Source organism: Cyprinodon tularosa, unplaced genomic scaffold, assembly GCF_016077235.1.
Source record: "Cyprinodon tularosa strain WSP-4 unplaced genomic scaffold, ASM1607723v1 ctg642, whole genome shotgun sequence".
Lineage (NCBI taxonomy): Eukaryota > Metazoa > Chordata > Actinopteri > Cyprinodontiformes > Cyprinodontidae > Cyprinodon > Cyprinodon tularosa.
The window spans coordinates 176,846-321,024 of NW_024039388.1; the positions used below are offsets into that span (position 1 = coordinate 176,846).

General features: G+C 37.3%; 3 protein-coding genes and 1 long non-coding RNA gene across 6 annotated transcripts in view; 1 reads left to right on the forward strand and 3 right to left on the reverse strand.

Annotated features, from left to right (window-relative positions):
• Positions 1–22,867: 22,867 nt before the first annotated feature.
• Positions 22,868–28,083, reverse strand: rhcga (Rh family, C glycoprotein a). Its single transcript, XM_038308640.1, has 11 exons — positions 27,793–28,083; positions 27,080–27,272; positions 26,802–26,952; positions 26,570–26,717; positions 26,311–26,477; positions 26,075–26,212; positions 25,329–25,465; positions 24,472–24,596; positions 24,189–24,262; positions 24,033–24,109; positions 22,868–23,949 (listed from the first exon to the last, which is right to left on the reverse strand). Exons 1-11 carry the CDS (start codon positions 28,001–28,003, stop codon positions 23,916–23,918), a joined length of 1,455 nt encoding a protein of 484 aa, XP_038164568.1. The 5' UTR covers positions 28,004–28,083; the 3' UTR covers positions 22,868–23,915.
• Positions 28,084–28,206: 123 nt separating this feature from the next.
• LOC119798965 lies at positions 28,207–53,293 on the forward strand. The gene is made up of 5 exons (XR_005282795.1): positions 28,207–28,270; positions 40,139–40,192; positions 40,740–41,299; positions 52,012–52,175; positions 52,262–53,293. It is a non-coding gene; the product is annotated as an uncharacterized LOC119798965 (long non-coding RNA).
• fes (FES proto-oncogene, tyrosine kinase) lies at positions 51,847–90,412 on the reverse strand. The gene is made up of 19 exons (XM_038308641.1): positions 90,070–90,412; positions 89,352–89,525; positions 84,848–84,944; positions 84,574–84,757; positions 76,457–76,594; positions 76,252–76,371; positions 75,981–76,103; positions 72,359–72,545; positions 68,122–68,202; positions 62,847–63,056; positions 62,392–62,514; positions 61,069–61,122; positions 59,703–59,821; positions 59,536–59,630; positions 59,327–59,450; positions 58,054–58,064; positions 52,437–52,583; positions 52,215–52,337; positions 51,847–52,131 (listed from the first exon to the last, which is right to left on the reverse strand). The coding sequence occupies exons 1-19, from the start codon at positions 90,292–90,294 to the stop codon at positions 51,989–51,991; spliced, it is 2,478 nt and encodes an 825-aa protein (XP_038164569.1). The 5' UTR covers positions 90,295–90,412; the 3' UTR covers positions 51,847–51,988.
• Positions 90,413–98,198: 7,786 nt separating this feature from the next.
• Positions 98,199–144,179, reverse strand: part of furina (furin (paired basic amino acid cleaving enzyme) a) — a 91,766-nt gene continuing 45,785 nt past the window's right edge. For all 3 annotated transcript variants that reach the window (XM_038308633.1, XM_038308634.1, XM_038308635.1), the window contains exons 3-16: positions 141,555–141,653; positions 134,693–134,788; positions 132,579–132,707; positions 132,375–132,451; positions 122,413–122,501; positions 117,732–117,904; positions 116,019–116,231; positions 110,757–110,857; positions 109,637–109,740; positions 108,215–108,332; positions 105,643–105,822; positions 105,436–105,560; positions 104,456–104,578; positions 98,199–102,322 (exon numbers count right to left, since the gene is read on the reverse strand). In XM_038308633.1, the coding sequence (XP_038164561.1) occupies positions 101,727–102,322; positions 104,456–104,578; positions 105,436–105,560; positions 105,643–105,822; positions 108,215–108,332; positions 109,637–109,740; positions 110,757–110,857; positions 116,019–116,231; positions 117,732–117,904; positions 122,413–122,501; positions 132,375–132,451; positions 132,579–132,707; positions 134,693–134,788; positions 141,555–141,653 (2,223 nt within the window). In that variant the 3' untranslated portion in view covers positions 98,199–101,726. The remainder of the gene's footprint in view (positions 102,323–104,455; positions 104,579–105,435; positions 105,561–105,642; positions 105,823–108,214; positions 108,333–109,636; positions 109,741–110,756; positions 110,858–116,018; positions 116,232–117,731; positions 117,905–122,412; positions 122,502–132,374; positions 132,452–132,578; positions 132,708–134,692; positions 134,789–141,554; positions 141,654–144,179) is intronic.

Genomic DNA, 144,179 nt, shown 5'->3' on the forward strand with positions numbered 1-144,179 from the left:
ATTCTGAAAGGTGATGTTTTTTTTGTATTATGTAAGCCATTTAAATAATCTTATGTTCAATAAAACAGATGAACTGTGGGAACAGAGCTGTGATTATTGCTGGGTTTAAAGGCATCTTTAGGCAGGTTTGAGTCAGCACCTTGGACAGAGACAGGCAGAGAAGGATCATAGATTTGACTGAAAATCGTAAACCTCACAAATAAAAAATGATGGTTTATTATTTGGAAAGAAACACAATGAATGTGAGATGGTATTTGTTAGATCACAGGGGTTAATTCAAATATAACAATTTAATGTAAAAAGAGTTGAAAAAGGTTAGTTTAGAGCTTATACAACTCTTTCATCACACCAATACTGATGTAGAAAAAAAATAAGAGGAAAGGAAATCACACAGAGCCCTGGTATTGGTCTTTAACAGTTCACTGCTTCAGGTCCTAACAGTGTTATTATCCCACCGCTGGTCAGAAGGTCTTGACCTTTTAGTCTGCTGGGACACTAGTTGACCTGAGACAAGCCGACAGACACGTGTATTTCATGTCTACCCCTTTTATACTCTGCTTTATGTGCCTGTTCCTATGCAGAGTTATCGTGCAATCTGTGTATAAAAGCAAGTATGAACAGTGAGACAACAAAGTCAGGCACTAAAAGCAAGGTTTTAAAGTTGTATTAAATAATGAGTTAAGAAGTAGATGTGTCCATAATTCAGAAGCAAATGTAGGAAGGCACCTTTCTTGCTTAATTAGGATTGGTGTAGTGCTTTTTACATTATTTGAAATTATTTTCTCATTACTTTTTCTTATAAAAACAGAATTAAACTTATCATGAAAATTAAAAAAAAATGTGCACATGATAAATCACTCTGAAAGAAGGAAGTAAGCTGTTACAGAGAAGTGACTCATGAATGATGAGCAGGCTGCTGCAGTGCTGGTTTGTGTCTGTGGACGGCTGCAGAGGATTGTCCGACCATTTATATCTTCCAACTGAGTGAGCTTTATGTCTTGTTCTCTGTGTTTGCATGAGAATAGAATCAGGTCCTGTGAACTTCCTCAACCTATTGACCCAGCTCCCCAGACATGAATAGTAGTGCTTTGAGGCTCCCCAGCCTCTCAAACAGGCTTTAACCATGCCTTAAGTCCCAATCATGGTAATTTAATATATCTTAAGCCTCAGGCTGTCGGGTCTAGATCCCCTCCACAGTTTGTTTTAGGAATTTTCTGCTTCTCACATCATTACCGAGTCCTGATGCTAATTTCAAGAAGTTGCTAAAGTACTACATATACAGTACCTGCCTCTTAGTTATTGTTTTGCTTTTTTTAACCAGTCTTTATAGTTTGTTAAATTAGGTCAATCTCCTAAAATTGATGGGTCCAATATTTTTTAGAATACCAATTTTTAAAAGTACTTCTTTAAGATCAGAATTTCTAATAATGTACCCCTGATAGTTAATGATAATTCTTTGGGCGATTATTGTGATGAAATAAAAAGAATGAATATATTAAGTTGTAAATTCAATTACTTGTTGCGAATTGAAGCAGTTAATTTAAATTTGAGCTACAGTTTCTTTTTGAAGAGAAAATGTTCTAAAAGTTTGACTTTTTCAATTCAAATTCCTAAAAGTTTTATCAGTACAATGCTACAGTATATTTCAAGGTCAGATTTCTAGCGAAATATGTAAAGACCAGTAAAACAGTTCAAAATAAAATAAAGGACATTCAGAAAAACATACATTTATTTGTATTAAAAAACAACGTTAATGCACTTTTTCTTTTTAGCTAAATAAAGATAATTTAGATGTTAAAAAACATCCATCACCCCTTTTAATTATTGTTTTATTTTTATTCCTAGCAAAAATGGAATAATCGTCTCAATTATGATCAATTTAAACCAGTGGCAAATTTCAAAAATATATATAGCCTTGGCTGTTTTTCAGGTTTTCTAAAAATAAGTAAATTTCTAAAAAAGAAATTGGATGGGGTTTTCCAGAAAGAATAACACAATGTGAATATTTTTTTTTAATTTTTTTATTTGCATGTTCTTTTAAATAATACTTTGTCAAATTATTTCTATCCTTTAAAAAAAAATTGTAAAAACATTTTCCAAATCTGCGCCTGTCCGCCGGGGTTCCCAGACCAGCCCCAGAGCTGACGGCTCGGTTCGAGTGTGTTTTTGACTACCTGCTGCATTGTAGTCGACCAAAATCCCGGACGATTTTGAAATCGCCCCCAGACATTTTTAGGTGTGAAAAGTAGGACATGTCTGGGAAAAAGAGGACATCTGGTCAACCTACCATATAAAAAATTTTTATGTTTCAATGAGTGAGTGCTTGTTGCTATGATGAGTCTTTGCTCAGCAGCGTCGCTCGTTGTAAACCAACCAATCAGTGCACAGCTTATCTAAATATTTATTGAGCATACCATAAAAGGGAAGAAAACCTGTCGGTTCATTCATTTAATTAGGCTTGAATTAGGGCTCATAGAACATCAAATATGCCATTTTCAACCCAACCAATGTTACACACCCTATTCAGAGACCTTAAGGACCAGCACCAAATTCCCTTTATAATCATTCTATGACCCCTTTAAAAATGCTCACTCACCACTGGCCCCTGAGAACAAGAACTGAGCTATGTAATCAGCAATCATCTCCAACTCAAAATCAATGATCTGGACCCGATAGCTGGGATTAGATGAGTGGTAATTGGAAACCGGGCAAAGTTAGGCAGGTGAAAGAAATTAGCAATTAGACCAGCTCTCACAGCCATTATCATGACAGGTCATTATTTAAATTAGCAGAAATAACACGAGCTAACTGTGTTTTATTACTATTAGTTTTATTTTAATAGAGAAATAAATATTTGTCAGTGGGGAGATCTTTATTTGGCTAACCTCAATACCTAAGTATTTCATAAAAAATTTCAAAAAATGACATTTTAAATATATTTGTGTTTTATATTGGATGAAAAAAAATGAAATTTCAATTTCTTGTTTTCAAATACTTTTTGTTGTTTACTTTATGGGATAATCTTTGAGGTGTATATAATACTGTAGATGCAAGATGAGTCATTCTACGCAACAGCTTTGAGTCCGGGGAGGCCTCATCACACCTCTGGAAAAAGGGTCATCAACGGGGTGCCGGGTGCACCAAGGGGACCTCAAGGACCACACATGTGCCCTCAGCATCTTCTAAAAACAGAACAACTCCCCAGTGGGCTCAGTTTGAAATTTTACTTTGTTCTGTAGCTCTTTTTTTTATATTTTGCAAAGCATTTTATTATAGTAATCATATGGGCATTAAAGCATTTATAGGGATTTTAGCATTTATAGGAAAATTAGAAATGAAAGGACACAATAAAAATATGTTAAAAATTTAAATGAAACACTTTTGGTTTTGCTCCCAATTGTTATGAGTTGAACTCAAAGATCTGAAGTTTTTTTTCCAAATACACAATATAAACATTTCCCTTGAAATATTGTTCACAATCCAGTCTAAATCTGTGATCGTAAGCACTTCTCCTTTATAAGATCATCCATCCCACTTTACAGGTTTGCCATATCAAGATGCTGATTAGAAACCATGATTAGTGCACAGGTGTGCCTTAGACTGCCCACAATAAAAGGCCACAGTGAAAGGTGCAGGCGATAGGAAAAAATGGGAAATTTGGTTAAGAGATTCTGCTTAATGGTGCGGATCACAAGGGATTTAGAAGTGGGTATACGAAATCCTGATGAAAAGAAATAAGTGGTATACGGCGTACATCCGCGTGTACCCTGGACTACGCCAGTGGCAACAAGCTGACAACACCACACTATGAGAGGTAGAAGAAAGCACAGCTGTTTACAAATTTTTCAAAGCTTCTTTGTGTTGTCCAAGAATGACAGTCATTTCTTTCTAGGAGTTTTTCCATAGTCTGTTGATAGTGATGATATGTATGAGCCAAATCACAGGATATCTCTAGCTGTTTACATTTGCAATCCCTCACCAGCAGGAGCTGTTGCTCACTCGCCAATCTTTTCAGTGCAGATCTTTCCACAAATTTCCTTAGGTGTGGATGTGGAAATTCGGTCCGATTTTTGGAGGGGCATATGGTCAAATCAAGTTTTGGGAAAAAAGGTGCTTGAAGGGGCTTCAAGTTAATTTAGGCGTAAATAAACTGTTTCAGAGGAGTGATCATAGCGATCTGCATCAGCAGTGCTGTGTCTATCTCCCTGCCAGCTCCTGGATCAGCTCCTCTGATTGGTTGATGTGGCACGTGGAGCAGCACAAGTTCAGTTTTTCCAACTCCACCAGCTGCTGCTTTCGCAGCATGTCTTGCACGTCAGATGCTCAGAAGTTGATGATGCACTGCTCCTGCAGCTCAAAACGCGCTGCGGGACCTTTTGCTGTGCCTTGATGAGCGTCAACCAGTATATAAACTAGCTGCTTCTGCTGCCTCTAGCAGGTGCGGTCTGAACGTAACATTAGTCATCATTTACTTACCTACCATTTACTTACTTACTTACCAAGACCCCAGGAAGAAAAAGTCCGCCCTCACCCTGTCTGTGTAAGTCTGTAATAGGGACTTTTAAATATAAAATTTTAATTGTATAAAGTGTATAAAAATACCTATAAGCATAAATAACATGTCAGAAATGTCAAAGAACAGCTACCATTCAAAATAAAAAACAGGAGGTTTTTTAAGTGTTTTTTTTTTTTTTTTACAACCATAACCTATAAGTAGCTAATTAAAATATCTAAAAAACGGATAAATTTTCTTACAGCAAAATAAGATTTCCTGAGGATGTGATGGTGTTACAGTAACACCTCCTGCTGGTGACATGTTGGAATTTGTTGCATAATTCAAATACAGGTGCTGGTCATAAAATTAGAATATCATGAAAAAGTAGATTGATTTCAGTAATTCCATTTAAAAAGTGAAACTTGTATATTATATTCATACATTACATACAAACTCATATATTTCAGATGTTTATTTTGTTTAATTTTGATGATTACAAATGACAACAAATGAAAATCTCAAATTCATCATATCAGAAAATTAGAATATTACTGAAGACCAATAAAAACAAAGGATTTATAGAAATTTTGGCCAACTGAAAAGTATGAACATGAAAAGTATGAGCATGTACAGCACTCAGTATTTAGTTGGGCCTCCTTTGGCCTGTATTACTGCAGCAATGCGGCGTGGCATGGAGTCGTTCAGTCTGTGGCACTGCTCAGGTGTTATGATAGCCCAGGTTGCTTTAATAGTGGCTTTTAGCTCTTCTGAATTGTTGGGTCTGGTGTATTGCATCTTCTTCTTCACAATACCCCATAGATTTTCTATGGGGTTAAGGTCAGGAGAGTTTGCTGGCCAATTAAGAACAGGGATACCATGGTCCTTCAACCAGGTACTGGTAGCTTTGGCACTGTGTGCAGGTGCCAAGTCCTGTTGGAAAATGAAATCTGCATCTCCAAAAAGTTGGTCAGCTGCAGGAAGCATGAAGTGCTCTAAAACTTCCTGGTATGTGGCTGCGTTGACCCTGGACCTCAGAAAACACAATGGACCAACACCAGCAGATGACATGGCACCCCAAACCATCACTGACTGTGGAAACTTTACACTGGACTTCAAGCAACGTGGATGAAGTGCCTCTCTTCTTTTCCTCCAGACTCTGGGACCTTGATTTCCAAAGGAAATGCAAAATTTACTTTCATCAGAGAACATGACTTTGGACCACTCACCAGCAGTCCAGTCCTGTTTCTCTTTAGCCCAGGCAAGACGCTTCTGACGCTGTCTGTGGTTCAAGAGTGGCTTGACACAAGGAATGCGACAGCAGAAACCCATGTCTTTCATACGTCTGTGTGTGGTGGTTCTTGAAGCACTCACTCCAGCTGCAGTCCACTCTTTGTGAATCTCCCCCACATTTTTGAAGGGGTTTTGTTTCACAATCCTCTCCAGGGTGCGGTTATCTCTCTTGCTTGTACACTTTTTTCGACCACATCTTTTCCTTCCCTTCGCCTCTCTATTAATGTGCTTGGACACTGAGCTCTGTGAACAGCCAGCCTCTTTAGCGATGACCTTTTGTGTCTTGCCCTCCTTGTGCAAGGTGTCGATGGTCGTCTTTTGGACAACTGTCAAGTCAGCAGTCTTCCCCATGATTGTGTAGCCTATAGAACTAGACTGAAAGACCATTTAAAGGCTTTTGCAGGTGGTTTGAGTTAATTAGCTGATTAGAGTGTGGCACCAGGGGCCATCAATTTTGAACCTTTTCACAATATTCTAATTTTCTGATATGATGAATTTGAGATTTTCATTTGTTGTCATTTGTAATCATCAAAATTAAACAAAATAAACATCTGAAATATATGAGTTTGTATGTAATGTATGAATATAATATACAAGTTTCACTTTTTAAATGGAATTACTGAAATCATTCTACTTTTTCATGATATTCTAATTTTATGACCAGCACCTGTACATCACCTTTAACATGCTTTATTCTGCAGTAGCAAACATAAATACACAGAACTACATATACAATAAAGCCAACCCTTTTATCTAGTTTCTATAGTAATCTTGGAACATTAGCATGTCCTTTGACTTGATGGCAAATATGATATATCATGTGTAACTATTCTTTGTTGTCATAGGCACCACATGTTTCTCTTTTCTCTTTCTCCAACCTTAAAAATGGAATGGAAAATTTGGATTTAAAAAATCAAAATAAATAAGAATCAGATCTTTTGTGCAAAATTTCAAATACAGATTTTTATTGAATTTCCACATTGCTTAATTTCAGAATAATTTTTTGCATCACCTTTTGTTGCTTTTAGCTAATAAAAAGCAAGTTCTGTGTATGTATATAACTTTGAAAAAAGATACTAACTTTATTTCAGAGATTTTCAGAGGGCTGCCAACATTTTTAAATAGTTTAAATATGTTCAAAACCTTACAAAAGTTTAAATCTAAAAAAGGATGCTTGCTATATTACCTTCAGCCATCTACCGGTACTAAACCTTTGCTTTGTCTTTAAGTAACTGCTAACATGAATAAATGGGTAAAAGGCCTTAATAGAAATGGTGGTTTGGTTTGAATAACCCTTTACAATTTTTGTGTGGTGGTTTCACTTACATCATTTGTCCTTACTGATAATGGGCCTCCTAACTTTTGGTTTTCTTCCTTCAGATCCAACTTCCACAAAAAAGGCTGTTCATTTTCCTGTAAACTTATCAACGGGTCTGATTAAACTGTCTCTGTAGAGTGCCTTGAGAGACAACTGTGGAGTTGTGAATTAGTGCTATATAAGTAAATTGAAGGGAATTTAATTTAGTTTAATTAAATTGCACCAAAGCACTTTTTTTCTGATATGGTGCATTCATAGATTTTTCGGTTGAGCAGTTACTGGTCAGAGCCAGTCAAGCGGGAAGTTCTAATACTAGGGTCACCTGAAAATTAAACTCTTTTAGAAAAAATATGAAAACAACACAGCTGTGAACTTGTTATTTATCCAACTTAAAAGTATTCTTTTCATTGAAGCAACACTTCATGATTTAGTAGCAAATATATTTGGGCTAAAATATTTTTTCATGTTTTATTTTTCCATAAACTTGCTGCTATTTCTGAATTAAAGTAAGGATGGAGATGTTAGAGATTATGGTTTAGGGTTATACCACATTGCAGAGTAGACTCTCTACTGTCTCTTCAGGCTTTTGTTTCAGAGTATTGTTTCAGTCATACTGAATGGCTGATGAACTGTTGGATGTTTGCCCAGCTGAAGAGATGTGGCTGTTCCTGAAACAAGGACCTCATCAAAGTTTGGAAAACAAAAGCCTTAGAGCTCAGCAGATATGCTGGCGTCTAAGGGAACTGATTTGTTGAAAACAACAAACCATCCGTTTGTTTCTTTTTTCTTCTAGTCCTAATCAAGGCATCTAATTAACCGGCCTTCCTTTGAAATTGTAGTAATTATCAGTGCAAATGTTGATGAGGAGGAATCCGCTGCAATAATGGCTGTTCATTTTACAGCGCTGTCAGTCTCTGACCTGCTCGATTGAACAGCCAAAACCATGTAAAGCTCACTTTGTCAAAAGCTGGCACATGTGTGAATGCTTTTCATTGACTTATTTAGTATGAAAAAATACCTCATTTAATAAAGAAATGAACCAAAAAAATTAAAGAATAGCTAGATGGCTTCAGTTAAGACTGTTCTGTTTATACCCGCATTTTTGTAATATCTTTTTTTTTGATTAGATAAAATATTTTTTTAAATAGCTGAGAAAAGCTTTTGTCCAGTGGGACCTTAAATTGAACATTAACCATGGTTGCATATCATCATCATCATCATCATCATCATCATCATCATCATCATCATCACCGTTATTTCATAATAAAAAGCACATCCTTCGTTCCTATATTTAGAATTTACCGTTTCCATTTTTAACATACATAGTTTTTATGGATCAGTGCTTCTATGGTCTTTTTGTATGTTTGCTTCTGTCTCCTTGAACGCCAGTTCGCCTCGGCAGAAGGTCGCTAACACTGAGCCTGGTTCTGTTTTTGGTTTTGTCCTAATAACAAGGGATTTTTTTTCTCTCCACTGTTACTGCATGCATGCTTAGTGTGAGGGATTGCGGTAGAGTCAACAACACAAAGCAAGTGAATATCTACGGTCACAACATGCTCATCAAGGAAGGGCCAATTCTGCAAAGGTAATGACTTACTGCTATCAGCTGGATTTCAATAGATAAAAAAAAAACGTTTAAACAGTCTGACTGTATTATGTGACTGAATTGTCTATATAAAGTGCCTCAAGATGAAATGTTCTAAATTGGAACCATATATATATGATAACTGTTCAATTCAAGACAGTTGAATTGACTTTGATATCTATGATCAATCTGACTGGTCAAGATGCAACAAAAGGTCCTGCAGTACATTTTGAGCAGCTTGAGTTGGAAAATCAGAACTTTTGCCACTCAACAACAACCAATCAGAGAGAGGCTTTGCTACGTATTGGTGTCCTGACAGGATATGCCGGCACGGTGACAGCTCTGTAAGAGACCCTCTTCAGTGCGCAGTTCTTGGAGATGGGAGTAAAACTCTGAACTGAACTGTTCACCTTTGAAATGTCTAGTTTAGTTTAGTTTAGTTTAGATACTTTTTGTTTTGTTTTACTTTATTCATTTATTTTATTCAATTAAACACAACACTCAATGTTCATTCATAACTCATTTATGTAATGACCAAAGTCCTTATTAAAAAGAGGCAGAACACTCAAATAACACATCTAAATTTCAAATTGTCCAGATGTGAATGGACTCATCTTAATCAAATTGACATATCGATGTTGTTTTTAGTGAATGGAGTATTATTTATCAGACCTAGAGGTTTGTCAATGACTAACCAATCAGCCACCTTTATTCGTCCCAAAGTTAAATGGCCCTTTGCAGGAGCAGTCTCCGACAATGTAACCCTGATTTTGCATAGGAAGGCAAAGCAAAAATTGACATTTTCTTTAAACAAACATGTAAGGGTAACATTTTGTCAGTGGGGAAGCAATACAGACAGTCACATCTTCACAAAAGGGGGTGACAATTCCAGTATTATTTTATGATGATATACATATGTTCTCCATAAATATGAATGCAAACACTTTGAATGGACTGTGCCTGGTATGTTCTTATGTTGTAGATATAATTCTGGGTTATGTGTGCTTATTCGCCCTATCACATTTGTATGTATTTTTGTGCATGCAAACCTTTATTTCTTGTAATTATCATCATCACCAACTCCAATCACCAAATGAAAGATTATTTTCTCTTTTGTTCCTCCAAATGTTTGTTTAGGAGGCTTTCATTTTCTTTTTTTCCCAATGAGTCTGGCCCATAAACACTGAATTGTATTAATGACTATGGTCTGGTCCCTTATGTGGTAATAATTGTCTCCGCCTCTCTGTCTGATCAAAAATAAGTAAACACAAGTTCTTTACAAAAATAACTCTCATCATTGTCTCTTTCATATGTTGAGGGACATATGTTGACACCTAATGATTGGAAGCAGAGGTAACAGACCTTGTAGATTGGATGTTGATAACAGTAGGTGAGTATAGAAGAGGGCTTCCTCACACTGGTCCAAGATCAATTAATTACAAATGTCAGAAATATTATTATATTAATTATTGTTATTGTTGTTCTTATTATTGATGTTATACAAAAAGCATTTATTATAAAGAAAAGAAATGATGAGGGTCTATGAAACTGAAAAGGAAAAGCTCGGATTTCATCAGGACAGCACACACAGTATGTCTCTATGGTCAGGCTAGCCGCTGTGTGAACATCACAATTTGTGAGGCTCTGACAAGATGTGACAGCCCAGCTTTCACTCAGAGATCCCAGAATTTAGTCAATTTTTCTGCCTTTTCCATTTACAATGCTTCAGTGGAGATTTCTTTATTGCAGAAAGGACAATAGTCTCTTTCTTTCTCATTCCCTACATCTCCCTAGCACACACATACACACACACGCACACATGCACAAAGCCTTGCATGCAGATGCACGCACACTTGCTTGCTGTCATGCTCATTTTGATGGTAATTAATGACATCACCGCTGCGTGCAGGAGCATGGTGGTGTGTGTATGTTTTGAGGGGGAGGAGGGGAGGATGGGGGAGTGCGTTTGTTTGTTGAGCAAACCGTGGGAACAGGGAGCTCTCCAGGGTGGCGAGTCAGGGCCTCCAACAATACATATGCTGTTGCTTTTCACCCAAACACCCTCCCTTCCCAAGAGAATCATTATTCTCCCCACCTTTCCTGTCTCCCTCTTTCCCTCCTTTTTTAGATGAATTTCCCTCCTTCCTTTGTCGCACTGTGGGATTACTGCCCCCTCTCTGTTCAAAACGGCCTGTACAGTTTTTTATATTTTCAGAGTTGGTTTCTTTTTAAAACTTTAGCAGGTTTAAAACTACATGCATCCATGCCAAATTCTAATAAAGTAGGTATTTCAATACCCGCACATATCCAGTGGAAACATTATTCATTCTACGTTCAAGTTTCTTCTTCCATAGTACCGTAGTTTTTAATACCCTGTACCAGGTGAAGGAAAAAGCTCAAGGAGGCAAGACTTTCTTTATTTAGTGGCTGTGTGAGAGACTTTCAAGTTTAAATGATTTATTCCAGGAAAGCTTATACTGTTAGTCTTTACCAGAAAGAAGACACTTTTCATTTTATTGTATCTCTACAGGAAGCTGTTAACCTCAGGATTAATGATGAGCGGCAATTCTTTTTTTGGTGGAGATATGAAAAGTGGATGTTTCTCAGAGAGAAGTGCTGATCAGGTGTTATTTCTGCAAATATCCTTGATTGTTTACCATGCCCAACAGAACAGCAAAACTAAACGTGATGTAGTGGAGGATCTTTGCAAATAAAAAATAAAAAACTGCTCTCTCCAATTTAAATAAAATGCACATCCCTGTACCCACTCCCAAGAGGGAGAGCATGCACAAGCTAATTTCTCCTTGTGCACGCTCTGTTTAAAAGTTGCTGCTCATACAAGCTTACTTTCAAAAAGAGGATTTGCAATTTTTCCACAATGTCAGACTCACCACTAGTAAGTGAAGATGGGGACAAACATGTCGGATGACCTTTCTTAAACATATCACCAGATTGATTGACAATTAGAAGGACCACTTATGTAGATGATCCACTCGGAAAAAGAACATCCTACACTATACCTTTGAGTACAATATTGGTGCACAAATACCATTGTTGCAAGACTCAGTATTTTGGGGATATATCCAGAATATTTTTTCATGACACTGATCAATTTTGGCCTCCTGCTGGCTAGGGGGATGATCACACTGTCCAAGAAACTGAAAAGTCTTCTGCACCTTATTGGTAAAGAAGGATGGCACTTTGTGTTTCTCTAGAAAAGCTGACCTATGTAATACAAGGTAAAGCACAAGAGTTTGAATAAGTGAACATATTTGGTTGATTTTCTTATGAAAAGCTAACCTTCCTAATATAAAGACTTTAATTCTGATAGTTTTATTGGTATTTTTTCATGAATTTGTTAATTAGTGTTGCGCCAATGCCATTTTTTGGCAATGGCAAAAATACCACAATATAAATAACAAAATATGAGACATTAAAATGCTAAATGATACCATACTACAACTGGATCCTCATGGAGCTAAAAGTGCAGATGTACCTATGGTTGTACCCAGTATATTGTTAGCTTTGTTTAAAACTTCTGCTTTATAAAACAACAGGGGTTAGTTATAGCTCTGGAAAAGATTTATCAGTTAATCATAATTTTTTTATGTGGGCCATGTTTGTTTTCTATTTGTCAGACTAACAGATTATTAAGGAATGGGGTATTTGGATAGTCATTGATTACTTTAGATAAACTATTAAGGAATTCAACATGGCAAATTTTATTCAACATTGTCTTCAAATACATTCAAAGGGTTTTAGGATTTCCACATTGGATTTTTTGTTAGAAAACATATTTTGCTATTTGTGTTTCTTCTAAATAGCATTGGGTGAGGTGCCTTTATCATGTGGTTCTTGAGAACTATTAGGTTGATTAATGAAAATGATTTCTGACTGATGGACTAGAAGTGTCCTGATCTTGGGGCTGATGACTGGCTTAATTACTCATTTTATTCACCTGTCTAATTCTGTCTGGTTTCTCTTTACTGCTCATCTAATCCACCTGCTCCTGCATCTATTTAAGCTGCATGCTACCAGTCATCAGTGCCAGATTATTCTCTGGGGCCAGTGGATAGAGTGTGCCAGCATTTCTTTAGTGTTTCAGATTTCCTGCTCTGCCTCTCAACCACTGAGCTCACCTGGTCCTGTCTGTTCTATTTGGCTGACCCGTTTTTGGACTCCTTCAGGATTCTGTTTTTTTTAATAAACTTGGAGCTGTTTCACCGACCTGGATTTCCCTCTGGAACCTCTTTGGACTTCTGATCTCCTGGTTCTGAATCCAAAGCACGTCCTCGGCACCGGCTTTGGCTTTGCCGTCTGGATTATTATGCCTTCCTTCATCTGCTAGGATCTGGTCTCCTGCTTGTTCCTCATCCACCGGGGCTGCAGCGTCTGGGACACTCTGGGTGGCACCTGCCACATCTTGTTGGCAGCCCAACAGCTTGATCCTACTTTGTTCTCTGAGCATGGACTGAACTTTAAAAACCAGGGCTTCCTGCCTTAGACGCTCTAGCTGCTGTTCTGCAGATCTGTTTTTATGATACGCTTTTTGAATATTTCCTCTGTCTGTTTTGTTTTTAATACTGGGTCTACTGAGCCGTGACAAGAAGATTGTCTGCTATGGTCAGAACACCTATTTAAATTCCACAAAGAATGCATTTACCGTACATGTTTTAATCATCAAGTACAACACTGTTTCTTTTTTTATTTAAGAATGATTCAATTCAATTCAGTTTATTTATATAGCGCTACTTCACAACACATGTCATCTCAAGGCACTTTACCAGATCATACAGTGAAATTGACTCAAAGTTTTCAATCTAAGGAAAACCAGTTGATTACATTGACTCATTGACTCAAATGCAATCCCTCACACTAAGCATGCTTTTAGCGACAGTGGAGAGGAATGATGAAAGTACCAAACTTTTTAATGAAAAATATCTACTGCAGGTTTCTTTTAATACTTAGTTTCTGAACTGCAGGAACTGCATGCTGTCCAGCCTGGTAAGCAGTGCCGACCTAAAGAAAATCTTGGTCAGCAAAGCCCTGCAGGCCGCTGAAGGCCTCTCTGTTTGTCTCAGGTTTAAGCAGTTCTTCTAAACTACAGCAGCCATTAAACTTCGACTTAGAGAAACTTTGTCATTTTTTATACACAGAGTGTACACAAAACGAAATTTCTTTAGTACAGCTTTCAGACAGTAAATCAACATTTCCATTCAAGGTGCAGCAGTGATCAAATGTAAACGGTGTGGGAGAAAAAAAAAACATGCTGCAAAAAAAGCATCGATATGGAGTTTCAGAGCATTAATATACTATATGGTGCAAAATTGCATTTTTTAATCAGTGTAAATGCAGAGTTTGTGACACGATTTAGAGGTTTTTTTTAACAATTCAGCAGGGGGGAATTGCTTTTTTTCAGAAATCAATGTATTTTTTTATTCACCAAACTATGACTATAATGAATAATCCAGTTGCCATGGTAACCCCAAATATACAGCCGGAGCACCAATGGGATGATTTATCACCCCATGGGCACAGTTAAAGTGTCATCCTAAATCGAAACAGCAAAGCAGAAAAATGGTGTTCTTTCAATCTGACTGACCATGGGTTGTTTCAGAGGAAGAATGTTTGTAGGATGCACAAAGATGATCAACACACGCACTAAAAGACATGTTTAATTTTACCAAAACTGTTTCTACAAATCACTACCTTGGGCAGCTTGACTATAATACATTTAATGCACACCTTTCAGCTTTTATTAGAATAACATTTAATCTTCCTTCCAACTCCAGCAGTGTACCGGTAAGTTTAGAGCTAAAAATCTTATGAAACATCTTAAAGTCTGTAGTTGTAAAGAGTTGTGAGAAAGTTTCCGAAGTTGTAAGTATGTATACGGGCAACGGTTATCAGTAGAAAAAGGAAACAGTTTTTCTTAGGTTCTTGTTTAAGGATCAGACCAGAGAAATAAAGTCTTGGGAATTTCTTGACAAGTTACATTCAGTAACCACAATGAACTATGTTAGGCTGAAAGACAAAACCTTTTGGTAAAATCATGGAGCTTCCCAAAACTGCTTAATTTACATACCAGATATCTGGTATTGAATATTTTCTTTATTCAGGCGCATACTTATTTAAAAAAAAATAATAATAATAAATCTTTTTTTTTTTCTTAGATGAGGACTGGATTGGGCAAGTTTCTATCAGTTGTTCTCATAAGACTCTCTCAAAGCTCAGGCCTTTGTTTATTCATCTCAAGTCTGCTTTATATCTAATTTCTTCGTTTTGCTTTCTGATGTGGGCAGATTTTACTGGAACCATCTCACCTTCTACTAATATTTACCAGCAGCCCAGTGTCTCAAAAGTGTCTGAAAGATATACTATGACTAACCCTCTTTGAACATGTCCCAAATGCAGACTTTAGGACAATAATATCTTAGGATAAAGGGATGTATGGGTAAGATGTGAGCTCTGCCAGCATAGAAGCAGGAAGCAGAAAAGTCATGTATTTGCCCAAAGGATGATGAATAAGGATAATGAACTTTATAGATCAATTTAAAATGTACGTTGCACCGAGGTGGAAGGTGGGGTTGCTCATATGGCTTGATAGAAGGGACTAAGATAACAGCTATAATGGAAGGGAATCCACACTGTATTCCCCATGGTTCCTTTGAGAAATGAGAGGATATAATGATAGCAAAGGACAGCAAGTGCAGCTGGTTTTAATAGGTTGCTTAACCTTAAACATTTTCTAGCTGAGACTACTTTTATTTTATCAGCAGTATATAGTGTTTAACATTGTCCTGAAGTTGGTCCATCTTGTTATCTATGTTTCCAATCACTAATTACCTATGAATATGAACATGACTGAAAAATGATACATTTATTAAATGTATATCTATTGTTAGATAATACCTGCTGGTGATTTGCTTTAATGTTTTTGTAAGACGATCGCTGGTTGGACAGAAATTCAAGGGCTAAACTAAGTCATATTTCTTTACATGTATAATGACTTAATTGGTCAATTAATGATGGAATACATGACACAGCAGTATAGGTTATATAAATAGCTCTGCATTCTCCACATGCATTGATCTGCTCTCTGATTGGCAGGTGCACCTAAACAACCAAATCATTCAATTTGGATTCCTCAAATATATTTGTTTAAATTTCTTCTTTGAGTCCAGGCAGGGAATCTGTGGCCTTTGTGACCAACTCAAAGCATCTCCTGCTATGAATAGTGATTTCTCTGGTTTTCCTCCACTCCAATGCTTGCTAAGCACTGGTTTCCCCTGAGACCTTCCGCTTTGACCCCGACAAATGAACTCCTGTGAAGTCCATAAAAAATCCTTGGTGCACAATGCTCAGGCTGTGGTCTGGACTTGTTACGAGAAGTTTAGGTGAATCACCTCTGAGAGTTGCTGGTTTAATGAAAATACAGGAGATGAGATCTTGCACCCTGGCACGGTGTGATCTATTTTTTCAAGAAGGTCTGGGAGGTTCTGTCCATCTTTAAGCCCAGATGGACCAGGCAGCCTGTTCCAATCAGCTCAAAAAGATGATATAATTGCCAGGGTGAGATAAGATGAGGCCACGGCCTCAGCAGTCCTCCCCTTCTACTTCTTTCTTCCATCACATCTATTCTCTCCAGCTCCATGCTCGCTGATTGTCCTGCCCTCCCTCATTGTTCCACGATCCCTCCCCAACAACGGGCCAATTTGTCCCTCCAGCTTGGCTCCCGCCTTCCCTCCTGCTGCGTTATTTAGCCCCTCTTCTGCACTTCAATGGCAGGTACTGATTAGGGAACTTCCACGACGTCTCTGCAAGTCCTCAAAAATCCCTCCTCCCCTTCCTAGCAGCCTTTAATCTGATTACAGGCTTTCTGTAGCCTTTCAGAGGAGGCCAGTCCCAGGAGTACAATAGCAGACCAAGTGGTTTCACAAACACTCTCCCCAGGGTTGTATGATCTTGGAGGAGAGGTGTGTTTACTCTCCTCTGGCATCAAGTCTCTTGAAGTTCCATATTTTAGGAGAAAGATCTCTTTGAAAGAGAGCTACCCAATCCTACTTCATGTGTTTTTCAAGGAAAATGTCTACATTTTCATAACACCCTTTGAATCAGTATTCATTGCGTAAAATAATTATTCTGTATTTCACTTTATAGAATTATCGAAACTTTTAAGCAACATAATTTACCATTATAGTCAAAATGTTCTGAAAAAACTAGTTAAATCTCCAGTCTGTTTATCTTGAACAATTTCTGATTTTCATATAATTTTTTTTTTTTTACAGAAAACAGATGTATATTTTGAGTAAAAATATATATTTTTAAAATTACCTTATTAGAATAACTCTGAGGATCTATACCATTTTTAAAGAAATAAAAACTTTAATGAGCCCTTAGAGCTATATACACCATTTTATATTACCAGCATTTAAAAGGATAAAGAGTAGTCTGAGGTAACAACAGCAGCTTCAGTCCCCAGTTAACCTGTTTAACCTCATCACTCAATAAGGCTTCTGCCAGCAGCCAACCCTTACAGAACCAGCATGCAGGATATGTCCAGCCTGTGTTTTCGCACTTCATTAATGTCACAGTGATTGGTCAGTAGATGATCCTATTGACTCATCCGTCCAGGCATCATTACCATCAGAATGAAAGGGTGCAAAGGGGCCAGAGGCCTTAGGGCAACAAGTTTGCAAAGACCTCAGGGAGCTGCCTTAACAATCTGAACCTATCCAGCCTCAGTTCAAACCAAAGGGAACTGTAGGGAAAGTTTTCCTGCCACCCCTTTTCAGGTTAGTTCTTTGAAGATTATGTTAGTTCTAGAACTTTTTGAGATTGAGCTCTTATTTTATTTTATTTTTTTATCTTCATCATAATTCTGACCTATTAAAAACATAGTTAAGTTATGGCCAAATTATGGCAAATTTCACTGTAATCATATGCAATTTCACACAAAATAAACGCACACATGTTTTAAAGCACTCTTTTCCAAATGCATCCCATAACGGCTTTTATGCTTGTCAGATTTTCAGAATTTCAATATCTAATTTTATGATACTTGGAAAAAAGTATAAAACATAGCTTTTAAAATAGAGAGGAAAATGTTTTAAAGTGTTTAGTGAGATTAAAGAAATATACTGAGGAATAAATAACACCTTTATTTTCTTTGAAATAACAACAGTAATACGCAGTTATAACACATCAGTTCCACATACTTCCAGCATTATAAATTAGATTCAGCATGTTGGACAAGCTATATCTTGTGTAAATCTATTTAAGTTTAGTTTGCAAGTGACAATATTGTATGTTTGTTTTCCTGAGGTCAGGCTAAAATAGTGCCGGAAATCATACAATCGTTCATCACAGAATGTAAACAAGAATCTTTTTTATGATGACGTGAATTCCTCTAAAATTAAAAAAGTGATTGCTGAACTTGTATACATTATATAGGTAAAAGAAAGAAGCTTTTGCTCCCAAAAAAAATTTACGGCTAGACTGAAGCTCACTAGAGAAACCATGGACGAAGACAAAGACTTCTGGAATGCTGTTCTTTCAACAGATGAGGGTAGTTTAACTGGGGCTTTAAGCCCCTTTTGAAACCGTGCTGAGATCGGTCTGATCACAGTAAGCGAGATAACTATTGAGTCCAAATGGCACGCAAACTGAACCAAAGCGGGCCAGACACAACCAAACCGCACTAACATGGTACTAGTTCATCAGTAGGGCTTGGCGTTGTTCAGTTTGGTTCGGTTCTCACATAACAAAGAGCCAATGAGCAGACTGCGCCCTCTCCTTACAGTCAGCCTCTGTAATCATGAAATTTCAGAAATTCATCAAATACAGGCTTCTCTACCGTGCCACACGATTTCCAGTGATGATTCTGCTTAGCAGTACGATGAACCTCAACTCCTATTGTTGTTTCCTGATTGTTTGTCGTATCCACTTCCCAAAAGCTGACTGTCAATGAATTGACGGAAGGCTTTCTTCTTCGCCTGTACCTCCTCAAACTTTGCGAATGTTATGGCCGCCACCATGTTAATTTGCTTGTTTACCTCTAGAGGGCAGTAGTACCGCAGAGCGTCACTAGAAGGCGAGGACCGTGCTAGCGTGATGTGTAAATGGACAGAAGGAATCGAGGTCGGCACGGATCGGTTTTCATAGGGTAGTGTAAATGGGGCTTATGATTGAAAAAATACACTCAAAACAGAACAAACTGTTTGGTATAACCCAATTCCAGCTTTGCAGGTAAATAATCTCATAATGAACCCAATAGCCCAGTGAAGTATGCAGATGCAGAAGCTGACACACTCTACTGTGCATTCCACCGTATATCAAAGGGTATTTAAAGAGAATGTGGCACAAAGACAAGCAGAACAGGTCCCTGCAACAAAACAATGACCAAAAAGTAAATCAGGGACCAGATTTCAGAAACTCTATTGATTTAATCAAAATGCTGTGGAATGACATGAAGTCGACTGAACGTGCAAGAATCCCACAGAGACAGGTGTGTTGCTAGAAATTCTTTATCTCACTGACCTCAGCCAAAGGGCTTAACACTATCACTTTTTTAAATTAGAAAACATGCCTCTTTTTGATGCTGTTTAAAGCAGAACTATGTAAAATGTTTATCTTAATATATCTACTTTTAAGGCCCTCTGATTGTGATCTAAGTGGTTATGAGACAACTGAAAGGTCTGTCATGTCCCCCTACTATATCTGGCCCAAAAACCACATTGGCAGCTTTCTGTGCCACCAACCCGTTATAGGTCTATCAACTGTTATCTTTCTTGCAGTAAAATGAATAGACTATCAGCCTTGTTATATATTATATGAATCTGCATGGTGCTCAGCTGTTGAAGACAGTTATTTGGGACATTAGCAAATAATTCATTGAAAACTGTACACATCACAGACTTAGACAAGCTGTCAGTTACAGTGTGTACATGTGGATAAACATTGAAATAGGGCTGAAACAATTAATCGGATATATCGAGATTAATCAATTAATGAAATAATTGTCAAATAATGTGAACAATTAATTGTTAACTGAAGTATCAGAAGTTAAAAAACATGCCTGTAGCTGACAGAGAAACCCACGTAGAGCAGTGATTAAACCATAATTGTAAAAATATTCATAAAAATATTTTGCATTTAAGATAAAGAAAACTTTTTAATCTGTCACTATGCTCTATTCAGAATTGTACAAGTGGAAAAATTATAGTTCCATTTAGTTTGATTCGGAAAACATTCTTCTTTAAGAATCTGATTGCTATCTAATGACTAAGGTTTAAGGATTAAATGAAAAAAAAAAAAGATCAACAGATGAATCGGTAATGAAAATAATTGTTAACTCCAGCCCTACTTTGGAGTCAAATTTTGTTTTCACAATCTTACAGATAACCTCCAGTGATGACTGTCCTCTACAAGCAATATGTTTTTGTACACGCTGTTCTCACAGGGTGTGTCCCTGCTAAATCTATAAGAAGCTTTTTCACACGTTACTCATTCCCCATAAATTTTCCCCCATGATGGAAAGAAAAACCCAGTGCTTTATTTTGAACTTTGGCACCTTCAGAAATGTTTCATAAGGGTGGCCAGGTGGGGCCACTAAAAATCTTAGGATGGCACACTGAAAGTAAAAGCCATAATTTCAGGGTTTGAATCTACTATTGTGGTAAATCTGAGTGTAGAAATCATAAAGACTTAAGTTAACACCTACTCATATCTTGGTTTATTGTGATGAAATGCTGAACTGATGCTACAAAAATTTACACTGGCAGGTGAGATGGTCAATGGGGCCACAGCCACTCTGTGCAATGCCCTGGCCACCCCCTGGTGGTGCCACTGACTCTGAATAATCATGTCTGTCTGGTTAAGATAAATTTTCTATTAAACATTGAGTTCTGTTTTATAGTAATACCTTGAAAGATTATTTAAAGTGATGTCAAAACCAGTGATGGCCTCTGGGCAAAGAACTGGGAAGAAAATCTTTGATGCAAAACTGCCTGAACTCCTCACAGGTGATAATAAAACACTATTGGTTGTTGGGGATCATTATATGTAAGAGCCAACCAAAAAAATGAAAAGGTGTATTTAATGCTTACCTGTAAATAGATAAGTTTCTACAGATATAAGATTAAGCATCCATATGTAAATTTTTTTTTTTTGATGAGGTGTACCATTTTACTGTTACTGTAAGTAAAATGTAACATTGTTGTAATTATTATTATTAATAATGATGATAATATTAATCTCTGTAGGAAATTATACTCCCACGTGTGGCAAAAACACAGATTTTTTTTTTTACATTTTTCACCTCACATGAAGTTGCCATTGGTGTCTGAGTTTAGCAGGATGACGGTTGATTCCGAGTATCTGTTAAATTCATCTTAAATATAATGTTTCTATTTTTTGCTAGGCCATTTAACCCCATTTAACATCGACATGCTTGACGTCACATCCGCTGAACAGCACGGGAACTTCTGACCCAGATTAAAAAAATTCGGATAAATAGGCTACAGGCTTATAGGTGTATCGGTGGTGAGCTGCTGAGGTGTTAGTCTGCTCATCAAGCAATGTTCAAGTGGTAAAGGGTCAAATAAAAAGGTGAATTAAAGATATTTTTCAGTAAAAACATACATAGTGCCTCTTTAAAAAATTTGCAGGGATCTGAATGTAAAAAATTTTTTCTTGTCCTTTTGAGCTCTTGCCCTTTTGAAACATATTCCTTACAAACCTTGTAATTTCATAAGTTTATAGCCACTTCATTACTACAAATGAATAGTAAAGATAACAATTGGGTAGCATTGCTACCTAAAAGTGTAAAAAAAAAAAATCATTAAAGTTACTAGCAAGAAAAGAAGAAAAACACACACAAACACAAAACAAAAAATTATCAATGAAATTATCTAATCTTAACAATTTTTTTTCACAGTAACAGTTTGACATCTAACCATTTTTTGTTTTTTGGAACAATATGTGATGATTAGGTTGTTTGTTTGTCTATAAGTATCACTTTGAAGCATTAGGATTTCTAAGGAGAACATAAGCCTGAAAGAAATCTGCAAATAGATGAGTTGTAAGAGGCATAATTGAAACAGGAGATTCTTCCATGTTTAGAAATTCCTCTGGAAATAGTGTTTAAATCAACTAAGAGTCTCAACCAAAAGCCCTGATCATTTGATCTTCAGGTTTTTTTTTTTTTTTTTATATGAAGCAGACTGATTTAATTTTAATCTGAGGATTTTTTTTGGGGAGACTGCTATCTGTGTTGTGTAGTGCTTTGAGTTGAATAAATAAAAAAAAAATATATATATATGCAACAAAAATATCTTTAAAAAAATAATAATTATAAAAAGCTTGTTATAATATTCACAATAATAGGCTTTTAGAGATTTACACATTGCACTACTGTTTTTTTTTTCCCCCATTGATTATTACTGACACATTCATCTTAAACTCTTATCTTTTTATCTTTCCAGCCAGGGACATTTTGACAATATAAAAATGTAATATTTGTCATGTGTATGAGTAATGGGAATCTCATTTAATGGTAAAACGCTATGAAAAAAAAAATAGTGTTAAATCTATCCCTAAAATGCTCAAGTGCAGGCATGAAACCTGCATTTAATAACGCAGTGCCACCATGTGGTTTAAAGCTAGAATTGTAGCCACATATTTAGAAAAGCGTATATCATTGCAGAGAATCAAGAATCATCAGTCCCCTTTAACTTAAGAAACCCACACCAATATATTAAAAAAATGACGAGCATTTGCATCGCTCATACAAGTTTACTTTCCAAAACAAGATTTGCAATTTTTCCACTATGTCCGATTCACCGCCGGTAAGTGAAAATGTGTACGAGCACGTAGGACGGCCTCAAGTAAACATATCACCAGAATGATTGACAATTAGGAGGACCACTTATTTAGATGATCCACCTGGAAAAGGAACATCCTGCACTATACATTTAAGATCTCACAAGAGGCAATGGCTCTTTGAACAGAAGAAATTAGTGATAATTTCAAACCTTAATAAACTAAAGGTTTAAATTTGCTACAAATCTTTCATTTTTTCCTACTTTTTCATTGATGCATCTTGTAATTAGAAAGCATATTTAAAAGTCATCATAAAGTATGCCCATTCTCTAAACAAAATAAGCCAAGAGGGAAAAAAAAAGCTTTATATCAATTTTTATTTTTGGTAAATACATTTTTTTTTTAAATCTTGAACAACAATTTGTCAAGAGCAGAAAACACATCTGAGAATGTATCTGTAAAGGGCATGAAAATATGTTTGTATTATTTAACATGCCATGGAGGTGTATTAGTTATGAGGTTTCATTCCTTTAGGACACAATCAAGTAAACGTTTTATTTTACATTTTAGATAAATAAGATACTTCCACCACTGCAGTATCATTAACTTTAACAAACCAGGTTAAACTTCTGACATTTTGATAGTTAAACAGAAGCACAATATTGTGATGTTTTCTTTAATAAATATCATCTTGGGACAATTTTGTTCTTGTGAGCCAACTTTTAAAGCAGAACACCTTAGTTACAGATGTTAGGAAATGTGAGTTTTTCTGGTGATACACTTTCGGTGGCTACTGAAGTTCAACCGTTCAGCATTCAAACTGCAGGAAGTTTTTATCAGTTATGTTGCACACAAATAGAGAGAGGTAAATGTGGACAACCTTGCACATGGATAAATTATTCAACTTGACATATGATATTGCATGATCAGCTTCTGTTTAGCTGCATTACATAGAATAACATGTTTCTATAGGTTTTTTTCAGCTAAAATAAGTTTTCATTAAATTAAATCAACAAGTCAATTTGCCATTAGAGGATACAGAGCAGCAATTACACTCGACAGGAAATACATAAAAACATTTTTGACAAAAATCAGCTTATAGAACAAAATATACATCCTACTTCACATAATACAGGCTGAATTAAGAGCTGTGGTCACAACACAAATTGATTGCTTTTTTTTTTCAATTAAAGGTAATTAAATGTGATCAAAATAATTTTAGGTCCAAAAAGGGTTATTTCATGTTTTTGTTTCGATTGTTTCTCGTCTTCATGCTCATTATCAAGTCTGGAAGGTGTCAAAATAAGAAGGGATAACAAAGAGAAAAACCTTCATTAATTGTTGTTGCTGAACAGCTGCATTACATTCAAAACTAAATATGGGCTCTGGTGGCTGAATGATTGTCTCTAACTCTGCTCCACAGAGAAGCTGGACTCGGTTCTGCCAGAGAAAATCAGATAGTTACGGTTAGTTAGGAGTTCAGAACAGAAGAAAGAAATCATGTAAATGTGTGAATAGCTTACATGTCCTGGCCTTTTTGAATCATGTGGTTGTTGTACTCCAAAACAGGAGGAATGGTCTCCTCATCTTCTTCAGGAAGCTGCAAAATGTTAATATTGTTTAGAGACATCAGTTAAAAGAGAAAGAGCACCATCTAGTGATGGAAAAGATGATCCCACCTCCCAGTAGGCCTCATCATCGAAGCAGTTGTCATCAGCAGGATCACCCCAGATAGGGAACTTCAGGATTAACCCTGTAAAAGAGTTATATAAATACTTTACATTGGCTTATATATTTACACGTTTGGCAGAAATTCTGAGTCAGATTTGGTGTTCTACTCAAAGACCTTTTAGTATAGTCTATTTGGGGTTGGTTGGAAATGCAGTGCAGAAAATTCAAGATATCCCCGAAAATTAGGAATAAAGCAGCCCGTGCCAAGTTTCTTTTTTTTTTTTTACTCACCAACAAGGGCTCCTCCAACAAGTCCAAAGGCAATTGACACACATGTTCCTGCAGCTTGGAAGCCTCCCTGCGTTCCCTGGTCTCTGTCTGCATACACGCCAGTCTTATCAAATACATTTATCAGCCTGAGAGGAAACAGAGGACTATATGTCAGGTTTTCATGCATGACCCTGCCGTGTTGATGCACATGCACAGTAGCTGTTAAGCTATTAATCTGACTACTAAATTCAGAAACAGCCTGAAGTTTTTAAATAAATCAGTAGGGAGATTCAGCTGGTACAAAAACAAAGCCTGGATGCTCTAGATTCAACTAGAAATACAACTTACTTATTTCAATAAGCACAAATTAAGGCCATAGAGCACCCTCCAATGGTGTAATGGATGCTAAATTAATCACACCCAGCTGTACACAAGCATCTGGATGAGGTATCTTTACATCGGACATTGAGACTTGAATACCACTTTTGGTATTGTGGACTTTACAGAAACACGAAAAACAAAACCATACGCTCACTAATGACAGTGAACTTAGCATTTCCATTTAACAATAAATGAAAGTGTTGTTTAACTGTTTCTATTTCTTCTGGATTTTCATAATTTTTGGCCTTATGACTTCTCTTTATCAAATTTTGAACATTTCAGCATATAAACTGATCAAAAAGGGACACAGTCTGTTCCCAGACTAACTACCATTTCTTTGAATGCTTGTAAAGAGTGAAATTATTGCTACGCTCAAAATGAAAATGATGCTTAGGAGGGCTTAGAGAGCCCCTTTTATGTGAGAAAACTTTTACAGCAAAAAATACTGGTTCACAGTTGTATGAGGCTTAAATCATGAAGGCCTTTGTTCGGCTTACCCTTGTTCACTGTAGACTTCCTCAGTAGCTGCTGCAGCAACAATAGCGCCTATGAAACCACCAAGCATCCCTGGGAGAGCGTGCAGATTGTGAATTCCGCATGTGTCTTGGAGTTTGAGATACTTCTCAAAAAACGGCTGAAACAAGAATCAAAGTCAATTTGTATTCTATTTCATATAATTTGTTTTATAAGCCTCTCTTAGAAATTAAAAGAAATGCTGAAAAACTGATGAAAGCTGCTGAACTAATTAAATTAACTAACTAATTAAAAAAGTTGGATATAGTTGTCAAAAAAAATTAAACAACATCATTGTTGTTAGCATAGGCATTACACCTGCTTTGAGCGGGAATTTAGAAAAGCAAATGTTCAAAATTCTAATGGAAAATGTGGATGTTTTCTTTTAATTATTAATTTCTGTATAAATTAATTAAAGATCATAAAAAAAAAATTCCACAATGAGACATGATATTGTTTTTTAACTGCTCAGCAAGTTTTCAAAATAATAACCCTCACCCAAACCTTATTGTAGAGGCTGCGGCAAAAGTGGCGGCCTCTGTTAGTAGTTCTGCGTACTATCTTTGATAGGAAGCAGTCTATGAATGTGCCAAAAATAATCTCTCATCGCCTGATAATTTCCTGCCTCCTAAAATGTTGCTAACTTCCTGTTTAAAACAAATTCCTTTCTCTTTTGTAGCTCTCCATCTACAGAAAGCAAAAATACCAAGAAAAAAGAATGCAGGCTTACTGTGATAAACAAGTAGCCAAATACGGAGATGATACCCATGCAGAAGCCCACAATGAGCGAGCCGTAAGGGGTGATCATGAACTCTGCTGCCGTTCCCATGGCTACAGCACCAGCCAGAGTGGCATTCTGGACATGCACCTGTTGAGTAAGCCCGGTGGAATGTGTTATTCACAAGAAAAATGAAAAAATATTTCTGAAGTTTGAGATCTTAAGAAATGCTGGATTTGCCAATGTACCATGTCCAGTTTTCCTTTTTTCTGAGCCATGCTGGAGATGGCAAAAGAAGTGAGAACGGAGGAGGCGAGAGCGATGTAGGTGTTTATGGCTGCTCTGTGCTGGCCGTCACCATGGTCTGTGATAGCCGAGTTGAAACTGGGCCAGAACATCCACAGGAAGAGTGTACCTACAAAAATCATTTTATTTAAAATAAAGATTAATCATAAAACCTGCCAGAGAAAGGTTTTACACCTTAGGGTAAAAAAAAGAAAAACTTACCAATCATTGCAAATAGATCTGAGTGGTAGCTGGACCCATGGAGGCGTTTACTTTGGTGTAAGTTTGGTCGGTAGAGCACCCAAGAGATTGCCAGTCCATAATACCCTCCGAAGCAATGAATGACCATGGATCCACCAGCATCTCTGCACTGTGGAGTCAGCAAGATGTCAGTAAATGCAAAAAAGAACTATATGGTAAAAAATATATATTCAGGTCAGTTGATCAGACTCACATGAAGGAGGTCAAGGATGATGTATTCCTCCACAGCAAACAGGGTGACGCCGAATAAGGTGACCACCATGAGCTGGACGGGGCTCACTTTACCCAGCAGGGCACCAAAGGCGATTAGAGAGCCAGCGCAGCAAAAGTCTGCATTGATGAGGCTGTTTGGAGCAATCAGAGTTCAAGTTGAACTGGAAATATGTCTTTCAAAGAGTAAAGTACCTCATTAGAGGAGCTGGTTTAACTTCATGAATTACTTAATACACCTTACGTAAGTGAAGTGCTTACCTCTCAACTCCTATGGAGATTTTCCCAGTGGTAAGATCGAGGGAGTGGAACCAGCCCTGCATGAGAAGAGCCCATTGCAGGCCAAACGAGGCGATCAGAAAAGTGAAGCCTGCGCCACCGTAGCAGTATCGTTTCAGAAAGGTCATGAGGAAACCAAAACCAACAAAGATCATGACATGGACGTCCTGGAAGCCTGCAGGCACGGAAACAAAAATAAAATTTGTTATGTAATGAAATGCCTAAAGGCATGGATGCTGTTCAAGTATTTTGGATTAAAGACATTTGTTTCATTTCATAAAAATGTGTTGACTCCCCTCAGTAATATTCATAAGACTGAGTGCTAGATAACAACATTCATAATTGAAGAACACTTTTTGTTGAGTCAATGCAAAACTGAAAAGAAAAATACTACATTTTTTCTTTTTTTTATCTTCAAGGTGTCATAGCAATCTGTCATAATTTCACATTTTTCTTTTCTTTATGCTCTCTGACACCTATAGCAGCGATGGAGATTAAATGAGAGCATAAGAGCAAGTGTCCTCTTTGCATATTTGGAAATCATCTAAATGCCCCTTAAAAGAAAAACACAGTTAAAGAAGAAAAAAAACAAAAAAACACAAATTTCCAATAGGATTGTCCCCATATTCCACAAACATATATCAACCCTGTATTCAAAATCATTGGCAACTTTTGTTGACCTCCATCACACTTACTGGGATATCTGAAGTAGAAGTCATTTTCAATGTCAGTGAGATTCTTTTTGTCTCTGTATTCTGGCCAGGTTGCACTTGATTCCTCGTCGTACCGGATGAAAACCCCAAACAGAATGATCATAGCAATCTGCCACACAAAGCAGACTGCTGGCAGACTGACACGCACATAGGTGTTCTTCTGCGGACCCATTCTCTCGCAACAGCTCCCCATGATGTTGGTAATGGTGCTTTCCTTCTCCTGCTGTTGTTCCTGTCAGTCCTCAGCTTGTGCCCCGTCTGTGCCTTGCAGTGGCCTGTCATCTTTTTATAAACCAACTTGTACCTTTTGGGCGGGATCCTCTCCTCCACTCAGAAAAAAAGGTGTGAATTCTTATCTGCGTCAGGTAAACCACTCCTCACATGATGTTTGTCAACTGGTAATATCACTTTTGGAAAAGGCTGCAGGAAGCTGAACCAAATCACTTTACAGGCAGGGTCTGTGAGTAATTATGAAGGTTTTTAACATAGTAAAATGTTTGCATTTCCTTGGTTTTATATTGTTTCTCTAGTCACTTTTACTTGAAACAGGGTGCTCTTAAAACAATAATTGCTCTGTTTAAATCTAAATTATTTTTTCACTAATTCACTATCTAAAATATATGTTTAGATTTAGCTTTCAGGAAATGCATTTAACGTCTGTGCAGTTACACAGACAACAATCAGACAACAATCAGACCTTTTATTTGTCTAACTCCAAAGAGTTAGACAAATAAAAAGTACTCTTAATGCTGTCCTGAAATAAAAAAAAAAGCCTCCTTTAGATTAAGAACAATTTACAACTTTCAGTTAAAAAATTAAGTTTATGATTCATTTTAATTTAGTTATTCATTAGCGGCAAACCACAACATGTCAGGCACAATGCAGTCAGATTGGTTGGTTTCTGTCAAGGAAAACCAGTTGATTGCATCCAGTCCTTGACTTACGAGACATGCTCCTCCGGGATGAGCTTGCGGTGATGATTTTTGCTTGCATTTTGCTACTGACCTTTTCAGCATCCCCCACACCAAGCATGCATGCAGCAACAGAGGAAAAACTCCTTTTTAACAGGAAGAAACCTCCAACAGAACCAGGTTCAGTGTGAGTGGGCATCTGCCGAGGCCGACTGGGGTTCAAGGAGACAGAAGCAGACATAGAAAAAGAAGGAGAGATACGAAAGTTAACCAGCTGCACAGGCGGCTCCGTCCAGGAAACACACAGCCAGGCAGATGAGCTTCAAGCAAATTCTTTTGTCAGAGGATGAAAGAGAGCACATACAGCTAGTCACATTAAGAGAAACAGGACTACACTGAAAAACACGCCAGGCTCCGACATTTGTAAACAAAGGCGTTGATGGCAGCAGCACAGCTGATATTTCTCTCCAGGATGGAGTCACAGCCAAACAGGAACAGAACACATGAAGCTACTATGAGAAGAAGCAGAGAGAGCATATAGTTATGGGTGGAACTAACAAATACTGCAGAATGGGAGAATGGAGATAGGACGAAGCAGAATGAGGAAAAGAGGCCCCTTTGTCTTCCAGCAGACTAAAAATAAAGCAGCATAAATATAGAAAACAGCCCAGAATAACCTAACTATTTTGGATGAGGTGAGATTAGGTGAGATGATAAAGTTGTAGGCACAGTGAGGCCAAGCTTATAAATAAGTGATTTTAATAGCAAAAACAATATATCTACAATTAATAGCTGGCAGTCGTTGCTCCATCACTACATATAAAACTAAACACACTGCAATGGAAAATGTAAGTTATATCAATGTGCAAAATGCAAAACAAGACATGTATTAGAAATATACAGTTATAGCATTTTCTGTTATCTGCAGAATTGTAGAGCCTGAACTTCACTGCCTGACTGCCAACAGAGGAAAAATCTACTCTAAGGAGAACAAATTGCTGTCACATTCATTAGTTTTTAAATGTTGGTTTGTTACTGCAGTTGTGGTGCCAAAACACCACACAATGTGGTAGGCGGTGAGTTGTGATAGGTCAGAAGATTATTTATTTAATAACAAGCTGCAACCTTCAGATCTTCTGCTATGAAGAACTCTGAAGGTTCCAGGATAAACAATCAGAAGACCTGATTGTTTACAAACTAGATTTGTTGGATGGATGGATGGATGGATGGATGGATGGATGGATGGATGGATGGATGGATGGATGGATGGATGGATGGATGGATGGATGGATGGATGGATGGATGGATGGATGGATGGATGGATGGATGGATGGATGGATGGATGGATGGATTATTGGGAATAGATGATGCATGGATAGAATATTACTTAACTGTGAAAATGCATGTCATAATCATTAAACCTAATAATTAAACATGATTAGGTTAAATTTGGTTTAAGGTTCAATAATTCACCCAGGAAATATTTGACTGTTGCTAAAAAATATATATTTTAGACTAAATGACTGTAAGAAAGGGAAACACTTAAGTGTAAAGGTTCAAAGTCTGCTCAAAATCCTTCAGTTCACACAAGTTGACACAGGATACGGAAATCTGTTTACCTTTAAGAATAAAACCTGAAATTAGGATCAAAGCTTTAAAATGTACTTGTAAAAAAGGTTGTACGTTTAATAAAGTGTTATATTCTATCCTTATTTTATTCCTATTCTCTTTGTTTCACATGCCTTTACAAATACTTTTGACCAATTTATGCACCTGCTGTAGAATGTGAGGGACATACGCACAAACTCACATGATCATTTAAAGCATTTTGTTTGCTTCATATCTCACTGATGATCTAACCAGCGATAAATTGTAGTATGAGAACTCATCATATTTTAGGTATGGCTCATTGATTGACACTTGGAACATTCCACCTGATATCTGTTTTCCTGTTTAAACATATTGACCTCACACTTATGCAACATAGCCTTTTCAGAGATTCTGCATTGATAAGTTCACAGAACGCTCAGCGGAGTTCTGTTTGATAAAGTCAGTAATGATTGAAAGGAACAAGCAGGTAAAATTAGTTTTGACCACATATGCAAAGATGTCAAGTTTTGGGAATTGATGGTCTTCCTATAAAAAGATGTAAATAAAAAATAGACTTTAATATGATTTGTTGTAGGTGCCATTTATTCCTTTTTCATTTGTAAAATATGTGTTTGATGCTGAATCAATACAGATTGCTTAGTAAGAGATAGTTCTGTAAAGGAGTTGTCCCCTACCTTTAGATTTATTCCAGTTTCTTTTTGGTTATGGAAATATTTTGTATAACTAAACACATTTTGACAAAGATTTTTAGTGATGCTGATTTCCTTTGCTGAAAGAACAAAGCTATCCATTCAACCTAACCGCATTTGAAAAATTTGTCTCCATGAAGCTGATGACTAGCAGCAACAAAAAGTGACATTTAAGGTGCATTTAAATTCAATATGGGGCTTGTTGGCCTTGTTGGGCCTAGGGGGTTAGAGCAGTGCGCTTGTGCTCAGAGAAGGCTGCAAGTATTAAGTTCGATCCCCACAGACTGCAACTCTGGGTCCCAGAGCAAGACCGTTAACCCCACACTGCTCCTCAGGCGCCGCACAATGACAGCCTACTGCTCCCTAAGCAGATGAGTTAAATGCAAAGAGTTCATTTCACCAGTGTGAGATTATTTAAAGTTCGGTTATTATTATTATTTTCCCATACTTGTCTGTTTAGACATATAAATCTTGCCCAACTGCAGGGTTTTATTTGACCATGAATGGCTTGTTTAATATAATGCCCCAGCATCACAGTGAGTCCAGCTTGAACTCCACCGTTGCAAAACCTTTTCTCCATTTCGAGGTTGGTGGTGTGCGCTAAAAAAATCATTTACCCAAGAGGGTTGGAACGCAAGTTTACAAACAGATATTCCCACAAAATCCATCACACTTACTATCCAGTCAGACTGCAGGTGTTATAATGACTTTAATAGATCCCATTGTCTTTGATCATCTGTTCTTCAGTCCATTAGATAGCGGCCTAATCCTTGTTGTATTGATTTCACATGTCTTGCAATAATTCAAAAAAAGTCATTTTTTTAGAAATACAGTATTATTGTTGATTTAACAAGTGAGGCCATTACTTCAAAAACAGGACTAGGTTGCTAAGGATAGATTTAAGAAATCATAATGATAAAAAAACCTGTATGTTATGTTTACTCTAGTTATGTGGTCCTGTTGTGTAGATTTGTTCAAAATATTAGAGTACGATTTATACATGTATTAAAGTATAAAGGGGGGAAAAATGTCATATAGTTATCTACTGAAGATCATTTGCTCATCACATTTTAGTTGTTTTCACTAACTATGACAATGGTGATTACATACAGTAACCAGGTGAATGCTAAATATGCACCTGTTGAATAGGCCCTTTCAAGGAGGAATTTAACTATCTTGGATAATGAAAGCATGTTTTATTTAAATATAAAGACACAGGGAGTTCTCAGTAAGGTGACAGAATACCACGAAAAGGAGGAGCAATGTTGCTCAGTCACGAGGCTGCAGTTAAATCTCCCAAGGGGCATTTAGGCAGCTGAAAACCCTGAGGCAAAAGAAACCTTACTTTACAGCATCAATCAACTATCGGGTAATGCTGAAAATGCTTCTGTTAAATGTTTTTATGGAGCAAAAGTAAAGTTACCTGATTCTAAGCGAATTTTCATTGGCTGTTTTATTTACAGTTTTTCTGATAAGTTGATGAAAAAAAAAACAAAGTCATATAGAACAAAGTTTACACTACCTAGGAAATCTATGTAATAAAGTAAATCACCTTTTTAGCTTTTTTTACTCTAGTTTGATGTTTGATGGGTCAGAAAAGAGAACTTTAAAAATTGTTAAATCATTCCCCAGCATCAGCTTTAGTGAGATTTTATAATCAGCTGTAGATGTCAAGAGTTTTTTGCAGTTAAAAAGTAGAGGCTGCTTTAAGCAGCAAACACTAAAGAAATAACATCTGATAATTTAATGTTTCAGAGTTTATTTTAGCTCAATACCTGTTTGTTTCAACACTTAGAGATTTAAAAGGTGCTCAGTGTTTAAAGTATCTCCCAAAGTTGATTGGGCCAGTGTTGACTCTACTCTGTTGTTTTTTATTTGGTTTTATTTGATTTAACGAATTTATTTTTATTATTTTTGTTTTATTCCTTTAAACTTCTATGTTGTTTTTATACAATTTTAACTTTACCTGGTATGTGCAGCACTTTTTGGCTGCTTTGTTTTTTTTAAAGGGCTTTATAAATAAAGTTGAAAAAAAATAAATAAACTCATTCAAGGCCTTGGTTTTAGAGCATTCTGAAAACGGCTCCTTTTTGTCCGTCTCCTGACGTGGCAACTTTCTAAATCTTTGTTCAAGCACCTAAAAATTGATAGAATGAGTGATGTAATTTTTTTCTACCAATTAATACTTAATTGAATGACAACTATTTATCCATTTTAACAACTTTACACAATGTGCAAGCTAGCAGCCTTCATGTCAACCCTTCAAAATGATTTGTTTTAGTTTTTCTTTATTATACTTATATTTTACTTTACTTTTACTTTACTATTTACTTATATTTTACTTTATAACAATTGAAAGTCTTAAACCAACTCCAACCAAGTTGTTAATGTTTGTTTTTGGATCAGTATCAGCCATTGCATTCATAGAATCTTAATTTAATGCCGTCTTGTGAATTAAAAAGGAACTCTGTTATAGAGTAAAAAAATGTAAGATGTAAAATCTCAAATGTTTTGATTGCTTTAATTAAACTCTGAATACTGTGTACCGATATAAACCTTGAAAAAGCAACTCTGTGGGAGTTAAATCAACACTGGGATTTTTGCTTGGTAGATAAATGCATATCTTATCCATTTACTTCCACTTAATAAACAGTCAGAGCAGCTAAGTTTTGATACACTGAAAAATTGTGCATGAGTAAAAAATGCTGATTTTTTTTAAATAACCTGGGCATATGTAAAAAACGAATTATGAGAAAAAGCAAAGAAAGGAATAACAAGATAAGGTTAAATTCTCTTTACAAGTCTCTCATTGGATACATTTCTGTTTTAGAAAAAGGGTTTTGCAAAGCCCTTATTAGAATTAAATACTGATAATTGTAAAACACCATCAGCCATCATATTCATCTCTGTTCATCTCCTGCCAGCTGCTTATTTAACTGAAGGTAAAACAAGTTTTGTTGTTTCTTTAAAAATGAACTCTGTACCATCTCCATGACTGCAGTTATAAATACTGAGAGGAAAACATGGGTGTAGCATCCAATAAGGTGATGTGAGCTGAAAAAGAAACTAAAAATTGAACCGAGTGCACAACAGATAAAATAAGGAAGACAGATAAAATAAGGAAGATGAGAACAGCATGGTTAGAAAAGGGGCAGACATGGTTGGCAACAATCATCATAAATGTGCAGTTTAACCCATTCTTAGTTGCTGCCAACACTAAGCCTTTAGTACAGGGTAGGATGGATATTTTGTGTTTCTTTTCAGCAATTTTGATCCTATAATGTGAATGTTGTGGCTTAAACCAACTCGTTGGACCAGATGTTGTTTTTCTAGCCTGCTATCTTCTATTTTAGGTGAGCCAAGCTAAAAGGAGTGGCACTGGATGTGAAAATGGATCTGTTGTTTTTAAAATATTCAGACCAACTTAACTGACAGTAACAAAAACACCTCGGTCAAAGTTACTAAAATGCCCTTTATGATGCTCAACTACCCTAAGCAAACCATCTTCACTATGCTAAGACTGGGGCAGTGGTTTAAGCCTGAGAGAGGAGAAGCTTATTTTCTATATAATACAGTCTATAACTCCACAAAAACAAATTTCACAACCAAAATAAGTAAACAATAAGATTTATATAACATATCCCTCATGATCTCAGCAGGCCATGAAACTTAGAAAAATATAAAGAAACATTTGAGGACTTAAAACTATTTGATTTCTGCTGTGGCAGTTATCTGCTGACATACAGTATAAGCCTATTTACAGGGGATTGGTGGCCTAGGGGTTAGGGCATTGCACTTGGGCCTCTGAGTTCAAGTCACTCAGACTCCATCAGACTGCCACTATGGGTCCCTGAGCAAAATCCTTAACCCCAAAGTGCTCCCAGGGTGCCACACAATGGCATCCCACTGCTCCCAAAGGGGATGGGTTAAATACAGAGGGTTCATTTTGTTGCTTTTTACTTGTGACAGTCTAACGACAATAAAGTTGAATTCTATTCTAAAGAATTTACAGCACAGTTTATTTCAAAATCCCTGGAAAGCCACTTTAACAAGTGGTGAGGAGCAGTATGGCCACAGGTTTAAGTCATCTGCAGGGAAACTTTTTCTTACTGTATTTTATCAGCTTTAAGGTGAGTTTAAAAATGCTGTAATGTTATAAGGATTAAAAAGCTGATTGTTATTCTATTCATTTTACCTTTCTGATCTATTTCTTTAAAGCAGCTAACTGGGATTAAATGAAAGGATGCTGGGACAATAAAATGAAAATATGTGAAGATACGTTTGAGGCTAATAGGTTTTTGCTTGAAAGTAACAAACACACAATATATGAGTTAGTAAGACTTTATAAATGAGACTGCAGGGTGTGATCAGATTTCTTGCAATCAAACAAACAGAGAAGCAGCTGCTCTGCTTGTTTCATTGTCAATATTCCAGGCTTAGAGGCTTTAAGTGATTGGCTAATTCACCATCTTTTTTTTTAACAGTGTCCTGTCTGGCAATGTGGCAATAAGAATAATTGTCTTGATGCCAAAAAGAGCCCAACAGATTTTACTTTCACAAGTGTAGCAGTATGGCAATTGCCATATTTCTCACCTGCAACGAGATGCAAAAAGAACAGCACAACCGAAAGACATGGTACGAGACATACAATAAAGCAACAGCTTGAAACTATCGCTGAAGTAGTATTATTTAGTTTGACATGTACTCTGTGTTACCTGAAGATAAGAGTGTGGGCTTTCTGTATGGAAGTAAATCTCTGAGTACCTGGAACCAAGCACCTGTAGTTGTTTGTGAGAGTGCACTTGTGCAGGTGAAGTTTATCAATAGAAAAAATGCTGAATGCTTAATCACCATTTTTTGAACAAAAAAAAAATAATTTCACCAACAAGTAAGAATATAAAATATTTATGATTAGTGCTCTATATTAAAACATGCTTCATTAGAAGGATAGCTGTTTAGCTAAATAAACCTCTAATAAGTTTCAATCCTCATCAGTGTGATTCATGATAATAAGAATAAGAAGCAACTTGTGGATAAGTGTTTATTTTTCTAACCTTCTATAATTCAGTCAGTTAAAGGAGAAGTTCGGTTTTTTACACTTTAAGCCCATTTTCTGTAGTGTCCAGAATGAAATCGAATGATCGACACCAAAAGTTTGACAATTGCTCCTGTCTCTGCTTTTTGGCTCATTTAGAATCCACCCCTGGCTGCTTCATAATGGCTGCCATAGTGCATGTCCGATAATGTCCTTAAAACAACCTTAAACGTTCTTTTTTTTAAATATGCTACTCACCGTGTCGTCAGCGCTGTTCAATGACGTTCCAAAAAAAGTTTCGTGAAGAAAAAACTTTCCTGTAGTGTTTTATTTAGCATTTTGTAAATCCCATTGAGTTCTGTTGGAATAGTCAATATTCCCCTGCCACCGGAAACGGAAATTGGGCCTGTTTACACAGTTGTAGTCTTTTCGCTTCACTCTGTGTACTCCGACGTCGAGGTGCTAACGTCTCTGTTAAACACTTTAAAAAACTCTGAAAATGGAATACGAAAGGTGGATTCTTGATTCTAGACGTCGGAGTACACAGAGTGAAGCGAAAAGACTACAACTGTGTAAACAGGCTCCATTTCCGTTTCCGGTGGCAGGGGAATATTGACTATTCCAACAGAACTCAATGGGATTTACAAAATGCTAAATAAAACACTACAGGAACGTTTTTTCTTCACAAAACTTTTTTTGGAACGTCATTGAACAGCGCTGACGACACGGTGAGTAGCATATTTAAAAAAAAGAACGTTTAAGGTTGTTTTAAGGACATTATCGGACATGCACTATGGCAGCCATTCTGAAGCAGCCAGGGGTGGATTCTAAATGAGCCAAAAAGCAGAGACAGGAGCAATTGTCAAACTTTTGGTGTCGATCATTCGATTTCATTCTGGACACTACAGAAAATGGGCTTAAAGTGTAAAAAACCGAACTTCTCCTTTAACTAGAAAGAGAAGGTGCTGACTGCTGAGAAAAGCTCTACAGGATCCCTCTTCAAAAGGACATGTTCAATCAAAACAAACCCAGCTACAATTTTTCCAATAAAATCCCTTTTAAATATACTTTTAGTTAGATTGGTAAAGCATAGGAATATGCGATAAACTTCAAATTTTGCTTTGTTTAATAATTAGTCAAATTAGTTACGAAGGACAGAGAATGGAAGCTGCAGAACCAAATGTGTTTTGTTCAGAAAAAAAAATGACATAATCGTGCATCAGGTGGTACAACTAGCTGTCAGTAAATTGACTCGGAAACATTAAGAAATGATAAGTTATTGCCCTGAAGAGCTGGAACATGTGATAGAGGAGCAGTATGGGGTTTTCAGATGTTATCTGAGGAAGGAATCTGAGTTATGCTGCAGTCACATGGTGTGGCACACTGCATTGGAATGATTGCAACAAAGATACAAAGAGCTGCTTTTCGTCTCCAGGTAAGACACACGTCAATGCACTTCAGCAATTTAAACAAATTAACACAATAAGGATTTTTGTTTGTTTGGTTAGCATTCCCTGAAACATTACTGAAGGTGGACTTTCGCGGTACAAAAACAAGAACTGAAATTTGATAACATAGAGAGAGATGCACCTTCAAAAACAAATAGCATGTGTGTGAGCTAACTTACACATAGGTTTTAAACAGGCTTAAAGTCTCACATTGCTGTCAAAAAGGGAAATGGCATTTACTAATTGCTTTCTGCATGGATGTCTTAATAATTGCACATTTCTGCTAAGTAATTATAGAGAGTTAAAAAAATAATGTAGTCAATCATTTCGGGCAACTTAATAAAGGAGAAGCTTCTTTCATAAATAGTTTTCTTAGTTACAAAAAAGGAGTCGAATTGGACACACTTTGATCAGACGAATCTCTCTGCTGAGTGTGACTAACCTTGAAGGAATGTCTTTGAGCTCTGCAGGTGCAGAAACCATACAAAAAAGATGCCACAGAGATATCAGAGCGTCAGCCAGTCGGCCGGCTACTACTTGGTGACCGAAATCTACCCTATGCTTTTGCAGCTGATGTACATCTGATAACTCTGAGCAAGAAGTGTGGTGAAACTCTGTGTCAGACAGCATCTTGGTTCCTCCAATAGTGGCTCATACAGGCGCAGGTTGAGAGAAACCAGTCTGCAGGTGTCCCTCAGCATCACATGCCTCAGGATGACACGGGGGTGACAGAAAGCCTGTGGCCATGAGAAAAATATCTACTAAGAAGGTTCACATGATTAGAATCAATGCAAATGCTATTTGTCCAATGCTTTGTCCTGTCCTTCCTAAAATATACTATGCTTAGTGTACAGTTGTGCTTGAAAGTTTACATACCCTTCATTTAAAGAAAATGAAAGATTCACGCTAGTAACTCAATTGAAACACAAGGCTGAAAAAAGTTTTTAATTATAAATGATAATTAAGTAAAATAAAATACTGATTTTGAATTTTTTGTAAGAAATTGCAGGTCTTACTAAACATTTCCAAAATCTTACAGAAAACACCTGACTATAGTGATTGTCTTAAAATATTGCACAACAAAATTTCCGTTCAGGAAGTACATCAGGCTTGTTTACTTCTTTGAATATACATATCCATCCATCCATCCATCCATCCATCCATCCATCCATCCATCCATCCATCCATCCATCCATCCATCCATCAGCAATACACAACAAATCTAGTTTGATAAACAATCAGGTCTTCTGATTGTTTTTCCTGTTTCTATGAACAGTTTACTGGTGGAACCTTCAAAGTTCTTCATAGCAGAAGATCTGAAGGAAGAAAGAATCTCCTGACCTATCACAACTCACCGCCTACACTTAATGTTAATTTGGCACCACAACTGCAGTAAAAATCCAACATTTAAAATCTGATTAATGTGACAGCAATTTTTCCCCCTTAGAGTAGATTTTTCCTCTTTCAGCAATCAGGTAGTGAAGTTCAGGCTCTACAATTCTGCAGATAACAGAAAATGTTTACCAGAAAATATTTCACTAGGTTTACTGGTTTTTCACCAGTAAACCTGGTGAAAAACCACAGGAAATTTTTGACCTCTGTAAATGCAAACAAAAGGTACTACACTAAATATTAACATTGATTTTCTTAGGTGTTCAAATACTTATTTGCAGCTGTATCATACAAATAGTTAAAAAATCATATATTGTGATTTCTGGATTTTTTTTTTTTTTTTGTAGCTTTAGTCTCTCACAGTGGACATGCACCTGCGAATTTCAGACCCCTCCATGACTTCTAAGTGAGAGAACCTGCAAAACAGAGTGTTCAAATACTTACTAACTAACTACTAAGATTTACTCAGTTACATTTACTTGGGTAACTTTTTAAAGAAAACGTACTATAAAGAGTAATTTTATAGCATTTTACTTTCTTCTCTTGCATGAGTAAAATTTCTGGCTACTCCATCCATTGTGATTTTACTTTAAAAAAAAAAAAGGTTTGTTTTAAACAAACATCATAATACACTAATAATAATAATACAAATGTGTTATCGAGTAATTAACACCAGAATTTGTTTGTAACTTTATATTGTTTAACTTTATATTATTTTGTAAATCAGTTGTTAAGATTATGTGTGTTAAGTAGATCAGTTACTCAGCACTTGAGTGTTTTACTAAATGCTTTTTCTCTCTTACTGAAGTAATTTTTTGGATGGCTATTTTTTACTTTTACGTAGGTAAAAATATAATGAAGTAGTGCTACTTTTACTTCAGTACAATTGTTTGGTAATCCACCCACATATGTAGGTATGTATAAATATTGTATGTATATTCATACATTCGTGTGTGTATTAGTATAAGTGTGGAGATACCTAGATATTTATAGGTGTTCATGTATGTATGTATTTACATGTGAGTAGGTACAATATGATGATGTTAGCGTATGCATGCGTATGTGTGCATGTTGGTAAGTATTGATGTGCATATAAATTTAGATATGCACATATAGAAAGCAATTTTCTTTGTAAAATGTGTGTGATATGGGAAACATGATGAGGCCAACTGAATGTGATATTGATAGTGTGAGAAGGGGCAGGTTTTAATAAGATTTTCTTCTTCCTACCCCCTTTTCCAGACAGGTTGACTGGTTCGGGGATTAATTCCTGGCCTGGGTTCTTCACCTGTATGGGTGAGTTTTCTCTGGGTACTCTGGTTTCCTCTCTCAGTCAAAACCACACGACTGTTTGGTTAAAGGGCTTCTCTACATTGTCCTTAGGTTTGAGTGTGTGTGCATTGTTGTTTGTCTATGTGTGTGTCTGTGTTGCCCTGCAACAGACTGGCAACCTGCCCAGGGTCGCCCATAGACTGCCAGGTTTAGGCACTGGCCCCTGCTTATTCCCCTGGATGGAATAAGCAGGAGAAGAGGGATGGATGGATGGATGGATGGATGGATGGATGGATGGATGGATGGATGGATGGATGGATGGATGGATGGATGGATGGATGGATGGATGGATGGATGGATGGATGGATGGATGGATGGATGGATGGATGAATAAATAAATAAATAAATGTTTTGTTTTCTTAACATAAGATTTATTATAATAATTCCAAAAAAAGTAAAAAAAAAAAAAGAAAGAAAACAAAGTAAATGGACTATTTTCATAGATCAATGCAGTTTACGGGCGTGCTCGCCATTTTTAAGTGAGAAGATGAGCTCCTTTTTTTCTGTACAGTTTCTCCTATGTATTCTTAGGCAGTACAACACCACCTAAGTGTCCAACAAGTTGGACATTTTTACTCAATGCCTTGATTGTTGAGGTTCCAGTTGAGTTTCTCTAAGATGTGGACAAACAAGAGCCTTCAGATGAGATGTTTTTTTGTACACAATGCCTGCTGATGTAGACATAAGTGTCCCAGCTGACATTTGTGAAGCATGCAGTGACCTCTTCAGTACTGCACGAATCACACTGTCAGCCGCTGGGTTTCCTCTTTGCAGAAAGCCCAGTGGCTGACAGTAGGTGGTTAGCCAGTCTCCTCTAAACTTCCTTTCTGCCCTAAGACCTCATAGTCTTTGGCACTCCCTATTTATGGAGCTAAAGAACAGTTTTAGTTTGTAATGTTTAAGCTCACTATTATAAGGGAGCAGCATATGAACTATAGATGTATCACATAGTGCTGAATACACATACCACCCTACTTGGAATCCAGATGAAAACTCGCCCTGCGTGTTTTCCAGTCATATGACAAAGGATTGTTCAGAGCCAATTGATCAGCACAGCTGTCAAAAAAAGAAGTGAGTAATCTTCTCCTTCTGCAAAGATGTTGTTTCCTTCATATTGTTTTTTCCTACGAGGCATATAAATCATACCTCTTTCATCTGACAAACTAAACGTTACAGAAAACAAGCTCAACCAGTGAGGTTTCAATAGCAAAAATGCCTCAGGGTTGATAGAGAGAGTCAAATGATGTAAGATACACCTTCCTCATAGCACAAACTGCACTTCTCATTTTATAGCCTAAGATAGTTTTGTATTACCATGTCAATTGTTATGTAATTTTATTAGAAGTCTGGATATTTATATTTCTACTTTCACTGCTGTATGTGTAACTATTAATGAAAAAACTATAAAGGATCACTTACCATTGTTTTTTTTCAGTTTGGGAATATTTCTAGGAAATATTTAACAGTAATATTCAGTTTCTAAGAAAAAATGTATCCTTAATACATCTTTTGAACATCAGAAAGTTTATTTTCTTTTCATTTTATGCAGAATTGGTCTCACTTTATTTGAAGCATGAAGTATTTAAGAATTGTATTTTGAAAAGAGGATTATACTCAATAATATGCCTAATCCATACAAAAAGAGGACATCCATGTTTATAAGGAATATGTAAACAGTACATTTAAGACACTGATACAAAGATGCAAAGGATCAGACTGATGTTTTTTCTGAGTCTGCAACAGAACGTTACCTGTCAGTGACTTCACATGCCATCATCATCATCAGACATGTGTTTGTACCTCAAAAATGTCACCTGTCCACTCTTTAAAACACTGCTGATAGATAGCTTAATAAGTTTTCCTCTTCTGTCATGCCAGATCTGAAAGATTAGTTAGATAACAGTTTCAGTTTGGCAGGAAAAAAATGTCATTGCAATAGATTTTTTTGTTCATCAAACTGCTAGAAACAACCCGTCCAGTCATTTGCCACAAAACCTTTTTACTTGACAGGTCTTGCAGTAGCTGGTGCGCATGCTTACAAGTGAGTGGGAGAAATTCTGAGAGGGGTCTGGCGTCAGACCTGCACTGTCAGGACCCAGAGCTGCACTGTGAGGTCTCCTGCGCTGTTAGAACCAGATTTTTTTCCGAAGACTTTCTAAAGTAATAAACTCCCCGTGAAGCTACCTTCCTTTCACGAACAAGTGTTGTTAAGCTGGAAATTTATGTACACTCACAATTATACTTCCCACCAAACCCCTATCTGGAATAATAGATATGTGCAAAATAGGAATAAGTCTCTGTATTTGCCACGCTGCATGGAAAAGGGCATTTGATCTATAAGACATTTTCTAAACAACAACAGAGGTTGGCTGTCCTATAAGGATTTTTGTTTTCAGTATAGTTTAAACTTCTTCTATGCTCAATTTAACACTGTCACAAACTCTAATCCGGCAGCAAACACATGCTGCGTGCTATTCCCATTGGCTTCAAATAGACCGGAATAGACTTCCACAATGCAAAACATTAAAATCTAAAAAGGCACATTTTTCTTAAAATAAGTTAATTTTTTCTTGAACTGAGGAGCAAAGTGATATATTGGCAATGGACCAAGACAATTTACATTTAAAATAAGAAAAAAAAAACAATTGCATTGTCTTATTTCAACTGCATATTATCTAATTCTCTATTTTTAAGAGTAAAAATACTCAACCCATTGACAAATCATTTTATTTACCAACTCAAATTAAGGGTAAATACACTTATTTCAAGAAGTTTAGACTTATTTGTACATCGTATTTCCAGTGCGGTTCTTATAATGCAGAAGACCCCAATTTGCATATCTGCAACGAAGGGTCCTGACCGTGCAGGAATGCAGCCAGACTCTCTTGGAAATTCTGGGCTGTGTTGTGGACAAGTAACCAGAGCTAGAACTCAAACTTAAGGCCCAAGTTATAAACTATTTACAAAGGCACTTCAAGCTAATATACTTGATGTTGGGCTGTGAATCCTAACATGCTTGACATTGGCGTAGGTTTGCATAGGGACCATAGGGACATGTCCCTAACAAAATTTTGGACTGACCTACTTGTCCCTACCAACAATTAGATGTGAATAACATGTTTATAATTTACAATACAGCATTGTTGCAGCAGTAGAGGAGTTCTGGATGGAGAATATTGAAAGACGAAAACATTTTTGATCTAAAATGCAAAATGTTTGTATATTTTTTTGCAATTATGCTATAATTCCCACTGTAAGTGGGTCGCTCTGCGAGCTGAAGACATGTTTTAGAGTCTCTATACTCCAGTTAATGATTAATCAATGACTAAATTTGTTGACATTTCAATAATTGATTATTTCGATCAATTGTTTCAGCCCAAGATAAAATACATGATATGGCTTAAATAGAGTATCTACAGCCTACATGACTTGTAGGGTAAAATTAATATTCTGAATGCTCATTGTCAGTTCCAGTGCTCATGTAAATGCAATAAATGTATTTGGTTTCCCTTGAATCTATTATTTTGCTTTGTTTCATGATACAGAGAGAAAATTTAAAAGTTAAGATTGTGTTTTATCTCTGTTTACCTCTGCACAATTGTATATGATCAAAAGCAGGATAAATTCAGATATAAAAGACATATTTAGACTATCTTTTGTTGAATAGGCACAGATTTACTTTCTGTCTTAGTCGCTGGTAATTTCAAATGCAAACCTTTTCAAAGTGGAAAAAAAGTCAAATTCCACATTCGTCAGAGCCAGTGATGCTTCAAAGATTAATAAATCTAGTGTGTGTAGCACTTATAAAATTTGTACAAATGTAGCAAGAAATGCTGCTTTTTTTCTTTAAACAAAATACACCATGATTTTCACATCAAGCATAAAAAAATGACTGCATATTTTTGCATAGGACCAATGACATCAGACCAATAGTGTCCCTACCAAAGTTGAAATCAAACCTACGCCCTTGATGCTTGAGGCTCCTCTCAGGAGCTTGGTGCATGCCATAGGGGTACATCCCATGATAGGATGTCACCTGTGCAATTAGCCATTTCATGTGAATTCATCCCTGCAATATGTTGTCTATCTCACAGCTGTTTGTATTATAGCAAAATATAAGCATGTGGCAATGACAGAAACTCCATTACAAATATTAGACCATGTAATAATACTGTTAGAGGATGTTGAGACTCGGGGTGGGTGATAGCTACAGACCTCTACACTTCAAGTTGCTTTACTGCAGATTAGCTCAGGAACTGTTTGTAGCAACCTTTAGTAATTTATTTATTTTTTCACCTTTGGGAAGCTGCTGCTACTTTCAAGCCAAGCGTAATTCAAAAGACCTGATTTTGTGGTGTCAAGGCCACTGCCAATAGCACATTGGCAGTCCATTTCCTGTCTGTGTCGACTGAAATGTTTTTTTTCATACATGATTAATGTGTGAAGCTTTTCTAAACTCTGTGGGAAGATTTTGCAGCCGCCTCCTTTTTGTTACAACGTGGCTGCTCACGGGTGCCAAAAACCAGGCCCAAAAAGAATTTGACTGCCTTGCAGAGAAGCTTGATCACAACGTGACAGAACAGTTTGGAAATGAATAAGAGCAGAGATTGCAATCCAGTCCTTCTAGTTCCACACCAGTGTTAATCATAGACACACCCCTAATAAATGGAAAAGCCTCCCTTAAACAGAGGTCACTGAAAGAGCAAAGTGGGATTAATATTTTATTAAACCCTATAGATTAGTATCCTTTTGCATTTTGCCTAAATTGTGTGTCAAGGCAGGCAGACCACAACAGTACTGGTGGTGGTGTTATATACAGTATTATGTTTGTATGTTACTCATTTAACACCAGGGGCGATTCTAGGATCAGAGGTTTAGGGCTGCTGAGCACCCAAAGAGCTAACTGGCCAGACAAGATTAATTTCATAGTTTTCTACACATATTTTGAAACTTGTTCAATGTGTTTTGATAATGACTGACTCCGTCATTCACTAATGCATCGTATCTGAGATGTGTGCAAAAAAAAAACTAACAAGCAAAGCAAAAAGCAGCATTTCTTAGAAGATTATTCCAACCAATTAAAGCTTTAAAATGAACTAACCTTGGAATTAGTTTTCATGAAATGACTTTTCTCCTTTGTTTGCCAAAATTACTTCCATGATATATGTAAAATAATCTACTGAATGAAACGTTTTTCTTTGGCAGTTTAACAACTGCTGCTATTGTGTCTGTTTTCTTACCTGTTTTTTCCTATTCTTTCACTTTGCTTCCCATTGCACACCTCTTCCTCTTTAAACTGGCAATCATAAAACGGATTGCAAATTCAAATAACTAGAAACTGAAAAAATGATAACAATTTACTAATGATGCAGTAAATGTAAATATTGATATTGAGTTGTGGTTTTAAAGATAATCAAACAAACCAGTGTCAGACACATTAGAGCACCCCGCTGATGAACATTTCATCAACACACCATCAATAGGTGCAGAAATCGGACTAAGCATTTTAAAAACACCTGCAGTGTTTTCCTCAAAGCGTTGGTCAACATTTTAGTTAAGGAGCTCCATCAGGCTTGTTTACTTGACTTTTTGTTTATTATTATTTCTGATGAACCAAAACATAATTGAAGGGGTTAAATAACCAAATACTGTATAGTTTTACTATGTCACTTTTTTATTGTAAAATGCGCATACAGTATTACAAAAACAACTCATATTTTAGGGGTGCTTTCAGTCAAATTAGGGATGCTTCAGCATCCCCAATAATAGCCTAAAAACGCCTAGGTTTAACATGATAATTTTTTTCACAAAAACACAAAGAAGAATATCTACCTTTAAGCAAACTGATTAAGGGTGTTAATGTTAAAAACTAAATCAATAAAGGACACATTTCTGTTCACCTTTCATCTTGCAACATTAGTTCTTAATTATACTAATTACTTATCTCAAATTTTAACCAAGAAACATAGTTTGAGCCTGAAATGTTGCAAAATGTATTTTATTTAAAATAGATTCATCCTTATAGTTTGTCCTTTAAAAACATGGTTCACTGCCCACATTAATCACAAATATTTAAAAGATCTGAATATTTTGCTTTTGCATCCGTTATTTAAAAACAACCTATTAAAATAGTCTGTGTGGACAGAGGTTCCATTAAAACCAGGGAAAACAATCAATAAAATATTTCAAAAAGATAGTGTGAGTCCTGAACATCAAAGTGCGGATGTGTGTACTTGTTGTCAGCGTGTTTCTGTGCCCCGGCTTTAATTGTCCCCCATTACATCCCAGCTCTGAAATGTCTCTGCCAGGGCTCAATTACATATAATATTCCATTTGTTTGCAACATTATATTTTTCTTGAGATGTGGCCACGGGGGATAGTAACAGAAAAATTCTGCTCTTTCTGGGGAATGTGTTTCCAAGGTTTTTTTTTTCTTTTCCTTTCTTTTCAGTTAAAACTGTCAAACCTTCTCTATCGGAATAACAAAAAAATGTTCTTGAAAAATACTCCCACTGACTGAAAAAAGCTCCTTGGTACAGTAGTTGTTATACGAATAGCATCACAAAGCCCTTCAATCTAATCCATTTCGAGATAAATCGAAACCTACTGTAGGCTAAAGATTTGCTTTTAGCCATAACAAGTAACTGATTCTTTTAACTGTTACTTAAAAAGATGTATGAATATATATCTAAAGGGGTTACATTTTAGTAAATCAAAAAACATTTTATGTTTTTTGTGTGGATCATTTTTGTTTTACCGTTCAAGTATGTTTAATCTAAAGAAAAACAGTGCAATGACTTCTAAATGAATTGAGGGATGTAGATCCTCTTCTGTTTAAAGTGAGACTTCAACTACCACTGGTTTTTAACTGTATCTTTTGTACTAGCATATCTTTGTTCTAAAAAAATAAACATCTGCCCCTTTCTATTTGAAAAAGTTGCAGAGCATAGTAAATTGTTGTAAGGTGGTACTGCAGGATTAAGGAGTGTGTTACCCCCCCTATAGTTGGAGAACACCCACCCCTGCCAGTCCAGGAGCACCGTCCTTATGCAATGAATCAGATCTGTTACTTCTTTGAAAAAAAAGTATAATTTTTTTCTAAATGCACAAATAAACTCTCATGGTGTCTTCCCCACAGAGCTTAAGAGGGCCACTAAGGCCCAGAGCAGCTACCATCTGAATCTGAGCTTCCATTTTTATATATTCTATGAAAAAAATATAAAGTATCATCTCCTCTTTTAGTGGTTTAAAGTTTTGATTTAACTAGGGTGACCATATTTTCATTTGTGAAAACCAGGACACCTTGGTTGATTGAAAGAACAAATGTCTCATCATCTCATCATCATGCACCGTGATCAGAGGAAATGCTACTTGGCGCAGATCAGTGGTGAAAATTGGAAGTTCAGTTTAATATAATACAACTCTGTGAATAGTTCCGTCTGAAATGAATGAAAATAGTTGTTTTAATGGTTATTGAGTCAGATATGTGGCGGTAGTGTTTGATTTATCTAAAGGTTTTTATCTGTTACTGTGTAAATGAGTTTGGCTGTAATTTAAGGACAGGTTCTAATAGATCTGCAGAGTGGGAACTATAAATCTGATAGGAGTTAAATTTTTTTATTGTTATTTTGCACAATATGCTTAACTAAGTATTTTTTTGTTGTTGAATATTAGAGATTTTGCAGATATATTTTTATACATACATTGTTTAGATTTACTTATATATTTCTAACCCTTTTATAGAATAGAAAATCCCTTTATTGTCCCACAATGGGCAAATTTACAGCAGCAGAAAGATTATTGAAAATAGTCACACAAATGAGGACCTTAGAAAAATGTATAAGAATAACATAATAGGGAAGAGTTAAAATATAAACAATAAAATACTGTAAAGTGTTTTAACAATATAAAACTGGAGAATTAATAACCAATATGCAGCTATGGACATTTTTACAGTAATGGATATTTGAAAATAGCAGCAACATCAGAGATGTGCAGAATGACAGCAGCAGGTTATTTAACTGACTAAAGTTTCTATCATTACAATTGATTTGATTTGTTCCTGCTCCCGGTGGTTGGAACCTTCCACTCTGGATTCTTGTGAGTGTAGTCTTTGTTCGCTTTAACTTTTTTAAAAATAAATAAATAAACAAACAGTTTTAAAAACCTCGGTATTCATTCTTTTCCTGCTTTGTGTGTCAACTTTCACGGTTGCAAAGCAACAGAGCATACACCCGTAAAAAAAAAAAGGGTGGACCTGTTCGAATTTACAGACAAAACTCTTCTGGCCTCCTCGTTTTCAAGGACTTCGAAGGATCCAGTCTAGGCAGACCGCGTCCTTGGAGGATGCAGCCCAGGTTTTCGAACAGAGCCTCTGATTAAGAACAGGGCTGCCCGCACTGACACGTCTCAGGGATTACGTCACACAGAGCGTCGTGCGCAGTGAAATCAGGACATTTCCTCACTTTCTAAAAAAAACCCGGGACGCCCGAGACAGGACGTGAAATACGCATATACAGGTGCTGGTCATAAAATTAGAATATCATGAAAAAGTAGATTGATTTCAGTAATTCCATTTAAAAAGTGTAACTTGTATATTATATTCATACATTACATACAAACTCATATATTTCAGATGTTTATTTTGTTTAATTTTGATGATTACAAATGACAACAAATGAAAATCTCAAATTCATCATATCAGAAAATTAGAATATTGTGAAAAGGTTCAAAATTGATGGCCCCTGGTGCCACACTCTAATCAGCTAATTAACTCAAACCACCTGCAAAAGCCTTTAAATGGTCTTTCAGTCTAGTTCTATAGGCTACACAATCATGGGGAAGACTGCTGACTTGACAGTTGTCCAAAAGACGACCATCGACACCTTGCACAAGGAGGGCAAGACACAAAAGGTCATCGCTAAAGAGGCTGGCTGTTCACAGAGCTCAGTGTCCAAGCACATTAATAGAGAGGCGAAGGGAAGGAAAAGATGTGGTCGAAAAAAGTGTACAAGCAAGAGAGATAACCGCACCCTGGAGAGGATTGTGAAACAAAACCCATTCAAAAATGTGGGGGAGATTCACAAAGAGTGGACTGCAGCTGGAGTGAGTGCTTCAAGAACCACCACACACAGACGTATGAAAGACATGGGTTTCTGCTGTCGCATTCCTTGTGTCAAGCCACTCTTGAACCACAGACAGCGTCAGAAGCGTCTTGCCTGGGCTAAAGAGAAACAGGACTGGACTGCTGGTGAGTGGTCCAAAGTCATGTTCTCTGATGAAAGTAAATTTTGCATTTCCTTTGGAAATCAAAGTCCCAGAGTCTGGAGGAAAAGAAGAGAGGCACTTCATCCACATTGCTTGAAGTCCAGTGTAAAGTTTCCACAGTCAGTGATGGTTTGGGGTGCCATGTCATCTGCTGGTGTTGGTCCATTGTGTTTTCTGAGGTCCAGGGTCAACGCAGCCACATACCAGGAAGTTTTAGAGCACTTCATGCTTCCTGCAGCTGACCAACTTTTTGGAGATGCAGATTTCATTTTCCAACAGGACTTGGCACCTGCACACAGTGCCAAAGCTACCAGTACCTGGTTGAAGGACCATGGTATCCCTGTTCTTAATTGGCCAGCAAACTCTCCTGACCTTAACCCCATAGAAAATCTATGGGGTATTGTGAAGAAGAAGATGCAATACACCAGACCCAACAATTCAGAAGAGCTAAAAGCCACTATTAGAGCAACCTGGGCTATCATAACACCTGAGCAGTGCCACAGACTGATCGACTCCATGCCACGCCGCATTGCTGCAGTAATACAGGCCAAAGGAGGCCCAACTAAATACTGAGTGCTGTACATGCTCATACTTTTCATGTTCATACTTTTCAGTTGGCCAACATTTCTATAAATCCTTTGTTTTTATTGGTCTTCAGTAATATTCTAATTTTCTGATATGATGAATTTGAGATTTTCATTTGTTGTCATTTGTAATCATCAAAATTAAACAAAATAAACATCTGAAATATATGAGTTTGTATGTAATGTATGAATATAATATACAAGTTTCACTTTTTAAATGGAATTACTGAAATCAAACTACTTTTTCATGATATTCTAATTTTATGACCAGCACCTGTAACCCGGGAAATACGGACGTTTGGTCACCCTAGATTTAACTCTCTTTTTGCAGATAAAAAAACGACCAAAGATCCTTAACATCTTCAGGGACTGTACAAAAACTTAAAGATCAGAAACTGATATGTTCACAATGTTTTCCTGAAACACACTTTTTCCTCTTTCTAACAATAAGTTGTATTGTTTTGAAGGGAACGTTTAAAAAAAGAGAAAAACTGCCCCCAGCTGGCCACGCAGCACACTGCTCACTTCTAACATTAATTCTCTAGATACACTGTGTGCAGAATTATTAGGCAAGTTGTATTTTTGAGGATTATTTTTATTAATGGGTCACAATTGTGTTCTCATGAACCCAAAAGACTCCTTAATATCAAAGTTTGATATTTTTGGAATGGATTTGTTGTTGTTTTTTTTTTAGATTTGGCCATTTTATGAGAATGTCTGTGTGCAGATAAATATTACTGTGCAGAATTATTAGGCGACGTAATAGAAAAACAATATATATACCCATTGTTCTCGATGGGGTTCAGATCAGGTGAACAAGGGGCCATGTCATTATTTTTTCTCCTTTTAGACTTTTTCTGGCCAGCTTTGCTGTTGTGTATTTTGATGCATGACGGAGCATTGTTATGCATGAATATCATGTTTTTCTTGAATGATGGTGAATTCTTCTTGTACCACTGTCTGAAGAAGGTGTCTTCCAGAAACTGGCAGTATGTCTGAGAGTTGATCTTCACTCCATCATCATCCCGAAAAGTTCCCACAAGCTCATCTTTGATGATACCAGCCCATACCAGCACCCCACCTCCACCTTGCTGGCATCTGTGTTGATAAGGAACTTGCTGCCCTTTACTGATCCAGCCTGCTGCCCATCAATCTGGCCCATCGAGACTAACTCTCATTTCATCAGACCAAAACACCTTGGAGAAATCAGTCTTCAGATATTTCTTGGCCCAAACTTGACGTTTTGTCTCGTGTGTCTTGTTCAAAGGTGGCCTATTTTCAGCTTTCCTTACATTGGACATCTCCCTGAGTATTGAGCACCTTGTGCTTTACGGCACTCCAGACATGTTGAAGCTCTGAAATATGGCACAACTCGTGGCTAATGGCAGCTTCACGCTTGATCCTTCTCAATTCATGTTGGCTATTTGCCCTGAACTGCTTGATTGTGCAATGATCCCGCTTAAATTTTTGACTTTTCAGAGTCTGTTAAATCTCTCTTTCTGACCCATTTTGCCAAAGAAAAGGAAGTTGCCTAAATAATAATTAAGCACACCTTATATAGGGTGTTGATGCCATTAGGCCACACCCCTTCTCATTACAGAGATGCACACCACCTGATTTACTTAATTGGTTGTTGGCTTTCAAGCCTATACAGCTTGGAGTAGAACAACATGTATGAAAAGGATGATGTGGTAGAAATACTCATTTGCCTAATAATTCTGCACACAGTGTAGTTTTCACAAAAAGAGTCTAAAAAAAAGAGTAAAGTCAAGGGATTAAATTTTTTATTTGATCTTTGAGTTCTGACTCAATTTTCATACTCAACTCATAAAAATAAAATAAATGTATAAAACAAGTTCTAACTATTTCTAATAAAATGTTTAGATAAAAGTCTAATGAGACGATGATATCATGTGATTTTGTTGTGAATAGCACTGAGCTCAGACCGGATTTTCCTGAATGTCGGCCTGTTTTTGGGATCATACTGCCAGCAGTTGTTCATGACCCTGGATATCTCCACTGGGCAGCCATGAGGAGAAGGCATACGGTATCCTGCAACAAGACCCAACATCAGTTCTCCTGAGGATTATCCGCAGGTAAGTTTTTATCTTTCAAAGATTAGCACATGGGTTTACCTCTCTCCACCTCATCCCGTGTCTGCTGGTTATTCATGCTTGTATAGGGAGTCATCCCCATGGAGAAGGTCTCCCAAAGCAAGACACCAAAGCTCCACACATCACTCTGTGTGGTATAACGACCTGAGAGAAACAGCAGGGGGCAGCATTTGAAAAGGAACATTCTTTTTGACAGTTTCCCTTTTGCAGACTGTAAGAAGAGTGGTATTATTTTTGGCTTACCATAGTTCAGGGCTTCTGGAGCAGTCCATTTGACAGGGATCTGTCTGAGACCCCCCTCTGCAGAGTAGACACCATCATCTCGCTCACGGGACATCCCAAAGTCACTGATCTTAACCACATTGCGTTCTGCAACCAGGCAATTTCTTGCTGCCCAGGTCCCTAAAAAAAGGAAACATAGAGAGACAAATAATGTTATGTGATAGAAAACAAGAGGAGGATAACAGAAACACCGAAAAACAAAGGGAAAATGTCCCTGGTGTTTGTTTGTTTTTCTGGGTAGAGTTTGTAATTCTGTGTTGCAGAAACCTGCTTTGATCTGTTCCCCACAGTATGAACTGTTCTCAGCTAGCTATCACAGTCACCCTATCCTCAACTCCCACCGCCTCACAACACCTCAACTTTCAGCTCATTTCCTTTTTATTTTCATTTCTGAATTCTTCTGATGATATCTACTTTTAGGTTATTGTTTAAGTTAGCAGCTGTCTGTACATTTTAAGTCATGTTTTATCTGTACAACTGCTCCACACTTGCTAAAGACTGAAACAAGATGATCTTATCACAGCCTTTTCTCTTTTATATCACAAAGTAGCAATACCAAAATCTACTTTGCAGAAAAACAGACACTTCTGGGGTTTCTCATTAAGTTATTTGCATGTCCTGTTAGTCTCTAAACCAAAGACTCATTCAAAAACTGAAATGGAGATGCAGACACGCTTCTAAAATAAGTTCACCTTAGAGATATATTCTCTCAGCACTAATACAGTTTGACCACATTTAAATGGGGGCATTGTGTTATTTAGGAGACGGCATTATTTTTGAGCATTTATAAAACTAAAACCAACAGCTCTTGCCAGAGCTTTTTGCATACCACCTACTAAAAAGCCAGTACTAAAAAGTTTTTTTGAAAATAACTGACATGGAGTTTCCTGTAAAGAGCTCATTGCTTTAAGTGAATAAATTTGCACGATGATGTCATTGCTTTTGCTGACATGTTATGTTCTTTTGCCTGTTGAGGTCTTTATGCTTATTTAAAATCCTTGGATGATTCAGGCGATTCCGTTGAACGGAAGGCAGATTTGATTGGTTGTGGTGTTAAATTGCCTGTACGGTAAGCCAAAGAAGCATTTTTCTCATGTTTTATTATGGGAAATTCTTTTATTCCTGTTTTTAGGCACTATTCTAACGGTCATGACAACACATGAGGAAGTGCAGTGAGGAAAGTTAACAGACTTCCATTATGCTAAAATAGGTTGGGTTTTTATTCTTGCTTTGCAAAACATTTAACTCTAATCTAATGCTGAGGGTAACTTTTTGATATAGTAAATTCCACAGTGTTAAATATGCAGTGTCAAAGTACACTGACTCTTTTAGAGGTGTTACAAAAATAACTGGAGTAAGATATACACTTTGTAGAGAGTTAATTTCACACCTATTCAGAGTGGGACCAAATGCACTCGGATTGGTGCTAAATTTAACTCTTAAAGTTACTTTAACACTGCAAAATATGTAAATACATCCCATTTATAGTTTGTCACCAGGTTTGGCAAATTAAAATAATGAGAATAAACACAATTACTGTAATAAATACTGTACTATCTTTAGTAAATTTCTTTTATTCTTAAGGAAGGGTTATGGATTCTTGTTGCCTGTTATTAACAACCAGAATAAATTGCTTGAAAATAAATAATTTCTGTTGAATAGTTTTTTATGAGTGTGCTTAGATGCAAAACATGGAAAGTTTCGGAAAAACAACTTAAAATTCAACAACGCAGACAATGTTACTGAAACATTACAAACACTACAAAAGTTTAGATTTACCATGTTTACTGTTGCTTTGTTTTAATACTTAATCTGCTTATATAATTGATATTTGTGTCAATACAAATAAAGAAAAATAAAGTTTTTCTTTTTTTTTTCACTGTCTGTAATTAAATCAGACCACACCTTTTCTGTTTTAGTTTAGTCAGCATTACAAAAACAATTTCCTTTTTGTGTTCTGTCCAAACAATGAGAAAGTCTGCATTATACCTGCTTTAAGGTAACTAGATTAATATATGTTTAAACAATCTGGGAAAGCCAAAAAGAAAACTTTGTGGCATTGAAAACTGCTGATTTAGTTGAGCTATATCACTGGCAGTATTTTAGGATAACATCAAACGCAGTACTCCCATATGATATCAAGTCTATATATTAGATGATGTCATAATGACAAGATATCAAAAAGAATTTGGTTCACCCTTCAGTACAATATTCAGATCCTTAAGGGGCCACATTGACATTTGTTTTAACTATAATATGCAAGTATAAAGACTGTGGGAATATCCAGCCATCGTAAAGTTTACAGAAGAGACCCTTTATGTGTCCCAGAGAGGAACATGTTCAGGTATGAAATGTGTAAACCCTGAAACAAAAGCAAAAGATCTTGTTCTGATGCTGGCTGAGGCTTGTTATAGAGCGTCATTATTCATTATGAGACAAGTCCAACATCGGTTAAAGGTATAGAGGATCTTTTATTTCTGGGTGGATCATCTAAATAAATGGTCCTCCTAATTGTCAATCATTTTGGTGATATGTTTACGTAAGGCCATCCTACGTGCTTGTCCCGTTAGCTATCTTTTTCTGCACATGCACACTATAAGGCATATATGTATGGTGAGCTACGGTTTAAGACAGTCATTGAAGCTCATGTTATGCCATATGCCATGATCATACTTTTTGGACATTGGGAAGTCACATGGAAGCCACCAGAGGTGTGAAAACCTACACCCCCTTTCTGCGAGAACAGACAAAACCACAGAGCACACAGGATTCTCCCTCTTTTGCCTCCTGCTCTCTTTGGCTCCTGCACTCCTTGCCTCCTCTCCCTTGCCCATGAAGCTGGGGTCCGCAGTGGAGATGCGGGCCCCAGGGGAACCAGATCTCCAGAACCATTGAGGATAAGTCAGAACCTTTTAGACCCCAACCTGCTGCAAACCAGACATTTTGCAACACATTTCTCTTGAGTTTCAGAACTTGTAGAGCCAGACTGGAGAGAAGGCTGCCTGATGAATGACTGAGACAAAGAACCCCTGCTGTGCCCTGACTGCAGAGTTGCAACTGGATGAAACTCAAGCTTTCCAAATGGACCGGGAAAAAGGTTTGCAGGTCTGGTGTGATTAGGGACAGAACAAACAACATGTCATTTGATGATGCTAATCATATCACATGTACTGCTGAGTAAAGACGACGCTAACTGATGCTAAAGAATGGACTGCATGCTACGCTATGCTACAGGAATATGTGTTGAGCTGTTGCTGAAGCTTGGACAAGCTTTATTCACAAAGGGTTTAAACACTGATATAACATTAGTGTTCATGTGTTCCTCAAATGCTCATTACATTTCAATTAGCAAGTATGACCAAGAGTCATTTAGTGGAATCCTGATGTCTATTCGCTGCTAGCTATTTCAAGGAGGTTAAAGAATCATTTAACTAAAGGTTATTGGTTCTTGATTAAGCAAATCATTTAATAAAACATTATATGGCCAAATAATGTTTGCATTGTGAATTGGTCTGGAAACATTCCAATTTCTTTAAAATTAGTGAAAAGCTAATTTGATCATATCCCAAATTCTTCCAGATAAACTTTGGTTTCAAACACAAGATCCATCTTAAACTGTAATATGTTTTTCAACCGTTTCCCCCGTCCTCTTTGTACATACTAGTTAGTTTAGTTTAGTTGAGTTTTACTAGTCTTAGTTGAGAGTGTTAAACTGAAATACGTTTGACTTGGAGCTGAATGATTTTTGTTAATACACTCTTATATTTTGAACAGAAGTTGTGGTGAATTTATTCCATGTATGTGCAGAATTAACAGTTTGACCATGATTAGTGCTCGAATCACTCTTTCAACTATTGTTCTAACACACAGTGTGTATGACTGTGTATCATACACAATATATAACAGCTGAAATAATATCTGATTAAATACCATATTTTACCTCCCCTACAGAGGGGAGGTAAAATATCGTATTTAATCTTAAAGTATCAGAAAAATAAATTCCCAGCTGGCTGGGAATAGAATTTAACATAAAATCACAACACTCACCTTTCTCAAAAAATGAAAATAATAAAAAAAATAGTTGATCCGCAGACCTAAAAAATAATTGATGTATTGATCTCACATTAGAGAAATTTGCCTCTTCATGTAACAGCAGCAGTGGACTTCCACTATGCGGCGCCCGAGGAGCAGTGTGGGGTTAACGGCTTTGCTCAGAGAGCCAGAGTGGCAGTCTGTGGGAGTAGGCCTCGAACTCAGAACCTCAGGATTCCAAGCTCTATGCCCTGACCACTAGGCCACCACTCCCCACTCACTGCGGTTCTTTGAAAATAACAGAGCGACGTAAGAGAAAAAGTATCTACGAAGTGTATGAGAAGAAAAGTAAGGCCTCAGAAGAGGCAGATATATCCCAAAATGCTTTGCGCTGAGAGCTCTCTTTGCAAAGCATTATGGGCTTTGCTGTCACAGCGGCCTATGGTCGCCATAGGCTGAATAGGCACCAATAGCAAAGATGGCGCAGGTGTTGAAGGAGGAGTTACATGACCAACGGGGAGCAAAAAGTATTGATCATCTGTTCAAACGGTAGGTAAACTGAGTTTTCTATAAAGTCCACTAGTCCCCGCTCTATATAGTAATTGAGGGATTTAGGGGTTAGGACGAACGTTCGACCACAGTAAGCTTGTATGAGGTAGGAGCACAGTAACTTTTAAACAGAGCATGCACGAGGAGAAATGGACTTGTGCATGCTCTCACACGTGTTTAATAGGCGTCCCCTCTAGGGAGCGGTTACAGGGTTGTGCATGTGCATTTTTTTTAAAGCAGAGAGGGCGGGACTGCTTTAAAAAATGAAATCCTCCATAATACCGGTACCTTTAAGAGGTCACTCAGAGAGGAAAAAGCCATTCTTCCAAAAGAAAATGCACCAAGAGACAATCATCTTAATTTTAATAGCATCCCAGCTGGGAAGAACAAGGCTGGTAGCATTGTGTTATAGGAGTGGTGAACTTATATTTTACAAGATTGCATCATTAGCTAAGATTATTATAAGGAAATGTTGAAGCAACCACCAAAGACATTTACAAAGGATTTAACTAACTTTAGAACAGAATCGTCCATTTATTGGACTGTGGTAGAATATTTGTGGGAAGAGGGAGTTAAACACAGACAAATACACCATTTCTCTCAATAAGAAAAGAGCCAAAATTCAATCAAATTAATGAGAAGCTTGTGGAAGGATTCCCAAATGTTTGACGTAAACTGAGCAGTTTAAAGGCACTCTGTATCATTTTTCCTACCTCTTTATTATACTGGCAGTAAGCAAACAAATACTGTAATTGTGCGAATCAGACCCTAAAAACAGGAAAAGTCTGGTTTTGATTTAAGTTTGACATAATTAGCCCTTAATTATGACATTAAAACATGGTGAGTTATATGCATCATTTTCTTTAGAGAGAATATTATGATAAACCAAAACTAAAATCTGCTGCTTTGATCTAAAATAGGAAAAATGAGAGCTGACTGTCTTATAAAAGCCTGATCAGAGCAACTTTAGATTTAAATACTTCCTGAGTCAAACCACAGTGAAGGTCTCTCTTCCAGTCATACAGTAGGAGATTTTATCTGGATGGATACAAGTAAATCAAATATACAATTTCAATAGGAAACAAAATTAGATTCAGTTGTAGGACATAAAAGATAAACCTGACGTATCATCTAGAGTTTGAGGAGAGATGGCCCTCGCTCTGGTTCCCCCCAATCTGACCTTCACTGCAGCAGGCAGCTCAGACTAATTTCCCCTACAGAGGCTGAGTTTCTCTCAGTGTAACTGCTTTGTTGGTCAGGCTCAGCTCAACTCAACTATTTATTCCTGATATTGCAGTTTGCATCATCTCAGGCAAGATGGTTCTTGCACATCATACATTTGCAATATGAACCACTTTATAAAAAATAAAAGAGAATAATAACTGCAATGTGATGATTATGGCTGGAACGGAGTCTAAATTAGATCCCTGGTTCAAACACCACTGCCTGTGTTTGTTGTCAGATAAAAGCAGCCTCCCACAGTGGGAAACCAGCACTGTAGATGGTTTCAGGGTGTTATGTTGCTGGAAGACTTTCTGATCTTTAAAAAAAAAAAATTGATGAAACATGCAACAGTTATGGATAACACTCCAATCCTCAAGTTTCTTGCTAACCCTACAGGAACTTTAACCAACACAGTCAGACTAAATTACTTTGCAGAGAAGAAAAGGACAGATAGTTACCACAAAATGAAAGCCAGAACTGTAGAAAGTAAAAAATATAACCTCAATGACTTTACAGAATATGCTTTATAATCGTTACAGCAAGATTTTTGCTTCATCTGCCTGAAAAAATGTCTTAATCTGTTGAATGTTCACAGAGGTTGTATTAAAGCATACCAGATGCTACATGTTTACCATTCCACTACCTTTTGATTCAGCATCAAATCCTTCAGACTTTGATGTTTTAGCCTTTAGTAACAGTGTTTGAATCAACTAAAGACATTTTTAAGGATAAAACTTTGTATTTTGAATGCATGTCAGTTTTTTATGGATGACGCGACTGTATAAACACTTGTTTTACTATTAATGTATATTGAGAGGAACAAGATTCATTTGTGGCTAAAATAAGTTATTGCTTTAAATTCTTCCTCATCAGTGAATTCAATAGCTTTGTGCTACTTTTCTAAAATTTAAAAAATATTCAGAGTCTTGTTTTAATTTCCTTGCTGGTTTTTCCTTTACAAAAAAATGTGCAAATATAATAGCAACAGTATAAAGTGGATCCGGTGGGTTAATTTTTTTTAATCCCCGAAGCTCATCACAACCAACCTGTGGATGCACTTCTTACTCTCCAGGTACTCCATTCCCGCAGCAACATTTTCAGTCATTTTGACCAACATTTTAGCTGTCAAACTGTGACCCTCAGTCCGCAGGAAGGTGAGAAAATCCCCACCTAGAGATGTTTAGAAAACAGAGATTAAATAGATTGAATGATATGGCTGGGTAAAGCGGGTGGAACATGGAGGGATCGCGTTTACCCGAAATGAGCTCCATGATGATGTAGATTGGTTGTTTCTGTGTGCAGACTCCGATTAATTTTACAATGTTTGGATGGTTATACTGCTTCAGGATCCTGCAGAGCACATGAGCATCCAAGTGGCTGAGCTGTTCATTAATATCCTTATGTGTCTGGACATGCACTGACCTGGCTTCCATCAGGAACTTGCTCTTATGTTCTGGAGCCAGGTTCTCTTTGCAGGATTTCACAGCTACAGGAGTATTATCTGCACGTAAACGGCCGCTGTACACTTCTCCAAAGTTCCCCTGCAAAGCCATATTTAAACTTTTAATATACTCATTCAAGCTTTGTCTCGATCAATTTCTTCATTTTTATCTGGGCTCTTTTGTTGCATTTACTGTATTTGTTTAATGACCTGTAAATCTTTATGTTCTTGGTGACATTCTGTCGATTGTTTCTCTTTACATTCTGCTTTCTCCTTTTTTCTCAAATTTTAAAGGTCCAAACACTGAAATTATTAAAGAATGCAGCTTTCTGGGATGTTATCAATTAAAGTATTTTTGCAGAACAATACAGGTTTTAAGCTGTTTTTTTTCTGCACTCCTAACTAGGGACAAACCTTTTGAACCATGTATTGAGTTCTTACAAGAGCTGGGATGTTGTGCAACATAAACAAAATATAAACTAATATTGAAACTGACTGCAGCAGCACATTACGTATGTTGCATCACACCTTATTCCAACAAAACTTAAAACTGGTGACTTTAGGAGACTAAATGCTGTGGTTTCATATTGTTGATACTGAATCCAAAAGCTGCATCTTAGACTCCATAGCCTCATGCAATAGTTTGTGTGTAAATATAAAGAAAAATGATAGTATATATATGTAACCCAATCATGCTTTATTAAAGTTACTCACGTAATTAAAATGAAAATTGAATATTCAAACTGATTCTTAACCCCCACTGATTTAGCCTTAGATTTATTCAGATTGTCTAAATTCATTAATATTTAGTACCTGACATAGGCCAGATGATAGATTCCTCTCATACACAGCAATGAAAGTTTTCTTTTAAACTGCAAAAAATGCTGGAAGGCTATGTCTCATAGATGAGTTAACTTTTCCGCAGCCTCCCTGTGGTGTACATTTTATACCCAGCAGTGATGCTGACCTGTAGCCATCAAACATAATTAAGTGGGACCACTGTGGCGATCCCCCCCTAAAGCAGTTTAAGTGAAGGCAGTCAACATTATTACTCTTCCTGCTGTTTAGAAATTTTACTCCTTAACTAAACTAAAATTAAAAAGAGATTTCCAGTGACCTAAAACTGACATGTCTAAGCTGCAACGGCAGGAGCTAAAAAAAACAGGTATTTGAAATAAAAACCTCAGGGGAGATGCACCTGTATACCAAGTAGCGATGAGAAAGCTTGTTTTTTTTTGTCTATGACCTTCTCTGGAATCTATTACAGTCAACGGCGATAGAAGCATATAACAGCATTTATTCACATCACTAAAATATATCTTGCTGGTAGATATGAGATGTACCCGCCTTTCCAATGAGAGGTCCCAAGATAATGTCGTCATGTTCCAGCACCCATTTGTCCTGCAGGGGTTAGAAGCCAAAGGTAGACATGGATAAGCTGTTTTAAACTTTGACGGCAGCAGGTTAGAAAGAGGCCGAAGAATGACTGATGTTCATATCTTATCTTTATGAAGTCTATGTTGGTTACAACTCTGGACTTTTAAGAGCAAATCTTCGCAAAACATAAAAATCTCAAACGTAATGAAACATGGATGAATGGCAGAAAACTGATTGTTTTCTAAGGAAAAAACTTCTTGTTGGCAAAACAAAATAAAGATATACAGTAATCTATGCCAGGAAGTGGAAAAACAAGTATTTAGAATAATTTCTCCTCACCTCCCAAAGAAACCTGTGAAAATATTTTGATTTAGGATAATAAAACTATTGCAAACTTAAATTTAAGGTTATTAACACCCAAACCTGAGGGATGAGGACTCAACACTGTTTGTGTCATAGCTCGGAAAATTAGTCAGAGTCATTCCAAAAGAGTAAAAAAATAAACTGGACTTTGTTTCCAAGTTTGAAGACGTTTCACTTCCCATCCATTGTAGCCAATCTTTACATGGAAGAAATGGAAAAGAGAGCTTTGGGCACCTTCAGAGGAACACCACCAAGCCACTGGTTTAGATATGTGGTTGACACATATGTGAAGGAAGCCATTTGTGATAAGAAAGAAAAAACAACCTTAAATTGAGGGGGTGGACTCAGATTTCAGCTTTCAAGACCCTACAATGCAGCAATAGAGTTGATTCCTTCCCACTATCATCGCAACCAACAAACCCCTTTACAGGGGAACAGAACGTCTCGCCTTTGCACCCACGCCAACAATTCCCCCTCACGACCCCCCTTTCTGAGACATAGACAGATATCAGGTATTGCAGGGTAACAAAGAAACCAAGCGACTGCCCATTCCTAAGGGGCATACCTGTTTGTCCGGTTCAATTTGCATGTTTTCTGAGCCAAAACAACGTTTTGTTTTCGGTCCACTCTATAAAGCCTCAAACTTAACGCTAATTCTATCATTTTGAATTGAAAAAGCGATGGATGGAGAGCGAAACGTCTTCAAACATGGAAACAAAGTCCAGGGGATTGTTTTTAACTTTTTTGGAATGACTATGACCTGAATGACTGAGAATCTTCAGCAACGAATGAGAATCATAATCAGGAATATAGTTGATAGGTGAGAGAAGTTGTAAATGATTATGTGTGCACTAAAATAAAGAGTATAAACTTTAATTATTTGTAAAATATATGCATTTCTGTTGGTGTGTGAGTGAGGCTGAGGTTTACTTTCACTATAGGTTTCTTTAGGACAGCCTCCGACTTTTTGGTGACAGGCAGGCGTGACGAATGCAGGTGATGGATAAGCTTTGGGATGCTGGTGAAGCCTTCTCCATCCAGACGATACAAATTCTACTGACACACATGGAAAAGGGTTGAAAGAGGTGAGCCATTGGGCAAACAAGAAGAAAAACTGTTCAGACAAGAAAAAGGGTTATGAGAACATTCTTTGATTGTTAGATTAATTAACTGATATGCTGTTATGCCTAATTAGTTTTTAGTTTAAAGATAAATCAACCAGATTGGGAAAATAACAATAACAATAAATAATTCTATTATTTTCATGAATCAAAAGAATGAAAGAAAAATGTTTTTCATGTGCTTTCATGTGGGAGTTTTAATTGTGGCTGGAATGATGTAAGAAAGTGAAACACATACAGTGCCTTTTTTAAAGGTTAACTCACATCCGTGTTCTGAATGAGGAAGTGCTTGCATGATCCTTCCCATTGCACAGAGATGACATAAACCTGTTTTTCCTGACTCTGTCTCACTAGAAAGTCTCCATCATTCTGGAGCAGCTGCTGGACTTCCAGTCGGGGAATGGCTCCATGGTACCAGTCTTGCTGAGGAAGCGGACGGTCCACTTCCTGCACGGCAGAGAGGACTGGGAGAACCTGGAAGCATGGGGAGGGAAGAAAAGTGGATCCTAATTGAAGTTGGCAGGAATCTTAATAAAATAGAAATAGGAAGAGGACAAACTTTTGTTTTTTGTTTTTTTTTACACAGATTGTGAAGAAATATGTGAAGACAATTCAGAAAAGAGTCTTTAAAAGTTGAAAGCCTGAGTGCTCTATCATATATTCCTGTTGGGTGATATAAAATAGAAATGGAGCATTTCATACAGAAACTGCATGTAATACTTTAGGTGTAGCACATTAGATATCATCATGTCCTCAGATGGCCAAAATATCCACTGCACAGTAATTTTTATAAGTAAAATATTTAGATTTTCACCATTTTGTAAAGTTGCTGCATGTCAGGTAAAGTTGAATTTGTGTCAGGTAGTATTCTGAAAGCAGTTGACCTTAAAATGTCCGTGTAACGTGCTGTCAGAGCACGTTAAACCCAGAGGACGTCCTCTGAAACTCTGACAGTTTCTACAGAATAATTTATTGTTTGTTGTATAGCGAGAGGGTAGGGGAGTCAAAAACAGGCCCTGCAGTCTATATGCACTCAGGTAAGACCAAAAGATGAAGGACATTAAACTCATCTGGGACAAATGTGGTTTAGTCGTATTTATATAACAACTTTAACCAGTGATGTATGTATTTTTGTGTGCTGAAAAAAGTTTGATAGTAAATAGAAAAACACTTTATGAAATGACTCAAATCTGATTAAAAAACAACACAAATACATTAATAACAGATTTGAATGTTTTCTCTTTTGTTAATTCGTTAAGCCTGGCATTAACAATGGATGGTAACAATATAGGAGAATACGATATATGTTTGTGTCACTTCAGCTACAAACACATTCAGACGATGGCACCACAACACAAACTGGGCAAAGTTTTACACTGGAGGCCCCTCCGGGAGAACTGGGATTTGATTAATTTTAGATTCACTTAAATTGAGCCAAGTCATGGTTGTCTCAAACGAATCGCACTTCCTCAAAAAAAAAAAAAGATTTAGTTATGGACAGGCTGAACCAGTTCCATCTGGCAGAGGGCATGAAATTCTCATTTTTATTCTGCACTAAATTTTTCACTTTATTTTGTGCAGTTTCTGTAGTTTTCCCTGCTGTCAGGGCCTGTCAAATAAACATCTACAGTTTCAGACACACTTTCCAACAAGGGTAATGCTGTTAAGTTACATATTGGAAAATAAAATACGGAAATGTTGAACTTTAACTTCCAATAACAGTGACCCCAAGGAAATAGCATTATTTCAACTTTCTTTCTGAGGGAACTGTTAATTGAAAATATATACTGGCTGTCTCAATGCAAGGTTAAATATTAGATTGGCTATATTGGTTGTTAACATTGAGGATAAAATCAGCCTTTTTAAAGAACTAGGCTACCGCATGTTTTACTTAGTGTGTGCGAAATCATTTTACTGTCCATAACAATGTCCACTGTGAAGTATATGCAACTTCAGCTAGGTCTCTCTAGATCTCCTCTACCTATTTGCCTCCTATCAGCATTTTTTTTGTTTCCCCTTTCCACAGAACTCCAGCTAGTATCTGCTCCCAAGCATCAATCTTACTGTCTCCTTCATGCATATCTGTTTTATGACATCTTCTGCTGAAGAAAGGTTTAAAACATTAGAACACCTCCGTGAGATCAGAGCAAGCCGACTTGAACTTTTTGTTCTCCTTCTTGCTAGAATGTTATAACTAAGGTGCCGCTATGACTTCTTTCGCCAATCTCCTAACAAAATGTATTGAGGTGTATGTTTTATTTTTCCATTATTCGATCTTTTCATGTTTCTTTAATCCAGTGGTTCCCAAAGATTTTCTTCTGGGCCCCCCTTTGGATTACAATAAAATGTCCACGCCCCCCCCATAACCCCCCGACCCCCCCCCCCCCCCCCCCCCCCCCCCCCCCCAAAAAAAAAAAAAAACAGATATAATAAATCTATACACATATTTTGTTTTCAAACTCCACTGAAGTTTATTTCACACTTCAGGTTGCAACAAAACAAACACCATCTTTACAGTGTAACACTTTTGTGTAACGGTATTTTTTTCATAGTTCTACACTGTAGATTAGAAGAGGATTCTTTGTTGTCTGTGTTATTTTAAACATATTTCTTTTTTTTTTATTTGTAACAATATTTAACTTTGCTATAATCTATACATTAAAAAAGCCTCTGTGCAAAATGGAGTGAAAACATTGAACAGCTCCCTGAGAGTTTTTTCTTTGTACTTTAATCCTCCCATCTTTTCAGTGGCTGTAGTGAGCCTGCTTTTTGCTGTAGATCTTCTCAAATCTGGGTTGCAGTGTCACAACTGTCCATTATGCTCAGTCAAGCAAGCGCTGTTTTTTTTTTTTTTTTTTTTTTTTTCTTCACTCATACCGCTTCCCGCGCCCCCCCTGCAATGGCATTGCGCCCCCTCTAGGGGGCGCGCCCCACACTTTGGGAACCACTGCTTTAATCAAACACGAACAATGTACGATGTATGATTTCTCATAAATTATTCTGGCAGTCACAGAAGAGTGTCCAACCCAAGAAAAACTCATCATACACTTTGCAGCCACGACAACATCTAAAAAATATCAAAAGAATTGAAGGAGAATTTTATGCATCTGCTGAATAAAGTTAGAGATACAAATTTTAAGGTATTCCTTAACAGACCTTAACATCTAAGATCTCCAATGGCAAGTTTAATATTTTCTGAGTGAAAAGATATTTTTTCAAGTTTGGATAAAATCACCTCACATCTAATCTGTTTTATTCTCTGAATCCTCCACCAGCAGTCTCAACCTTGAGCAGAGCTCATGAAAAAGAAAACAAGTGTTAAGCCTGACACAGCCTGCTGCAGGCAAGACAGCCATAACCAGACAGATGGCTCAGAGAGCTAATCAAAGCTGGTCTCCTTGTTAACTACAACAAGAACAAAGTGGACCCCCTTGTTAAACCTCCCTCCCCACAGATGCTGACTAGGACCACACCAAACTCTCCTCTAGATCCACCAAACCCAGATTTTGCTTTACTGGATTTCACTAACGTCATGTTAGTTAGTTAGTCATGTTAGTTTTAAGATTGAGACCCAACTCCTGCTTCTTCTCTGTAACCCCCCTGCCCTCCCCAATGCTCAGTGATGGCAGTATTAGAAGTAGTAGGCTAATCTAATTATTTAAACATATTGATAATCCCATTACATCAGTTGCAATCTAACACAGTATGTTATTTCAACTTAATCAAGAAAAACAACTTTTCATAGACCTGCTATCAGCTGCAGGGAAGAAGCGTTTCAGTGCAGAAACAGCATTTCAAAACAGGGATTTGCTTATTATTATATTCAGGAACATAGACTTAATACACATTAGTTACAAGCAGCTTTGATATAATAAAACTCCCTATGACATCTCACAATCAACAACACTGACTTAACACTGGCTGCCTTATTTTAGCAATACCTTCCTTTTTACTTCTTTACTACCGTTATAAGGAATTTCCTTGCATGGTACAGGGTGCTCCTTTTTGTTGTTATACCTGGGTGTACTGTAAGGCAGTGTTAATGGGTTTGTGTTTTTTTTTTAAACAATGACTCTGTTTAATCTAATCAAAAATGTATCTAATTTTTTTATAAATTCCTTTAAAACACAAATTTCAGCTTTATTACTATTTTATAGCCAGTTGAAGCATGTTAATGTGCATAAATTTCAAGATGCTTAATTCTTTCTTTTATTTTAAACATAATCCCATTGATATAAATATGTGTCAATTAAGTATCTTGGTTGCCTTGCCCCACCACAGACAGTAGTTCAGATAGGTATATATTTTCAGATATGTAGTCCTTTTGATGAATCAATGACTTATTTAATTTATTAGTATGAGACACACTATTTTGGAAAATTGAACCTCCAGTTGTATTTCATTTTTCGCATAACAGAAAAGTCATATGAAACTACAAAAGTCATATCAAATAAAAAATGACTTTGATTAAGCTGTTACTTTCTGGGAGTAAGTAACATGACACTATACCTAGTTACATTTTTAAGTAACAATCCCAAAACGTCCCATGGCCCAAGCCTTTCTATGAAACCAATATCTTCCAAAAGCCACAGAGCCCCTCCACCTCCTCATCTATATCCTCAAAATCAGGACCTTTAAATATCTTCTCTCTACTACAGACTGGGCCCTAGTGGTAACTGTCATAATAGGATAATTTTCCAGGATAAACCTGGGCCCCTGGTGGGATCGTTTTAAAAATCACTCTACTAATGCTAATAAAGAATTTGTTTAGAGTGGCCTTTGACTGAGCTATCTAAACACTTTTAATTTAGTTTTTGTCCAACTTTATTTCATTTTATTATAATTCAGTCTATTATTACTTTTTATTATCATTTTAGAACTTTAATTATTTTTATTCCCTTTTATTTTTTTGTTGATTAATTGTTTTAATACTCTTATGCCACTGCATGCTACTTTTCTCTGTCATTTGCCATTATGTTTCATCATGTAACTTTTTTATGTACAGCCCTTTGAATCGTCTTGCTACAAAAATTATATAAATAGGCCTGGTTTGTCTAAATAAGTGCTTTGGTAAGGGTCAGGTAAGCTAATAAAGCTTTTTTTTTGTCTCATATTTATGTATTGATCACCAGGTTTTGACTAATAGTTTCCCCTTAAATATAATGTGATTAGCGGCTGATCTTTGGTATGGAACTGACTGCACTTGGCTAACGGTTCCTCAACAGTTTGTATGTAAATAAAGAAATAAGAAAGCATGAAACAACTGCAAAAAAAGTAATGAGGTGCTTATGTTTTAAGTTGTTACCAAAAAAGGTTTATTTCACTACTTTTCATGATAACTCTGCTTTTTAGACTACCTTTTTTGGTTTCCAGTGATGTTTGAACTTCAGTTAAATAAGAGATTTCAGCTGTGTATATATATATTTATATATATATATATATATATATATATATATATATATATATATATACCACAGAATACTGTAAAATAACTTTTGGACTAAAACGTCACCTGTCACTGGAATGACAATTTCCTTACCTCAGGTTTCTGTCTAAACAGGTTGCTCAGATGGTTCATGACGCCATCCACGAGGACTTTCCCTGAATTAACAGGGTTTTCCTGATGGATAACAGAAAAGAGATTATGATCAATTTAAATGTAACCATCAAAATGGAAGCAAGGATATTTTCATGAAATAGACCACAAAACGATGATCAAAAGAAGACATTTTCTTTAAATGATATCTTTTCTGTCTTCTTCCTAGTCAGAACCTTTGCTGAAGTCGGTTTTGGGGTTAGAACTATTGTTTTTCTATTTAGATGTTTGATTGTTCGAGATTCTTGTTTGAACAGCATCCCCTCTAGAACATAAATGAGGAAATAAACAACAAACATTTATTCATTTGCAACAACCGGGTAAATATTTCTGTGCGTTTCCTTGCACAATGATACCAGCTAGAGATTATGTAATTATCTAAAACAGAGTTATGTGTAATCAAGGCACAGTGATTGGAAAGTAGTTTATGTTATACTACACTACTATACTAAACTGATGTTTGGATTATTAATCTGGAAATAACAAATTAAACTAGAAAAAGCTGTTTCTGAGAAACATCAAAGTGGGAATGCTTTTGCTGAATGAAAAAAGCTGAAATTACCTGCATAACATATGAAAATGTGATAGGAAGTCATCAGAAACTTCAAACTGCAGAAAACAATTGAATCATCTGAAGATTTTGTAGGGTAGAATCATTTGGCAGTAAAATGGCAGAAACAAACTCATCTTAAAATCTGCACAGCCAAACCATACATGATATCAAAAAATGTCTTGAATGTGGGCACTAGAAGGGTCTTAATATAATGTCTCCCACGTTTCTAGAAAAATGTATAAAGAAATTTTGAAGGGGGGTTTACCTACTTTCCAGAAACATGTCAGGCGTGTTATGAATTAGCAGCAAACAGAAAAGCTTAATTCCTGTCCAGAAACAGAGCAGAATGAAGCCAAAGTTCACAACATAGGCTGAAAAGTATGAAATTAGCCGAAGTAGAAAAGAAATTACAAAGAAAAACTTTAATCTTATCTGGTTGAAGAAAAAATTAGTAGCTTAAGGATGGGAAGTAAAATGTTGAGGACGATGGTATTGAATAAGTCTTAACATTTTGAAATCATATGTGGAAATGTCAAGACTTGGCAAAACAATTGGAAAATTATTTAGAATGTGTCGGTTGATCAGCATAAAGAAAACAGTGTCATCCTTAGAGGATTGAAAATCTACAAACCTATGTGCAAGACTGACCATGAGAAGTAGAGGAAGGACAGAGAGAGAAGCTTATAGAAAGAGAGCTAATAACACTTAAAGAGCTGAATTTATCAAACAAAATTAACCTGCATGTTACGAGCCGCTGTGGTAATGAAAGCACCGTTGGCAGGCTTAGGCTGCATGTTACAAGGTTAGCAGATGCTTTATAACAGTGTAAATCTTAGAACCTGATTAAGAAATATGCACTGAGGTGTGTGGTCAACAGGCCTTGGTAGTGTAATTGGAAGAAATTGGTTGACTTTGGGTCATAGCTACAAGCCATACGGCACAATGAATGAGTGTGCGTAAGGAAGAGGCTTTTATTTTGTAGGTTCCCTTTAGTCTTATTTTGAAAGTCTATCATGGATGTGTGTCAAGGGAAGGGTCATGCTCAGCAGTGATATAGAATCCATTTCTAAATATGAAATCACTGGTTTTCCATGTTATTGGGTGAATAGATGCTGTATTAGAGCGTAAATGGGAGACTTTTATTGTGAAATTTGCTCTGGGGTATGTTTTGAAAAGGTCCCTAGAGTCTAATAGAAACAAAATGGTAGAGTTTGGGTCATAATGCTGGGCCATTTGCATCAATTAATACACAAGTACAATACGGAGGCTTTTATTTTGAAGAGTCACTGGAGTCTTATTTTGAAAGTCTAGCAGGGTTGTGTGTTGAGACCCAGCAGTGATACTTGATGACTTTCCAATCATTAAATCACTCTTTCCCCTGTTATTAGGGCAGTAGATGAAGTGAAAATGGGAGGCTTTTATTTTGAAATTTGCTGTGGGGTGTGTTTTGAAAAACCCCTAGTCTCATTTTTTTTTAAAAGTGGTTGAGTTTGGGTCATAATGTTGAGCCATATGCTGGGAAAAAAATATGAGTTTAATGTAGGGGCTTTTATTTTGAAGGGTCCCCGGAGTCTTATTTTGAAAGTCTATCAGGGTTGCGTGTGAAGGGAAGGGTCATGGCCAGTAGTCATATTGTATCCACTTCCTAATGTTAAATCAGTGTTGTCTCCCTCCATTAGATTAAAATGTGCTGTTTAAAGTGGTGGAGGTAAAATCCTTTGAAGCACGGTTACCTTGACAACGTTAACGAGCCTGTCAGTGACAGAGACACATGCGCATCACTTTCGTTCCTTAGTTCTCAGGCTTTTTTGAATGGGATTATCAGCTCCGAACAAACAAGTGCTGAAGACAAACCGTAAATGGTATCTAAAAAATTCTTTCAGTCTAAGCGAGAGCTATCCTTTGTCTCCGATTGGGGTAACTTTCATGGATGTAGCTCATTCACAACCTTAATGGGAAGGAGGAATAAAAAGGTTTGAGAAATCCTGCTGGTCTCATTGAATAACATGCAGCTTAATGGTAGAGCAGAACTCTCAAAAGCAAAACTTTCCCTCCGAACAAACGAGCGGTGAGCCAAAACCGTATTAGGTATTCAAAAAATTCTTTCACCGTGAGCGTCAGCCATCTTTGGACTACAACTGGTGTAACTTTCATATTTCTACAATATTTCGTCTAGGCGTGGTGACGATGTAAAAAAGTGTATAATTGTCAAAATCTTGACTTTGGGGTTCGGACAGATTTGTTACCCCCGAACAAACCTTTTTCCTGGCTAAACGATAAAAGATATCGACACACTTCCTTCAATGTGAGTGCTAGCAAGGTCTGAGGAACAACTTCAGCAAGGCTCATGTTGCTATGTCGAACGGTTCCCAAATGGGAGCGATACGAAAAAGTCTGTTGTTTTGAATTTTAAGTTCGGATTTTCAGAGAGCTCTCATTGGATTTCTATTGGGGAAGTGTGGACTTCTTCGTGGTCTGGGCCAAACTGTCGGAAAACTGTAAACGCCACACAAATAAGGGTTACATTTCCTGAATCCTGACAAAAATCCCTACGTTTTGATGTAAAATTTATCTAGATAGAGTAAAAAATGAGCGAGTGAGTTGAAGCTGTTCGGCATAAGTGAAATGTTTGAAAACGCTAGAGTGGCACACTCTAGCTGCTGAACATTCCGTCCATAGACTTCCATTATAAATTTGAAAATCTTTAAAAATTCTTTAAAAGTTTGAAGCTTCACTGAAGCAAAACCGTAAAAGTTAGCTGAAAGCCGAGTTAAACAGTAATAGCAGAAAGATACAGATAGATTTTAAAAGTTGAATGGTGTTTCTAGCTGAAAGTATGCTGAAGTAGTTAAAGGGCAAAGTAGCTGAAGATTTAGTGGAATTTTTGAAGTTTTAAATGCATTTCAATGGGGCCAAAAAAACGCAGAAAAAGCTGAATATTGCGAAAACTACAAAAAATATCTTAACCAAAAGACATAGCAGAATTCTCCTGAACGAGCTGAACGTTTTGATACCAAAATTGTTGAAATCGGTTGAAAACTGTGGGACTAGTTAGAGTCAGAAAAATTAAAAGTGAACAACAATAAGTGGGAATGCATAAGCATTCCCACTTGATAAAGAGAAACAGAAAAACAATAAGTGGGAATGCATAAGCATTCCCACTTGACTATAAAGTTAAACTTATTAACTTTGTTAATAATTTTATTATTAAATTATTATTAAATTAAATTTTGATGAGAAACCAAAGCATGATTTGTTTATTTTAGTGTGCCATGATTATAAAAATAAGAAATACAGCCTGTATACTGTATCAAAGTAAAGGCAGTTGGTTGCATCAGTTTTGCTTCCTTTATAAGATTTCTGCAAATTTTTCTGTTTAGCAGTTTCTCGGCTGCAGGTTTGATTTGGTCCCCACTTTTATGTCCTTAGTCTTTGTACCAAGAAGGTTTAGAGAATTATATTGACTTAATAATTTTTAGTACTTCACCACCTCAATGCCCAGATGTTATGACATATATTTAGAAAGATGTTCAGCCTACTTATTCACTAGTGTGAAAGAACTGGCTACAGCTGATGAAAGAAGAAAACGGAGAAAACCCAGCAGAGGAGACAACATACAATGCTTATATTGGATGAAAGGGAAACAGAGTCCATGTCCAGCCTCAGGGCGAGTGGAGGTTCTCTGAAGCCCAGCACGTCCAGTTTCTCCTTAAGCAGAAGCCTCTGAACCTCCAGTTTGGCTTTTATACCCTGAGACAGAGCAACTTGCTGTCTGCACTCCTCCATCGCATGTCTCTTGCTGAACTGATAGACCCTGAACAGAGTAAAAACAGTATTGACATTACGATGTTGTTTGGTTTTACACATGGTGAAGTTCACATTCTGCAGCCAGCTATAAGGATCCTTGAAACTAATCGAAAACGAGTTCAAAAACCACAAGTTTGCTTGTGACCACAAAACATCCTGGCTTGCATGCTAGGCATTACCATCTGCCTTTCAGCTTAAAGGTTGTTAGTACTCTGAAATACTGAGGCAGGAGTCTCTGGAATGCAACTCAGAATTTTAATGAAGTATCTCAAATTTTCCAAAGGGTTGAAGAAATATTTCAAGCAGTAAAAAAACACAATAGTAATTAATTCAAAAAATCCTATATCAAGTAATACCCTTTCTGTAGTTATTATTTGCAGACAGATCAGCACAAAATGTACCTTATTCTTACAAATGTTGCTGGTATCATAACAGCTGTTACAGCAAACCAAATTGTGTTAAAATGATGTATTCAACCCCCGGATTGTATAAATGTCAGGAGACTCGACTGATCAAATCTAGTTTTGTTGTGCTGGCACTCCTTATTTACAAAAGAGAATGTGGGGCCATTTTCTAATAAAAGAAAAATGTAAATACATTTCCTCTTTAGAAACATGCAGCTTGACATCTTTAAGTGTTTTTAAAGTTTGAAAATTACAGAAGACCCCTTCCAGTATTTAAGCATCAATGGGAGAAACATCTGGGCGTCACTAGATTCACCAGATTTATGATGTAGTGTGCCTTTAAGTTGCTGTTCTTCAGGTAAACTTTCCTCCACCAAAAACATCTTCATTTTAAAGACTCATAAAATCTGGAACAATTTTCATTCAGTCCAGTCTTGGGTAAATGGTAACCGTCTTAGCTCATTGTTTTATCAAAGAGGGTGGCTTACTGCTGAGACATAACCAGCCTTTAATTCGGTTTTCTCATTGTTTTATTTATTGGATAAGCCATCGCTTGCCCCTTTTGCTCCCAGCCCACAAGGGATTTTTTTATTTTATTTAATTAATTTTATTTCCCCAATTCCTTTTCTGACACATGATGAAAACATGTATAATGTTATCTTTTGATGTGTTTAGTATGAGAAACGACCTGACAGTGCCCTCCTACTTTGTCTCAGAGTTGAGCTCGGAATAGGTCGCCTTCAGTCGAGATTTTAAAGCAATTGTTGATCAACAAACAAATTGTATGCTTAAGAACACTTAACTGATGACACAAACTATAGTCTATGATCCTCTCTGCTTCAGCATGGAGATGAGGTATGAGCTGAGATGGGGCTCAACGTGTCAAAGAAGAGGACTGCATTTTCTGAGCACAAGGACAGTATGAAAGTCTCCCTGTGGTTCATGTACGTCGCCACATACCCATTACTTACAAGAAAAAACAGCGCTTGTGGTACAAAGGCTTGTTTACAGATGTCGGACGACAGGCAACTCAACCTGCACCGACTGGTTCTGACAGAGCCTCTGCAAAGGTGAAAAAAGCTCCCCTAGAAAACCCTGTTGATGGGAGTGTGTCGTTAGTCCAACTCCTATAAAGCCCAATGAGCTCTATGTTTTGTAATGTTTTTATTCAAAGTAATAGATCACAAAATATCTTTCACTGAAGTGAAACATGTAAGGCAAGTTTATTTGTATCGCATAATTCAGTACAAAGACAATCCAAAGTGCTTTAAACAATGAAATAGAAGGAAAATAAAAGAAAGTAAAGAAAAAAAAACATGACAAAAGCAGGTAGCAAAGCAAACTAAACAGTTGGACCATTAAATTATTACATTAATCAGAGAGACAGGACTGGAACAAATGTGAGCAAACTGGGAGAATAATTTGCGGTAAAACATATTTAATTGAAGGTTTTTTTTTATCCAGTTCTTTTAATGCTTTTTCCCAAATCAAGTTGCTTTAGTTGTTGTTGTATTTTGTTACAAGATATCGTTTAATATATATATTTTTTTGTCATCTGTCATAATCTTTTTGAGATAATATGGAAATCCTTCAGGAATGACTCTAAGGATAATTATTGTTAAATAAATTGTTTGTAGTGTTAGGGCAGCCTAGTGGTTAGGGCATTGCGATTGGAATCCAAAGGTTCTGAGTTTGAGCCCCACTCCCACTGAGCAAAGACCCTTAACCCCACAATGCTCCCTGGGTGCTGCACAATAACTAAAGATTGATATTTCTTTCTTTTTTTTCATATATACTGTATCAATAAAGTTTGATATTTCATATCAAACACCAGAGCATCTCTTTTCAAAATCAATAAAAAAATAAAAAAAACTGATAAGAGAAATGGCGTTCAGTCACATCTGGAAGATTTTAAAGCCAGAAAGGGTCTGATTGGCTGGTGCAGCCAAAGTTAAATATCTAGATTACCAAATGATAGGAGTTTTTAGAGACGGCAATGGCATATAGTCCATAAAATAATATGTTCAGTTTAAAACACTTCAAACTCTTGTATTTTTGGTTTTTGTAAATCATCTGCAGCATTTTGTTTTGCTTTAAGAATATGAAGTACCAACCCTTTAAATACATACTTGCATATTGACCAGATAGTTAATGTTAGGTAATCTTTTACTAGTCAACATCATATCTGTATAAATAGGGAAATGCAATTTAGTTGCAGTTAGCTTTGGTGCTAATGCTTAACCTATTTTTTTTACCTCTCAGATACTTGTTTGTTATTGCAAAGCCCAGGCTGCTCTTATATTAGGGCCTTTATCACAGTACTCAGTACAAGTTGTGCTTGTTTGTTTTTATTTTAACAGATTGCTTTAAAACATCTAATACATTTATGTTTGGTGGTGCTTTTTATACTATAGTTTTCCCTATATGTTTGATTCAGTTGTATCTATTTCCACATGCTTAATATTTTATAATCCACTTTGATACATTGAAGTTTTAAATCCGTGTGATCTCTAAATCTTTAAATCCAGTAAGTATTTTCCCTTCGTATCCAGTCATATGTGCCCCTTTTTTGTCCCTTAGTTTTGGTTTCATTTTAAGCACTCTCCTCTATAGTGGTCTCTGCACAGCCCTTTAAAGCAATACTTTCCTCTGAACAATGTCTGTAGAGAGTTATCTTGAGCTTGCAGAAGAAACATCTAATGCATCATCTTTTTTTTTTTTTACCATAAATAATGGCCATGAGGTTTCGTCCCAGATTTTTGCATCCAAAACGGGATGTACTCTGCCAGTCTTTAATGACAGTCAAATAAACAATATATTCCCTGTTGTCCTCCAAGATCTCATCATTGAATGGATCAAACCTCATACCTCAATCAGGCAAGTCAAGTAGACGAGGGAGATTGACTTAGATTGATGACTACGTTCATATTACTGCATTATTATCATTAATAAAGTCCCTTGCTTCCACAATTCACCACGGTAAATTAGTTTTATTTGATTGGGTGAAAACAACCCAGCAGCTTATTGGTTCTCCTCACCTCTGGCCTTTTTTGTTTCCCTCCTGCTCTTTTTCCAGTTCCAGCTCCAGCTGCTCAACAGATGTCTGCTGAGAGCCTAGAGACCGCGCCAGGTTCAGCAATTCCTCTTCTATGGCTGTCAGCCTAAGATCACACAGGTACCATAAGAAAGAGGGGAAGTAAAGGAGGCGCTTCACAGAAAGGTTAACAGAAAAGAAGAAGAGGAAGTCATCAAGATAACAATGGAGGGTAGACTATTGCTATCTCAACAAGATAGTGTTTTTGTTCTCACTTATGCTGGATTGTCTCAAGAGTGAGGTCATTCAGCTCAATCTCTTTGGGCTTCAGCCTGTCAGTCTCCTCTAGGAGGCTGCAGTCAAAGTCTGTACAAACAGGTATCTCCCCAACAGACCTGTGAATAGAAATACAGACTTCACAGCTTTGCCTCTAAGGATGGTTCATGATCTCTTGCATTTAAAACTTTTGCTTCTGCATACCGATTCTGCTGGATAAAGCTTTCATATTCCCTGTGTGGGTCGATGGCCGCGAGGGCGGATGCCATCTCGTTGTGAATCTTCATTACGTCTTGACTTAGGACGGTTGAGATTTCAAAGTATTCCTGCAGAATCTCCTTTCTGGGAATGAAGAAGACTTAGACTTAGACTTGGACAGACTTTATTGTCATTTTGCACACAGTACAGCTCTCAAGACATTTCCATTAGAGAGTCTGGAGAGTCCATTTCTAAAGTCAGAGAGTTGTTAATTTAGAGAATTTTAGCGTTACCCTTTCCAGTCCTGTTGTCTGTTGTCTTCTCTAATTCTAACCTTGTATGATAAAGACACCCTCACTCAGAGGGTTCCATTGTAGTGATGAGGAACAGGATAACAAAGGTATAACCACTGACAGGTTAGTGTTAGGTGAAGGTTTTAAAATGGGGTATAGGGACTAGCTATACAAAACTATGGCCGTGGCATTCAAAACAAACTGGGTAACTAGCGACCTTTGGTCATACAAGCTGACACACAGACTACTATGTGGACACTGTACATCTCCTCTCCCTGAAAACAACTTCAAGGTATAGTGGAGGATGTTCGTTTTCTGAGAGGATCATCAAAACCCTCATAATATTCCGTCAATCTGATGATAGGTTTGCCAGTAGGTTTTCCCCTACCGGCAGTGAGTCTGCCCTTAGACCTACTGTACTGTAGGGGATTGTTGGCCTAGTGGTTAGGAGCAGTGCACTTGTGCTCTGAGAAGGTTGCAGGTACCTCATTAGATCCCCACAGCCTGCACTCTGGGTCCTTGAGCAAGACCCCTAACCCCACACTGCTCAACGGGCGCTGCACAATGGCAGCTCACTGCTCCCCAATGGGATGGGTTAAATGCAGAGGTGAATTTCTCCATTGTGAGTTTAATAAAGTACAATTGCTATCAATTAAGTAGTCATCTTTTGGAAATTAAGTTTGTATGAGCGATGCAAACAGCAACTTTAAACAGAGCAGGCACGAGGAGAAATGGGCTCATGCACGCTCTAGCACGCGTTTAATAGGTGTTCCCTTTTGCATTTTTTTTAAGTGGAGAAGGCAGGTATTTCAAAAATTTGCAAAAATCCTCCACTAAACCAGAATTTGAAAGAGGCTCTGCTTTCCAAGAGGAAACCAAAGTTGGCAAATGGAGGTTCCACCTGGAAATGGTACTACAGATCTGGGAGCATTTTGTCTTGTGTATGGGGACCTGTAAGCTTCAGATAACACACTGCCCTTTGCTCTCACCAACAAGCACCCTCTGGTAGTGGGTGCCCTTGGACCTAAACAGCTCAAGTGCACACATATGACTTCCCAGCAGTGGCCCTAAATCACAAGACCTTTTGATTTTAAAGTTGTAAATAATAAAATAAATTGATCTTTAGTGATCTCACACTCTCTGCATTTAACCCATCCTCTTGGGGAGCAGTGGGCAGCCACTGTGCGGTGCCCAGCAGTGTGGGGTTAATGGTTTTGCTCAGTGACCCAGAGTGGAGGTTGTAGGGAACGAACCAGGTACTTTCAACCTTCTAAGAGCACAAGCATACTACTCTAACCACTAGACCAGCACTCCCTCGACACGACGGACAAAGCCGCTTGTTAGTAGCAGATGGAAAAAATAAGATTGTGATACTACTTTTCTGCCTTTGGTAGCTAGTTAGGTGTGAAGAGGTAGGTTTTTTGAATATGGCTTGGACCAAGGTCGGTTTGTAATCATAACTAAGGTTGACTGCACCAGAGTCCTTTTGACAGCGGCAAGCACCACCTCAAAAAAGGGTGATGGTTTCGTTGTTTTGTCCGGACCAGAGTTCACTGGTCTTTATACAGACCTGCACAGAACATCTGTAACAAGGGGAAAAGCTAACTGTGGTCTGTTTAAAACAGACCAAATGTGGCAGGTGTGAAAACATCCTTAATTAGACACAGCTTGCCTCTATTTAGTAAATAAGTGATTTATCAAAGGCAGCTGTTTAGAAAATATGAAAAACTTTCAGTAAAATGAATACCTTTGTAAAGCCCTTTCATTTCCTTTTAACATAACCACCCTCAAAAATCCAGGATGCAGGTTTGATTGCATCTATGATTATATTGAAATTAGACAAATTTTCTTTACATATACATGCTTATGATGTTACAAAGAATACAAAAACACTGATCCAACCATATTACAAATACAAGTACACCCAAAGGTTCAAACTTGCAGCATTATTGCATGTTTTACTGTGAACTAAAGTTGCCACTTATGTTCAAAGTATTCTTTGATGTACTAAACAGCCATGATGGAAACCCTGCATTATTCAGATTTATGCAGATGGCTAAATGCCTTTCAAAAGAGCCTCAGGCACAATCTTTACTAGTCTCTCAGAAGAGATCATAAGGGTGTCTCCCTTCTAAACTCTGATCTACCTAACGAACTGGAAACGGAACCTCCCAAACAGTATTTTTGGTTGTGTATCAGATCTGCTTTGATCTCTAGAAAACAATTTTGGTACAATTTGACTAGAACACGTGAGCATCAAAAAGAGGAAGGAGGAACAAAGCTTTAACAGAGGATAATACTGCTCCAAAGCTTAGACTATATACCACTTCAAACAATAGACATGATAGAATAAAGATACGTTTCTATTTGCGATTTATTTTTAAAGCATAGAACATGAATTTGAGTGTCCATCACCAAATGGGATTCCAAACACCACATTAAGACACATCTCAAATAAATAATTAGGCAATAATGTTCTTAAATCCTACACTGTTTTTTTTAAACCTTAGTACTTTTAAAGCAACTGATTATAAACAAAGACATGACGATATTGTAAAAATAGAAGCTTTTGATCGACAATTATCTAAACTTTACATCTGCCTGTTTGATGTTCAACGTTTTGAACGATTCAGCAGTACTTCCTCTAAATAATTACATTAAATATAAGTTAGAGGAGTTACAAAAATGTCTACAGCTGAGGGGTATTGTGAAGTCCCCTCTGCAAGGACCTCCTATTCACATAAAACAAATCTCTATTAAAGGTATTAATTTATTGAATAGTCTATCTACAAAATATATTTTAATTTAACAACCAGTACTACATTGTTCTAGTCATAAAGTAGGATTAAGGTTGTGACTCAGAGCTCACCATTGTTGTGGTAATGGTTAATATAGGCAATAGTTTCACACTTTAGTCCTCTCAGTGTGTTGAGCATATGTGTTCAGCCAGGTGTCTTTGTATGATATAGAATCTGGGTGAAAGATCTTTGGACTTTTATTCATCTAATGTATGTGAAATAGGGCTGCAACTAACGATTATTTTAAAAATCGATGAATCAGACGATTATTTCTTCGATTAATCGATGAATCGGACAAAAAATATTTTTTATATTAACCCCTTTATTCCAAAATAAACATTTAAGACAGAACAAACAAGCACACAAGTACAGGTTACTCATTAACTGTACTGGTGCAATATGAAAAATAAATGTTTGTGTTAAAACTACGCAAACTTACATGAGAAATGTAGCTGTACATCCACAAAATATAGGCTACTTTGTTTCATAAAGCGCAAAAAAAGACATTTTTGTTTTTAAAAGCCCCTAAGGGGTTCAAACAATAGGCCCCCCCATTTCAACAAATGAGTTTTTTTTAGACTAGAAGAGTTCTGCCTTTTAAGACAGGAAAGTATAGCAGTTAAAGTTGCTACTTGAGAAAATACTGAACCATAGAGATAAAAATAGCCCTGTGATTCAAATTATAAATTGTATTTGGAATAAAAATGAGAGAACTAGGGGTGTTAAAGAACACATCCTCCAAAGACTCCAATTTACATGGGAATGTGGCAGATAATTGACATATTACTGATCTTGCTGGATTTTATTCTGCTTTACTTCCATAAATTGCAGGATCCTCTTTACTTTATCTTTGCCAGAAGATTTAAACTTTAAAAGCCTTGCCCTCATAATTTGCAAGTTAATTTATTTATAAAGTAAATGTAAACGCTGCTTAAGCTAATTCAAATTAAATTAAAAGTAAAATAAGTAGCCTTATCACTGTCTGTAACCTACTAACACGGTAAGGAAAGCATCAGATGAGCTACCTGAGAAACTAACGTTACGTTTCCCCACTTTAAAACCAAACAAACATGGTGGTTCCGTGCCATGTTAATTTCTTTTGACAAAAGTTGCATGTTATCACTTTTTTCACTTTACAAAGCGCAGGCTATTTTAATTATTGTGATCAATTTGCGCCGTCAATCCCGGTGCATGCGCGCTTCATTTGCAGTCTGGACGCTGAGGCTCTGACTGCAGCGCTGAGAGGGACTCCTGCAGGAGTGGGGGGAGGCGCCCCACGGCAGAGTAGGAACGATACATGCTTTCACGTAAGAGTCTCCAAAAGCCGCCAGTGACACCGAAAAAAGTCGCCAGATTTGTCGCTAGTCGCTTTTTTGAAAAATAGTCGCTGGAGGGGTCTGAAAAGTCGCTGAGTTGGCAACACTGCACCTGCGGCGCTGACTCGCTCTGCCATATTTTTTTTTCTTCCTCTTTCAGTCAAGAGGCAGTGATGACGGCGCGGCGGATGACGCAATAATCGCGCGACACAACTAATCGATGATGAAATTCGTTGCCAACGCTTTTAAAAGTCGATTTTTATCGATTTTATCGATTCGTTGTTGCAGCCCTAATGTGAAATAACCATTTTGGAGTTTTGTTTCCTAATTTCTGATATTTGCCCTAACCATTTTCTCATTAGTCCTTCATTCTTGATGAACAGTACAGTAGGTATGGGGGCGTAATAGTCAGGCTGTAGGGAGCCCTGTTTTAAAAATCGTTATTATTACTGCCGTTCTGGCCTTCATGTGTTTTTGTAATGTTGTGTGTCAGTTGTGTTCCCCTGGTCTTTGAAGTGTTTCATCAATTTGTGCATCTTCAGGGGAAGTTTCTTTTCAGGTGTCAAGTGTTTATAGATGCATGTTAACTGGCTATAAAGGACAAACAGATAGAAACTTGCCTTGAAATCTTACATATTGACAGATACTGAGTAGGCTTTTAGTTACATTTCCTTTATTTGAATAATGAATCTATATCATCAAAGTCTGAAACATCAGTATCTTTTACATTGTGTTATACTTCAATAATCAACCATGGGTAGAAGGATTTTATAGCAGCTGGTCAGACAGGGTCACAAGTGGGATAAGTGATACCCTGTTGACTAAATTCACTTATCTAGTTTTTTTCACACTTTAAACACTTCACACTGTATCTTCTTGGCTGTGCAGCATGCTGTCACAGCCAAAATTATAACACCAAAAAGCACCAAGCAATTCTATCTGCATTCCAATAACGGGTGCTTTATCTCTGTCCCAAATGTTTGCACCAAACCTGGAAAATGAAAAATGTCTTGCAGCTTAAAAGATTGATTTCCTTAATCGATTCTGAAGCTAAATTGATAATTTCTTTAAATTGTCCATGTTTTAAATTTTGTCTGATTTAATTTTCTAAAATCAGCTTTCATGTTTTCAAATAGTCTTTTGTGGATGTTTTTTATACATGATTTATGTGTCTTTTTCAGCAACTTTCTTGTTTATTTATTTGTTTTTCTTTTTTTTTCTTTTTACAAGTTTCCATTGGAAAGGAGATTGCAAACGTAGTAGTGAATTTCTCGGGATTAAAAAAAAAGAGAAAAAGATGGAGAACACTGTGCAATGACAGACAACAGAGCGAGAACATTTCCGTGTGTGTTTCAGCATAGTTGGATGGTCAAAAATTAAATACGGAGAGAAATAGATATATGTAGTTTTAGCCTCCTGTTTAGTAATTGTCCAGCAGCACTAAATGTAGGAGTTTTGTAGGTGTACTGCATTCTCTACTTATCTGGCTGTACTTTAGCTACTATCATCAAATCCAAATAAAAAGTAGTAGTCAGTCTCCACAATTTACCAAGCTCTAGTGGGTGCTTAAAATAAATCTAAAGTGATTACTTTCTCCTGTCATTGTTATTCCATGTATGCATTAGTAAAAAAGATTATTATTACGAACGATCATTATTTCTAATGTAAACCTTCAATGCAGCTATACATTACCTGCATGCAAGGCAACAGCTTTGTTGCCCTGCATGCAGGACTCAGAGGAGACATGCCACATTTGAGGGTTAAGCTGTGTTCCTCCTAAACTGTGGGAGTGAAAAATGAAACTTCATTACGTCATGCTGATTAGTATTAATGTGCAAATGATAATGTCGTGTGTTTTCCCCATGGTCTACTGTTTTGGTGACAGCATTTACGCCTTTTTTTTTTTTTAGACATTTTTGTATTAGTCGTTCTGTATATGTAAAGTGTTGTTGAACTATCTATTGCTTCTCTATGTGCCGTATATTTGCCCTGTGTGCACAAATAAAGTTTTTGAACTTGTATTTTATTAGAAAGAGAAAATAGGTTAAAATTGCTAAAGCTTTATTGGGAGACCATCTGCTTGCAAACCAATGCATTTTCCTTTCTTTTCATAAAAACTGCAATACTGCAAAAATCATGGTTTCTCTGATGTTGTGATAGATGTCTCTGAGTGGCGTTGCTTTCAATAACTAACACAATGGCTATGACTTTTTCTATGACAGTGAGAATGATACAAATGCCATGGGCTATTTAGTTGTGTCTTCTTATTGGTGATAGCTAATATTTTTTTCCATGTCACATAAAATTAATCGATTCTCTCTCTTCTCCTTTGCAGGTATCTTTTTAACATAGCGATCATACCTGCCATCTGTGTGCAGTGCTGATGAAAACTGCATTTCCATTCGGAATGTGCAAAATAAATCCCCTCTGATTTTCCAAGCTCTCAATGCTGATAGCCAGAAACTCACACAAAAACCCTCATTTAGATACGGTGATCAGCACCACCTGTTATCTGTTGTGTATCATAGTGGAGCTACTTTTTGTTTGCACAGACAATTTAGCTATTCTGATTTGGATCATAGTAGATCAGTACCACAATAATCGAAATATGTTGACATACATACGGTACTTATTTCCTTTCTCTCTCTGTCATCTTTTATTGCACCTTGACCTCCTTCTAGCCACAATGGCCGTAGATAGAGACACATGTACCACTAACACTGTAGAGAAACCTAGTAGATTAACTACTTCAATCTTAGAGGACTACACCCATATTTTGTCAAATTATTTCTTATTTATGATCTCAGCAAACATCCCAGCAAAGTGTTCCTGATACATTTAAGAGCCCTTTTTCTGCCTTTTAATGAAGATTAATGTCTGATCTTTATTAGATTAAATGATCATTGAAAATTGATAAACAAAAATAATTCCCTTTAGACTTAAGAGACTTTCCAAGATTTTATGAAAATGTGGGTGGTTAATAAAAAGTTCTGAGTATTTTTAGCAAAAAAAAGGTTTTTCTTTTATTTACAATGGCTGTAATACTTGGTTAAAGACCAGACCCTCCATGTTTTTTCAGTGCAAGTCAGTGCACAAAATATGAGGAGTTTATATTTGTAAAGGTTAAGGAAAATTATTTCAAGGTATTGTGGAGGATTTTAACGAATTTTTGAAAAGACCCGCCCTCTCCACTTAAAAAAAATGCACATGCAAAACCCTGTACCTGCTCCTGCATGTGAGAGCATCCATAAGCTTATTTCTCCTTGTGCACGCTCTGTTTAAAGTTGCTGTTTGCATCGCTCATACAAGCTTACTTTCCAAAAGAAGATTTGAATTTTTCACTATGTCAGACTCACCACCGGAAAGTGAAAATGGGGATGAGCACATTGAAGGGCCTTATGTAAACATATCACCAGAATGACAATTAGGGGGACAACTTCTTTTGATAATTCACACTGAAAAAGAACATACTCCACTATACATTTAATAGAAATAGAAAACATTAGGAAAATGGTCCTTTTGTGTTTAGATAAAATAATAAAACAGTTTCAAGCTTTTCTCACTGAGAGGGAATATTAGCATGATAGTATACATTAAAAAGTAAAATATCAAGTAATATTCCCTCTGTATTTAAATTATGGTTTGCATACTTTTCTAATGTTTCTGCAATTTTCTTTGATACACTCAGATACAAACTGTGTTCAATGCAACCTTACAGGATGAGCACCATCTCCTGCTGCAGGGTCTGCAGCGCGTTGAGCAGAGCTGGTTGCATCTGGCTGTAGTGATGCTGATGGTAAACCTGAGCTGCTCGCACTGACAGCACGTACTCATTATGCAGCTCGTACAGTCTTAGGGAAGCCTTTATGTAGCGCTCCCTGTTCTTGTCTCGCTCCTTATCTGCATACATATAAAAAGAAAAAGAGGAAAATACAAGAGATAAGTTTGAAACAGAATCTGTTTAGAGAAGTAAAAATCCACGTTGCCCACCTTTACTCGTGTCCTGGTACTTCCTCCTTGCCTGAGCTGCATCTTTTACCGCCTGCCTGTAGTTGTTTTTCAACCTCTCCAGCTCTGTGTGGGTAACCTAAGCAACCAGATAGAAGTATTTTTTAGCTCAATAATGACAACATAAATCCTCACTTTGATCAGTTTTAGGTTTTTTTTCTATCCCCTTGCAAAAGTCTTTCTTCTAAATATAAAAAAAAAAAACAGAAAAAGCCAGATAAATCCTGAAACAGACAACGAACAGCGAGAAGGACCTAAACTTGACACGCATACTCTCCTTTTTTTTCCCTCACAAATATCAGTCAGCAGCAGAGCTTAAGTTTTACTGCCTTTGTCTGCTTCTACACTTCCTTGAATGCCACAATTCTTCTAATTAAAGCCACACCCTTCAAAGCATTTCACTAAGATGATCTGTGATATAATAACATTGAGGAACAGTTTAATTTGAATCAAAAAGAAATTTGTTTATGATCTCAAACATTTAAGTGAATGAAGCTATTTCGGTGTAGCAAATTTGTATTTAGACAAGTTTACTCTGATTTCTTTAAATAAAATGAATTGTAAATAAGTGCACTCAGAAATCACCTATTTTACAAATGGAGTCCAAAGGTGAAGTTAGAGGTGCAAGAGGAACATAGTTAGCCTTATTGAAGAGCTACAGGAAGAAGCAAACAGGAGACAGTAGCTTGCTTTCACTGCAGTTTTTTAGAAACTAAACAGGGACACAGCAAACATGCAGCAGAATCCTGGTTAAAAATACAACCTTGAGGTTTACCTCCATCTGTGCAATCTGACAGCACATCTGGTTAAAAAAAACAGCAGAGGCTTGCAGCTGTTATTACAGAGATGATTACAGTAAGCGAACACCACACCTTTCAGCTATTATGAAAACACTTTAGAAAAAAATCTTTTTTTTTCAAATCGATGATGCAATTATGGGCTACCATGCGTTTGCGTATATAAAATTAAAATAAACACTTGGTGGTGACTTGGGAATTTCAAAATATATTAACAGTTTTCAAGCGCATCTTTAAAGTTTGAAAATTATATATTAAAATCCATCAGTTGTTTAGACAGGTGTGATATACAGTACAGGAGCTAGTCTGTAAACATTATAAAAGCTGACACAGGAGGAGGACAGCAGACCCACTGTGAGTCTCTTCAAAAGGAACAACAAAAGCATAGAAACATCATTTGAGGAAATGATCTGACCTTTGCTGTGTAGGTGGTAGCAATGCTTCAACACCCTTTGATAGCATTTCTGACTGCTGGCTCAATCAAGACAAAAAAAAAACATCCATCTATTGCATAAATCACACAGTGATGCTCACTTTGCACTGGAGAGTAATTGCACAATGTTAAGCAAACAGGCCGACAACAGCTGTACTGTAGCTCAGCATGGATTTACAAAGGTTTACACTTCATTTGTTTGATGTAATTGGATAATAATACAAGGCAGACCTGGTTTCACACTACAACGTGCTCTTTTGCTTATGTTTACAATAATACTGTCGAATTATAGCTGCCATTTCTTTAATCAGCAGTGGCAGAAAAATCTACACATGTATGTGAAAGTAATTCTTTATCTATAAATATAAGCTGCTGACAGTTTTCTGCATTTTCAAAGTAAAATTGTGTCTTACTGACCAATAGATTAAACGAAAAAAAGTCATGTGGAATAAAGGAAATAAAATGGTTGGTGTATAATCTGACATGTAGACAGTCTGTATGATGTTATTGTAACATGGTGGTTGGTGGGACAGATGGTTTTACAGTAATTAGATTCATTAAATTAAACATTACAGATATTTTATATATAACATTTGGTCAATCATCTGCCTGTGCAATCTTCATTGTAAGCAATCTAATTGAGTCAAATGGGAACAAACTGAAAGACTAGACTTCCCTTACCTTTGTATTACTCCTCTATTTCAGCCCTGTGGTTTTTTAACCCCTTTAACAATTCGAACAACGTAACAATAGTGATATAATTACACACTTATTTTAAGTAGACTCGTTCTATTCAGAGTTTCAAAAGTAGCGCGCCTGAACATTGTTTGCACGTGACAGGAGGAAAGTTTTTATTGAAGCTTTCTACCTTCTTAAGTTTAATATATATCAGTAATTTTAATTTGAGAAAGAAAACATTTCTAATTTTCATTCTGTGATTCCTTGCTGGGGCTGCTCAGTGACACAGTGGGTAGCACTGCTGCCTTGCAGCAAGAAGGTTCTGGGTTTGATTCCCGGCCCAGGGTCTCTCTGCATGGAGTTTGCATGTTCTCCCCGACCATGCGTGGGTTCTCTCTGGGTACTCTGGCTTCCTCCCACAGTCCATAAACATGACTGATAGGTTAATTGGCTTCTCTAAATTCTCCTTAGGTGTGAATGGTTGTTTGTCTCTGTGTTGCCCTGCGATGGACTGGCGACCTGTCCAGGGTGTACCCAGCCTCTCGTCCATTGACAGCTAAAGATAGGCTCCAGCACCCTTCGTGACCACACTTGGGATTAAGCGTATTAGAAGATGGATGGATGGATAATTCCTTTGTAGTTAATTTTTGGACGCGTAGCTCTTATAAAGCACATTTACCCTAAACAAGCTTCCAAATAATGTAATGTAAAAGTCAATCCACCTGTATATAGGCCATCCTGATTGTACATATGACACCTCAAATCTCTGTGTTACTCTCTTGTATTTTTTTTTATTATTTCCTATTTTTATTTTGTTTTTCATTGTGTGTGATACATGTACACTTGCACCTTAACCCTTATTTATCTTGATATACTGTATATATAGCCTACTGTTTATTCCTAATGCACCTTTTTCCTCCTTGTTTGCACCTTCTTTAATTGCTATACTATGCCAATATGTGATCAGTGAATTTCTCCGCTGTGACATCAATAAAGCTCATCTAATCTAATCTAATCTAAATGTGGATGATGACCAATTGTTTAGAACAGCATCTTTTGGAAAATCTGGAAATCACAGTTATCCTGGAATGAATTGTTATCTTGTTTAAAAAACAAAAAACTTGTCAGGGGAAAAAGGTTTAATGAGCGTGTCAAGTACTGCTTTGGTTTACAAGTGAAACCTTTGAACTGAGCCATGCTATTTTTTTTACACAGGTTCAGAGCAGCTTAACCTACCACGAAAACTAAAATATAAAACAGTTTTTGTTTTATTTTTGCAGCCGGATTTCACTGCTCCTCTATAAAAATAAAAACATTCAGTTACTTCTGACTATTCTTGTTTAGCATCAAAAAGATAAGCAGCAATAATAGTAGTTCGGCTGTTGCCTTTTATCAAGTGAGTGATGGTTTTCTTTCCGATGATAGGCTTAAACAGATTAAGGATTTTCTTTGAAGGGGAACAAAGTGTTTGCATGCAGAAACTTGGTCGTTATAAACCATTTTTCAGGAAGCATTTCAAAATTATTTCACTTAATGATGGGGAAATCATTTTAGTACTTAAATTAGAGCAGCTGAAGAGGAATTTCCTCATATGATCTAGACAACATATGTATGAAAGAGAAAAAAGTATGCAGTGATGCAGAGATGTATCAAATTAAATAGACTGTGACTCATTTATTGCTGTTTATAGTTTGTAGGAAATAATCATTAGAATTAAAAAAAATGTCTTTGTTTAAACAATTCAATTATTGATGTGTTTTCTCACATTCAAATAGTTGAGAAGTATTTTTAAACAGGTGTAACAGATGCTGCCTTCTGATATTTTTACAGCTACATTACTGTATTATAGTTAAATCTTCAGGACTTATATATGGACACAAACAAGAGTTGTTGGTATAAATTAGGCTATTCTGGCAGCATTGGAAGCTGAGAGAAAAGGTGCTGACATATGCCTAAACCCAATAGAGCAACCATGTTGGGATTAAATGTAAACTAAATACATCCAGAAAGTCAAAGCTTTGAATTAAAGCGTTTTGTTAGAAAAGGTAATTTACTCCCTGGATAAATTTGGGGAATTTAATACAAATAGTTTTCTCCCCAGAGAGTTTTTAGGCTGCCAGTTTGTTAAGTCTGCAAGCTGCTGGCATCGTAACATTTTCTCTGACCACTATTCTTTCGGTGATTCCCCACATCTTTGCTTTATGCACCTAAATTTGTGTTAAAGACATAGTTATCTCTACTTTTTTGTTGGCCTTATTGTTATAAATCCATGTCCAGATTTGGGACAAACATTCAAATTCTAACTATAAGAATTTGGAACCAAAATATAATGCCATTCACTCTCCTTTTTAATTTTGCATTTCTATGTTTTTTTAGTGTTTTGAATCAAATTTCTATGAGCAAAATCGCTGAATGCAAACACAAAACAAAAACTTTTCTAAAAAAATTTCTAAGACAAAAAGCCAGACAAAAAAAGTTTGGAGAAGAGTAAAAGTCTCCGGAAGGAAGTGAATAGATCAGAGAGATAAGAGAGACAGCTCTCTATGTGTGAATGCTTTTTTCTTTCTTTTTTTCACACCTTGTTAAGCTCCTGCCTCAGAAGGTTCCAGTGTTCCGCATAGGTTTTGCGCAGCTGTTGTTTGTCTCTGATGAGCAGAGTCAATTTGCTGATAGGCCCATCCTGGAGATCCTCAGAGTGCCTCCTCATCAACTGACTGAGGGACTCTGTCTGCGAGACCAGCACTCCCCATGACTGACAGGAAAGGAAAATGGTTACATAGGGGATATTACCAATTTCAGTAGTTTCTCAAATGACAAAACATGCTGAAAAAGATGAAGATTCTTAATGCAACAGGATGCATAAAGTGCGGTTAAATGGCTACCTTCTCATTCTCATTCGTCTCATAAACACAAGTGACTACATCTCCATTCTGGTGGCTCACATGCATTTTTACCTGAATAACAAAGCGTATTTTAAATACTCTATGTACATGAGCTCATCAAATATTCTGAAAGCTAAGAGAACTTTGCTGGACCAGTAATGGTGTTGCAAACAATGGGGACAAACTTATGTGGAACCAAGAAGCTCATAATGATGAGGTTACAGGGAGAAGAGTCCCTTTATAAAATCACAAAGAGCCTTGTTATAGATTTGTATCTATTGTTTTATTCTTGTTATATTGTGAATAAGAAAACAACCTATAATATGCAAATAATACTTTTATTTTAATTAGTCACAAGATAACCACTCTACCAGATCGTTCAGTTCATCAGTCCAGGAGTAGAGAGGGGCTCACCTTGTTGAGCTGACTGATGTAATCCAGTCCTGAGCTGGCCTGAGGCCGGTCCATCTTCTCAGCGATGGCAGTCATTTGGTGGAGCTGGACTGAAAACTCTCGCTCGCTCTTCGCCCGCTGACCCATCCACTTCTTCATGACCTCCATCAGGTGAAGCTCAGAGTCCAATAGCCTCATGACGGCTGCATGCGCCTGTGGACACCGGAGGTCTTCACCGAAACCCATCTTTGGTCTGATGCTGCGTCCTCCTACCTGTGATCCGTTGTCACCAGAGAAGCCAGCAGCAAGTTCTCATGAGTGAAGCAGCCACTCTAATGACCAGCGGTGCCTCTCTCTCTCTCTCTCTGTGGCCATGCAGAGGTTTCACTTCCCTGTCAGCTAAAAAGAAATGTACAGCGGTCTGTGCACTTCCTCATGTGAGTTTGAATGTGGTTCTACTTTCAATTTGCACAGAACTTCAGTTTTACAACACCTCCTGAACTTCACAGCTAAACATGTCCCACACACCTTTCTTTTTTACTCCATTTCACTCCAAATGAGTAAAAAAGAGACGTAATGAAACAGGCAGATGCTGAATGCTGCCAGTGGTTGACTTCTGAGCTGAAGTCCTGTTCCTTATCTAGATAATTTATCATGTCTATTCATCTGCTGCTCTGTGAAACACAAGCATAAGTGGTTTGAGTTTGATAATCTCTGCTGTGAGGGCAAAAACGCTTCCTATCCTCAAAGATCTCTACAAAACGCTCAGCAAAAAACTACTTAAAACTATAAAACTACCTGTAAAACTAAAGAGTCATGCGTAAAACATAAGTTTCTGTTAAAAATTAGTTCCTCTATTATGAATAAATGCTGAACATATTGTCATAAATACATCCTTCTCTTGTGTGCTCGCATTGCAAATTTTTTTTAGAGGCAGCATCATCTGCATGACCTGCTTTGAGAGAGTTGATTTGAATAAATGGTTGCTTTATAAACAAATTGGATTCATTATTTGATCTAAAAATAAAATATATAAGGTAAAATGAATATTGACACAGAATGAAAACTCTCTTTTTTGCCACTTTGTTGTAAAGCAAATCAGTTTTTTTCTTGATTGGTGCAACACACGTTTAGATACAAACATGCCCTGATTACATGCTTACACTAAAAATGAAACAGGAAAGTATGTTTGTCAATTTCTACCAAATGAAACAGGTGATTTCAACATTATTGAATTCCAACAAACCAAGATATAATGTAAAGAACCATAAGATTTGATCAAAGCTGGTGTGCTTGTTACTGCCTTACATCTTGCCAGAATTTACATTTAAATTCCTCTGCAACAGAATATAAAAGATGGCAAACTCATTTTTGACTAAATGTATATAAATCAATCATCTACTGAGAAACTACTTAGTGATATACTGGGTTTTGAAGTCAGGTAGTCACAGTAAAACTACTTGTGACTACTTCCTGACAGAGATTAATTTTTATATCTCATTTGGTTAAGATTTATTTGATATGCTAATTCTTTGTAAATGCATCATTGTGGTGTTTCCACAGGGCCACAGAACAATAACCAGGACAGAGTTGACTTTATTTTCTCCGGTGTGAAGGTAAAGTGACACTATGTAGATCACATTTATAATAAATTATTTTAGCTATTGTTTTAACATAGGACTGTCCCCTACTGTATATCCTCACCCAGTAGTATGCAGCACATGCAGCAATACTTGCAAGCCGGCTGCTTTGAAAAAAAAAAAATATCAGGCAGAGAACAAGAGCAGATCTACACAATGTAGATCAAAAATTTAAAAACAATGTGTTCAAAAACAATAAAAAAAAAAAAAAAAAAAAAACAATGTGTTCCTCTTAAACTGCAGATCTGTCACTTGGAATCAAAGTGAAATCAGAGTGATTTTGTCTCACAGGGATTTAATATTCCCTGTGAGAATATTAAATTAACGGATCTTTAACTACGCCTCTGGCTTTCTGCTAAACTGAAGACGGTGGGGATCAATCGATAATTTTTAATGATAACAGGTAAGAAATTATTAAAGCATTAACATTTGATTCTGATTGCCTTATCCTGACAGTCATATAGGTAGCATTTTATATTTAGTACAGTAGCGGGGATCAAAAAACATACTGCTCAAAAAAAAAAGGGAACGATCAAATAGAATCCTAGATCTAAATGAAAGAAATATTCACATTCAATACTTTTTTCTGTACAAATGTTAATGTACTGACAACAACAGCACAAAAAAATCATCAATGGAAATCAAATTCATTGAACAATGGAGGCCTGGACAGACAAAATGAATGTGGGAAAAGAAACCACAGGCTAATCCAACTTTTAGATAATGTCCTTGAAACAGGTCAAAATGAGGCTCAGCTCTGTGAAGAGCACAAGGCGCCGGTGGTGAATTTGCAAATCCTGGTGTTCTCTGGCAAATGCCAGGCATCCTGCATGATGCTGAGCTTTGAGCAGCATTGTGCATTTGTTTCCAACCCTTTGTGCAGACACATGTACATTTGTGGCCTGCTAGAGATTATTTTCCAGGGCTCTGGTGATGCTCCTCTTGTTCCTCCATGCACAAGGGCAGAGGTTGTGTGCCTGCTGCTGGGTTGTTACCCTCTGATGGCCTCCTCCATATCTCCTGGTGTACTGGCCTGTGTCCTGGTAGCGCCTACAGCCTCTGGTGCCTATGGTGACAGATACAGCCTTTGTGCCACGGCTCGCATTGATGTGCCATCCTGGACGAGCGGCAATACCTTGTAGAATCTGTCTCATGCTACCATGAGTGTAAATGCACCACTAACATTCCAAAGTGACCAAAAAGTCAGCCAGAAAGCAAAGTACTGTCAGGTGGTCTTTGATCCCCATCTAAGGAACCACTCCTTTATTGAGTGTGTCTTGCTAATTGCCAATAATTTCCACCTGTTGTCCATTCCATAAGTTTGATTTAACTGAAGTTATAATGTTGTTTATATTTTCCCTTTATTTCTTTGAGCAGTTTAAATACTTTATAATATAAATGCAACCAATGAATGACTGCAGAGGCTCATACTAAGCACAATAAGAGCAATTCTTTTATTGCTGTCATATGTGTGCAGTAAATGGGTAGTAAGTATCCTGTGCTTGCTGCTTAGAGCAGGAGGACAGGTAGCAGAAGTAGGGGTTTATCCTGGTGTTCCACACATTAAAGAACCAGGAGAAGGTGTCCAGGTTTGTCCTTTAACCGTGGGCCATCTGACCCGGTCCACACGTCCTTAGAGTAGACACTTCAACCGCCTCATTTGGTGGTTGTGGCTTCTTGAGCTTGTGGCTAGAATGTAGGCTAGCAGCTTCAGTATGTGAATGGGTGAACACTGAATGAAGTGTGAAGTGCTTTGGGATACCCCAACATGATAATGTGTTATACAAACACACTGGCCATTTACAAACCACTGCATTGGTGAGGATGTGCAGTACACAAATTGAACATCTAAAAACATTATTGACACATTTAAAACATTATTTTTACTATAGGGAGCGCTTAAGGGACTGATCTGAACCGCAACGCTTGTTTAAAGAGAAAAGATCCTTTAAGCCAGAGAAACTCCCTGCTCTGATGAAGGCAGATTATGAATCAAGAGGGGGTCATAACAGCTTTTCCTCTTGATGACATATCCTACACTCTCCAGCCTCACTGTCACTTGTGCTACCATGGCCTGCCTTCCTGAAAAGCGTGCATGCTTAGGTCATTCCAGGTACAAAGATGCAGCTTGCATTTTAATCTTTTTTTAACTTTGGTGTGATTGATGCTTATACCTCTAAACCTTAATATATTGCAATATGTAAAACAAATTGGACACTTGTTCCCTTATTAGCTAAAGCTATTAACAAAATGTGGAGCCCCTATTTAGCATAAACTGAGTTTTTTTTTCTGACCACAGTATGAAGCCAATCACTTGCATTACTTTCATTTATGAGGCCGTTTTATAGTTCGGTGCAAACCCCCCGCTGTCAACTCCTTTGCAAAATTACACCAACCATAAATTAGAAACATCCTCATTAGAGATATGATGAGGCGAGATGCGTTCTGTTGATGCAGACCACATAGGAAATGACAGATTAGCAAAACAGCTGCAGGTCATGTTAATGCACAACATGAACAAAGGCTGTAGATCACGGCTCTATAATCCTGGTCCTCAGGAACTAGTGTCTGGCATGTTGTAGATGTTTCCCCGCCTCCTCGCACCTGACTAAAATATGTGGATGATTAACAGGCCTCAGAGGTCCTTGGTGGTCACTGAGCATGAAATGCAATCATTTCATTCAAGTGTGATGGAGCAACATGCAGGACAGTTAAAGTTGAAGACCAGTGGTGTCCTCAGGCACTGGCTCCCTGTATGTTTTAGATGTCATGACTCCAACACACCTGATTCAAATGAATCCTTATTGGCCTGTTACCAGGTTCTGCAAGAGAAAGGAACTCTGTTTAATTTACTCTAATCCAGAGAGACCTGTTTGTCATTACTGCAGCGTCATTCTTTTTTGTTTATTTTTGTTTGTTTGTTTTTCTTTTACTTATAATTTGAATGTACTGTTGAATGTTAGCAATTAGCATATTAGGATTAACATAAAATGGTTTAATTTTGTTTATATGGAGCAAGTGCCAGTTGGTAAACTGTCCAGCTGATATAATTGACATTTAATTAAAACATGCACACATTGTAAGGCAAGAGTAGTTTTGTGAACTCTCTGCACTGATTGCAAATACCGAGTGCACAGTTTAGTAAAGCGTGAGAGCTGACATTTTCCAGGTTCTGTAGGTTTATATTCCAAGCAACGAATCAGAAAAGTATTGCACAAGGTTACAAAAAGGTCCATACAGCAAAAATGCTCATTGCTACTCAACCTTTAGCTCAGCTAAATGAAGCATAAATCAGATCCACTTTATTTTCTCCCAAAAGTCAATTCAAGTCTGGCTTTTATTTTAATTAAAAGGCACAGTTTTCTTTTTCTTGCTCTCAGCTATATCAGTTATTTAGAATCCAAAGTAAGGACTTAAAATCTTCACACATTTAGTTTCAGCCTTACATGTTTTGACATGTTTGACACTTTTCGCTAAATATACTCAGAACTAAAGCTAGAGAGCTTTACAACCTTCCTGCATTAAGGTTGAAACATAACACTACATGAACATTTCCTTTTTCAAGGTGGTCTCCACACTTAATTCGGTTTTTAAAAGTCTTTTTTTAATTTTTTAATGTGGTGATTCCTACAGATTTGAAACATTGGCATAAAGGAGACAATTAGCTGAGTGGTTATTTATTTATTCTGTCTATTTCTCTGGACCCTTTTGTATTTAATATAAAAGGGACCCCCTCTGTTCAGTGATTATTTTTCTCTTTTCACATAGATGTCAACCTTCACCCCTCTTTTAATCCATCTGTGCTCCCTGTCCAAAATCTGTACATTTTGGTCTGCAAAGGTCTGTCTTTTGTCATTAAGTTTTCTTGTTTTTGAAGTTACTTTATACGGATAATTGACAATAAAGAGTGAAAAAGTTTCTCAGAATATTAGAATCAAGGTTAAGATTAAGTTTACAAATAAATAAATGTTAGTTGTGCCATATAAAGAAGTAGAAAAGCGTGCTTACTCAACATTTACCTAAGAAAGTGACCAAGCACTCCATCCACCCAGCAAATGGACCATCTTCCTCCCCTTCACTCAGGCAGGTGCTTCAGAACGTGCACCACAAAAATTTACTTTTTCCATTTAGAGGATTAAACCCTGCCACCTGCTGACCCCTGCACACCCATTCACCTACATTCCTTTAACCTTCCACTCCCCCACAGCTACTATTATTCAATAATAATAATCAAAATGATCATTTTTATCACCTAATTTATCATCAGCCTGTATAGTCTGCTTACATTTCATGCACAAATCCACCTCCATAATGTGTCTGGAGTATTTCAGTCAACATTCTGCTTCTCACAGAGATCAGTCTTGAACTATGGCTGCTTTCCTGAGCCACCATAGTGCTATGCAATGGATGGTTACCATTGGCCCTTATGGACTTCATTATTGCCCTAGTCCTTTTCTCCACTAGTTATTCCATTGTTCTGTTCCTGTACATCTATAATGACACTGTTCAACCTGATCTCAATGTGCATGGGTACAGCACTTTAAACAACCAACATTGTCATTTTTTGTTCAGCATCCATGTGAAGGGTCTCAGTCATCCTTAGTTGAGTCCTGGTGACCTGTCCAGGGTGTACCCCGCCTCTCACCCGTAGACAGCTGGAGATAGGAACCAGCACCCCTTGTGACCCAGCTTGGGATAAGTGTGATGGAAAATGCATGGATGGACGATCTGTTGTGATAGTCTGTGTTTTAATTTGCTATCAGGCAAACTTATTAGTTTATAATAAAAAATGCTTGAAATATATCAGTGTCTGCGTAGTAGTCTTCTTGAGTTGAATTAATTATATGAAATACATTTTAGATGATAATTTAGGTTGTTTTTTATTTTTATTTATAAATTTGAATTCTGTCAGGAAGAGAGAATAGGCTGAGAAGCATGACGAGCAGCCAAGGTTTAAAGCTCAGAAAGCCTAGAGAGGAACAGTATTGATCACAACATCAGAAGACTCTGGCTGCTTTAAAGTACAGAGGGAAGAAACAAGACATGGTTGCAGCTTTCCAATGCACTGTTCTTACTCATGAATTTAAGATTTTAGTCTCTTCAGCAAACCCAATTGGTCATTATATCATTCTGGAACAAATTTACATGATAGTGAAGAAGTGCCTCAAATTTCCAACCTGTCACAGTGCTGCATAAAAATAGAGATCATCCAAAAATGGATATTAAAAATCATACTTTAAAAAAAAAAACATACTTCTCCATCATTCACTTAATTAATTTTGACATTTGTTCTGTGGCTTACTGGTGAAGAAACACTTCATTGACTGCTGGGAACAGCTGGAACTTTTTCATGAAAATAGATCTTTTGTAAGAGAGTTTATGGAAATTTCCTCCCAAATGGTTTTAATGTGGTCAAACTTTTGTTTTAACCCAATGCAACATTTCAGAGTTTCAGAGTTAAGAGTTTCTATTTAAATAGATCGCAATCTTAAAGCCAGATAAACTTAATTTGAATAAAAAATGGATTCCGGCACATTATTCCTTCCCTGGTTGCAAAACTTTACTGCCACATTCATCACAGTTCAGCCCATTTAAAGCATTAAACACAAAAGGTTTAACATGTGTCACTGTAGAGAAACTTTTTATTCTTTTTCAGAGTCAAAGTCCTGAGTCTCTTATGACAGAGTCAAAATATAAAACAAGCATGCGCTATAAATATATTGGAGACGCTTTAAATATTATATCAGACAAAAGAGAGACTTAGAAGGAGGAAGGGGGTTGAGCAGGAAAGGAAAAATGAAGGACAAACATGATAGCGAGTGAAAGAGACATAGATAAAAATAGAAAACAATGAGAGGTAAGAATGATAAATAAAAGTTTAGACAGATATAGAAAAAGGTTTAAGAAATATAAAGGACATCAGCAAGGTAAGAAAGGAAGGAAGGAAAGGACATGAGGAAGAAGGATTAAAGACAAGGTAAGGAATTAAAGAAAGAAGCAATGAAGGAAGGAAACGAGAGAAAAATTAGGGTAGGAGGAGGGAAGGGTGTTACAAACTGAGAAAGAAAATACGGAAAGTAGGAAGGGTGAGGAGGAGGGAGAAAGGAGGAATCAAAGAAAAGGAAAACAAGAACAGAAAAATAATGGGAGAAGGAACACACAATGAAAGAGACCAGGAAAAACGATGCAAGGAAAGGTACAAAGAAGGCAAGTACCTAAAGAATGTGGAAAAAATGAAATAAGAAAGGACATGACTGATGGAAAAGAACATAAGAGAGGAACAAAGGTAGGACGCCTCTAGCAGAAAGGACGGAAGTACGGAAACAGCTAAAGTGGAAATACCGGAAGGGCATAAGGGAGGAGAGAAATCCAGTAGGTAAGGACTGTCAACATCCTTATAACCCCATAAAAAGAGAATTTTATAAACTTTAGACCTGGAAAATCCTGAGATCAAATTCCATACTTTTCCAAACTGCTCAGAAAACCTGAACAAACAAAACGAATAAAACATTTAAATTTGCATAGATCTTTATTTTTTTTTAGTAGAATCTATAATTGACATCAATTAAATAAAAAGAAGAAAACAAAAACGAACATCTTTAAATTACAAGAAAATTACACTGCACCATTCATATAGTACAAAAATAGGCCTTATTTTAGAGTTATGTCCCATGTAGGATAGTCATTCTTATACATTAATCATCGGTCACAAATGTGTAAGGTACTGTGCGCAGCCACAGGTCAGGAGCCTCGAGAAGAGGTGGGAGGAGGTCAAAGATGTGGACTGAGATTGCTCCTCCACCGCACTGTGTTGTGTTTCGTCTCTACTTTAACAAGCATTTGCACGCAGATCTGGTTCAGCCCTTAAGGTCGTGGCGATGGGATACATTCTACCTCCTCCCTCCACAGCTGCTCAACAGGCAACATGTCATTAGGGACCTTCAGAAAGGCAGAGATCACTGGGGTTTCATTTAAACACTTTGAACGCAGCTACAGGAGGACGGATGGGATGAACCAACCTGAAGGTGACACGTTCTATACGAAACAAACAGCATTTAAATGATTGTCTTTGGTTATGCCAAAGATATTGCTCCTATCAGCTAAGTCCGAGTTTGCGTGGCCAATTTCAGACTAAATCCTAAAGAAATGGGAACAAGAGCAACATCTAGCTCCCAGCTGAAAGCCTTTAAATGACGAGGTTTTCATCTTTACAATCGGACAAAAATAATTAGCAATAAACAGATTTTTTTGTCAGCATTTAATAGGTTTAAGCTTTACTGCCAGCCAGGTGGAAACTTTATAGTCATAAAAGGGCTGCTTTCTGGGGCCGCTGGCAAACCAGTTCTTTTTAGTGTGTATTTTATATCACATTGTGGCAATAGAGCCACTGATGGATTTCAGCAGCTCTGGAAGCACGGGCTAATTAATGCTGCCTCCATTCAGGAGTTTCTCTAAAAGTTGAACCCTTGAATGAAAAGAGTTCCTCTTTTCAGAGTTGTCAAGCTGTAGTGAGTACATCAACATAGAACAAAGGAAAATCAATTAAAGGGGAAAGTGACTGAAAGGGAAAATGCAAATAGCAAGATGCCGTCTAAATCATGGTTTTTATTATAGTCAACAGTCAGATTTTAATTGGATCCTGTTTTGTTACCCATTTCCTGGTGTTTGCACAGAGTGAGGCTGGAGCTCAGCGGGGACCAATCAAAGCTGGTATGGCGGTAGGCACTGACGTATATCACACAAAGCTCCAGGCTATAACACATTTGTTGCTTTTGAGGTTGTTATTTTCCCCACCAGATCCGCTCTCAAAGGTCTCCTGTCAGTCCAGAAACAACCAAATGTGCTGCACGTTTCCTGTTTGGGCCATCTGAGGGTATAAAACTGGTTTTGACAGCATCCGTACTAAAATACCTGCATCTGTCAGCTTCACCTTTACAAACTGAGCCTTTTCTGAAACACATGTGAAGGTTTTGCAACACAAGTGGTTCAATTAATAGCTAAAATCAATTTTTCTGTGTGCCTTTGCACCCTTCTTGCCTTCAAGACAAGGTAAATGATTGTCAGTGACATAAACTTAGGAAAAAAAACAAAAAACAATAAAATAAGACGACAAAAGTCCAGAGGAAGACGCCCCTTAGAAACGATCCCACCGGTTTTAGCCAGCCATTTTCATCTGTGAACATTTCATCTCATTAAGCGGTTTTAAAGCCCACTCATAAGCACGCATGATGCTGATCCTAAAAGGCAATACATTTAAGAGCGAACAGGTGAGTTTCCGGGGAAGTAGAGTTGACAGTTTAGTGATCTGCTTTCACTTCTTTTCTTCTGAAACATAAACCCATCCAACTATATCACCACAGAGAAAATGTCATGCCTATCCCATACTTAAATGCACCTCTATAATTAACAGCCCCGTCTAAGTGTGTGAAGCCTTGCTGTGGAATGAGAGGTAGATAAAAGGATGAGCAGCTGCAGTTTTTTATGCACGCCATCATCTGGAAACCTCTTCCAGCAAGCATTGGCTTTTCTGTGCAGAAATTTAAACAGAGTGAAAGAAAACAAATAAAAAAAAAGGATAGGAATCAATGGAATCAAAATGGCTATAATGGATTAAACAATGAGACGCTTATTTCATATGATCACAGCCCAGAAAAGAAGAAAAACAAAATGATACCACTTAAAATAATTATATTAATAAAATCTCTTAGCTGTAGAATCATTTGGAGTAAAATATTCAAGTATGCCGACTTGATCATTTGAATTTGTGATTGGATGAGGTGCAGAGACGCTGATGAGCTAAGGAGCGTCGATAGTGGGATTTTAATCCACACTTGAGATTTGAAGAGGAGAGTTAAGAGTGGGGGGGGGATCATAGCCTCAGAGGCTAGGCGAGTCAGGTGATGCTTTACAACCTTGGTCATGCTCGTGCACAAATCAAACCCACATCCAGTCATTAAGACATGAACCTTGTGTTTGTGGGGCTGATTCACTCTGACAGCAGCGGGGGGGCCCCTGATGTATTGTTACAGCCTCTGCTGTGTCGATGAATCAATCACAGGTAAGTCAACACCTGCCAGCTGCTTTGAGGGGCTCACAAATGCACGGCGGCGCCTCGGCTGCTTCATCTCCCACCCAAGGAGAGAGAGGGGCATCAGATGCTGCCATTAAAATAGAAAGCTGGGTGTGAGATATTTATGTAGAGATGTTTTCTTGGCATTTCTTTTTCCTGGAACGCAGCTTGCCTTAGAAAAAAGTGAGGCTGGAATCTAAAAATGATGGAAAGCGTTTAGATATTTAATGTGTGGCTTTCTTTGCTCTGATGGCATTTTAAACTGTCAAATCTCTTGTTCTTTTATTTTAAACGCAGTAATAAAATGCACAGATTTTAAATACTGATGTTAGCAAATGACAAAGAGGAAAGAAGAAAATGTTTTTCAATGAGTCTGAATGGCTCTTTGAATAACTGTCATTTTGCCATCAGTTAAAATCTTAAATGACAGGAAGCACTTTAATGTCTTCATTAATGGCACGACGCTCCAAACTGCTCATCAGATCTCAACACCCATTTCTATGCAGGCTCATTCATTCAGAAATGCACACGCACACAAAATCATCTCTTATTCTCCTGCTCAAAATCTCATCTGGCTACTGCACTGAGACTAATGGAAGATTGGGGGGGGTGTAGATACAGTAAATGAGCATTTGTTTGCTGTAAGCTGGAGGTAAAATGAACTCTGCACCAACAGATGCTGGTAGTGATATGAGATTTGGGGGAAAAAAAGCATCCAAGTGTGAACAAAGCAAAAGCTCAGGCTGATCCCAGCTTCAAAAACAGCAGCTCCCCATCATGAGTCCCACGACGAAGTGAGACCAGTTCCTAAAAGCAGATGAGGATCTAAATAAGACAGCGAGGATACAATTAAGAGGGTGTTTGAGTGGAAGAGACAGAGAGGACAGTGAACTGCCCTGAAGTGTGGAGACAGATGGGGATGAGAGGAATTTAAAGGAGAGCAGGAGGAGGAGGGACTTCTGAAGGCATTAAAGAGCACTTTGTGTTTTGATAAAGGCAGTCCTCTCGTTGTGGACGTCAAACTCATCATTTTCCGAGTCCGTGTTCAGCCCGTCGTCCCCCCAGACCGTCGGAATGCCGCGGTACGACACTACCCGGCTTCCCCTCAGGCTGAAGCCACCGCCCGCCTCCAAAGAGGGCAGCTTGATGAGCGCGCCGGAGCGGAGCTGAAGCAGCAGGAATACGCCTGCGAAGGTAGCGATGATGGCCACACAGCTGAGCAAGGCGATGGTGACGGGAAGCTGTGAGCCATGCTCGAGCAGAGACTTGGGGACTTCCTGGCCCACCATGAAGCCGCCGGGGGACTCTCGCATGGAGTGGTTGAGGCGCAGGCAGGTACCGGAGATGGAGTCCAAGGAGCTGTGATCGGGGCAGGACAGGCAGAACTGAGGGCTGAGGCTGCTGCAGGTGACGCAGGGCGGCGGGCAGGGCAGGCAGGCTGGGACGGAAGTTGGCTGGATGGAGTTTCCCACAGTGTAGTTGAGGGGCTGGGAGCCCACTGCGAACCCTGCGGGACATTCTTTCACACAGCCCCGCTGAAAGAGGTAGTAGCCAGGGTTGCACTCTGCAGCAGAGAGAGAGAGAAACTGAAATCAGCTGCTGCACTCACCATCTACCCTCTCGTATGAGTCAGAGGAGCCCTAAAGAGGGAACCAAAATCATTATTTCTACATATCTCCAAGCTATCAAAATTCCAGAGGTAGGACAGAACCTTTGTTATAAAACAAGATTATTCAACTCACTTCCTAAATGAACATTGAACTTCAAATAATAAACACGATTCAATCAGAGGAAAGTTATTTTTTTTCATTAAGTAGTGGTTTGTCCTGAATTTAAGTTACTTTATTTATAGGTTAATTTGGTCTGCAAGTTATCCATCTGCAGAAACGCATCTCAGCAAGCACCACAGGCCAAATGAAAATCAGCATAAATATAAAAAGTGGAAGCAGAAGTGGGAAAAAAAGTCTGTAACACCCAAAGCAACATTTTGTGATGGGTGCTGGGGCAAAGCTAGTTTTAAAAAACTTAGTGCTCTGCAGCCAGGGACTAGAAATGTCTAGAAAGAAGTTTGCAACAGCCAACCGCGCTAACTCTGATCTAAGCTGCGATGTTTGATTGAACTTCTGTTCTTTAGGGATAAAAATCATGTATCTTAACAGCTGTGTCCACTTCCCAGAACAAGAAGCATGTAGTTTACTAAGAACTTGTAATTTTCTTGTCTCTGCAATTTTAGTTGTTCAATTCTTTCTGGTAAAAGTTTTAAAATTCACTGCAAAACCCTTTAGTCTTTCATATACAATAACTGATGGTCTAAATTCATAAAGCACTCATACTAATACGAGGAGAATGAGATAAATTGAGTGGAATACTGAGTGAAAAAACAAACTTAAGATAATTCAATTAAAGTGCATCTCCACAATTTATTAAGATACTGCAATGAATGTAGAGCTCAAGAGATGTAAATGCTATTTATTTATTTTAATTTCATCTTATTTCTTAGATCTGCTACAGTGATCTTTCTTCGCAGAACGTTACACTATAAAATCCCTACACGACTTGCAGTTGTTTAGTCAAAATTACAAGTCATCCACGTCCTGGAAGTTTGTTTATCTGTGTTTATCTTACATGAAAGGTTTTTCTGATTCTGATAAATCTGCAGTGAAGTAGCAATAGCTGGAGTGTTGTTTCTGTCCAACTCTATTGAAACAAATGCTTTTAATAAAAAGGATTAAAGGATTATTTAATCATTTAATAATCATTTAATTATTTAATAAGTGGGATGCATTTCCTTTCAAACCAGAAGCAGGGAAAACTTTAGTTCATGTACACACATCATTTTATGACTTCATCAAGTCGAGTCTAGAATCATTACATTCTCAACTCCACAGCTTCAGAGAAATCCTCTACTCCAGTTTGTCTTCAGTGGTACCAATTACCCGGATGCTTGGTTTCAGCATCTTTTGTTTTTCGCAGTAATGAACTCTGCTGCACTCTGAGAGCAACGAACAAAAACAGCAGAAGGGATCCAGCTACAGATAAGTGCCTATCTAGTAATCAGTTACAGTGTGAGGGCAGCAAAGCTGAAAAATAAACAGATAAATAAATAGGCTTGAATACAAGAAAAAAAATAATCTCTGCAGCGTTTCAGCAGCTTGGGGAAGAATGATAATTGTGTTTCAGCTGTCATACAGCCCTCTGTTCCTGAGATGTACAATTATCATAACATTCTGGTTGAGATGCTGCTAAAATGCATGATAATTGTATTCAGTCAGCACTTGTGTGTTGACATGTTTAACCCTCGCACAGCCTGTAGGGGTCAGGCTGACTCCATCTCAGTCAGCATGTAGCTGCATTTAGAAGTGGCTCAGTGGGAGCGGGAGACCTCGCCTATAGCAATAGTTGTATTAGGAAGGAAGAGCAGTGAAGAGCTTCAAATTGAAATTAGATTAGTTAAGAGAGCTGAGGTGATGCTTATTTGATCTAATCAGAGGTTACCTATTCATTTAAAATGCCAATCCCGGCAGGAGAGTGTTGAGAAACTGAGTATGGTGTGCAGCTGAGCACACACCGTCACAAGTTTAGCTGAGGTGTGTTGCCTGTTTTCTCACTAACCGGGTCCATTTATCTGTTTTATTCACCCTCTGACTGCTGCGGCTGTGTGAAAGGAGCTAACTGGGGTGAGGATGACTTGTCTTACCGATACATTTTGTGCTCAGATCCAAAGTCTTGCAGTTGTTGTTGCTGGACTGGGACTGTTCAGATGAGCTGGAAGATGCTGAGCCGGTGCCATAAAGCACCAGGGTGAACTGGGTCAGGGTGCCTAAAATGAGACAAGGGGATAAAAAAAGAAATTAGAAATAGGCCCGTCAAAAGCCACAAGGCTCCAGTGCTCCCAGTGGATTCTGGTAATTGTGTTCTTTCTATTCCTGACAGAACATGGCTCTGAAACATGAACTACGGATTTAAAAAGAACACATCCTCTATTACAGAGTTCAGTTATGAAGAACATATCAACTAATTAAAAATAAAAAAAAATCAATCACTTTTAGAGGTGTGACTTCTGTAAATCACTCCTGACTACTGATGAATGTTTAAGACAATAACCCAGATTCTTGACTGCATATTAAGTTGTGGAGCAGCTTTGTGGGGTTAGCAATGCTCTGACGCAAGATCGTAGAGCAAACATAAAAGCTCCTTTCTACTATAACGTATGCTGCCTCATGTCCTTCTTGCACTTGTGACCTAGAAATTGTTCCCTGCCAAAGACGCTGAGCCATCTTCCAATCCCTTAAAAGCACCTTGAGGAAATGAGAACAAAGGAGGCTCCAGGAGGACCTTAGAGGAGATGAATCAAAGGAGGATCCTTCCTTGGATGATTTTTTTTTTTTTTTTTTATTATCCCAAAGATGAAGCAGAAATGCTTTTGAGTATAATGAAATCCCCCCACAGATTGTCATGCAAAAGAGCAAAGATCAACAGGTAAACTGGTTGCTGCAAAGCCACAAAGTTTAAACTACTGCAGAGACAGTAAAGCCTCTTGATGTCTAATCACCTGGCAGTGAACTATGACCCTTTTATCTGATTAGTAGACACAACAGATTGCAATCTGTTGAACAATTCAGAAAGATGGACTTGCAGAAAAAAAAAATAAAACCAGTCAGAGGATAGCTGCTTTACCATAATCACTGGCACCAGCTACGTTCTCAATCTCCAGCGTCCACACCCCGCTGGGGTTCTCATCCCAAGAGTGGGTGGTCATGAACGCCCAGTCATTGAAACCCTCTGATGAGTAGTCATGAGGCCTAAAGGACATAGAGCATTTAGCAGTGTTATTGGGATTATGCATTTAAACTCAATGCATTCACGGTCTGGGGTTGCTAGTACCTCGGGTGCAGCAGGGTGGAGCGCGTGCCGGCAGGACTGATGAGGTGGATGGCCAAGTTCCCCCTCCGGTTGTAGGTGAGGGTGAGCCGGGCCTGGACGTGCTCTAAAGAGGTCACATGGCTGTCTGAACCGAAGCAGGCATCCACGCTTCTGTCAATCAACAAGTGGCTGCCGATGTTCCTACAAGACGACAACAGAAGCAAGACACGTACATTAGGTTCGAAGCAAACATTATATTTCCTTCTTTTTTGTGCCAGCACTGCTGACCAAAATAGGCTGGAGGGTGAGACGGATTAATGTCTGAGAATCACTGTTTCTTAGGCAGGTAAAGCATTCAATACCCCTCTCTCCTTCACCTCAAATCCTCTTAGGACACATTTACAATAATTCTGAGATGGACAGCAGCAGATGTGCACAAAACGCTCAGATTTGTCATATCGCATCATACAGTATATGACCTGCCTCCAATGAGTCCAAACAGATCTGCATATTCCAAGCTCCATTATAGGATCACCTGCAGTAAAACGCTTTTGATGAGTAAAGCAGCTTTACACTAGAGAAGACGACTAGAAGCTGAACTTAAGGCGCTGTGGGGGAGTGATAAACTACACTTCAATAACCTTAATTAGCCGTTTAGCTTCTAAGTCTGCCGCAGCAAATGGCAGCTCATCCCGAGGAGAGTTGCGCTAAAGGTTTCTGTCAAACTACTTTCCACAGTCCCCACATGCTTGCTTTGGATGATCAGCTGAGTTTTTTTAAATATTACTTATTGTCTGCTGTTATGACAAACTTATTTACGAATTGAGCTAGTTTTAAATGGGCTTAGAAATTATATCTATGGTAAAATGGAGCACTATAAATAACCTGGATACTGCTGAGGATCGCTATGGTTATTTTTTTTAAGTCATTTTTATCTTATTTTTCTTCCAAACAGTGAGGCTCTATCAGATTTATTTTTATAATCATACATAATATTTTTTGCTATTTTTTGTAAAGGCTGTCACTGCGTCTCCCTCTTCTGCCGGGGGGGGAAGTAATTACCTCCCTAATGGATGTGATGACAATTAGAGTCCTGATATCATGACAATTGTTAGGTGACAATATATCTTGTAAGGATGGTACCAGGTAGTAAGAATTCAATACGAGGCTTTAAGCAGATATTAGATAATTGATCTTTTTGTTCCTCCCCTTTGGATTAGGAGACTTAAATCAGTTAAAATTAAATTCTGCAGGTTGGGCCTCTACCCTCCAGAGACTCCTTTGTATTGTATGTAAGGTTTATCATGGCACACAAAAGATAATTCTTGAGCCCAGCCAAACGTGCAGCTTTGTGATGCTGCGGCTGGGTAACCTAGGAGAAAAGAGGAGGGTGTTTCTAGACTACAAATAATCGGATGAAAAGCTCCAAGAAAGCTTCCAGCTCATCCACCTGCTCTTTTCTCAAAACTAAATATTGTTTTTTTTTTTTGTCTCCAATATTTGCAATCAGTTCTTAGAAAAAACAAAATGTGCAAACGCAAATTCAGAGGGCATGGAGAAGGGAAGAAATCCAGCCAGTAACAAATCCAACCTTGTTCAGTCAAGGGGGGAAGCTTAGAGGAGATTTTTCTCCAGTACTTTTCCCTCTTTGGTTAAAAATCCTCTTTCCAAAATATGATCACAGCTGCTGTATGAATGGCCGATATCAGAGGCTCTTTTGATATGTTAATATCTGAATGTAGTGAATAACGCTGCTAATGGAGTTATTCCTTCCTCAGATTGTTTATTGTGAATCACTTTTGATAAACAAGGCAGCTAAAAACCTAAAATGTAAACTGAATAACCTGCAGCTCCCAGATGCTGGAACCATCTGGTCATTGCCACAGTAAAGGAGAGACAAAGCTCTGACCCAGTGAGACGAGTGACAGGGAGAGCATAATGAACAGAGGATGTCACACGGAGTTTAGACCGTATCGCCCGGGAAGAGTGGCGGGGGAAGAAAAAAAAAGATGGCTGAAAACTAATGTTAAAGATGTAATTGGGAGAAGCCCGAGCAGACAAACATTGGCAGAGATTTTAATGAATTCAACCAGGCCGACAGAAATGAAGACAACGTTTCACTGAAATGATGCATGAAGGCTAATTTAGAAAACTCCTGCACAGGCATATGGTGATGGAACATTAAGGCTCCACTAACCAAACTGCAACACATCCAAAACTGTTTACCATGCAACATCTACTGGAATGGAATCTGGTCATTTGGTCTGTGATAGAGATTTGTGCCATGCACCGCTGCACTAGCTTCTCTGCTCATTTTATTGAGTAACTGTAAGTCAATTAAGAATCTTGTTTTCGTCTCATTTGGTTATATAATTGTTCTTTTACCATATAAAAAGCAACAAAAAAACAACAGTAGCCCTCATATATTCCAGTTGTCGTCAGGTGCCATCAGAGAATCTAACTGAATGGGTAAAGAAATCATATTAGTTGAGTCTACATTCGGCTTTACTTGCTTTCATTCTTTTTACCATAACTACAAATGTTGGAATCAATACAAAAGGCAGACATAATGATAATGTAAATGAATACCAACCTCGGCTCAGTGAGAATAGAGATCACACACTTTCTCTGTGGCCCCACATTCGTCCACGTCTTTGCCATTGATACAATAGCACTGGCATCAAGCAGACCGTATCCATAGGAATGGCTGACTGTAGAAACAAGAAAAGAGATGAGCCTCATGAATGTCTGCTTTCTGAAGGGTGATAGTCACCCTGGTGCAGTTTCGGAGACCAATATCCACTAATTACATTTTTTAAGTGTCAGATAGCTCCTCTGTTATATAATTGAGTTATGTTCGTGTTTAAGGCATTAAGGGATTCTGCACTTTTTTTTTTTTAAGTGTCAGCATCAGCCTTTTTAACTAAACACTCATCCTTCTTTTAGTACCTAGTGTGTTGATAACTGTGACGCTTCTTCTTGGCATTTATCAGCTTTATTTTTCCTCTTAGAAGTGATACTAAGTGCCTGTAGTCATTTTTTAATTTGTACAAGCAAAGAAGAGCCAATTTCCCCAATTTTGGCCCACATTTACTGGTTTCGCCACTGGAGTCCTATTTGTTTTTAAGCCTCTTAACAGTTGTGCTCCATTTTATCTGTCTGAACCACTGCATTCTAATGTTCCGTCTCATTCCCTCAGGTCCGTAGACCAGATGCTTTTACATGTTGCAAAGATGTGATGAAAACTCTTACTCAGACTTTGGATGCCATGCAGGCTCTTCTCCTTACTGTTTTTTTAATCTCTTAACTTTTAATCTTTGGTTAAACCAATTTGAATTATTGACTACGTTCACAGATTCATTTTCTGTCTATCCTGTTTTATTTCTCACAGACTTTTTTCTTAACTTCCTGTGTTCTTCAGTGTTTTTCTGCCTTTTTCTGCCTCTCCGACATATCTCTCCCTTACGTTTAATTTAATTGTTCAGCACTTAAGTCATCTGTTTTATTTTACCATTTTAAGCACAAAAGGTGTAGTGATGCATATAGAGTACAGTACAAATGTTTAAGGATATGTAGACTCCTGCTCTGTTCAACAGTGTAGTTTCATCACTATTTGTGAAATAAAAAGAAATTGGTAATATTAATAACAGCACTGATTCTTCAAAGGAATAGCCCTGGTAGATTGTTTCTAAGATCTCTCCAAACTAACCACAGATTTCCTATGGGTGTGGGTTTGTCCACTCTTTTGCGCTTCCCTGTTGGCTCTGGAGGGTGGATGAGTATCTCACTGCATAAATAACAGTCTTGAGCACTCAACATATCCTGACCAGATCTCAACCCTGTTTATACAAATCTAGCCGCAAAAATGTATATATGGCCAGACTTGTATAATTTGGCATGCTCTTTTTGTATGCAGCACTCTTTTCACAGTGCCTAAAAGCTGCACATTACTGTCTATTTTCCTGCCCTCAGGATCATCTCTTTACAGAAGACAACTTGGCCGAAGCTGCTGCACCTTTGCGTCCGACTCCATTGGTTCTCCAGTCGTTCGTGAGCAGGTGGGCGGGACGAGAAGTTCTCACAACCAGATGTTGCATGTCCCTCCATGTCAGTTGTTTACTGGAACAAACAGAAATGCATGTTTGCACATAAAAATAGCCAACATCAGCAAACACGTGTAGCACCACATGCTCTTGCTTATAAATCAAGCTGAAGCTCCACAGAAGATCAAAGGGCTGAGCCTGTCAATGCATGTGCAGCTTAAACTTGCAGGTGGAAAGCTAATTAAATCAATTAGGTCCCAGTCACAGTTTCAGCAAGGCTATTAGGTCTTAATCCGGCATGTGTTTGAGGTTCATTTGAAGCCTTTGCCAAAAATAAAGAAAAACTAAAAAAGTTTTGTTTTTCTACAGAATGCTAACATTAAGCAGGGATAAAGGTCTGGGCTGGAATTGTCATTCTTTTTGTTAACTTCATATAGCTTTAAATTCAGCTTAATTTTTTATTATGGATTTAGTTCAAATGAGGGCATTCGACAGGCTAACTCTGGGTGAATCCTTCCTCATCCAATTCATTTTTATTTTTTGTCTCTATAGTTTTTTCCTCTCCATCATCTAGACTAATTGCTTGCATTGAAGCTTGTGCCCAACATCTTTCATGGCCATCCATTAGTGCTGGGTGACGAGATAAAAATGATTAGTGCTGCGAGGTATTTGTAACAGCACAGTTGAAAAATGTGGCTGAAGGCTTAAATAACTTCATTCTGAATACTTTTTTTTTTAAATTCTCTTTTTATTGAAAAATCTAATTATAATGGATGAGCAACAGGCAGCACCACCGGCAGCGGATTAATCCAACATGAGGGCTTTAAGGATGCAGCAACAAAAAAGTATGAATCTGTTCATCTTTTTGAAATATTTTCTGTCACCATCTTTTCAACTCAAACTGCTTAGAAATCGAATGTGTTCAAACCTTCTCTAAAAAAAAATTCAGGCGTAGCTTAATGAGCTTACAGTACACACATTGTTTTGTTTTTTTTTTCCTTTTCGCTGCATTTCAATCAATTTCAAATTTAATCAATATAATTGGAGCAAATAAGCGGTACAGGTCCAAAAAAAAGCAGTAAAAGCACTTACTTGGCTTCTAGAGCGAGAGCAATGATCCCAGCAGCCAGGGGGGCAGAGGCAGAGGTGCCGGTGTGAGAGTCTGTACATTTAGATTTGAGGTCTGTTGTTATCTGGGGAGGAAAGACAAAAAAAAAAAAAAAAAAACATCTTTCAGACAGATTTCTCCATTTTGGCAGTGCTGTTATCTTCTGATTTAGATTCTTTGTCACATTTTAATCGTTCAGATGAAACTAAATTTAATATCAAGAAAGGTAGACCTTAATAAATACAAGGTCTTTAGCAGTGTTTTCATGATGATTTATCTTTATAATAATTTAGTGACATAGGAAGCTTTTCTATCATTACTGGCCTGGTTATAACTGGTCCTAAGATCATACCACACAATTTCAATCTGATGTAGGTCTGGGCTTAGACTAGGCCATTTCAAAACATTTCATTCTCTGCCATTTATAGGTGGACCTTTAGGTGTGTATCAGTTCATTATCTTAATATTATTAATATATAATATATTATAGTATAATATTCTATTATAGTATAATATTCTACGCCATGATTCCCAAATACACAGAATAATTCATTGATCGATCAATCTGGCAATCTGTGTTCCAAAAAGCAGCAAAGGAACTTCATATTACCTTCCCGGCAACATGTTTGCCGGTCATTTTAATGTAGTTTTTCGTTTTCTATAAAGATACATTTTTGTTGCGTCATTCTGCAGCATATTTATTGATCCTCAAGACTTTTTTGGCTGAGTGTGAGATTGGCCTTTTGTAATTGGTTAGGCTTACCACTGCTTTTTTGTCTTGGAAATCTCCCCAGTTTTGTCCAGCCTCTGTGTCATACTGCTGCATCATAAACATGATGCGGTCTTGGAATAATTATGGTGACTACTGCTTTGAATGTCAGTAAGGTAGTTTGGTGAAGAAACAACATTTTGCAACCATAGCTTATGAGGCGGGGTGTACATATTTGGGGGCACACATTTATACAGCAGATTAGTTCGGATAGTTTGGCACATGATGTCACAAATTTTTAACATTTTTCTAAATGCATGTGGCATGTAAACACAAAAGAAAAAATTTTTATCTGCAAAGAGAAAAATAAATTTTCACAGCATGGTATGTTATTCACTTAAAAATCAATGTTTTTTTATGCCTGCTAGTGCAACCAAATTTGTTTTTTAGAAATTCAGGTAAATATCAATCGATATTTATCTGAATTTAACTTTCCTATTACATTTTATAACCAATTTCCTTTAAAGCTCTTAGATAACTTAAAACTTGCCCCAGTTATATGAATAAAATCCCTTACTCTTCACCTTATTCTCATTTGTTATCTTATACTGCTTGTATTTGCTGGGGGCAAGAATCAGCTAATGCATAAAGAGTCAGAATGTGAAGAGCACAAAGCTGCCAGCTAGAAAAATCAAACCATGGAAATCATGTGCTCTCCTTCTCTTTAAGAGACTCTTTTTAGAAGGAACTGCTTCAGCAGACATCCCCCTAGTGATCCACAGCGGAGAGCTGTGGGTTCACTGGGCAGCTCCCAGATGTGAATATCTCCCCCTGCAAGCATAAAAACCAAGCGGCTGCAAAAACCAGAGAGTTTCTTCAAAGAAAACTGTCTCATATGATAAAAAGAAAAAAACTTTTCAAATCCTGCAGCTCAATGCAAAAAATAAAGTTGGTCTACTTTGTTGAACAAGACTGCAAAATAAAAGCAGAGCAAGAAAAGATACTTATACAGACTTCACGCAAAAATAATTTCAAATAATAAGAACTGACATACTTTTGATCATATTTTACAAATTAATATTTTTAGTAAGGAAAAGAAAAGAGGACCAAAACCAAACCAAAAAAATTTCAGTAAAACATTAAAATGTTTTCTCTGGAATAACCTCACAGATGTCGCCCTTTCTCCTAGTCTCCAGCCCCCCCAAAGTTCATGAGTGACATCATAATTAAATCGGTGCATCACAGACACATTACAGGACCAGGCACATGTCATGAAGATGTCATCGGCTGCCTGTCAGGCTCTTTAAGCTCTGTGGCTGCATGTTATATAGAGAAAATGTGTGTGCATGCTGGTGCGCATGTATATCTAGGAAAGAGATTTAATGCTTGTCACAAGAATGTTAAACTGAAACAGATTTGATGGATGGAGCTCCAGCATTTTACTATGGATGTTTTAATGAGTCACAACTGTGAAAACAGAAAGAAAAGTTACTTAACTGACTGCAAAAAAGTTAATTAATGAATTGTTTAACTTTATTTTATTTTCAATAAATTATTAAACTTTTTTACTATGGTAAAAGATAAACTTTACTAAGATAAATATCCAAAATGATATAACTTATAGCTTTTTTTAAGGTCCTCCCTCAGCAAAAATCATTAAAGTAGCAACAACCAGATCAAATCTGATCTGTATAAGTATTATTTATTTCAACATATTTGAAAATATTTATCACCGCATAGCAGAGGTACGCCTTGGAAACTGTACATCTGATTATACTGCTCGTCTTTCCAATCTTAAATTATGCAAATATGGAATCATGCCGAGGCAAATGCCACTTTTCCAGAGGGACACTGAACCATTTCCAAGACATTCAACAGATACAATCAGCCTGTTTGCTTCCTGTCAGTCAATTTGGCTGCTGAAACTAAGAGATGTCTGAGAAGCAGGTTGACTGGATGTCTGAACCAGCTTAAAATAGCTCTATGTTAAGAGGAAAAGCTACTCCTCCCTAATGATTGTGCTGCTCAGAATCAGGCCCTAAACATCCTTAGAGCACCATTAACATTGTTTAATTTTGTTTGACAGAAACAATCTGAGTAACAAAAAGGACCAAGAGCTTTCAAACTCACAGCAGGGCTACGGACACCCGTGAGTGTAATCGTAGATGCAGACATATAATCTTTTCCAACTAATATCTTATTTCTATAATTTCATTGATTTATTACAAAGAAGCTGATTAATTTTCCTTCAAATCCTTGGCTGCAGCCTCTTATGTGTGTTACTACGTGTGCTGCACACATCAGTGCAGTTCGGCTCCAGCTGCGGCTCGGCTTCCACGATCAAGAGTTTCAAAACAAACATGGTGGATAAAGCTTCTGACTCACATTCAGTGAGTCATTCAAATTTCTCAAAAGCAGAAGTGGTCAAATTTCCAAAAACACTTCAAATCGGGTGATAAGCAGTATTTACATTTAAATACATTGTTCGAATTAGCTAAAATTAGCCAACCCAAGAAACAATTAAATAGACAAAGCATGGAGTTCTGCTTTCAGTGTCTCTCTGAAAACGAGATGGGAAAGCACTGCTCTCACCAAAACCTTTTTAACACCTTTAACAGTAGAACTCCCAAGGCCGCATTTTTGACAGTTCTGAGATTTTGAAGTGAAATAACTTTATTTACATTACTCTTATGTTGGTCATGTTAACTGACTTTTGCTGTTTCTATATTTCCTTCATTTTAATTTTCAGTTTTTTTTTTTTTTAAATAAAATAAAAACCTAAAAATTAAATATGGTTGATTTGACCTCAATCTCCCACAGCCGACATTTTCACAGCTTAATTCATTGCATTGTAAATTATTCCCGTTGTTGACTGACAGACAGTACCGTTGCCTAGCAACTAACATTCCACCAAAAAATCTGTGGAACTCTTTTACCCCATTTAGACTACCCTTGAAAAACCGTGCCAAGACCGGTCCGAGCTCAGTAACTGAGATAACTTATCGTGTGTAAATGGAAAGCAAAGTGAACTGAACCGAGCTAGATACAACCGGACCGCGCAAACTGCAGACCAGATCCAGAGGTGGGCTTGGCTCGGTTTTTCCCTGACTCGGTTCTCTGATAACAAGAGCGCATGAGCACAACGCGTCATGGCTGAACATTCCGATCACACTCCATTCCAGTAGTTGGTGCTAATGCCCCTCCAGAAGTTGCTTGCCAACCAACACAAAACAGAAGAAGAACAACTATAAACAACAATCGAAATCTTCTCCACGCAACATTTTGATTTGCTTGATTCCCTCCTTCTTCGTCTTCTTCTTCCTGTGTTTTATGGTGGTTGGCAAACAACTTTTGGTGCATTACCGCCACCAACTGCTTCATTTCCTCGTTCAATACTGGCAGTAATACCGCAGATCGTCACTAGGAGGCGAGGAGTCGAGAAACAGAGATAGCGTGATGTGTAAACGGTCGTCAGAACCAAGCTCGGCCTGGTTAACAGATCCGAGCTCGGACCGGTCTCAGCATGGATCGGTTTTCCAAGGGTAGTGTAAATGGGATATAAGGCTAATATGGAAAAATGGCTTTCAGAAGAAATCTAACAGCTAAACAGGCATTAGAAGTGCTTCAAAATATTGATGACACATGCGTTCCAGGGCCGCAAGTTACCAACCCCTATGCTGCAGAAGAGCCAGCTTTGGCGAGGGAAAGAAAACAGTGCCACGTGTGTCAACACTGCATCAAAACCCCTCATATGAGATTTTTGTCTTAAATGTGAAAATGTGGCGTGTGGTGTACTGGGGGAATCAATCAATTTCTGTAAATAACATTATAATTTCAAACTTTGAACCTGTGTAGTAAATAGTTTTATATATTAGTCTTATTTATTTTACCTTTTTATGTTTAATATAAATTTTGACTAGAAATAATATCATAGAATGCAGCCTTTAATAAATATATATTAGACCTGGTTTAAGGTCTACATATCCATAATGGGTTTATACGTCACACTAGAACTATTTCCGTGGATGACATCATCACTGCTCTTGCATTCCTTAGGGAAAAATGGCAACGTCAAATTGACGGCCCAGTAGGAGTTCTAGTAGGATCAGATTTCTGGGAATCCTAGTGTTAACAGATTCAGTTATATTTTAATACAATACGGGTTAAAGCAATTTTAAGTTTATAAGCTCCACATGCAACAAGAAAATGGCTATTATTATTGAATGAACAGTTTCTATTCCCTAAATGGGAATAAAGCTTTAGAATTTGAATAAGTAAAGTCTTCATATGGAGCACCTACTAACTACATTTTTTTTTTTTTTTTACCGGGATTTTAAAGAAAAACAAAATGATTGGATTAAAAAAAAATCTAATGCCTCCTGCTGGCCCGATATTTCAGGAGTGACAGCAAGTCCAATTAAAATTTTTTTTTCCAGCAGAGAATCTCTCTGAGAATTTGAAGCTCTCTATGGTAGAATCATAAAAAGGCAAGACAAAAATCAGAGGACAGAGAATGTTGTAGTCGGCCACAACTCACAATCTGTTTCTCATTGATGTTCCCCGAGCTGTAGGTGGTGGCGAGGGTGGAGGAGCAGGCCTCGCTGTACCAGGGTACATTGCCGTTCTGTGTAGTGCTGCTGATGGACAGGGTATAAATGCTGTTGGTGTAGCCGTCGCAGTTACAGCTGTCCTTCTCCCTTCCTCCGTTCCCAGAGGCCCACACAAATATGGAGCCCTTACCGCCACGACCCTGAGGAGCAGAACGCATGTTTATAGGAACATATAAAAAGATTAAACACACATCTGTTTAGCTGATTACCCCATCAACAGAAAGACTAGACCAAAATATCATTTAAACTTTAATAGGAATCCCAAGTATATGCGGCTGAATGTATTTAAGGGCCGCTCTCAAAGAGGCTCTATTAAAACCCAGTGTACATATCAGGGGCCAAGGTGGTCACTCGGTAAATTGTATGGAGCTAAATATGGCCCGACAGCAATGCAATACAGAGAACGAGTCAAAATGACAACAGCTCATTGTAATAAATCACCCAACCTCTCAGCCTTTGAAGTACAATAATTTTCATCTAAGAGCTGCTTTATTGTATTGAGTGGCACCATCTCTCTGTGCGTTGATCAATTCCAGAGATACACCACCCACTCCACCGTCTGACAGCGCTGTCACAGTGCCAATTATCTTAGTAGTCAGTGTCAGCGCTTCCAATCAGCTTTATGGCACATGCTCTGAATCCTACAGAGCTGGGTTGGAGTCGGGTGTATTCTGTATTCTTAGAATTCTGTTGACTTGTTCATAACTCATGTAATCCCACTGTGGTGAATATAAAGAGCTGCAATCAGCAACAAGACTGTTGACATTGCATAACCATCCTCTCATTTTAACTATATAGACTGTCTAGTTGCTGACAGGCTGGTTTTCAAATGAATCTTATTTAACTACCCCTCTCTTTCCCATTACATATATATATATATATATTTGCTGTTCCTAGAACTGCACTTTCCTTAAGTTTGGGGGTCACTGCCCCTAGTGCCCCAATGCCTTGACCTTCCAGGTTTTCTCCATCTTTTCTCACTAGATATATAGGATATATTATATATACATATATATAAATATAGTTGAAATAATTTTTCAAAACTGAATATTTAGCATTTAGGGGTTAGAACCCACTGTGGGTTGACAATGTTTTTCTCAAAATGATCATGAGACCCCTGACATATATAGAAGAACAAAATACATCATGAAATTAATAAAAATGCCCTATCAAATAGATAAATATACCATTTAAAAAGCAGATGTAACATTTATTCATTTATTGAATACACAATTCAGATATTTAATGTCCCATTAGATAAACAAAAATTATATTCATAATATACAATATTTAAACAACTTTAAAAACTAATCTAAAATGTATAGAATTACCTCACTCTATAAAGATAAATAAATATAGAGCAAAATAAGTTTTGGGGTTTTTAAAGGTTGATATGTTTGGAAACCGTAGACGACTTTTATGATTTTAAAGCAGATGTCCTTCAGCTGAAACAACGTTTTTGTCCTCACTGCCGGCTTTTAGAGGACATTTCTTCCTCCTCAGGATTACCAGGGTCAAAAACAGCTTTGTGCTTGTGCCTGGTGTCCTCTCATGCCTGAACAGTTCAATTACTGCTGAAAAGAAGCAACACAGAAGGCAGTAAATAACTCTGCCGTTCACAGACACAATCAAACACCCACCTCTGTGACTCCTCGAAAAAAAGCTTCCTTTGCCAGTTTGGCGGGTCCATCGACAGTTTTGCCATCATCTTCTGGGCCCCAGCTGGCGCTGTAGATATCGATATGCTGGGGGTTCAGACTGAGAGACTGGGCCTCTACCATGTCAGTCACCTCTCCATCCAGCATACGCACACCTGCAGCAAGGTCCACATCAAAGGATTCACTTTTTACACATTTCTTTTTACAGGTCTCCAGTCACACAGGTTAAATCTACATTCACATTGACCCATTTCACTGGCAAAACTTTCTTAATAACAAATCTAAAATCTCTAAACCTCAAATGTATTTATCAGATGTTAATATTGAATGAGAACAACAAAATACACAAATATTTTATCCAGAAATGTCTACACATTCTTGGGGAAGACAGACTTGACAGATGTTCAGCAGAAAGTCACTGACACCCTCCACAGGGACAGTAGCCATAAAAATGTCATTGCTAAGGAAGCTGGCTCGGCAGAGAGCTGCATATTAATGGAAGGTTGAGTGGAAAGAGGAAAGAGAAAGCTGCAGCATCAACACAAGTCTCCAGAGGATTGTATGGCAAACCCCATTTGAGAGGTTGTAGGTGAGTTACAATGTGTGGTCAATAGCTGGGGAAAGTTCTTACAGCACCATGAGCATAAAGGACCAATAACTCCTGCAGCCCAATGTGGAGCCATTTCTGTGGTCTAACCTGCTCTTTATTTTAGAACAAAAGGCCCAGAGTGTGGAGGAAAATTGGAAATGCTTAAAATTCCAAGTTGCTTGAGGTCCATTCAGAATTTGCCAGTCATGGGCGGCCACGTCATCTGCTGGTGTAAGGTCAGCACAGCCGTCTTCCAGGACATTTTAGATATGCGTATTTCCATTGTCAGCAGGATGTGGTACTCACCACACTACTAAAGGTATCTGTGCCATCTTAAATGATGATGGTCATCACTGTGCTGTAGTGCCCAATAAAGAGCCACAGATAATAAGTGGAGTATTGTCAAGAAGATGATGAGGGGCAACAATACAAATGACCTGACGACTGCCATCAATGCAACCTGGGGTTCAGTAACACCATAGCAGAGCCACAGGCAGATCGTCATCTATGCCACGCCATGCTAATGCAGAAACCATGCAAAGGAACACTCAGCAGTAAATCTGTTATGTCCTGTGATGTTCCCTACTGTGACTGATTGGTAAATTTGGATGGATGGTTTTCCATGATGAGCAGTCACACTTAGGAGGCGTCTAGGTGGGAATGACAGTAGATGAATTTGACCTTATTAAAAATATTGGCTCAGGTTAGCTAGTCTAATATAAAATAACATAATGTGCATCTAAGAAAGTAAAAAAGCCTTAATTTAATTAGATGACACTCAAATTTTAGTTAAATGCTGAAACTGTGGACTTGAGAGACAACATTTGGTCTGTGAGGTTTTGATTGTTATTACTTTTGATCCCTGATTAATGCCACATCATCAGAGGGACTGTTAATTGTTTATTCCATGGTCGTGTAACTGAGAGAAACTCTGCTTAAGATTTCTCCTATTTTGATATCCTGGTCATGAACATACATGGATTGGTTTTTGGAAATACTGTAAAAACTTCACCTTTTCAAGGGGGAGTTATTAGGATTACTGATGATGTGCGAGTCTGTTAAACCCTAATAATACCTACCTTTTACATGTCTAAACTAATGTTTTCCCAAATAGTTTATTTAATTAAGACAGTTCCTCTAATAAGAAAAAAAAAAAAGTATTTTTATTATGTGCGTGGCAAATATTTGGGAATGGAATGAGTGCGGTGTCCTTCAACTAAGAACATAGTGTAATATGTTGATAAGGCTGGAGCCATGGATATCTCCTATTTTAGAAAGATATATGATGATGTAATGATGTAGCAAACTGGAGTGGTATAGGATGCTTCTTTAACTGTGATTCGGGGCAACTTCAACGAGAAGTCAAAATCTGTTTTCCTGTGTCATGGTTATTTAATACATATACATTATGAAGTGTTATATTTTAACTACCACAAGCTGGTGGTGTACTATTCCCACCCAAATAGGGTATTCTTTTTATTTATTTGTTATATTTATTTTGGTCACTTTTCTGGTCACTTCAGTTTATTCTTTGTCAGTATTTATTAACATAACTCAGGTCTCTTATGTTATTTTTCTTTAAACAATTCTGTTATGGTTAAAAAAAAGTTGGTTAAATAAAGATTTAATTGGAAGTCTGTGTTTGTGTTCTTTATTAAAATTAAATAATTTAGCAATATCATAAAAAGTCCAGGCAGAGCTGCACATAAAATATGGTTTCAAATCTTTTCAATAATTATCGTTATCAAATATGCATTTTTTTTTTTTTTCGATAAGCTTTTTTTCTATATCATCCAGCCCTATGTCCCGAGTGATCTCTTCTTAGAGAAGAACCGGGGAGAGAAAGCTTCAAAATGTAAACACAGAGCTTTCCTTTATAATTGAAAATATTCCTGAGAACCTATATTTGTTCTCTTTCATTCTATATTTGTTCAAAATGAAAAAATAAAAGCTAGAAATGATATAAATCCATAAAATGAAACTTTATGGTTTGAGTTACTTCTAATGAACAAAGTAAAGAAACTTGACATTGACATTCACTGAGATTCACTTGTACATGAATAAAAACAATATTCTTATAGTAACCGTGACCAAACTGCAATAGTTACAGCAAATCCATTATGAGCGATATTTTAACTGCAATATTACAGCTTACATGCAATGTTAGCGAAGCTTTGAAACATCATATTATCTCAATGGTTGGATTTTTAGGGCAATTAATATCCTTTTTTGCAAGATACTAAAAGTTGGAAATAGATGTGGGACCTCAATCATAACTGAGAAAAACTGAATACTGAGGTTAACTTTGGTTAAATGTACAAGATATCTTTATTGCAACAATATCATAAATTGATGTTATACTACTACTGTGGGAGTTAACTTAAAACTAATAAAAAGGATTCAATAAGATTGTCAGTCTTTGGTCTAGAGGAAGGCCAAGTCAGTCAGTGCTAATAAAACATCAGAAAAAAACAAACAAAAAACTAATTATCTAGAATATCTTACCATAAGAGCTGGACAAAAACATCTGCTAAAATAACAGAAAGAATTCCCTTTGCAGAACTCTATAAACAAACCAGGTAACTCTGGAAAATGTGTCCCATTCATGCAGTAGATAAAAAAGAAGATGATAACAGATGCAGAGCCCCAAGTACAGAAAGAAAAAACAAAAACAGAGCAGCTTAAAACATAGCCTGCTATAATTGAAGGGCAAGGATGGATAATTTTAACTTGTTTTACAGACATGGGACCTGCAAACGTCATACTTTAACTATGAACTACTGTGCATGAAAAATATGTCCAGCAGCTATAGCCTGGTCAAACCAGGTCATGCAACTACAAATAAATCAAAGGCTTCCTGATATTTCTTGACATAATAGCTACTAGGAACATCTTTCAGTGAGCCCAAGGTCCATGGATCAAGGAGGAAACTGGCTTATATTTTTTGGCCAGGATATAACTCTGGTGACAGAAACTTAAAACATGTCCACTCTGAAGTTTGATGTGCATAAGAAGATATTTGTTATAAATGACGCACCATTTATGTGGGGGCTTTTAAAGACCATGTAGTATTGCTGGAAAGAATACAACTGTGAATCTGCTATGATTCCTTTTTTATGGAGCTAGCCATATAATTCAAACAGTACCTCTATTGATTTTTTTTTTGTGTGCTCGAGCTGGTTGTAAGAGAAATACAAAAAGAATGAGATCAGTTGGATCGTGAATAAACCATGTCCTCAGGAGTGGAGTACATCTGAGAGCAAGTTTTCATCAAACAGAGTAAAGAAAAAAAACGACCTGATAAAATTAGACTAGTAAATTGGAGCAGAAACACTTTTAAATTAAGCAATACAAAAAAAAGGACAATGTTTATCAGCATGGTTAATCTGGCATAAATCTATAAGGAGATTTAAAGTTTGTATGTATATACATATATCTACAAATGTATATATATGTATGTATATATATGTATGTATATATCTACAAATGTATATATATGTATGTATATATATGTATGTATATATCTACATATGTATATACATATATATGTATGTATATATAAACATATGTATATACCGTACATATATCTACAGTATCTATCAGTGGTATCCTGGTTTTCATGTTTAAATGGGAAAACTGTAATAAACAGTGATAATTCATTGTGTGTCTGGGTTTGAATATCTGTAGCCTATAATTAATGTGGAAAGGTTTAAAATGTGAGGCCACAAAATGACGCAGCCATTCTGCAGAACATCGATACAGGTGCAGGGAAGAGAGTTCAACAATACATTACAGTAAATCAAACCGAACTGAAGCTATTGCATTGTGTCATTTCAGAAACTACATCTCAAGGCTGTTACTTCTTGCAAAACCAATACACTTACAGCAACCTGCCAATCCTCACAGCTGCAGTGATACTTAAAAAGATTTAGAGGCATGCTGTGCCTCAGAAATACACTGAAGAAGGTAAGTAAAAAAAAAAATAGTGCTGCAGGATCACTATTTCATTTCAGATCTATTTACAAAAAAAGGACTCTGATTTAGTTGTGCAAAACCACATTGATTCAACCTTACCTCCAATCTTTGCATTGTAGGCCACACCGACTCCACACACCCCATTGTTTGCCACTGCCGCCACCTCTCCTGCACATCGGGTTCCATGCCTACAACAGAGGGAGAAAAGGAAACAAGAAATTCTTATCCTTGAAAATTTTGTCGAACCAAGTATGGCTCTCTTCTAGGTTACATGTAAGAAATTACTTTCACTATGCGGTGTGGTGAAGATGTACAGTGAGACAATACAAACTGTTGGAGACAGGTTCTTGGCACCAATACTGTGAAACAAATTCACCAATGAGAGCAATCTATTGTGCATTATCTACAGCTTTGTAGCATTAGTACCCTCAAAAAGCCTCCAGCCTGTTGAAAAAGGAAGTCGTGAATTAGGTTTGCCACTTCTATTAAACACGACTCCCCCTGCGGTAAGAGCTAGCCTCACGGTATATGGATCCAAAAATAAGAGCCCTAGAAGGGCATAGTCCTTCCCAGCCAGATGGATACACAGGTTCAATGCCCTCAAAATCATGGCACAATCCCCCTGGACAACAGCCATTACTAGACAGGAAAGCTGGATCCAAGGTCGGTCAAGAAACATTCTGAGCAAGCAAAGCTCTGCTGAGACACTCTAGCTGACAAGCCAAACCAAATACCGAATAATCCAACAATATCTGAAGCCAACATCTTTGGCTGATAAAACACCCTCCATATAATGTCACAGTAAGGATGTTTGGTTTGTGCTTTAGCTTGTAGTCTGCCAGTGGGGACATTATCTGTTATCAATCAGCAATAACTTGTGCTGCCAGAGGTGAATTGTGAACTGTACAAAGAAAAGAGGAGTCTAAGGAGGTGTAATCGGAATCATCGGGGGCATCTAATTAGAATGAAGGCCTGTGGTTATATTAAGAGTCTCAGGATACTGACATAAGGTCAGAGTGCTGCGATTTATTTGCCATTCCCCTAAGTTTCCTTCAGACAGAGTGGTGAGCTGGGAGGGCGAAGGCTAATGTAAATGCCACAATCAAGAGCAGCGCCAGGATTCTAATATGTCCCTGGACTTTATTGGGTGGGGGACGAGGCCAGATTGAAGCATGCAGAGGAACTGAAATAAAAAAAAAAAAGGCTCTTTGTAGACTCAAAAAGCAAATGCATTCACACAGATTTGTCAACTGAATTTCCACTGAGCTTTATCACAACATTACTATTTGAGGTACTGTTTTTCTGCATCTGTTTATTCTTTTTTTTTTTTTCCCCAGATGGAGCCGATAAGCAGCGTTGATGGAAAAAAATGTGTTATTCAACAAGAATTTGATATCCAGTGTTTCTCCATTCAAGACAGCATTTATAATACCTTGCAAGTTAGAACAGATACAGTCATTGCCAATGATCCTGCCTGTTCTGTCACACAGGTTTTCCACTAAGTACTTAAGAAGCACAGGGAGAGATTCTCACAGATAAAATGGGCAGTTTCTCAGAAACCAAAGTATTTGTGAAAATAACTTTGAATCTAAAGGAGTCTAGGCTCAGTAAGATGAGACCCACATTCAGCTTTGTTTAGTAGGTGCTCTGCTAGAGCCAATACTTTCAAAAGTAAGTAAAAATCAGCATTTCATAATTAACAGATGGGATGATAGTAAATAAAAATTTTTTTAAAACATTTCCAGCCTTTCAATTATAAAAAGGATATTATCTTTTATGTGATAAATAAATTAAAAGGAAAAAAAAAATCAATGAGTGAATGTAAAGGGGAAAATAAGACTACATTTTAAGTAGTTATTAAAAAAATAGAAACAATAGCATTCAAAATGGGGAACTATTGACATCAGCAGCATTAGTATTGTCTTAAGCTGTGTCATACCGGTAATCAATTACCCTTTTTGTCTGGAAAGAGAAAATGTCAACTGCATTCACATCAATTCACATAATTTCTCCTCTTCTGTGCATCGTCATTGTTTCAATGGATTTATTGGACTTTTACTGTGGCCGTCATATAATGAGGAGCGTGGCTCCTGGCAAGCTGAAGAAACTTTTGAAAATAGATTATTTCATATATATACAACATAAGAAAAATATTCTTAATCTGATCTGCTAAAACTGCGAAACCCCATTATAAGGAAAAAGTGATCAATCCCAATCTAAAAGGTTAAAACCCTGCAACATAAAAAAATGTTTCGCACAGCTGACAAGTTCTAAATTAACATCTTAAGAAAAAAAAAGGTAAAAAGCTAAAAAGCTAATTAAAAAGTTAAAAAGTAAAGTTAAAAATGTAATAAGCCAAGTTAAAAAAGTCATTGCCTGTAGTGTCAGCTTCAATGCCTCTAAAGTCAAGTTGTAATAAAACAAAAGTGTTTCGCTCCCTCTTTGCCATGAAAAATATACATATTTTTTGAATGTTACAAAGGTAATAAGATCGTGTCCTGGATTCCAATAACACTCCTGGCTTGAAATTTTGATGTTCCTAGTATTTCACTGAGTGCCCTATAAAGTTTAAGGTGTTTATTTATTCTGGTCTCAACTACCGGCCGAAATTTGGACGGTAATTGAGAGCAGAATAAATAAACACCTTAAACTTTATTGGGCACAGTGTTAATGGAATCTAGGACACGATCTTATTACCTTTGTAACAATCAAAAAATATGTATATTCCAGCTGCACAAACAAAATCTAAATGGATCCTTGCAGGTTTACAGTTTGCTCTTTTTCTTTTGTCTTTATATAAGGGCTGCAACTAACGATTATTTTGCAAATCAATCTGTCGATAATTTTTTATGTTAATCAATTAATAATCAGATAGCAAAATGTTTCTTAAAGATTGTGAAATTAAACCAGGTGAAAGTAACATTTTTCCACTTGAGGATAACTTGATGATAACAGAACTTGTAGAGAGAGGAACAAGATTTTTATGTTAAATGCAAAATGCAAATTTTTTTTAACAATTTTGGTATAGTTACTGGTTACTGATCTAATTGGGTTTCTCTGTCAGCTAAAGGCACGTTTTGGTCTCTATACTCCAGTTAACGATTAATCGATTACTAAACTAGTTGATGATTATTTAAATAATCGAATAATCACGATTGATCTGATTGTTTCATCCCTAATTTATATTAAATCATCCTCTCACCCTCTTTTTCTCTGAAACAGAATACCAATAACAGCACATTCTGTGGAAGAAACACCAACATAAAATGGCAGTCACTTTAGCCTCCAGATCAAAGCAATGGATTCATTGTATAAGAATTGATCATTTTAAAACCTTTACAATTTATCTTAACGTAATAATTAAATCCTGTAATGTACATCCTCTATTACTTAAAAAAAAATATTCCTTCCAATTAAGTCATGTTAACATAGTAAAGTTATTATCCATTACTTATGTTAAATAAATTTGCATATTTAATCCAGATTGGTTTAGGATATAATTACTTCTCAAATAATTTTCAGTATTTAAAATGGAAATTCAATGGAAACATCAGATTAAATCTATTTGTCATCTAAGTTATTTTGCTTTACAGACCTATCAATTTATTTAGCCAAAAAATTATAAATTTGAACTATGATAAATATGCGTATTCCCTCGTCTGAGCAGTCTCCTGACATCAGAGAATATGCATGAAAACAATCATTAGTGTAAGGAAGCATTTTTTAAAAAAATTAAGTTATTCATCTTTACTACATGAAGAAAAAGCCTTTTCAGAAACCTTTCCCCCCTTTTTAATCTTATTTTTCCCTTTTAATCTAATTTTAGGTTAATTCCTCCAGTTTGTTCACACATTTTAAGATCTTTAATTTCACTTTACCATTTAGTTACTTTAATAACTTAGTGATGTGATCGTAAATTGATTTTTCCTACATCTGTGATCAGATGCCAGGGATGCACAGACCTATTCTTCTCATTGTCAGCAAAACCCTTTCTCCAGCTGTTATAGATTAGCTTTTCTTTTCTGTTAAAACTGTAGCAGCACTTTCAGAGGTCAATCTCTACAGACTTTTTGTGTCCAAAAAAGATACTTGCTAACTTTAAATAACCATGTTGGACGTGAAAAGAGCCAAATTATATCTACTCACTTTTCCCACTCACTGTCAAAAGCCATGGATAACAGAAGAAATAACCCTGATAGTAAAAAACTTTGTAAGACCACTATTCCTTCAATTACTGCATTAGATGGTTGTATAATAAATCCGTCATTAGCTCCCACAGAACAACTGCCCAAAACAGAGTCCAAATTCTAACTCCACTCTGACCCTTTTATGTGCTGGAGCAGATCCATCATCAGTGCAATCCACTGGTAAAACCTATGAATGCAGCTCTGGCTAGAAATCAATGACATGCTGCATACTGTAATTGTTTAGAAACAATGCCGACATGAAAGCATGCCAAAATCTGACAAAGATCCAGCCCAACTAAATATTAGAGGCTTTCAAATTTCCTGGCTGGGCTGAGCAGATGCAGATTGTGATCAAAAACGATGCAAAGACCCAAAGTAGAGGATTTTAAAAATCTGCACACAAAGCAAGGAAAAATGTAGACATTGATTCTCCAGGATGGAAAACCTGTCTGGGAAGCTGATAGAGCTGGTCAGAGGATTATAATCCCAGAGCTGTTAAAAGACCCGCTTGGATAAACTAGGTTGAGATCTGGAGACTAAAGGGCACAAAGTAGTTTTAATCAACAATGACCTTTAAATGCCAGAAGAAGGCCTATTATCTCACTGTAGGAGCTCTGGGCTTTCCTTTCGTTTTATTGCTAAAGATGATCAATCTTCACCGTGGAAATCGACAAAAACAAAACCTGTCAACATGATGTACTTTTATTATGATTCCCCCAGAGAACAATTAGTCCTTCAACAGAAAAATCGGGACATAAATGGGAGTTTTTAAATTTTTTTTTATTTTACTGTTCAGATATGCCTGTCCTCACAGCGCAATGCACATGATCATCACAGGGTGCAAACCAGTGAACACTCATAGTTGAAGGAGCTGCCGAGGTTCAGTAGCTAAAAAAAATCCCCTCTATTAATTCTGCTATAACTGCAGAGTGAGTTTGATCAAATTCATTTATTTTTTGTTTTATTTTTATTTTTACACATGAACATTTTCCTCTGAAAAAGGGGGAAAAATACAGTACAGACCAAAAGCTCTCATCAAGAGAATGCCAAGAGTGTGCGAAGCAGTAATCAAAGCAAAAGGGCTACTTTAAAGTACTTAGAATATAAGACATATTTTTCAGTTCTTTCACACTTTTTTGTTGAGTTTATAATTCCAAATGTTTTAATTCATAGTTTTGATGCCTTCAGTGGGAATCTACAAATTTCATAGTCATGAAAATAAACTCTTTGAATCAGGTGTGTCCAAACTTTTGGTCTGCACCGTACTTCTAGTCACATTTGTTCATTTGCTTAACTTTAGGTAAATTAACAAAGCACTAGGCCACCACCTGACAATAAAAGCTTAAAAAGGGGAAAGAAAAGAAATATTGCTTGTAGAAAAAATTACAACAAATAATGAAGGTAGTTTTTAAGCTTCATGCACTCAGAAGTAAATGATACGAGTCAATAACAGTGGATTCTCCAAATTCTAAGAAACTAGCAGTTAGTGCTCTGTCTGACTAAAAGGTCAACACCTTTCGTTTTCACACTAGAAATGTAACACCTTACATCCTGATGACAACATGAACAGGAAGACAAATGTGCTTTCTATTTAGACTACTTCTCTATACTCAGAGTTTTACAGCAGAATCTTGAGTGGCTCAAAAGAAGAGAAAGTAAATCAAGTTTTTTGGTTTCTCAACGTTTTACAGCCTGTTAGAATCACGTTAATCACAACCTATGACAACGTCTCATTCTAAAACGCATCCAAAACCCAATCTTTATTTTGATGGTCATGAGCAAATACCAGTACGGGATGCGATACAGAAATCAATCTTCAAACTGATAATATTATCAAAGATCAAGATGACACGGTTCTGTGTTGATGCAAGTTTCATTTTGATTCAATTTTATTATTGGAGTTTTTGCTAAAACAAAAAAAATTTACACTGTATGAGTAAAACAGAAAGTGAACAAAGTGAGCACTGCCCTGCTTAGCGCCACCTTATTCTAAAACATTTTAGTGTTCAACATAAGAAAATTGTTTCAGTTATCTGCTCAGAAAAGTTGTTAAAAATGTTTTTTTGAAAAAGTCCTAATTTTTTATTATTTTTTTTTTACTTAACATCTGTAAAATATAAAAATCCTTTAATGGGACAATTTTCACAAATACAAACAAGGTGTTACAGCTCTTCGCTTGAATGATTCATCATATTCTATAGCTTCTTATTACATGATTACAGACATATTTATTGTTAATGTGGTGTCTTTTTGGACTATTTTACTTTAGTAAAAGTCCTGTTAGGCTTTGACGTCCGTAACACAGTCGTCTGAAAATAGGTTTAAAAAGCGTGTAAAAAGAATTGTCAGCTTTAGCTGACAGTTTCTTTGTGGTTTCTCTAGTTCTCACTAAACTAAACCTTTAAACGTGTTCAGGATGAGAAAATATAGTAATTAGATGATTTAAATGCAGATATCAGAATCGGATCTTTACCCAGATATTCTAATGTTACCAGCAGATAAAATCTATCCTAATTTGGCTCCTGCTGTTTATGCTCATGGTAAAGCTTTGCTCTGCAAGACAAAGAAGAACTCAAATCAGCTGAAATCCTTTTTAAAAAAAAATTGGATTTTGGATTACAACTGCTTAATTTTTAATGCCAATGTTACAAAAATAAAGATCCAGGTTGTTCAAAAGGTCTCAGTGAATAACAGCAATGATCACCTTTAGAGAGCCAATAGTCCCACATATAAAGAGTTACACATATGCTACAACTTAGAGCTTGATTACAGTAAAAGTACAATTAAAGAAAATCTAGCATGGTCCCTGTGGCATTTATAGTTCATTAGTTTCCTGGCTTCACTAAAGCTCAGAGGTAAATCTGAACAAGTGTTCTGCTTTGCTCATTCTTAAGTCTAGTAATGGGCCTGCCTATTAACTAATGAGCTGGTATGTACCACTAAAGGGCCAGTGATTTTTAAAGTCCAAACTAAAGCAGGTCAGTCTAGCAAATAAAATAGATTAAGCTCATCCCAATAAAGTCAGTCACTTGATTTGAAGCTTTGTAAAATCTTCCTATGTTTAAATTAGTATTCTGTACGACTGTCAGAAAAGGTTTAAAGAGGTGATGTATAATAATACCTACCAGAGATAACATTTAAAACATGTACTTTTAAAAACCTTTATAACCATAAAAATACAGAACAAAAATATTTGAAAACCATCCAGGCAGCATTCAGAGAAAACCTTGATACTGAAAGAGAAACGTCCAGATTATATGGCGCTTTAGATAAACATAAGGGCAAATGGTTCTCCTTCCTGCCTGCATGCTGGGAAGAAAGGCAGCTTTATGGGAGCAGACAGAGTTGGGCTTTCAGCAGAACAGACAGCTACAGTCTCTCTCTCATAAGCTTACAGCGTTTCAGGCTCTCGCACAGGTTGTTTGCACATACATCAGCTCCAACGGCACTATAAAGCCCGCAAGCAAATACTTAATCACACGAATGTAGAAAAACACCCATAGAAATGTTCTCCTTCTAAATTTGACCAGCTGAATGGAAGTCACAACGGCCTGGTGGCCCTGGATGAGAGCTGAGGTGTGTTTATGGGAGCTGGGTAAAGATGGTGCCTCCATACAGAGGAAAACCTGAATGAGAAACATCTCTGATGAGCTCTGGAACCTAAGATGGAATTTTTGCTATGAGGAGCTGCAGAGATGCACACAAGGAATAAACAACCTTTCTCAAAGAATTTTGTCATTTCTCAGCAGCATTAGAAAGTCATGGTGTTTGTATTGTAATCTCATCTGTCAAACCTTTTCCTCCCAGGCCTGTGTGGGTCCAAACAAGCTATTTTTAGTAGGATTACATTTCCAGACCTAAGATCATCCCCCGTCGCTGCTAGATAGGACGCCAGCATAGTTACATAGTACATGTGCTTTATCTTTAGCTAAAACTCCACCTCTTTTTTTTTTTTACCAAATTCTAATCTTCTCTTCCTATCATCGGCAATCCTGCTGAGCCTCCATTAAAAAGGCTTCATGGGCCAGCAGCCAACAAACACCAGATTACTGCAAATCAAAAATTAAAGGGAAGAAGGAGGGGCAGGCGGTGAGGGTGAGGGGGGGAGACAAGTAGGGACCTTTCTGAGCCAAGAGATTTGCTGTTTCATTAATGCTGATGAACTTAATTCAATCCAATTCTCTGCAGGGCCCCATGGTGGTGATAAACAAAGCCTCATGTCATCTTGAGACAACACTGCAATAATTATGGTTTGTTTGTTTTTTGGTTTTACAAGCAACACCTTTATAACAGAGCAAATTTACTCTGACTACAGAAGAGTCTCGACGGTGCTGTGATGTTATAGGGATGCAAGGATTGAGATTTTTATAGGAAATAAAACTGAAGCTTGTGAGATCGTATCTCAGTATATTAGAAAGGCACCAATGCATGTATCTACCTATACACATAGGCCTATATATAGGCCGTTTCTTAATATGTGTACTTGTGCGTTCTCATGTGCTTGTGTAATCGTAAAAAAACGTCATCAGCCTCAGCCCTAGTCGTGTTCCAATTCACAAGAACAGCAGACCGAGAAAGGACAAAGTCCCCGGATGTTGCTCCCCTCCCTAATTACCAAGTATGCATCAGAGCAGACTTGTCCGAGATTGACAGCTGTCCCAGCATGCACTGCGGTGGCAGCAGCTTCCTATGGAGTGCTCACAGAGCTCAGGTTATTAAATTAAAAGTTCCCTTTTCTGTTGCATTTGTTCAATAAAAGTATGTTTAAGGATGACTTGAGGCAAGAACATTATACTTTTAGGCATCACTATATGGTCCATCATTTACTGATTTAATTTGTAATAAAAACATTTTAAAAAGTTGAGAGGGTAACAGCAGCCAGCGCTAATCGTAGCCCGTCTGCAGCAGCCCTCTCTCGGCCCAGCTGTGTGTGAACGACCGTTGGCTCTGATGGTGATTTTTTTGTTTTATTTGGCAAAATGTACATTTGATTTGTCTGGTTTATCTGATTATATTAACTAATATTCCCCCAATAAATTAAAGAAGTAAGAATTTATTATTATCTGGAGACTATTAATAACAGGAGGTGAAATGCTGTTCCAGACTAGCTTTGAATGTGGTGACTGTGACGTCACGAGTACGCCTCTGTTGAATCTGACCCATATTTATGCTGTGTGCTCGCGTTCTCCCCAAGTCCACACTGTGTTCTTCTCTAGAACATACTTGGCGAGGACACGAGTCCGTACTTGTGTTCATGTGAATTGAGAAACGCCCATAAATTCATCAATCTCACATCAGTATATTAAATTTGTGGTCGTTTTTTTTTTTTTTTTACAACATGGCTGCAACTGTCAGCTATCAAAAACAGACAAACATCAAAGTGACAATTATAATATGACAAAGGACAAATATAATATGATTTTTACATATTTACATTAATTTAACCTTAATTTCATCACATTTGGTTATACGCTTGCTGTGGCTAATAGAATCATGCGTTGAAGGTCCCTGCCAAAGAAGCTGGCTGTTCACACATTGCTACTTGTAGTTCATTGTGAATCTTCCAGCAGATGAGGATGATTTTGAGTCACGTCAACTGCAGTTTTTATGGTTTATTATGATTAGATTTCACAGATATTAACACATGTAGTGTCAAATTCCATGATAAAATAATTAATTATTTTAACTGATTTTTTAGCAGTGAATACCAGGCTATGTGCTTTTAGTTCTAGTTATTTTAGTTATGAGAGGCAGAAATGTGGTAAATACAGAAAATAAATAGTAGTTTCCTCTGAACAGAAACATTTATGAAAAAGTATGGAGGTTAGGGAAATAAAAATACTAGAGAATGGAAGAAACTGTATAAAGAGCTACCTGTTGTCATTAAGCTGTGTGTACCGGGGCGTAGGATCAGGATCCGCATCATTCACATCATAACTAGCGTCTGGGTCCTTTAAAGAGACAGAGGAATAGTTGGTGTCAGATTCATTAACGTCCATTAGTTATTCTTTAATTCATATATTAGGTAGCTGGTCCTTTGTAATCTGCACCGTCTCAGTGGATGCCAGGTATACTCACGTAGTTCTGCGACAGGTCAGGATGGTTCTTCTCTATTCCGTCATCCAGGATGGACACCACCACGCCTTTTCCTGTGTAGCCCAGCTCCCACGCAGCTTTGGCATTCAAGTCCCGATGGTTGTTGTTGTACTGAGAATATGACAGTAAATATATCAGAATTAAAGTAATCATGAGGGAGAGAAAAATACATGAGAAGAATTTTAATCATCTTTAAATTTGCTTCTTTTTCTACATTAAAAAATACCAATGAAGCATGGTTGGTCTAACTAGCATGCAGTCTGTCTGTTCTACTCTTTCTTATAACTATTTAGCAAAGGGAAGTAATACCCAACACAGCTTGCAATCTGCATGCCTCTGACATTTAACCTGACCTTTTATCAAAAGTCAGATCAGGACTCCAAAGGTTCAAAGCTCCTCCTCTCAGAGTTCACCATTAAAAAGTAATGGTGGGATGTGTCATCCTGAGCTCTTCTCTCCTAGATTTCAGTACTGTACCATATCAGCCTCGGTCGATCAGACAGAATTAAATTACTCTACAACCTTGTAAGAACCTTGACACCCCAATCACCGAGAAGTAAAATCAATTAAAACTGAAAGATGTGATTTGCAATGCAGAGGAAGTCTGTAAAAAATGCTGTTTTATGGCTGACATGTTCCATTCTCAGTGGTGTCCATCAAGGAGGAGATCTGCTTAACATTTTCAGCAAGCTAAAGAAAATATTCAGTTTCAGGTTTTGATCTGTGGAACATTCTCCTCATAAAAACAAATCAAACTAAAATTAAATACATTCTTTCAGGATGTTCAACCTTCGTTCAAGCCCATCAACTAAACATAAAAAAAGAAGAACTGTCTCTAATGAAATCATCTGAAGCCAGGAAAATGTTTGATGAGAAGAGACGTCACACTGCAGCATAAGCAGCTTCCACATTGATATATTACCCTTCAAATTGAGGGTAAACTTTTAACCACCTGCATAACTTTAAGACCCTTTTCTTCTAGAACTGTTTAGTTGTTTTGCTCTTTCACCTCTCCATCCCTTGCTGGTATCAGACAAAATTAGCATGTTCTTGCTGAATTCATGCCATAAAACTGCAGTGACTTCTAACATTTCTCTTAACCAATAAAAAAAAGATAACATACTTTCAAAAAAGCATGTAAGCAAATAGGAGAACCTTCCACCTCAGCAATGGGTAACTGCAGCTCCTCCAGAGTTCCACTGCTCCTCTTGTTGTCTAATTAGAGCCCTATTTCCACCCTGTCAGCTTAGATAGATAAATATATCTAAGCATCTGTAACTTCAGGTTCCCAATTGTGTTTTAATCTCGACATTTTTGGATCATTAACTGCGCAAACTTTTAAAAGAACTTCTACTAGTGGGATAAAGGAATATCGTTTATTGATCTTTATTCATTAATAACAAGAAAAGGGGACCATATATATATTTTCAATTCCCTTAACTATTATTCCTAATTAGAAGAATCAATAAAATAGATCAGACGTGTTTTTTTTTTCAAAACCGTGAATAAACCAAATTTCAAACTAATGAAAATTCTATGTGATTAGCTGTATTAGAAGACACTGAAAGCCATATTAGATTTCAGGTAGAGCTTTCCCAGTTTGCGTCAGGACATAACTTTAGTGTCAACTACTGTGATCTTCCCAGGATAGCTAACAAGTACTAATTCTACAGGCCGCTGTGGTCTTTAACTTGTTTTCTTGTCAAAGTACTACTAACTATAGGGTCTGCTCCTGCAGTCTGTGATTCAAGTCTGTTTTGCATCACCATGAATCTTCTTCTGCCTGCAGCAACTTCACAGTAATTGAAGAGTGAAGCTGAGCTGAAAGTCTCAGGAGTTGTTACCGCCGCTTTTAATGGTCCAATGTATCAGTGGCATTCCAAATGTGAAAATCAATCCAATAAAAACAAGACCACTTCAAGATAAATTACCCCCCCCCATCTCACTCTGTTGCTGAGCTTTTTATGCACTTCTGCAGGCCATGAGATTCTCAAAGAAGTAGATTGGAATTTGGAGACTTTCTGTTTTTACACTGCTGCTGGGGCAGATTATTTTCATTTTTTTATTCAGGTGTTTGTCATATGGTTGATACTCACCAGGTACCACTGGTCTCTAAACTTGGGGTCTACAAACTCTGTAGCAGTATCCCTCTTCTTCCTCTGTTTGGACACCTGCTGCTCTGCCCAAGTTACCTAAACAAAGGGCAATCAACAAGAAAAAAACAACTGGTTAATGTTTAGCACATGAAAATAAAAAGTACAAATAGCCTCACTTATGCCATTTAAAGGAGAAAGAAATTGATTGTAATTATGTGCTTCCAATGAGTGCCAACATGCCAAAAACAAAATAACTAAGATCCCAACTCTCCCCGGGATGGCAGCTGACAGAGAGAGATTAGAGCCAGCGGGGCATGCTGGACTCCCCACTAATGAGGCTCGCTGATGAATTCCAGAGCAGGCCAAGACTAATTAAAATTTCTGGTTTGTATAAAATGTGATGCAACTATTGTGAAAATGCGTACACCTGAACATGAATGCACATTAGGGAGGCATTTCAGCTGCACTACACAAAAAATGCGAGGCGTCATTATGTGGAGACACTTGTAGAGATACCTGGCAGAGGGCATAAAGAGAAGATGTTTCTGAATATTCCTCCCTGCTCTGAATTATAGTGGCAGACACTTGGGTTGGGAAGACGCATTGGACATGAAAATAGGAAGAAAAAAAATCAAAGAGGGAGAACAAAGAAGTGTCTGCTGCAAGGACGCGGTACCTTATGTGAAGGACGACGACACGCAAGATCTCCCTGCTCTCACATGGATGGTGAAATGATGAGATTTAAGTAAAAAAATGAAGGATAGATTAATTGTACTTATGTCTCCTCAAATGTTTGAGAGGCCTGGGTTCTGGTTCAATCAATTAAACAAGAATTTTTTTTATCTAAAAGCAGAGATCAGGTCAGCAGGGAGAGGCCTAGCAGTTTACATAATACATAAGAGGCATGTTCTTGCTGAATTCATGCCATTAGGGAGCAACATAATCATTAGAAGCTTGTCTCTTATTACTATGTAGTAGATGTTCACAGAGGAACTGCACACAAGAGGACAATCTTTAATCAAACAAAAAGATTTCATTGGATAAAAAAAAAAACTGCAGCATATTTTCCTTTCTTTCATATTTCATAGCCTTTAGAATACGATTTATTTATCCATATAGGAAGAACTGTAAGGGAAACAAAAATCTACTAAAAATATAAATTTAAAAAAATAGGTATATATCTAACGGCTGGAAACGCCAGATGTTTGCAGCTTTAATCTTAAGTATGACAAAAAGGAGAAGACGCCGCTACTGTGTTATACCCTTAGTAAAACAAAAATAATACAAAAGAGACTAATTTGAATCTTAAGACAACTTACTAGAAATGTTTAATATAACTTAAAAATGTGCCTAAGCATTTAAAACCTGCACTTACAAACTTTTTGTTCTATTGGCTTTTTGCTTTAGACAAAATACATCTAACACAGAAAAACACTGCAGTTCAGATTTTAAATACAATACTACTGTGACCTTTAAAGAAGAAATAAGGTATGACATCTAAACAGGCATTCCTCTAATAGTAAATAAACACATAAATTTAATTTTTTTTGCCGTTAATGAATCAGCTAAGCAGAGGCCTCGCTAAAACTGACTTCTCAGTCATGAATCTCTGAAGCTCCGACTCACGCCTCGACTGAATTCTGATCGAGGCATTAGGACAGGGAGTGATACTGGAGATGCAACTGGAGCATTTTGCCTCTCTGTTCAGATTAATTACGGCTTTCAAATGCTCATTTTAAAAAGAATACTGTTTATTAAAAAGAGCTCAACAGTTAGAAGAGTGCAGTCACCTCCAAGCTGACTCAATTCCATGTGTTTTGCAATCGGATTAAAACCAGTGCTTCTTTATTGCTGAAACATCAAGATGAGGGTGTGATTGCCCCGCTTTTCATTTACTTAACACATTTTTTTTTTTCTAAATCGAATGCAACACTTTGGTTTCACACGTACGCAGGGAAAGGCTGCTGTGTGTGGGGGGGAACATTTCCAAGCTAACCTACATGCACAGATTCATATGTGTAAAGTGTAAATTATGGCGCAAAAACCACGTCACGTTCCCATGTTACCTGCGTATTATGCATCTTTTTAGAATCATCCCTCCAGTTTTTTTGTTTTTTTTTAAGCATATGTGATTTTGCAACTTCCGGTCCACTTTAAAAAGCGCTGCTGCAAACGTGTAAATAACACTATAAACCCGTGTAAATCCCCCCTTTGACTGTGGAATGTCTTCTCCAACACCTAGCCAGGAAATGGTAAAGCTGTTATACCAAGACAAACAGGAAACACTGGTTTAACAAGAAGGCATCTCAAGCTGGAAAAACATTTACAGTAAATGCATGACAACTTAAAAGGTCTTTAATCAACCTCTTTGGGTTTTTGGTCATCTTTGACTGTGGAATGTCTTCTCGAACACCTAGCCAGGAAATGGTAAAGCTGTTATACCAAGACAAACAGGAAACACTGGTTTAACAAGAAGGCATCTCAAGCTGGAAAAACATTTACAGTAAATGCATGACAACTTAAAAGGTCTTTAATCAACCTCTTTGGGTTTTTGGTCATCTTTGACTGTGGAATGTCTTCTCGAACACCTAGCCAGGAAATGGTAAAGCTGTTATACCAAGACAAACAGGAAACACTGGTTTAACAAGAAGGCATCTCAAGCTGGAAAAACATTTACAGTAAATGCATGACAACTTATAAGGTCTTTAATCAACCTCTTTGGGTTTTTGGTCATTTAGGTCTTAGTTTGTTGTGATGCGACTTAAGATTAACATGTTAGTCCAAGTCAGAAAGACTTTACAGCCAAGGCGAGCTCAGTAGAGAAGAATTGATATAACTGTATACCAAAATCAGGACTCTATTAAATATTATGTACCTGTAATTTAGAACAGGGGGTCTGCAACCTGCAGCTCCGGAAACACATTCGGCTCTTTGGACCCTCTACAATGGCTCTTACTAGTGGCTAAAAATTGTATAAAGATCTAACTAATGCACTATAAAAACAAATACCAGTCTTAGAAGATTTAGAGTTGTTTTAATAAAGAATATCTTACTTTAATTTTCACAACAGGATGAAATCAAAAGAACCAGAAATATGTTTGTACAGCTATTTTACTTTTATTTAGCTTGGAGATTATGTGTTTATCATCATTATTTTCTTTTTACTTCAAATATTACCCTATGGAAGAAAATTCAGGCTTAATCTTTATGAACTGTTTAATATTTTTCCTTATTTTAAAAGTTAAAATTACAAATAAACCATTAGCTGTTAAAGATGGCAACATATTTCCTATGGCATAGATTTAACAAAACTAAAAAAGTTTGTGTTTTATTAGAAAGTGTGGCTCTAAATAACGTTTACGGGGCCAGACTTGGGGCAAAATTGTGCTTTAGACATGAAGGATTACACACAAAATAAAGAATGGTTCAACTGATTTTAAAAGAAAGTGACAAAACTCTGAACCTCAAACATGATTAGCAAAAATCCATATGTAGGTATAGCATAAAAATCCCATGGAAAGGTTCAAAATGTCTTCCTTATGACACGTTCAGGAGTAAGATCACTTTCCCTGCGGCGAATAAAATCCCCATATACTCAATCTGTCCTTCTAACTCAACAAGCAAAATGCAACTTACACCGAAACTACAACCATCTGATAACACATCTGTACTATAAAGTTATAATGAGCTTGTTTAGGGGGTGCAAATACGCTTAAAAATCTTTGGGGGGAGAAAGAAGCAAACTCCCCAAACAATAGCAAAATAACTTTTGGGTAATTAATTAAGGCTGGAGCTTCTACCGTCCCTTATGGCTTTTTATAGCTCCTCTAAACAACGGCACTCACTGAAGCAAAGAACTGTTTGAAAAAACATCAGAACTAGAATATAAGGGAAAATAGAAGTATCAATGGATAGAACAGATTAGACTCTAAACCCCAAATTAGTTGCATTGTTGGTTTATGAAGCCTGGCAGATGTCCATGTACTTTTGTAAGAATTAAATTAAACTGAATTGAGTGAAATGTTCAGGCTTCATCTTAGCCAGTTTCAAAGCAGCAGATTTAAAAGCAATCAATTTTAACCATTTTATTTAAAAGAAAAAACAAAAATATGTAGCTCAGAAAACTGTGAGCACGATTTGATCTAATCTCCTGGTTCACTAGTTTTGATTCCATTGTTAATTACAGAAAAGTTTAAATATTGATGTTTATGCGTGGGATGGAGCAAAAGGACGGGTAAGACTTGTGAGTAAAGCAACATTGGGAAAGCTCTCCCTCTTAGACCAGAATGAAAACAAATTAAAACCTCATCTCTAACTTTAACAGACAGAGGGAGCTGAATCTGTAACGGTCCACTTTGTGTGAGGGGCCGTGGGACAAAAGGAATTCACTGACAGGAAATGGAGCTGTGACGTTAAAGGAAATCCCAGGGAGGGAGGTGGGCTGCTTCGAGTGCGTAAACAGGCTCTGCAGAGCCTGCAGGTCTATTCCCGTTCACCACCTGTGCAGCGCAGATAAACCCAATCAGAGGTTTAAGTTGTATGCGCTAATGTAGAAATCGATGAGAGTAATCTTCAGTCCCTGCCTCCAATGAGACAAGTGAACTTAGTTTGAATATAAAATCTTTACAAATTTAAAACAATGACCTCCTAGAAGCAATAGCCTCAGTGTAGTTTGCTCATTCTGAGCTGAAGTCAAATGAACACGATTAGTGATGCAAATCAAGCACATGCTTCTTTTCCAAAACGCTGGCTCTGACTGCAACATGTAAAAAGTACGCCTGAAAACATTAATTCAATTCACTCCCAACGTTGCACAATTATCCCCAAGTAACCTATGAAGCCATTGCTTCCCATAAATATTTATAGACCAACAGACTATAAAGACTGCAACTATGGCTATCCTGTGTATTTTAAAAAAGGTAAATGCTCTCAGTCTTTAGATTTGTTTAACGTTCTAGTGTCCTGCAGGTATCTGAAAGTGACAGGCAGAGAATTTGTTCAGGATGAACTGAGTCCACAATGCTTTTTTTAAACAGTAAATGGAAAACATAAAAAAAAAAAAAAATAATCGAAAAGATAAAAACAGAACAGCAAGAAGCTCTTTAAAGCAGCATGGCGGCATCACTGGTGCAGCAGTTCTTCTATTAGGGGAAATTGATGTGTATTTTTAAATCACCCTTTGCAGCAGGAATAATTTGAGAATTAATGCATCAAAGGAAACTCTCTGGAGGTAGAGCAGGTTGCTCACTAATTGGGGGCTTTAACTTCAGTTCCTCCTTTCAATGAAACCCTCAGGCAAGACACTGAGCCTAAAATCATCTTGATAGTTAGGCAAGCATTTTGCTTAAGATCCTGCTGCAAATCAGTGCTTTGGTATTGATGTGGGAAAAGTGTGCAATACGTGCGGAAACAAATTAAATAAAATACGGGCCACTAATACTTTGATCCCTTCTGTAATTTATCTCCTGAATTTCTTGCTGCTACTACTCAAGTTTCCACACTTTATTATCTAGAATAATACTTCTTTAATGTGGCAAAAGATTCAACTTTGATGGAGATTCTTTAGCTGTGAATAGGCGCTTTAAAGATTAAGTGATTTTTGGTACAGGGTCAATGTGCAATGTACCCATTTTCTCAAACCACATATCTGTGAAACACACAGGGTGAGTACAGTCAAGATTTCCAAGGTAACATTGACAGCTTGTTACATCTGCAATGCAGTGAGAGAAGCCGGCTCAGCTCAAAAGAAAACCACTTTCAAGTAGTAGATCACAATTTTCCCTTTAAAGGCACACTATGCAACATTTTTCAGTTAATTAATGTGTTCCATAACGTTTTGGATGATTAAATGAGTCATTTCAGGTTGAACAACGGTATTCTCGGCCGCCCTGGTGGTCTGTGGGGGAAATACCGCACTTGCAATTGCAGGAGCACCGACCCGCACCCACAGGCTCAGAAGTCTCGTGAGAGTCAGTCTTGCTTTACGGCGAGAACTGCTACACCCCCCAGTTAAAAGCATTCTCGTTGCTAGCACAGTGGCGATCTTTTGTGCAGTTATGCTTAGTTCACGCAGCAAAAGCAGCAAAATCGCGTCTGCTGCTTCATTTTTGCTGCTTGTACCAGTTAGTTCTGACGCGCGGCTGAAGCAGCTTTGCTGCTGGCGCCGACAGAAGGAATCCCTTCATCAGCAGCCTCTGGCCTCCTCGCGGTTCACCGCGGCAGCTGGTAGGTGGTTTTCATCTAAATAATCCAAACTGCATATTCTGCCGGCAGATTTCTGCATTTTAAGATAATTTAGGCGTCAATAAACTGTTTAAGAGGAGTGATCATCAGCGCTGTGTCTCTCTCCCTGCTTCAGCTGCTCAGACGTACACTATGCAACACCGGTTGCATAGTGTACCTTTAAAAGGGGTTAAAGAATCCATAGTGAAAGTGATTGCTCAGAAAATTTAAACAATGTTTTCAATGTAGACTACATTTGATCTCAGGTTTAGGAATGAGGCATCCTTAACTGCAATGACAAGTGTTAACTGGAAGAGGTCTTAAAAGGGAGTAACAGCGACTGAAAGTGCCTCTGAGCTGGAGAATAAACTCGTCAATAGTCTGCATTAAAACGTTTCCTTTCAGCTCTTCTTAAGGCTAGGATGATTAGATTTTAATTAGAATTCGGAAGCCATTATTTTTCTTAAATAGATTGACTGACAGTATTTTTCTTTCTAAAGTGAAGGCTCAAACACTATCTGTCAAGCTGCAGTTGTCTTTGTGTCTTAAAAAGCATTTTCCCAGAAGCATCCAGAATAAAAAAAAAGAAAAAAAATTAACACACACATTCAGAGCTAACCCCCAAAGATAAAGCTCTTACCTTAGGATCTCTTTGCAGACGGACTTGTGTCCCTCTGTGAACCGACAGGGATCTCTTAACCACTCTGCGATGCCGGAAGTGATAGTAATCACCAAATACCTGGAAACACAAAGAGATACGATCAGATCCATTTGCCTATAATCAGATAACACCTCTACTTTTTCTTATGACCCCAGTCTGATGAGATATTTCCTGCTCCAATAGTTCTGCCTTTAAATGACAAGTATTTCTATTGACATCAAAACGTGGTAAGATTCAGGGTGGCATGCTGTGTTGTAGTCAAAGACGTCAACAATACAACATAAATATCTACTTTCATCTGACCTGGCACAAAGTATCCCTTTAATGTTTTGTTTTTACTCAAATTATTCTAAGCTACATACATATTTGTCTCCTCAAATAAACCTTTGAATTTTGAGTTCCTCGGTTAAGTTTGTTTTGCCTTCAAACACAGGGATCGCTAACACGCCACTGTCTAAAGCAAATATATGAATACATTTTATCTGGAACGCTCAGCTCATTCCCCAACAATCCCTTCCTCCCCACATGGTGCCACTCCAGAGTGCAGGGCAGCCTTCCCTTAGTCTAAAAGAGGAACAGCTCAACCCTCATCATCCTCCCTGCTCCCATTTAACCACAGTAAACACGCTGATTCCAGCTGGGGTGACACAGAAAGCCCCTGCACACAAACATGCTGGACAATAAGGAAGCAGCAGCCAAGGAGACAGAGACACTGACGTTTGAATGGGACCGCCCAATGAAACAAGCCTGTGTTTCTGAAAGAGAGAGCATGATCCTTTGTGTAAAAAACCATTAAAGAGCAATACTAAAGTTAAATGCTGGACTTAGATACATATATATAAAGGGGAAAAGATGCTCAGACTGAGAGCCAATAGCTGCTCCAGCTGCCTGCTTTTTCAAAGAGCAAACAATAAAACAAACAGAGGGTAATTTGTTTCCATAAATTCCTACTTGAGTAGACTATACTGGAAAAATACATTTCAAACCTGTTCAAAAACAAACTGTTAGAGGTATGCTCAATTCAGTGGCCATGTGCCCTCATGCAAGTCACACCACCATTTTGAAACCAGTAATTGAAAGTTGCACCATTACCTCCTGAGCTTGCTGCCCAGGAATTAAGGTCTGTGACTGATTCACACATCATTCTAAGATCTATCCTCACAGTCACAGCATAGAAATCGTCAAGTTGACTCAGTTACACCCCATGATGGTCATAGAGCCACAATGATGAGTTGCCAAATGGCACTGCTGAAGAAGTGTGAATCATTTTTTCAATGCAAAGCAAACTCACTAAAAAGCAGAGGATGAAAAATCAACTTGGCTTGTAATGAAGGAATTAAATGTATTTGGACATCCTGCAAAAGGTTTCTCGTAGAGCTTAGTCATAAGCCACACCCTTTTGGTTCTGCAATCCCATCTGCCTGCTCAGTGAACACACTGTCCGTGTTTACCTGTAGCCTTTAGCAATAGTTCAGACATGTAACAGTATAAGGTTAATTTTAACATTTTCCTTTTTTTTTTCTCAGGACCTATGTGGTACAAGTGGCCTCCATTTATAAATATTAGAAAGCAATTAGGCAGAGACAGAAGTTAGGAAGACACACAGAGAAGGTTGGAGATGTGGATTCAACCTGATACGGCCGCTCCAAGGACCCAAAGTTTGTGCACAGGGGCTTCCCACCGAACTGAAATACCATGTGCTAACCCCAACCTTAGGTTTCTTTATTGCTCCAATTACGACCTTTCTAACGATATTTCCACCGAGGTGGTTCTGGTGTTTTAAAAGGCCTGGTTTTAGAGACAGATCTCTGCAAAGCGCAGTAGAACATCACAGCAGGATATTTTTAACTCTAAAAGGCAATTCTGAAAGGCTGGAAGAGTTTAAGAACAGAGCACTTATGGATCCAGCAGAAGAAAGTATCTCTGATTGCTACTTCATTGTTCAAATTGGCTTATTTAAACTATTACAGGTGATACATGAATTAAATTGGACCTATTATACTTCCTTTTAAACATCTAGGAGGATCTATGGCCTATACAAAACATCTTCATTGTATATTTAGCACAAGATCCCTCTCAGATAATGACTGATTACACCAACTATGTTCTGCCAGTTTTTAGCTTCTTTAAGAATTTGCCGTTTTTGGGCTCAGTCACCACAGTCACACTTTAAACATGTAGAAGAAGACTGCATACAGATAAACATTGGTACAGCTTTATATTTTTGACCATGTTTTTTGTTTTCCAAGAGATTTTCAGTGCAAAAATTTGCATTACATGAAGAGCCAGTTGTTTACATTTTCTGCTGTATTTCAATGCAAGTAAATTATATACATGTTAAGCTTGACCCTGCTTAAAAACTATAGATCTAGTAGCTCAAATCTAAAGATTTAGTAGTCAAATTTATCTATACATCCCTTGTTTTCTCTGCTTATATTGGCAGAAAAAGATTACGGTGCAAAAGGCGAAATATCAATCCCTTTAATTTCTAACTGTTTTGGCCTACAAAAGGACCAAATCAGCAATACAAGGACCTGTTCTAAGATAGTAACATGTAAATATATCTGCACATATATATGCATAGGTTAGCTTCTAATAAAACTG

Excerpts from the sequence above, each read along its gene's own strand:
- rhcga (XM_038308640.1), bottom strand. The coding sequence starts at position 28,003 with ATGGGGAGCTGTTGCGAGAGAATGGGTCCGCAGAAGAACACCTATGTG. Across the intron at positions 25,466-26,074 it reads TTGGCTACTTGTTTATCACA|CCGTTTTTTGAGAAGTATCT; the intron begins GTAAGCCTGCAT and ends TTCTTGTTTCAG. Across the intron at positions 24,597-25,328 it reads GAAGTCTACAGTGAACAAGG|GCTGATAAATGTATTTGATA; the intron begins GTAAGCCGAACA and ends GTTTCCTCTCAG.
- fes (XM_038308641.1), bottom strand. The coding sequence starts at position 90,294 with ATGGGTTTCGGTGAAGACCTCCGGTGTCCACAGGCGCATGCAGCCGTC. Across the intron at positions 61,123-62,391 it reads TAAAGAAACCTATAGTGAAA|GACAAATGGGTGCTGGAACA; the intron begins GTAAACCTCAGC and ends TAACCCCTGCAG. Across the intron at positions 59,451-59,535 it reads CATCATGGAGCTCATTTCGG|GTGGGGATTTTCTCACCTTC; the intron begins GTAAACGCGATC and ends AAACATCTCTAG.